The 106,495-nt window shown below is 25.1% G+C and overlaps 5 protein-coding genes and 1 pseudogene across 5 annotated transcripts; 2 read left to right on the forward strand and 4 right to left on the reverse strand.

The window, feature by feature from the left end:
- Positions 1 to 1,908: 1,908 nt before the first annotated feature.
- Positions 1,909 to 2,502, forward strand: LOC145838859 (cathepsin G-like). The gene has a single exon (XM_082946481.1). The coding sequence runs from the start codon at positions 1,909 to 1,911 to the stop codon at positions 2,500 to 2,502; it is 594 nt and encodes a 197-aa protein (XP_082802607.1).
- A 37,285-nt stretch (positions 2,503 to 39,787) lies between these two features.
- LOC145838407 (uncharacterized) lies at positions 39,788 to 53,798 on the forward strand. Its single transcript, XM_082945995.1, has 16 exons — positions 39,788 to 39,895; positions 41,647 to 41,706; positions 44,973 to 45,058; positions 45,721 to 45,886; positions 46,102 to 46,290; positions 46,713 to 46,894; positions 47,151 to 47,306; positions 49,349 to 49,407; positions 49,649 to 49,749; positions 50,118 to 50,145; positions 50,503 to 50,623; positions 50,805 to 51,019; positions 51,451 to 51,544; positions 52,864 to 52,928; positions 53,270 to 53,396; positions 53,506 to 53,798. Exons 4-16 carry the CDS (start codon positions 45,764 to 45,766, stop codon positions 53,591 to 53,593), a joined length of 1,548 nt encoding a protein of 515 aa, XP_082802121.1. The 5' UTR covers positions 39,788 to 39,895; positions 41,647 to 41,706; positions 44,973 to 45,058; positions 45,721 to 45,763; the 3' UTR covers positions 53,594 to 53,798.
- Positions 53,799 to 59,401: 5,603 nt separating this feature from the next.
- LOC145837850 (uncharacterized) lies at positions 59,402 to 66,625 on the reverse strand. The gene is made up of 14 exons (XM_082945312.1): positions 66,376 to 66,625; positions 65,915 to 66,082; positions 65,140 to 65,349; positions 64,816 to 65,004; positions 64,445 to 64,627; positions 64,181 to 64,390; positions 63,578 to 63,787; positions 63,108 to 63,359; positions 62,856 to 63,042; positions 62,307 to 62,542; positions 61,944 to 62,168; positions 61,396 to 61,587; positions 60,678 to 60,792; positions 59,402 to 60,412 (listed from the first exon to the last, which is right to left on the reverse strand). Exons 1-14 carry the CDS (start codon positions 66,602 to 66,604, stop codon positions 60,181 to 60,183), a joined length of 2,838 nt encoding a protein of 945 aa, XP_082801438.1. The 5' UTR covers positions 66,605 to 66,625; the 3' UTR covers positions 59,402 to 60,180.
- Positions 66,625 to 75,908, reverse strand: LOC145837849 (uncharacterized). The gene is made up of 14 exons (XM_082945311.1): positions 75,665 to 75,908; positions 74,680 to 74,847; positions 73,787 to 73,996; positions 72,767 to 72,946; positions 72,351 to 72,533; positions 72,060 to 72,269; positions 71,505 to 71,714; positions 71,034 to 71,285; positions 70,662 to 70,848; positions 70,273 to 70,508; positions 69,888 to 70,112; positions 69,009 to 69,200; positions 68,717 to 68,831; positions 66,625 to 68,119 (listed from the first exon to the last, which is right to left on the reverse strand). The coding sequence occupies exons 1-14, from the start codon at positions 75,891 to 75,893 to the stop codon at positions 67,855 to 67,857; spliced, it is 2,862 nt and encodes a 953-aa protein (XP_082801437.1). The 5' UTR covers positions 75,894 to 75,908; the 3' UTR covers positions 66,625 to 67,854.
- A 2,050-nt stretch (positions 75,909 to 77,958) lies between these two features.
- Positions 77,959 to 82,239, reverse strand: LOC145838860 (trypsin-2-like). Its single transcript, XM_082946482.1, has 6 exons — positions 82,221 to 82,239; positions 80,819 to 80,987; positions 80,082 to 80,229; positions 79,587 to 79,701; positions 78,274 to 78,416; positions 77,959 to 78,111 (listed from the first exon to the last, which is right to left on the reverse strand). Exons 1-6 carry the CDS (start codon positions 82,237 to 82,239, stop codon positions 77,959 to 77,961), a joined length of 747 nt encoding a protein of 248 aa, XP_082802608.1.
- Positions 82,240 to 98,241: 16,002 nt separating this feature from the next.
- LOC145838861 (protein lin-52 homolog pseudogene) lies at positions 98,242 to 99,075 on the reverse strand (annotated as a pseudogene).
- Between the last annotated feature and the right edge of the window lie 7,420 nt (positions 99,076 to 106,495).

Here is a 106,495-nt window from a genome sequence, read left to right on the forward strand (position 1 = left end):
TTTGTCGTTCAATAAATCAAGTCTATATTTAAACCTAACTATATATACTTACCAAAAAAGCTGTAAAAAAATTGTTATAAAGTTAAAATATAAAATTAAAATATTGTTTTAGTATTGAGCTAATTATTTAAGTTCATTATAAAAATAGCATAATTATGTTTTATCACAAAATTAAATGCTTTACTTTGACGGTAATTAAAATTTATAGTGTTGTCTAATTTCCCAGTAAAGTTGATCGTTTGCCATTTAATCAGATGAAATTTATTGAATTTCAATTAAAAGACCAAAATAGTTGTTCCACAAAAAAAGGTTCTGAAAATTTAAAAGAAGTTGAGAGTAATTAGAAGTATACCATAAAAGACGAATACCTTCCATTTAGAAAAGAAAATGCTAAGAATATTTATATGAACTTTAATTCAAACCATCCATACCCAATAAAAAAAGAAATCCCATCAATGATACAAAAAAGGTTATCATCACTATCCAAAACTAAAGACATATTTGACAAGATAAAAGATCCGTATGAAAAAACCTTAGAAAACAGTGGCTTTAAAACAAAACTATTATATGTTCACAGTAATCCTATTGGAAAAAGTAGAAAAAAATTAAGGAAAAAGAAAGTTTTTTACTTCAATCCTCCTTTTAGTAATTCTATAAAGACGAATATAGGGAAAGAATTCCTAAAATTAGTATCCAGACATTTTCCCAAATCAGGCTTTTATGGTTCTATATTTAATAGAAACACAATTAAGATTTCATATTCTTGCATGTCCAACTTGGAAAAAGAATTGTCCAATCACAACCAGAAACTACTTCAAAACTCAAATGATACAACTGAAAAAAACCGCAAATTATGCAATTGTAGATCAAAAAACAATTGTCCAGTTAAAGGTGAATGTCTTACCAAAGGAGTTATTTACAAAGCAACAGTCATGTATAACAAAAAAGAACATATTTATATTGGTTCAACTGGGAGACAATTTAAAAATAGATTTTACAAACATACACAATCCTTTAATGATGTAAAGAAGAAAGAAAGCACAAGATTAAGTAGATTCATTCACAAAATAAAGAATAGTAACCCTGATTGGAGAAATATGATAAAATGGGAAATTGTTCATCGCAGTAACCAAAACAAGCCCAGTAAAATTTGCACCCTATGTAACTTAGAAAGACTCGAAATCGCATTTGCGGATAAAAACAAACTTTTAAACTTGAGATCAGAACTGGTGGGAAAATGTAGACATTTTACAAAATTTTATTTAAAGTCTTAATTTGCTAGATTTAAGTTTAATCTACCTTTGTTTTCATTATACAGTTTTGTTTTTATCGTTTGATTTTTGTTATGATTGTATTTACGTTAATTATAATTTATCTTGCTGAATGTTACTAAAATTCAATTAGTTAACTAATCACCTAATCAACTAATTACTTATCTAAAACTATATAAAATGTTTGTCCGTTGCAACTTATTAATTTGTTTACTTTTACTTGTGATCATCGCACTAGCGTGAAACAATTGTTAAGTAATAAACTTTTTAACAATTTAACTTTTGTCATAATTGTATAAAGGCTCCTTAATTGTGAAGCTCTTTAAAAATTTATTGTTAAAACAACTTCAATGTATACCATAAATACAATGTTTATATATTTTAAACAAATAACATATATCTAAAGGCGCCAAAGTTAGGGTATAAGATAAACTAATATATTAAACGACGAAATTATTTGATTAAAGTAAAAAAAAACACATCAAAAAATCATTAGTTAAAAGAGGCCATAATACAAGCCGAAACACTAGAAACAAAAAAAAAAAAAACAAAAAAAAATCCTATACTTTTATAGCCACCATATTGATTAATCATTCAAAAATCGGATTAAAGTTCTAAAGATCACACAAACTACGTCATGATCAGGAGGCGGTGGGGAGGCGTGGACAGACAGGAAATCGAACCGAAAGACGTGTTGATGATCTACGAACACCCGAAGTTCGACAAGGACCATAGAATGGACGCGGCGCTCATCTACATCCGTAAAGCTTTCAACCCGAGCAAACGAGTTCAAGCAATCGGGCTCGGCTCGTCGAAAGGCGTCAAGGTCGGGGACGAGTGCACGGTGATGGGATGGGGAAACACCGCAATTGACTGGGACACCAATTACCAATCTGAAATGTCCACTTTTCTTAAAGCTGGGAAGCTGAACATCACCGACATAAGAATGCTCAATATTTACTTCAGAAACTTGAACAGGGACGGCTGCATGCTGAAGGGCGACTCGGGAAGTTCGCTGTTTTGCCACGACAGGAACGAACCAGCCAAGCAGAAGTTGTTCGGGTGGTACCAGGGCGGATTTATAGGAGAAGACGAAGGGCAGGATCATTCCTCGTACGTGAACCTCAAGTACTTCAAAAAGTGGATCTTGGAAACGTTGAAATTAATGGAATACATGGATGACGAGGACGAGAAAGAGAAGAATAAAAATTTTCCAGTATTTTCGGCTTAATGGCGACGATTTGTAGTCGGCTTTTTGTAAATAGCAATATTTTTAAACAAATCAGTATCAAGTAAACACTGTAGTAAGGAAATATATAATAAATAAAGTATTATTAAAAATAAAAGCTGTTATAAACATACCCTGGTATTTACTTTTTTCAGTTTTACAGTTAAAGAATAACAGCATTTTGACAAGGCAAGGGTTAAAAGACATACATTTATTTAAAGTTAATCTAAGTGCATGATTAAACGGACTAATAAAAAGAATAGTATAGTTTAAACTTAAATAAAGCTGTAGAAAACTTGTGCAAAGTCTTACTTTTTTGCTTCAAGTGTCCAAAACTCGATAATTTATATAAATCTTTATTTAAAGATGTGCAAATTAAATATTTAATTTACAACCAGGTTTCGGTGACAAAAAAATGCGACCTTTTTAAGTAAAAAAAAAAGTGAAATTTTAAAAATAGTAAAATTTTTTCACCGAATCCTGGTTGTAATTAAAATATTTAATTTGAACATCTTTATTTAAATAAGCTCTTTACATTTCAGTAAATTGAGCAATCTTTTATAGTTAAGACAAATAACTATATAAATCTTTATGAAAACTGTAAAAAATATTAGTTTAAATAAATTTTACAAAACTTTATTTTTAAAAACCAAGCTTTTAGAAAAACTAAAAAGTTAACTCTTGATGAACTCGATAAAAGAATGTAGCTTATATGTTACATTAACTAAAAAAGTTAACTCACACGTCAATTAAATGCGCCAAACATGGCATATATGGTCTCAAAAGGGGTTAGACTACGCAACAATCACGCGGAAGCAAGTATAAAAACGCTCACTCAGAGCGCGAATTAGGTTTACCTCAGCAAGAATCACGAGCGTTACCCTGTCGCCATTTTTTCAAACCGTAATAGATTAAGATTAAAGTATTTAGCTTTATGAAATGTGTGTTCTGGTTTTTTTAAATCTACTTTTCTAAATAAATTATTTAAAAGCCCTTCAAGTGGGCCCTGTTGGAAGTGTTTAAGTTTAGTTAATCACATTATTTTCTAAATTTATTATTTTCTAGTTTATATATATTGAGAATTTCGAGATTAAAAATAACAAAACATTTGTTTTACTAAAACAATAAAACTGTTTTTAATCATCAGCTAAAGGTTCGAAATTATTTGCATTGCTAAACATTCATACAAAAGCTATACAAAAATAAAACAATATAACGTAATTATTAAATGTTGTAGATTGCAAGTATTCAGTGCAAAACTAAATTTTCTATCTAAACAAACAACTAAAATTCACAAAACTACAATTAATATAAATAAAAATGGTAAGAACTATTAAAAAAATCAGTCACAGTCTTATACAAGCACTTTGAAGAGATCTTTCGTTTATTAAAAAACAAACATTTTCAATTCTGGAGAAAACAAAAAAATATACTAGCAAGTAGAGAAAATTAAGTACCGTAAATTAAATATTTTTAGTAAAATTTGAAATAAAGCTAAAAACTACCATATCATTAAAATGCTAAACTTCATACTTTTACTTCAAAATTAATGGAACACTTATATTTGAGATTAGTCAGTAAAGTTTGATATAATTTTTCAATTTGAGAAACTGAGAAAACGACACTTTAGAAAATTATTTTTGTTTACTGTAACTAAGAAAAACTATTTCTATAAACAACAAACAATAAAAAAAATCCCCTAGTATTGTATTTGATAAAAAGATTTAAAAAAAAAATTTGATGACATTTTTAATTTTTTATTAAAACTATTCCTTAAAAACACTGTTGAAATTAATTTTTGCCTTAGTTTTTTTATTATTACTATATTTTATTTTTAAAATCCCATTTTAAAAACTACAATTAAGTGAATATGAAATACTTTAAAGTTTATGGAATTTTAAGAGGATCTTTTTCATTAGTCGACAAGACGATATGAATTCACTCCTCTTATTTAAGCAACCCTCTTTTTTCAACGCATACATAACGGCCGTTGATTCTTTAAAGCAAAGCCTACAAACAAGGTTATTACCATCTGATATTTGCTGTTCTCTTTTTATCACCTCCAAAATTGTTCTAAAATCAGTGTTTTTGCGCTTTAGGTCGCAAACATACTTCGAAAGCTCAGTCTAATTTTCATATACATCACATTTAAAATATTATTTATGGTTAGTCTATCGGAATCTGAACTAAGTTGAGCATAAGCCGACGTAGAACTTCTTTTCAAGGTTAGAGTCAACTGTTGCCTTCTAAATAATGTTCTCCGAACGGCAATTGCCCCCTTTAAAATCGCATTTGCAGCCACCAGAACAATTACATTGATTCTGAATTTGATTAATTTTTTTTAATATTCTTTAGTAATGTGAATTAACTAATATCTTCAAATAAGCCATATAACAGTTATTGATTTGCATGTTATGTCTGTTGAAGATTTTTTATAGTGGATTGTTTTTGTTGTACTGCTTTTTTACTAGATTTATAAATTCTCTGCCGATATTTGTTTTTTTACTGAACAACTGAATAGGGGTTTATACAAAAATTTATTTTGTTTTCTTTTTGTTTGTTGTTTGTTTAAGTTTTTTGCTTTGTTTTTTCAAATTCAAGTTTATCGTTGTAACCGCACGTTTCATTATTAATTCGTAACCGTGTTTTGTCTTCAAAAAATTTGTTGTTACTTGATTTTTTATTTAAACTTTAATTTATCATATTTGGCATTTGTTTAACTATATTTTTTGGGTGACTAAAGTTTTTATTAACATACATACTTTTTCCGTTTTGCTTTTTATAAGGCATATAAGAGAGATTATACAAGTTTAGCTTCACATTCAGTTAGTCAGTTGTTGGTTATTTAACATTGACTCGTAACGTAAGTTACGAGTCGTAACCCCATTAACTTTAAGAAAGCATGAGTTTGTTTTTTTTTTTACTTAAAACTTGGCTGTGCTTAAAAGAATCAACAGCTGTTATGTATGCGTTAAAAAAGAAGGTTGTTTAAATAAGAAGAGTGAATTCATATCGTCTTGTCGACATATGAAAAAGCTCCTCTTAAAGTACAACATATTTTGAAGTATTTTATAGTCAATTAACTGTTGTTTTCGTTAATTTTAGTTGTTTGATTAGTTTGATGGTAGATCGATTTTTGTACTGAATATTTGTAATGTACAATGTTAAATTCTTACGTCATATTGTTTTTGTTCTTTTGTAAATTTTTGCATCTTTGTTTATCAAAGTGCTTTTTATTTTAAATTTGAACTGGCTGAAGATAAGAGACAATCTTTTTTGTTTTTATGAAACATATTTTCTAGCAATTTTAAAATCGTCATTTCAATAAATTATTTAAAAGCCCTTCAAGTGGGCTTAGTAGAAGGTGTTCAAGTTTGAATATTAACCTTATTATATATATATAGCATATATATATATATAACATATATATATATATATATATATATATATATATATATATATAGTTGTATATGTATGAATAAATAGTATAAATATCTATGTATTAATAGTTTACATATAGTACTAAACTAATGGTTAACGTCGTTTTTTAATATGAAATAAGTAATATAGGTTTATGAAGTCTTTGATAAAGTATAGTCATAAACCTTACAGCTCAGAACACACTCTACTGGTTAATTAAGAGCGTATCACCAAACAATTACTCGGGCATGAAGTATCAAGCTAAATAACTATTTATTTATTGTTTATGGTTATTATGCATTAGAGAGTTCTTAAGTTTTTGTTGACCTAATTATTATTTTACCAATAGTTCAGTTGTCAGATTTTAACACTGAATAGTAGCCTAATTACTATTTGTACAATTGAGGTTTTACAAATACAAATTTAAAAACAAAGTCAATATTTTTAATTTTTTACTTTCTGTTTATTTTAGACCAAAAGATCAGTATGTACTCAATTCCCTTGGCACTTTTAGATTATTGTTTTGTTCTTTTTAGTTTAAGTAATTACCTATTATTAAACTAAACTACTATACACATTTTTTATTTTTATTAAAACTTAACTTAATCTTTAGTAAGTTTTAGAATACCTAGTTAAAACAACCATAAAAAAATAACTATGTAAACTACCCTTTCATAAAAAAAATAAGATCTAAAAAAAGCTGTTTTGTTGCGTTATATAAATAGCACTGTTGTGGTAGTAAAAATTGCTTCATAAATATTCCATTTAAACCTTTCTCAAATTTAATAAACAATAGAAATAATTAATGTCCTATGAAAGTGCAAAAAAAATTATGTGTAAGAGAATAAATATGATACCAGAAAACTATTTATGTTTGGTTTAACTAATTTTGTTAACTTTTATAATCAATTCTTTTAAACAAGAACCCTGAAAACTTATGTACTTTAGATAGCGATTGAAATTAAGAGAACTGAAAAAGTGTCCTATAAAAGTATATATATATATTGAAAACATAATATCGATTGTTTAGTTTTTGTATACATATCATTTTAAGTTAGCTAAGTTATCACTTCTTTGAAATTACGTTTTGCACAATTTTTACATAGCTATTATTTAATATAGATTTTTTATTTGTTAGTTTGAGCATAGATTATTTAAAAAAGCAGTTGTATTTAAAAATTTACCCAGAGACTTCTCCAAAATGCTTTGAATAGGATATGAAAATTCGTTTTTACTTACTTAAAGATAATTGTTTTATTAATTTTTACGTTCTTTACATGTTTATTCTCACACTTTTAAATGTACAGAAAAGTAAGCTAAGAATTTATAACTAATTGATAAAGAAAGACTACTTAAAATTAGGTTACTTTAGTTTACTAAGGTATAACTTTTATTTTTGTTTTGCGACAACATACTATTCATCGTCTTTACACCCTTCTTACGTTAATGAATGTATAGGAAAATCATGACACTAAAATTAACAGACGAATTTGCACTATACATAATAAAACCTTAAAATTAGTGGTCTACCGGATCCGGATTTTATTTTAAAAACTACGATCTGGCCAGATCCGGATCATATGTAATTTTCAAAGTTTTTCCGTGGTATTTAATTAGGTTTCAAAACGTCCCTCAAATACATATAAGAACTTTTTATTTTGGATCTTTGAACTTCATCATAAACTCCGAAAAATATTTAGCAATTTTTAAACTTACCCATAATATTCCTATCTAGTGTACTTATCAACATTTTCCCGTGATATCTACAGAGATGCCTGAAAGCCTGGAATTTGACATTTAGGGAAAAAAATCTTGAAAAACCTGGATTTTAGAAATATTTATTTTTTCTTGGAAAACCTGGAATTTTGAATAATTATAACTAAAAAACTGGAAATTTAAATAATTTTTACATGTAAAATGATTAAATTTTGACTAGATAAAAATATCTCATTGCAACAACTTTTTTTGTACTATTTACAATTTTTTGTTACTATAGAACACATAAAAAGTTGCATTACAGAATCTTTTTGATATTTTTACACTAGCTAAATTCATTTTTCCTCAATCTTAATTTTTTACTGAAAGTTGAAAAACAAAATGTTCTTTAAAAGCCTGGAAGAAATTTAGAAAATATGAAAAAACATTTCAAAAATCCTTCGATCACCCTGTATCTAGTTTCAAATACGCGTAAAACCTTTTTGGCCCTTCATTATAAACTCCAGATTTTTTTTATTTATTAGGACCTGATTTGGTCCAGATTTTTCTTCAAATTAGTATCCGGCCGGATTCGGATACTGGATCCGACAAATCATTAGTAAAGATTAAAATTTACTTAAAAATAACATTTTTATATCTTGAATATCGTGGTAATATTTTGTACTTATATATTTATACTCTTTTTGTTACGTGATATAATGATGAAAAAAACTCACAATAATCTGACTACAAATCTGTTAGAGTAACCTGTCTTTAGAGTACGCTTTTTTTAGACAATAACGCTTTCTTCAAAATTAAACTTTTTTTTTATTTTGAAATAAAAACCGTTTTACCTGAAAGTAGTTACACGAAAATACCATATCTTTTTATAATAAAATAAAATGAATTAACTTTAATTAAAACGAAAACTAAAGGAATCATAAATAGTTATAATCTCACAAAAAATATATTACATACAAAATTTAAAACGAACATAATAGAGTTAATTACTTAACCTAATAACAAGCAGTGATTAAAACATTAGAACTTAGATTAACTTAGAGCTTTAATTAAAACTAAGATAAAGATTAATAATAAGCAGTGCAATTGGCATTTACATGCTCCAGGATTAAAACAAGCATAAATGTAAAATGCGTATATAAATATATGTTAAAGTTTAGATGTAAAAAGAAAACAATGGTAAATGCAATCACTGTTTTTAGATGCTCTTGAAAACATATTTGCTTTTATAGCTTGTTGTTGGGTCTAGCAGGCACTTTTTGTTGTTCGAAGTTTGTTTTCAAAATATTTTAAGAGTTTTTTAAAAGATGATTGTCGCTTTCCGTAGTTATTAAAGCAGCAGATACTTGCGTTTCTACTAAAGACAGCTCTCCTTCTAGATTCTAGAACAATGACTTTATGAAAATCATGAAAATATTGGTAGCTAGTAAAAAAACATGTATTGGCTGCATCCCATTAAAAAAACATGTCCTGCGGGCCGCAGTTTGCCGACCCCTGTTAAAAACCAATTATAAACTTTAGTTTTCTGAATATTTTATACGTTTTTTTAATTTTAAATTAGGAAAGGATTTGGAAACAGTAACAAAAGTTTTGGAACGATATTCTTAAAATAAGTGGTTATTCTTGTTTATATTTGTAACTAAAGTTTATATCAAAATAAAGTAATAGGACATGAATCCTAAACACCAAAAAAAGCAAAGCCTGTCGGAAAATAAAAACAACTGCCATTTATAAGTATAAATAAATAATAATCTAATGACGTTTAGTTTAACTTAAAAATGAACAGCTCTACGGAATCTATCTGTAAAGCTAATAACGTACACTAAAAAAAAGTAATTGTATGTGTATCAGTTTGGAATGACAAAAAAAAAAACGCTCAAAATAATTAGTCTTAGAACCTAGCGTACGAAAAAGTGCACATTTGGGTACAATTTAACATCTTGTTTATGAATACTTTTTTTTTTTTTGGAAAACAAACTATTGGTTTTTTTTATCAATTTTTTAATTTTTATAGTACTTTAATTCTATATACATTTGTTTGAAATTTAAAATACTATCAGTTTTGATACATTAGGAAAAAAAGACTAACGTATCTTCCGACTAAAATATATCGAGTTTAAGATCAAATTTACTTTAAATTCTACTTACTTAGGTATTTTATAATATCTAGTTCTTATTAAAAACTTATATTTTTGTTATATTTTATTAAAGTTTATACAAATATCTGTTTTTAACCTTTTAAAAACAAAATAGTAGAAAGTGGAAGAAGTGATAGAACATGGTTTTAAAAAGTGGACGATATCTGCCCTTGAGGGTGATTTTAGTAAGTTGGGGGGTGGGCAATAATTAGTAAAAAGGTGAAAGGGGGCAATTTTAAAATTTTGAAACTTATACTAGATATTTTTGAGTTGCAGATGAGGAGCCAAAAAAAGTCTCAGGTGTTTTATTAGTATTTTTGAAACTTACGCTAGATACTCTTGAGTTGCTGATGAAGGCAAAAATTAAAAATAAAGATCTTAGGTGTTTTAAATGGTAGTTTTATGAGTAGTCTTGTTGATTGGGGCAATAGCCTTTTTTATTTCTTTAAAGAAGGTAATTTGGAAAAAAAGTTTTAGAAACCCTGGTATAGAGTATGTACAAATATCAACTGCAAGAAAGTATAAAAAGTCAATTCTTATGTTTTTACCTTCATTGGTTTACTCCATCTTAAATTTTCTATAGTATTTGACAAAAAATTATATTTCACAACCACAAGTTTCTATAGAAGGGTTGTTTTTCAAGGAACTAGGTGATGGCAGTTTATTCAATGAAGAATAACTTGGATAGGAAACGAAAAGCCAGTAAAAACTTGAATATCAAATGATTGGATAAAAAATGATTTGATTTGAATTCATTAATTTCAAACATTCACGGTTATTTAAATTGTACATTTGGTCATACATCATTAGCTAAAGAGTATACCTAAGACAAATTATCCTAATACTGTCACTTTTGAAGACTTGATACATTCCCAAGAGCTTTACTTTCAGATGTATGTATAGCTTAATACTGTTAGTTTTTGTCCTGAATAATTTCATTTCAAAAAGTACTATAACTAGTATTTTTATTCATTTATACCGGATAAAGTAATTTTAGATCTTACCGGATGTTGATATTTTTTTCAAATCAACATCTAGCCCAGGGGTCGGCAGGCAGTTGGTGGTCGCGGGCCAAATTTCAAGTTTCCAAAGTCTTCGCGGGCCGCAGTTTTAGTTTTAGTGACATTTGAATACTCGTTTGGTTTTAGTCTTAGTCACACTAGAGAAAAGTTTTACTTTTATTCAACTTATTGTTTTAAATGACTTTTAGCTATACATAGAATGCGTATCTAAATTAATTTTTATTAGAATATAATTTACATTGACTAATAAACTTAAGTGTTAATAAACTATTTACTTTCAGAAGCACTTAATAAGTTAAACTTAGTATTTTTGTAATTTTACTTACAACCTAACTCTCTATAAAAACCTAACTTGATAGACAATTTATGGGTTACTTTTATACATTTGTTACATTATCAACCGTTTTCTCAAGAATATTAACTTAAAAGTATTTTTTGCGTGTTAAATAATTTACACTTACTAAAAATTTAGTGATTAGTTAACTTAATTAAATTAATACCTGTTTGTATTCCAGAAAGCTAAAACAAATTCTTCAAAATAATTAATTTTCGAATACTTTGATAAAATATTTTATTAGTAATTAGTCTTTTAAATAGTTGCCATTTAAAAAGCAAAAATGTCTAAAAAGTTAAAAAAACTAATAAATAGTTGTTATCAAGCTAAAATACCTAGTTAAAATATCATCATTATCAAAAAGTACACAAAGTATAAGAAAACAAGAAAAAAATACAATTAGTAAGCTACACTACAGTCATAAAAACTATTCTGAGAATTGGAAGATTTCTTTAAAGTGTTTGAAATAAAAGTTTCACAAACATCTTAGATTTTAAGCTTTTATAACAGCCTGTTTGTTTAGCAACCAAATTAAAAAAAGTTTACAACATATAGAAATAACGAAGGTTATTAACAGTAAATAAATTACTTGGCAAAAAAATGTAAGTTAGCTGGAATGGATAATTAAGTTTCTTAAACAAATTTAACAAAAGTATAAAACTTTATTGAGTCATTAGCGAAGTAGAAAATCTTATTACTTATTAAACATTATAGCAATTCTTTATCTGCAACATAAATATTTCATTTAAAAATAGTAATTGTAAAATATAAGACCAGCTTAAAATAAAATTAGTTTGGAGTTATTGCGAGAAAAATTAAAATCAAGTCACCAAAGTCAGTTCCAACAAAGCACATGATTACCTTCAGTAACTACAGAATGATCAGAAAAAATTGTTAAGTTATAAAGTAGCAAAATTTATTACTTAAAATGAGATACCGTTTATAGTTAAAAACTTTTTAATGAATTAATGTTGGCGGTAAGGAAAAACTTTTGTTTATTTCTTTAATTACAACAAGAAGTGGTGTTTAGGAAATTCATCAAGGTTATAAAGTCGCATAAATCAAATTAGGACTTTAATCAATCTGTTAACATGGGAGCACTGATAGAAAAATTATTGCTCATCTGAGAATGTAAATTAGAGATGTTTTTACTAACTTTGACTTTTTAGTAGAATTTCTTGGTTTAGTTCCAACACGAAGCACAACAATCGGTGAAATTTTACAAAAAGGTGAAAAGCACCAATACAAAGTTTTTGGAAGTACAATTCCTTCTTTTATTTTTAGTAAAAAGTTTAACTAAAGTTTAAAAAATGTCTTAAAAAATATATATATATTAAACAATACTGTTAAGTTACTTTAATATATTTTTTAATTAAAAAAAATTCATTTGGTAATTTTTTTTGTCAAATCGAAATTTTATTACTTTACATGTAAAAGTTGTTTGAAATTCCAGGTTTTTCAAAAATTCTCAAATTCAATTTTTTTTCCTAAATTTTTAACATAAATTTTTAAATTCAAAGCTTTTCCGGGATTCAAATTTTTGGCAACACTGATTGTTCACACTTAAATGTACACAATAATATAAACAATATGTTGTATTATATTAGCTGCAAAAGTTAAAATTTAACATATATTACAACTCAAACTAACACTGTGGATTGAAAAAAAACATACATCATAAGTTTGATTTGCCACTCTTTTAAGCAAAAAACCAGCCTGAGTCAACAAAAACTTTCCTGATATTTTTGTCTACAAAAAAAAATTCTAGTCAAAAACTTAAAAAATGACTTAGTTGGCCTGAGATTTAAAGTCTTCAAGTAGTGATAGTCTGAGTGTGTGGCATTGTTAAATTGTTTATTTGCTTGAATTTGAACTATTTTGATTAAAAATGTACAAACTTAATAAATTTACCATCCCTAAATCTAGTTTATATTAAATAGATAGCTCCAAAAAACAGCAATTGTGTGAATTGATATGCAAGGCATTAAAATTAACTTAGTTTGACAAAAACAATGTTTGAAAAATGAAAATGTATACAAAAAAAAACTATATTAATTTATGTCATATATATTGTTTTTAATGTGTAACATTATGCATAAACTAGACTTAAACTAACTAATATTAAAGTATTAAATAATAAGTGGTTTAAAATATAAGCATCTTTTTAAGTTGGTGTGCATAGAAATTAATTTAAAGTGCAAAAAAAACTTCTAAAAAATTAAAATGTGTCGAAACAAAAATCAAATAAACCTTATTTCTTATTACTATGTTTTTTTTAATGTTTTTACACTAAAATATAACATTTACAAATAAAAAATCTATAAAAGAAACTTAGGTATAAAAAATATTGAAAAAGAATATCTAAGATATAAAGAAATGACACTTCAGTTATTTACTGTGCATTACTTTTGTACAACATTGAAAACACTTGCATTTAGTTTGTTTAATAAATAGGTTTTATGTAACTAACTTATTAATCCCAAGCACTCTTTACACTCATTTTTTAGATAACTACTTGCTGTTGTAAATAAGAAGTTATTATGAAACTGAGAAAAAAATCCTGTTAGAATGCTAATCTGTCTTTTCACATTTTTAAACTAAAGCAGTAATTTCTTCTAAATATTTTAAAATGTTATACAGAGACTTAAAACCAAGCTAGTCAAATTAAGTCGAATTACCGAAAAAAATTAATTTGAAATATATTTTTGCTCAGCGGGCCACATTTACATGCTCGCGGGCCACAAAAATCTGTTTCGCGGGCCGCATTCCATTCAAAAAAATAACGTGCTCGCGGGCCGCAGATTTATCCTTTGCGGGCCGCAATTGGCCCGCGGGCCGCAGTTTGCCGACCCCTGATCTAGCCGAATCCAATTAATTTATATTTTTCAAAACTTTAATTATTGAACTTTTAGTTTTATTTTAATCATTTAAAAATTTATAGTAGTTTTATACTAGACTGTAATTATGACGGGCAATAACCCTATAAAGGAAATTATACAAGTAACTTAAATTAAGAAAACTTTTATGGTTTTGTTATATTTAACGTCCACACAATAAACTATAATTAAATTTAAATCAGATAATACTAAATTGTAGTTAAGACTATTTTATACAAACTAGATAAAAGAAATAAGTGATGGAAATTCTTTATGAAGAACAATACACAAAGTATTAATATAAAAAACATTGACTTAAAAATACTGTTTATGAAACTAAAACATTAATACCTAGATAAAATGTTAAGGAATTTATTTTAGATTTTTAAAGAAAAATGAGGTAAAATGTATAGAGGTAAAATGTATATCTATATATCTAATAATATAGAAAGAAGAGTAAACATTTAACAATTTGTATAAAAAGTTAAACATATTAATGATTCAATACATACATTAAATTTAAATTCAAAAATTGTAATGATAATAATCTACCTGATCCAAAAAGTTATTTTCGACCAGGTTCAGACCTCATTTTTGAATTAGGATCCAAATTTTACTTTTAAATTAGGATCCAGCCGTTCTTAAATTCCCAAGTTTTTTTAAATTTTGTGGTTGTATATAATGTAAGTTTCAAAATTACCTTTAAATACACCTGATATCTTTTTTATTGCTCTTCACATTACCATGAACTCCAGAATGTCTATCTTTTTTCTAAGAAGCCTTTAGTGATCAATCACATCCATAACATTAGGATCAAATCGGATGACACTTTTTAAGTAGGATCCGGCTGGTTCCGGATATGTTTGAAAAATTAAATCCAGTCGTACCCAGGTAATATTTTCAAACTATAATCTGGATACTTGAGTCCGGTATATCACTAATTGTAGACTTTTTAAACTAATCTTTAAAAATTGTAATATCTTGAATGCGTAACTAAAGTGATGTACCGGACCCACAATTTCGGGTCTGGCCGGACCCGGATCGGGACTTTTTTTTTCAAATTAGAATCCGGCCGGAACCGGATCCGGACTTTTTTTTTCAAATTAGAATCCGGCCGGATCAGGATATCAGACAAAAATGGCAATATCCGGCCGGACCCGGATAGTGAGTCCGGTACATCACTAGTATAAACTAGCCTGAGTCAGAATGAGGTTTTTAAAAACTAAAAAAGTTACTTTAATCTAATAATCAGTAGAACAGCTAGCAAAGGTTGGCAATTTGGTAGTAAAGTTGTGGACTGATTGTGGTATACTTAACTTATTAGTACTACCCATCATAATTAAATCCTACCTTATTTAATTAATATCCAACAAATACTAAATTCTAACTGAGACTACTTTCTATAATCAGACACGACAGTTTTGAGTGATGAATCTTTTATATAAAACACAACAAGAAATACTAGCATATACAAAATTATTAATTACTTTGGTAACACTTTAAAAAATGGAAACTATTTAAATCTATATCAAAAGACTTGAAACAATAAACTAAAAATTAGATAAAACTTTTAGTAAACAAGAAACTGTAAAATTTTTAATAAACTATTAAACTAAAAACCTTGCTTAAGTATTTAAACAATTAAACACCAGTTGAAATATTCACCTTAAAAACAAAACACTACTTACAATAAGTATTCACAAAAAAGTTCAAGATATTTTGTTGCTTCAAGCTGCACACCAAACTAACTAACTGCTTACATATAAACTGCCTGCCATTTTCTGATGTTTTGTTGCATCAGTATTTAGTCTGAAACATTTCGTCATTAGATTCTCATTGGCTCGTACATTCAACCGTATTAACTCTAAATATTCTCTGAGCTCAACTTTAAACAATAAATAATGCAAGTATTCATTCCAAAGTTTTCAATTTTAATACATATGTAAAGAGTTGCATTTCTGAAATGTTTATTTCATAGTTTAAATGTAAACAAATGTAAATTAGTCACGTGTACAAAATGAGCCAATCACGGTAGGTGTTTAATTTTAACTGAGGAAAATGACTCTTATTAATTTACACAGGGTTTGTTTTTGAGAAAATACTTTTCAGTATGCTCTTTTTTACTAACTAGATCCGGGTCCGGACTTTTTTTTTCAAATTAGAATCCGGCCGGAACCGAATCCGGAATTTTTTTTCAAATTAGAATCCGGCCGGAACTGGATCCGGACTTTTTTTTTCAACTTTAAATCCGGCCGGATCCGTATATCAGACAAAAATGGCAATATCCGGCCGGACCCGGATAGTGAGTCCGGTACATCACTAAACTAAACAAAAGTGCATAACCGAACGAGTTAGTAGATTCACGAGAAGCTACTGTACTAGAACTTCAATGTTTAAAACTCTTATTACAGGTAGCCAAAATACTTTGAATCCTAGAAAAACCAAGACAATTTAAGTAAAAAAAAAAAAACAATGTTGATTTAAAAACCTTGGAAAAGTAACCTGGAGTTTAAAACAAACTATTGAATAATTTGGAATAATGAAACTTTGATTAATACAAAACATTTATAATACTTTTTATTTGTTCCATTTAGAATTATAATCATTATAAAGCAGCTTTAAAGTAGTTACAGTACATTTTCAATATTTTCATGCTGTCTAAGATTTGTTTTTATCTTAAGTTAAACTTGTACAAAAGGTTGAAAAAGAAGTTGTAGTTTTAAAAGCCAGGAAGAGATTTTAGAAAACCTGAAAAACGTCTTTAAACAAAATTTTGCAGCCTGTTATAAGAAATAAACATTGCTTAAATATATGTTTGTATTCGTAATTTAAATGGTGTTAAGTTTACTCACTGAAACTACATACTTTAGTTAGAACTATCTGCTAAAAGTTCTTGCTTGAATCATCCTACTCTGTCTCAAGGATTAAAAACGTATGTTACATGAACGGGTGACTTTTGCACGAGCGTCACTTTTGCACAGTCGTCACTTTAGCACGAAGGGACATTTTTGCACGGCGACTCTTTTGCACGGTCGTCACTTTTGCACACAGTGTCATTTTTGCATGGTATCATCTTTGCACTGTGACATTTTTTCATCTCGAAAATTTTTTACGGCAGCATAGTTGCACAACGATACTTTTGCAAAACGTCACATTTTTACGGTGACATTTTCGCACAGCGACCTTTTGGCACGATGATTTTTTTGCATGGAACATCACTTTTGCATGCAGACCGATTAAAAGTTTTTTAGCTAGCACCAAATCTGTAACATAGATTTAAACAAAAAACTAAAATTTTATAATAACTTATAATAAAAGCAAAAAATTAAAGATTTAAAAGCTTAAACAGTAAAAGTTAATGTTAGAAACAAACTAACGAAAAAATAAAACAAAATTATTTATAAAAGATTCATAACAGGGACAAAAAAAATAATTTATTTACAAACTAAGAAAAAAAAAACTTGAAGTGTAAGTAAATTGTTTAAGTTTGTTTTAAATTCTTATATACTAATTAACTACTATGCTATTTAATATATTTTACTATACGATTACAAGTTTATTGTCCATATAATGGACCTAGGCATCAAAACCTAGACCACTTAAACTAAAATACTAACACATAGAGAACAAATAAGATTACCACAAAGAGTTTATTTATTAAAACAAAGATAAAAGCATATTTTGATATAAAATTTGTAGGTTAACATAAAAAGCAAAAATTTAACCACAAACTTATACTTATTTAAGCTTTCATGTAGAACGATCAATATTAAGTATTTAATTGCATTGACTAACAGCAAAATTAAAACCTAACGCTCCAAGGACATTAACAATAGACTGGTCAGATGAATAATCATTAAACACATTGAAAAGGGACTCATCATTAATAGAGTAAAGGTGCTGCTAATAAAGTTGAACTATAAACTAAGCTAAATCTTAAAATTAAATCAACTGTTGATAAAAATTACTAACAATTTTACTAACAAAAATTTTATTCACGTAAAACATTTTTAATCTTAATCAAAGTTATTAAAATTTGTTGCAAAAAACTAATTCATTTGGAAGTTTGTTCAATATGTCAACTGACCGAGAAAGAAAAGAATTATCCAAGCCTCATAATTGAAATAATGTTGGCACGTTTTTTTTTTTGCTATTTTCTCTCAGTAAGTAATTAGTTATACAAGGTTAAAAATTGATTTTATTTTAATTGTAGTTTCACCGTTAACTAGTTAAGGAAAAAGTAATGAGGTCAAATTCAAGTTTCCTATATTCTAATGATTTAATATTAAGTTTAGTTAGTCAATCAAGGTAAGACATATCACAAGAAGCTATGCAGCGGTTGAAGACTAGTATGGTATAGTTTCTTTGGACAGATTCTGTATGGTTAATATCTTTTTTTAATTATGCAGACCAGATTGGTGTGTTATATTTTAACTTAGGACGAAATTAAATGAGAAAAAACTTATTAAGGATGTTTATATCCGGAGACTGAAAGCTCTTTAAATCTTAAAATGATGTAGTTGATTCAATTCGGTAAACGTAGTTAATATGGTGATTCCATCTTAAATTTTTAGCAATAAAAATTCTTTTGAAAACTAAGTATGCAAATTTCAGAGAGTTAAAAAAAAATAAAAACTGTATAAACAAAACAATTTACTCAAGCACTCAACAATAACTAATTGAAAACACAATTTATAAACTTATGAAGTTAGTGTGATATTTCAATTAAAATTTGTATAGTACTTTATTATTAACAATTTTTACAAAATTTTTATGTTAAACAACAAAAAAATAAAACTCAACAACAATACTGTAGAGTTTGACAAGTACTAGTATAAGGCTTAGCCCATTCTAACTTTAACATTTTGTCTGGTGATTAATCAATATCTCTACATATACTTTTTTTTTGCAGATGAACTTGAGTTCAAACTCTCAAATTTAATTTCTCATTGGTTCATTTGATAATCATGCAATTCTGTTGTTAGTATCTCTTGATGCTTTGAATGAACATAAGTTCAAACTTACAAATGTTACTCTCTCATTGGATTATTTCATGATCATGCAATGCTGGTGTGAGCATCTCTTAATACTTTTGATGAACATAAGTTCAAACTTCCAAATGTTACTCTCTCATTGGCTTATTTCATGACCATGCAACATTATCTAATGAAATAAACTAGCGTGAACTTAGCTTGAAAGCGTTTTTAAGGAGTTTTATAAAAATGTCTAAAGTTAAGACCCAATTATTTTTCTTATCTTAATAGCTAATTTAAACTTTTTTTTTATTCTAAAGAATGGTCCCTTTGTATTTAATTTAAAAGAAAAATCCATTGAAATGGGGTTTGACTTTTTGAGTGGGGCCCATTTAAAGATTTTGTGTTTTTTTATTTTTTTTTATTTATACAACCTTTTCTCCAAAAATAATATTTTTTTTCTTTTTTTTTTTTTAAATATACTTATTAAAATAATTTTTGTAATGTTGTAGATTTTTTTTTCAATTTTTTTTGTACCATAAGCCTGAATACACTTTTCAGAAACATTCCAATTTTGCACGATTTTCGTTTTTCATATATACAACCTTTTATGCAAAAATTAAAATGTTTTTCTAGTAGTTTTAATTTTTAACAGATTTGTATAGTTATGCTTTATGATGTTGTGACATTTTTCCCAGTTTATTATTGCTTTTAAAATATATGACCCATACAAGTTTTACCTAAACTTATAGCACTTGAGCAAGAAATCCCTCAAATAGCGTTTTGCTAAGAATTAAAGTAAAACTTGTATGGGTCATACATTTTAAAAGCAATAATAAACTGGAAAAAATATCACAACATCATAAAACATAACTATACAAATCTTGAAAAAAATAAAATTACTATAAAAATATTTTAATTTTACATAAAAAGATGTATATCTGAAAAACGAAATCGTGCAAAATTGGAATTTTTCTGAAAAGTCTATACAGGTTTATGGTATAAAAAAAATTTAAAAAAAAATTGATAAAAGAAATTTATAACATCATTAAACTCATTTTGATAAAAAAATTTGAAAAAAATTGTAGTTTTTGGATAAAAGGTTGTATAAATAAAAAAATAGAAAAAAACACAAAATTTTTAAATGGGCCCCACTCAAAAAGGTAAACCCTAATTCAATGGATTTTTTTCTAATTAAAGATAAAGGACTATTCTTTAGAATTAAATAAAAAATTTAATTAGCTATTAAGATAAGTAAAATTATTGGGTCTAAAGTTTGTACAATTTTATATAATTTCTCAAAAACGCTCTCAAGCTAAGTTCACGCTAGTATGAAATAATCCTAGTCTTAATCATGAAAAATGCGCTATTTTATATTCGTTTTATTTTCACGATAAATTAAAAACAAAATTCATATAACTAAAAAATAAACATTAAGTAAAATCTAAAATACCTTTACACTTCATAAATTAACTAAATCTTTTTTTAATATAAAAATTGTTTAAAATTAAAATAGATTTAAAATATTTGTTTAACAACTATATAATGCGAATTTTAACATCAAGAGAATATAAGTAAAAAATGAGTCTCAAGATTCGTGTTTTAAAACCCTACTAAATTAAGTTTATATTTCTGTTTAAACATTAACGAAGTTCAGTTTATTTTCATTTAAAGTATTTAAAATTGTTTAAGTTCAAAATTTAAAAAACTGTACTCATCTAGTTTATTTAAGTTAAGATTATATATATGAATTAATGAATTGTGGTACATTATTATGTTGTTCTATGTAAAACTTCAAATAAAAACTTTACATTAAAATTTCATTAAAAAATACACTATTTTATTAATTTAAAACAACTTAGGTTTAAAATCGAGTATTATTCAAGTTGAAAAAAAATATTAAATTTATCTAAATTTACATTTGAGAGAATAAAAATTAAAAGCGTGCAAAAGTGACGTTTTGCCAAAATGTCGCCACGCAAATGTAACGTCTTACAAAAGTTTTGACGTGTAAAAATGCCTCCGTGCAAAAGTGATGTTCCGTGCTAAAATGACCTCGCGTGCAAAAGTGACGACCGTACAAAAGTGACCCTGCGTGCTAAAGTGACGCTCTAGCAAAAGTGACAGCCACCCATATGTTACGTATGATTACAAACCTCCATTTATAGTAAACTATATGCGCAATTTCTGCATTATTTTATGAGAAATTGTTCAGGTTAACTCACTCAACTTTACTCAACATTTTTGACAATGGTGCAATATGTTGAAACTGCACTTTCTTTACATTAAAAAAAATTACAAAATTTATATTTACAAAAAAAATCATAACTTATTTGTTATAAAAAAGCTCTCATTGTTAATTGCTTTGTAAAAGTTTGTTCTTAAGGTGAAAACTACTTCTCATGTCTGAGGGTTCTCCTTGGCAGGCTATGTTCAGCCAATAAAATGTACTCTGTTCGTTCCTAACCTGTGATTATGTTCTAGTTATTAACAAAGTAAAGTTGGTGATCATTATCTGATTTACTAATTTCAGTTCAATAAATTTATTTAAAGACAGGTATTAGCAAACTGTAAAAGTGCGACCTGCGAGATTTTTTATTATAGATGGGATGTTTATCTAAAACTAGATATGTAAATTTTCAAAACTTAGATGAGATGTTCTGTGATCGAAAATGATGAGCAAAAAAGGTCTTAAGTACAATTAACGGAAATTTAAAAAGAAAGGTAAAGTTTTAACTGACATATTCTTAAGAAATATATATTAGGATAAAGGGTGTAACGACGGCTTGAGGGCCGGATCTACGATCTATTGGCTTGTAGATATAGCTCGCTAAACCAATTTTTGAGAATTTAACAAAATGTTCTGGGATTTGAAATAAGATAAAAAATAACTTTAGATACAATTTAAGGAAGATTTACAGTTTACACTAGATTAAATAAACAAAAAGTCACATAAAGCTGGTACTTTTTCAAAATTAATTGCCCAATTTTTGTAAAATTATTTCCAATTTGATAATAAGTTGAAATACTCCTGTACACCAAGGACTTCTTTTTTTTTCAAATTCGAGTCGATGATAAAAAAATCCTCCTATAGGCCCTATATTTTAAAGGTTTTATCGATTTATTTCAATATATTTTTTTTTTTCAGAACTTTATAATTATCATCAAAAAAAATTGTAGCTTGTACAGTTTAAGTAAGAGTACAACTTACCTCTCTTTAAGTTTAAAATAAGCTAGTCTTTTCACTATTAATAAAGCATAAAGAAAAAACATTTTAGGAGCTACTACTTTAAAACTAATAAATTTTGTTTTACTTAAAATTTTTTACTTAACTTAAAAACTTTAATAATTATTTTCTTTAGTTACATTAAAAAATTAAAGACATTAATTACTATCTTTTTATACAGAAGTTCCATAAGTTCAGCGCGATTATTGTGCATTGTTCAAACTTAATTTAGTCTATATTGGGATTTCTCAGGAACAGAGTCTATAGAAAAGGACAAAAACTATTCTAAACACCAACAAGTTTTAATGAATTTAGGTAATCAATATAAAATTCATTTAATTAAACAGGATCAAATAGTTAAAGATCAAAAATGCAAAATAAAAAAAAATTAGATAATTCTCATAACCGAAGTATTATAAAAGCTTAGATTAATTGTAAATTTATTACTAGACTAAAGCTTATCAATGAAAACTGATAACAAATATTTATTAAAATTTTATGATTTGCTATAAACTACTTAAATCGTCCATTAAAGAAGTTTTAAACTTTTTGAAAATGAATTTTGTGTCAGTTTTATGTCATGTTGTTTGATAAATAAAGAATATACAGACGAGCAGAAGTGCTCTTACTCTCATGACGTTTCATACCTCCCAGTATCTAGATTACAGTCTCATGCAAAAGCACCCAGCAGTTTTATCTGTTATCATTTAATTTAAACAATTGGCTTCAAAGTTTTGGACAAGTTTGAAGGACTACTTCATGTGCACGCAATTTTTACCCATACAATCGGGTGAGTCTTATATTTTTTATTGTTTTATTGTAACTATTCAAGTTTTATTACACTTTATTTATAAACGTTATCCAAACGCAAAACGCATATTCTGGCCCTAACAAGACGATCATTATAAAATACAGAAATGTTTTGAAATTTTTCAAAGTGGGATATTTTGGATTTTGAAAATTTATATTGGCATATCTCCAAAATATACTCTATACAAATTACGAGCATGAACTTAGCTTGCCAGCTTTTTTTGAGAATTTTATAAAAGTTTCCAAACTTTAGACCCAATTATTTTCCTTATAGTAATAGCTAATTAAAAACTTTTCATTTCATTTTAGAAAACGGTACTTTGTATTTAATTTTTTTGAATCCATTGGATTGGGGTTTGACTTTTTGAAATTTTTTACCAGTTTATTATTGCTTTTAAAATATATGACCCATACAAGTTTTACTTTAACTCTTAGCAAAACGCTTTTTGAAGGATTTCTTGCTCAAGTGCTAGGAGTTTAGGTAAAACTTGTATGGATCATATATTTTAAAAACAATAATAAACTGGGAAATAAATATCACAGCATCATAAAACATAACTACACAAGTCTGTAAAAATTGAATTTTTTTTTTTTGCATACAAAGCTGTATATCTAAAAAACGTAAATCGTGCAAAATTGGAATTTTTCTGAAAAATTTAATTAGGCTTATGGTATAAAAAATTGAAAAAAAAATTACAACATCTTTTAACTCATTTCAATGAGCACGTTTAAAAAATAAAATTTGAAAAATAAATTATTTATGAAGAAAAGCTCATATATATAAAAAAAACTTAAAAAAACTCAAAACTTAAAGGGGTTCCACTCAAAAAGTAAAATCCCAATCCAATAGATTTTTCTTTAACTAAAGACAAAGGACCGTCCTCTAGAATAAAAATAAAAGTTAATTATATTAATAGAATATAAATTAGCTATTAAGATAAGGAAAATAATTGGGTCTAAAGTTTGTACATTTTTATACAATTCCTCAAAAACGCTGTCAAACTAAGTTCACGCTCGTATTCAAATTACAGGTAAATTAAATTTCTAATTTTTCTCATGTTGCCCAAACTTGATATAAAACAACTTGGTTATTACAATGTATGGAGAATTTACTTTTGTTATATTTTAAAAATCGAACCGTTGCTTTTAAAACAAAACATAAGTTATGTTTATTGTGGTTTCTTATTTTGGAAGAGCAATGTTTTTGAAATAGTAGCCATTTTAACAGCTTTTTAGTCAGTAGATTTATTCTATATTTTCACCGTTTTTTCTAAACCCTGATATCCAAAACTGTTGTGTACTAGTTTTTCAGACAATAAAAACAAATTAAGAACAATTCGATTTCACTTTTTCATGTATGATCAAAAACACGCTTATTTACTAGTACTTATGCTTTCTTATAAATTCTATATACAAGTTAATTTAAGAAAACTAAGAAACAAAATTAAATAAAAAGTAAACTTTGTCTTAATCGATTTAAAAAAATATTTAAAAAAAACAAAATGCAGATCATAATACAGAAACTAATTAGATAAAGTTCAATGTAGTTTTAAGTTTTATATAAATTATTTTATAAAAGTTTTACAATTCAGTTAATTTTAAAATATTTTAATAATTTTATTTATTGAAATTAAAACAATAATAAAAAATATTGTTAATAAAATTTTAATAGTTATTTTTTGGTATAGTGACCGCTGTTTTTTAAATGGATTGTCATATATGTTAATTATGCTTTAATACTTATTTTACTCAAGTATCACTACTATGTACTTTACTCTCTGTCAGCGCAGGCTTCACTGGCTTTTTAACGTTTTAAAGATAAGTAAAAACAAATTTAAAAATCTCTGTTGTATGGCGAGTTGGTCGTTGGTAAACGCAACCGAGGTCGCCCAATACTACGTCTTAAGGACCTATATATCTTAGGACCTACTGTTATAAAACTATATAATTTTTTTAACAGTCGGATTTAACATTAAGTATTTTGCCTACAATTAACTATTAACCTGTAAAAATCTATAGAAACTATTTTATTTTAATTTTAATGAAACCATGTATACACCTACTTTATTCTATGCTTCTATTTTCATTACAGTAAATATCTTTTTAGAAATCAATTGAAGTGTGTTGATTCGTTAACACACAGAAACATATGTTGGTACAATAAAGGAAGATTACTGTATAACTTGTTTTTATTTATATTCCAGTGAACTTGTTTCACTAAGATCTTTTGTTAGCAAACAATTAAATCTATATTTTGAACAGTTTAAAAATATATAAATAAATAAAGTTAATGTTAAAAAAAAGATTAAAAAATAGAAATAATACAAAAAAATAAAGATAGATGAAATAAATAGTTTAAAAATTAAATAAGAATAAATAAATAAAAATAGGCTTAGATAAATAAATGGTTTAGAAAATTACATAAATAAGAAACAAAACTTAAAGTTAAAAGATGTATTGAAAAATTATTAAAAAATAAAATTTTAGATGTATGTAGACAATATTGAAATAGAAGTATTATAAACACCTAAAAATATTTAAAAAAAAATCTAACAAAAATAATACTAGAAGTAAAAAGCAAACATTGTAATGATATAAAAGTTTAAAACCATTCTTTTATAAGTTTAGGTAACAAACCAATTTATATCAATCTAAAATATAATTAACAATAGATAAAAATTTATTAATTAAGTAAATATTGTAATCAGGTAAAGTTTTATAATTTAGGTTATAAACCTATTTATATAAAACTAAACTTTAATGGCAAATGGTAATGTATTAAACTTATATTTAAAAAGATAGTGTGCATAAACGACCGTTTGAATTTTATCATAAAAAACACGTCGTTTTATAAAAATGACAACCTAACACCGATACAGATCTGACTCTGATTCACTTATTTCTCAGCATAAACAGCTAAAACTTTGCAGACATGTTGTACACGGTTATATATTTATTAATCTTCAAATTTTATTCTAGCTTAAATGTTTTTAAAGTTATGTCCGCCTGAACTTTACCTTAAAAAAAAACAATCGGTTGATTTTTAAAAAGATAACTTAGTACTGCTGGATTTCAAGTTCATTTATTTCTCAATGAAAACAATTAAAACTTTACAAATATGTGCTTTAATGTTTCATCATTATTGAAATTCATTTTCTTGCTTCTAACATTTTTTTTAGAAAATATGACATTTTAAACTTCTACCAAATAAATGGTTAAATATGCTGTAAATCCGTATAAAAGTACGTTCATTTGATTTAAAAAATGACAATCTAATACCGGTACAGATCTGACTTACTGGTTTCTCAAAATGAACAACTAAAACTTTGCAGACATTTTAGGGTTATATCTTTAGTAATCTATATAATTTTTTTTTCTAGCCAAAATATTTTTTAAGTTATGACTGCCTGAACTTTACCTTATAAGAACAGAATAGTTTTATTTTAAAAAAGATGACTTAGGACCGCTGAACTTCTAATTTATTTGTTTCTAAATAAAATATAAACAAGTATTTAAAACTTTGAAAAGTCTTTTAAAAGAACTGAGTGTGATTGTAGTCTGCCAATAATTAATACTGCGGCAGAATAACTAAATGGCACAAATCAAAAAAGTTATTTATTCTTTGTACATTTAGTAGTTATCAAAAAACGTTAGTTAAATTGTTTATAAACACTAATGTTTCAATAACAGTGATTTATACGATTCTTAGTAGTAATATTAAACTTAACTTCAGAAATATTGCAAAAAAATCTGTTCAACAGCTGCACAGAGTGTACACACCATATGTGCGGATATCATATGATGCATAGTTTCAAACGCCGGAGCTGGTGCATAAAAAAAAGTAAAAGGAGAATTAAGAAAGCTTTGATGACATCTTGCTGTAGGATGGTAACGTCAAAAACTTGTGAAAAACTGCAATATACCTTTAAGTATCTTGGTAGGATATCCTTAAACAAGTGTATTTAAATATATCTAATCTAATAGTTTTTTTTTAATGTTAAAAATAACGTTTTGAGAAGCTGTGAACGAACTTGTAGAAAAAACACTCGATCAAAATCAGATCACAAAATTTTTAGGAGAGATGGATGATTTGGAAGAGGAGATTATTTCCACATCTCTCTTTAGAAAATGTTTTAAGGTTGTTATTTAGATAAAGATTAAACAATTAATTTTGAATACAAGATTTAAAACAATTTTAATGCATTTAACTTTTTTAGTAAAACTTTGGTGCTTAGTATCATTATGTTAGACTTTTAATTTACTAAATCAATAATTATTCGCAATTATATTGTAAAGGAGATGTTTATATACAAAACAATCTAAATTAAAATGGCAGCTCGCTAGGGCAAGCAAGGAAAAGAAAATGATAAAAGAGGTGAGATGAAGGAGATGAAACCGATGTTTTTGAAGGAGCTAGCCTTGATAAGATAAGAAAACAAGGTCATGAGAAAGACCACTGACGACATGACAAAAAAGCTGATGAGCTCAGTGGATAAGTCACTTGAGTTCATGAACAGTAAACTTGAAGAAATGATGTTGCAAAACTCTAAAATAAAACATGGAATTTTTTTATTGGAAAAAGAAAACAAAAAGTTATACAAAGTTTTTAAACAAGTCAATCAGGAGTCAATGAAGAATATCTTACACCGTGATTTTATTCAAAGATATCAAAAGCCCAACAGTATAATGATGGTATAATGATAAAAAGAATGATGGTGATAAAACTACTGGAGTAGCTTTGGGAATACTAAAAAAGTAGATCCAGAAATTGAAAAAATGAAATTTTGTCTGTCTATAGGATGATAATTTAAATTAACGACAAGAAGAAAAGTTACAGTGCCCCAATTTTAGTAAAATTTGTATCCAGTAGAAAAAAAAATAATTTCTAAAGAATAAAATAAATTGACAAATGAAAAATTTCTATCTACAACGGAAGTATACATCAATGAAAACCTCACATACAGAAACCAGAAACTGTTCACCATAGCATTTCAGTTCAAAAAAAAAGACAACTTGAAATTCCCATGGACAATAAATGGCATTGTTAATTTGATAAAAATGAAGAATCGCAAATCTATCCAGCAAGAAAAGAAGAAGACATTGTAAGTATGTCTGTTAATTATAGTTTTATAGAAGAGATGCCATCTAGCTTAATTAATAATTCTGATTTGAGAAATCTATTTTGTTCTATTTATAATTGTTTTGTATAAAGATATTTTCCATTTAGTAACAATAATGACATTGAATTTTTCTTAATAAATAATAACAACCTAAATAGAAGATTTAATTCAAATATTTTAGTACCTTATACAGCTTTACTGATGACCTTGAACTACAAAAGAATAAAAATGTTAATGATAAAAATTAAAGTTTTCTGCATGTAAAACATAAGAAATCTTAGTAAATATAAATCACTTCTTGAGGAGCTAGTTTCCTCATGTAATATTTTTCCAGATATCATAGGTATATGTGAAACAGAACTTAATACTAACAACAGAATAGATTTACTATCATTGAAAAGTTACAATTTACATTTTGTTAACTCTGAAACCAGATCTGCTTGTGTGCTTGTTTATATTAAAAAAATAAATTTTATATTCAATAAGACATGATCTCCAATTAACTTGCTGTAAATATGAATCACTATGGTTAGAAATATCTGTAGAAATAAATAGTAATAGCAGTAAAAGCATCTTAGAGTAAGGGTAACATATAGACATCCTGGAAAAGCATTCAAGAATTTAGTTAAAAAAAATAGATTATTTATAAAAAACATAAATAGTTGTAAGGATATGTGTATTTTTGAAGACATAATAATAAACTCTTTAAACGATAAAGTAAACTCAATGAAAAAATGTTTAAACTTAATCTAAGGAATTGGCTTAACAAATCTTATCACAGCACCCACTAGGGTAAATAGCATGGGAGATACATTAATTAGTCATTTTTATTGTTTAAATCCAGGAAAAGTTACTAGTTCTTATATATTATTACCAGATATATCAGACCACTTTCCAATTTATATTTAACTAAAAAATTGCAATTTAGTTAAGCATAGCACAAAAAAAAAGAATACATATTTAAGACTTTTCAAAAATTAATATCAATAAACTTTCAACTAATGCTACTCAAGTTTTCAACAAACACGAAACTGAAAAAATTATTAAATCTAAAAATTTTTTAAATACAAAATTTAATTACTCAAGAGACAAAATTAAAGAGATTATTGACAAAAATGTTCCAAATAAAAAAATGTCTAAAGCTAAATTGAAATCTAAACTTTGGATAACAACAGAAATACTGAAGTCTATAAAATTCTATATTACAACCTTTTAAAAGCAGTTTTAATAACCCAGTTAAACTACAAGAATACAAAAATACAGAAATAAACTTTAAAAAATAATAACAAATTCTAAACAAGCATACTATGAAAACATTCTAGAAAATTCTTACAAATATACATCTAATATTTAAAAAGTAATAAATTACATCACTAATAGACAGAAGAAAGACAGCCATTTTCAACATAGACTAGATGTGGATCAAAAATTTTATACAAAACCAACAGATATAGTAAACAAACTTAACATTCATTTTTCTAACATTGGAAAGCAAACATCAACAAAAAAAGGTAACCCACTAGGTTTTACAGACAATCTGAAAATGTTGGTAATAGCTTTTTGTTGTTTCGATGTTACAGAAACTAAAGTATTTAATATTATTAATAGTTTAGATCTAAAAAAGTCAGTCGTAAGGATAGTATACCTGTAAAGATCCTTAAGAAAGTAAACGATCTTTTATCCCCATTACTAAGTAAATTAATTAACCAAGCATTTTGTAAAGATGTTTATTCATGTATCCTACCACTTGAAAAGTAATACCTATTTTTAAATCAAGATTAAAATCATTAACAAGAAATTATAGACCCGTTTAACTTCTTTATAATTTAAATTAAATAATTGAAAAAGTAATCTATAATCGCCTGTACAGTTTTTTTTTTCTAAAAATAAAGTTTTAAATTATTCTCAGTTTAGCTTTCGACAGAACCATACCACCACTTTTGCTTTGACAGAATTTTTTAAGGGGTTGTATCCAATTTAGATAAGGGAAACGCAGTTTTTGCAGTCTTTTTGGATTTAATTAAAGCATTTGATGGTGTAGATAAAATTATTTTACTAAGAAAATTGGAATTTTATTGTTTGAGAGGAAACATGTCTCTACTTATTAAATCTTATCTAGATGGAAGAAAACAAAACCTTAGATTTGGAGGATATGAGTCAACCTTGGGGTACCACAAGGCTCAGTGTTAGGACCGTTATTATTCCTAATGCATATAAATGACTTACAGAATAACACTAGTCTTAGCGTCCTCAATTTTCCAGATGATACAATGCTATTCAAAGTATTCATAAAAAACACATACTTAAATGATAGTAAAAGTTTTAATACAGAACTAAAAAAGGTATCAGATTGGCTTATGGAAAACAAACTTAAACTAAACTTTAATAAAACCAGAAGTATGATTCTACATCAATCAAAAAATATTTTTTTGGAAAAACGTAGATCTTAATGTAAAAATAGGTAAAACTAAATCAAATAGCTATAAATATTAGGGAATAATTATAGACAGAAATTTCAAATGGTCAGAACACATATAAACTATAAAAACAAATTTACAAAAATATTGGGTGTATTATATAAAACGAGACACTTCTTAAATAAAAAGCATTGTATTTGATCTTTATTTCTTCGCTTATGAGCAATGTTAGATATGGCTTGTTGTGCAGGGTAAGAGCAGTTTAAGTATGTATAAATGATATCAATGGTCTCACAAACAGAGCACTTAGATCAGGATTTCCTAAACTTTTTTTTGCAAATGGTCCCCTTTAAAGAAATTAAAAAAGCCATGGCCCCCTTCAACAAGATTACTCAAAAACTACCACAAAAAACACCTAAGACCTTATATCTAGTGTAAGTTTCTGATCTGAACTACCATTAAAGACACCTAAGACCTTTTTTTTTGCTCTTCATCTGCAACTCGAGAATATCTAGTGTAAGTTTCAAATTATGACCTCATGGCCCCCCTGTGACTCCTTTACTGCTCATAGCCCCCCTCTTACCCCTTGGCTGCTCGTGTCCCCCTGAGTATCTGTCATGGCCCCCAGGAAGGCCACTTGGCGCAATTTGGGAAACTCTACTTAGATGCATACATTATAAGAAGTATAATGATAGTGTAAGAGAATTAAAAACTCAGAAAAAATATTAGGCGTTGAGAGTCTGTACCTATAATGAATTAGGTCTGTTTATATTTAAGATTAACGACAATTTGTTACCAGCTAACTTTAACAATTACTATAAAAGTGTTAAAAATGTCTATAATTATCATACGAGGTCTTCCGAAACAAATGTTTTCCTACTTAGATTCAAAATAGGTAACAAATCGCTATCCTACTAAGGAAGTAAGAACCGGTACTAGGTTGTCATTTTTAAAATCAAATGAATGTACTTTTACATGGATTTACAGCATATTTAACCTTTTTTTGGTAGAAGTTTAAAATTTCAAAATTTCAAAAATAAGTTAGAAACAAAAAAATAAATGAATTTCAATAATAATGAAACATAAGAGCACATATTTGTAAAGTTTTAATTGTTTTCATTGAGAAATAAACGAATTGTTAGTCCAGCGGTACTAAGTTATATTTATAAAAATCAACCGATTTTTTTCAAGGTAAAGTTCAGGCGGTCATAACTTTAAAAATATTTAAGCTAGAATAAAATTTGAAGATTAATAAAGATATAACCCTGTACAACATGTCTTCAAAGTTTTAACTGTTTATGTTGAGAAATAAGTGAGTCAGGTCTGTACTGGTATTAGATTGTCATTTTTAAAAACGACGTGTTTTTTATGATAAAATTCAAACGGTCGTTTAGTAAACGATGCACACTATCTTTTTAAATATAAGTTTAATACATCACCATTTGCCAGTTTGCCACTATAGTTTATTTTTATATAAATAGGTTTATAACCTAAATTATAAAACTTTACTTGATTACAATATTTATTTCATTACTACTCTTTTTCTATTGTTACTTAAATTTTAGCTTGATATAAATTGATTTGTTACCTAAACTTATAAAAGAATGGTTTTAAACTTTTTATCATTACAGTGTTTGCTTATTACTTCAACCAACATTTTTGTTTTGATTTTTTTTTAATTTTTTTCATGTGTTTATAATACTTGCACTTCAATATTGTTTACATAAATCTAAGATTTTATTTTTAAATATATTTTATTACATTTCTTTATGTTAAGTTTTATTTCTTACTTATATAAATTTTTAAACCATTTATTCATTTAAGCCTTTTTTTTAATTTTGTTTAAATTTTTAAACTGTTTGTATAAGTTTATCTTTATTTTAACTTTTTAGCTATATTTTATAACATTATTTTGTTTATTTTTAAAACTATATATTTATTAGTTTAATCTATTTAACATTATCTTATATTTTTAATTCTTTTTTGAACTTTGGTAATCATTATATAAGCAAATCACAAAATACTACTAAAGTGTTGTCTAGAAAAGTTTATTTTTAAAACACATTATATTTAATGAAAACTGTTTTTAAATAATTGCTTTCTGACATTTCCCAAGACTTTTTAATATGGTTTTATTACTTTTTTTTGTTTATCAATATAAACAATTTTATTTACAAATCATCTTTAATGCAGTTTAGTGTTTTACTGTTACGAGCGTGAACTTGGCTTGAATGGCTTTTTTGTAATTTTTTTTTACAAACTTTAAAAACAATTTTTTTTAATTTATTTAATGCTAACTTGGAACTTTTTTTTATTCTAAAGAGCGTTCTTTTGCTTTACTTTTAACAATAATTTCCATCGAATTGGGGTTTTACTTTTGTAGTAAAGCCCTTTTAAAAAATTTAACGTTTTAATGAATTTTTTTACTTAATACAGATTTTTTCCGAAAATAATTATTTATTTTCAAATTTATTAAATTTTTATCCTAATATCATATGCCTAAATCAACTTTTCAGTAAAATTTTAATTTGCACGACTTTTGTTTATTTTGTTCACGGTTTTACCGCAAAAACATAATATTTCTATAAAAATCTTTATTTTTAATGGACTTATATATTAAGTTTTATAACGTTATTATATTTTTTTCTTAATTTATTATTCTATACAAGTTTTACATAAACTCTTAGCTCTTGAGTACTTTGTATACGTAATTTGAAGGATAAAAATTTGTATAAATTATATATAAAAAAATTATTAATAAATTAAGAAAAAATATAATAACATTATAAAACTTAAATATATAAGTCCATTAAAAATAAAAAAATACTTTAGAAATATTATATTTTTGCGATAAAACTATGAACCAAAAAAACAAAAATCGTGCAATCTTTGAATTTTGATAAAAAATTGATTTAGGCATTTGTTATAAAAATATTTGTAAAAAAAATTAATAACGTTATTAAACTCAGTTTAATAAGTATATTAAAAAAACTAAGTTTAAAATAAATTATTATATTGGGAAAAAAAAAGTTTTTGTAAAAAAGTAAAAAAATGCAAAATAACGTTAAATTTTTAAAGGGGTACCACTACGAAAATAAAAACCCGATTCGATGGAAGTTATTGCTAAAGGAAAAGTAAAAAAACGTTATCTAGAATAAAAAAAAAAGTTCCAAGTTAGCACTAAAGAAATTGAAAAAAAATTGTTTTTAAAGTTTGGTTAAAAAAAAATACAAAAAAAGCCATTCAAGGCAAGTTCACAGCTCGTTTTATGTCAAGTTGGCACCTTTAGATATAGCAACTGTTAGTATAGATTGTTACCAAATTAAAAATTAAATTTCTAAGGTAAGACAGAGAATAAAGTATAATTACGATACTTACTTAAATAGAAATTAATTAGAAAACTTTATGGGACATAAAAAGTAAATAGAATTAACTTTTGTACTAATAGAAACATTATAAAGTTTAAAACCTAAAAAATGAATGTTGATATTTTAATCAGCTATATGCTACATTTTTAAACATACAGAAAATACTAAAGATATTTTGAAAACTGCTTATTAATAAGAAAATAAAAAAGTGTAACATCAGTTTAGATTATTTTATTTTATATAAGACTGCAAAATGATATACCAAAAACTTAACTATAAAAGTTATCGCCTCAATGCTATCTTGATATCAAATATTCTGTGGTTGTTTTAAAAAAATATATACGTTTAATTTTTCGTAGTAGTGAATTTTACAATGAAAATATATATTAGTAGTTATTAATCGTTAAACTAGTTTGTGTTAGATTTTTTAACAATAATATATATAGTTATCATTCATAATAAATAAATTTATAAAGTTTTTTATATAGGCAAAAAAAAAGTTACGTCTTTAAAAGTATATATATATACCAGTGTTAATGTAAATAGGTTTACACCCTTGACTTATCAAAGTTAGGAAATAAACATTTACATAAAAAATAGAATTTAATGATTATTTAGTCCTTGAAAATAACCGAATAAACAAAACTGATAAAAAAAATATACTAGACTTAGTAAATAGAACCACAATTAATGCTTTTGCAAAGCTCGCCGAAGCCTTTCAAAATTTAAGGATGCCTTTGTTTTTTTCTAACTAGAAAGTTAGTTTCAAAATAACATTATATAAGTCTAAAGTACTATAACAACACACGTTAAATAAAAATTTTAACAGTTATACCTAATTTAAGTAAGAAAAATCTATGACCATTGATAATTTGAGAAATATGAAAGCTTATGTTTATTTATTAAAATCAGCGGTAGATAAGCAGTAAAATAAAACAATTACAAAGATTGAAACACTTTGATAAAGTAGTTTTTCTTTTATTATCTGTGAGGCTAACTTTATTTGCCGTAAATATATATGTTGTTTATTGAACAATAAAAAAGCGCTCAAAAAGTTTAGTGTAAGGACCTGGTGTATAAAGAAACCTTTCGGTTATCGAGTCGTACAGGTACACCACATGCTTATAAAGTTTCTTACGAGCTACTACACATAATTTTTTTATCATTTAAATATTTAGATTTTTAGTAAAAAAACAATCAATTAAACGAAATAAAACATAAAAAAATAAAACTAAACAAAAATTAACATAATTTTGTGTTTAATAATGTACTATAAATCTTGTTTAGTAACATAAGAACTAAACAATATATATAACTTTTATTTAACTTTTAAAAGAAGATAAACAGCTAATAAACAAACGTGTGAATACTTGAATTATAGGTTACAACTTCTTTAAAGCAAGTAAAATGTAATACGCTGAAATATTTTTACGAATTTTTTTTTATAAGTATTTTGTGCTAAAAAGGTATTTTTTTATTTAATAATTTAATTTGAACAGTAAAGACAATTTTACATTTGTAGCCAAATAAGCTATTGTCAAATTTTTTTAAAGAATTTCAAAGAAGTGATTTTTACAATAAGTGAACTTCACTTTTATTGATTAAAATATGAAGATAAGTACTGTAAAATTTATGCTTTAATAAGAAAAAAACAAAAAAGAAACAACAATAATTTTAACAATAATGATATTAACAACAAAAAATTTCTTCTTTTTAAAATAAACTTTTTTTTTATTTTTGAATACTTATCTAAGTCTAAAACTGTAATAATAGAAAGCAAGAAACATTTGCAAACATAAAAATGAAGAATTTTTTTCCTCAAAAATAAAAAGAGGTTTTTTAACTTAAGTTTGCTTGAAACAGTTATCTTTTCTTGCAATTTAAATACTTTATTTCCTGGTAAAGTAAAAAAATCTATCACTATTTTTTACATTTGCATGCTAAAAAAAAGTTACTAAGTATTCTGAACTTAGTTCAAATATTAATCTTAAAGAAAAATATTAAAAATAACTAGATAGGAAAGGCTAAAACCTAGACTAAACCAAAGTTACTGTAACCAGACAAATCAGCTTTTGAACAAAAAAAAAAAAAATTTGGATATCAAATGACAAATACTATTAACTCCTTAAAAAGTAAATAGACGAGTAGGTATGATCACTAATGACCTTGAGAATTTAAAAGATGTCTTCAAAGTTCATCCTGTAACTTTTCAAAATGACTTAAATTTTTTAAACATAATTGTTGCTTAATCCATAGTTTACTTCCTTGGTAGGAGAGCGATTTATGACCTATTTTCCTGTTGAATTTAGGTAGGAAAAAATTGTTTCTGAAGACCTCGTATGATAAGTATAGACAATTTTTACACTTTTGTAATAATTTTTAAAGTTTTCTGGTAACAAATTGTTGTTAAACTTAAACATAAACAGACCTATTTCATATAGATACAGACTTTCAACATCTAATATTTTATTCTGAGTTTTTAATTCTCTTACACAATCATCATATTTCTTATAATGTATGCATCTAAGTGCTCTGTTTATGAGAACATTGATATTATTTATACATTTTTAAATTGCTCTTCCCCAGCACAACAAGTCATATCTAACAACGCTCATTAGCGAAGAATTAAAGATTAGATATAATGTTTTTTTTTATTTAGAAAGTGTCTTGTTTTATATAACAACCCAATGTTTTTTGTAATTTTTTTTTTATATTTTCTATGTGTTCTGTCCATTTTAAATATCTGTCTAAAATTATTCCCAAATATTTATAGCTATCTGTGTTTGTTATAACTGTTTTAACTATTTTAACATTAAGTTCTATATTTTCCAAAAACTACTTTTTGATTGATGTAGAATCATGCTTCTCGTCTTATTAAGGTTTAGTTTAAGTTTGTATCCCATAAGCCAGTCTGATATCTTTTTAAGTTCTGTGTTAAAATGTTTACTGTCATAAAAGCAACTGTACTATTGTTTTTATGCTAACTTTAGTTTAGACCATTGATATTTTAAAATATACGAAAGCTAAAATTTATTTGTTAAAATAAGTGGTAAATAAGCAATTAAATAACATAATTACAAAGTTTGAAACAGTTTGATAAAGTACTTTTTCTTTAATTATCCATGAGTCTAACTTTATATGCCGAAAAAGCAAGTGTACTAGTGGTTTTAAGCCAAATTTTGACCATTGGTACATTTTTAGATATTGAAGCAAATGTTTATTTATTAAATCCAGCGGTAGATAAGTAGTTAAATAACACAATATTTTTTGTGAAAAAGTTTTATTTTTTATTTTTTATTTTTTGAAAATTTTTAAAAGTTTTGTCTAATTGTTTTTTATAGAAATATTTCGATTATTTTTAGATTATATTTTAAAAGACTTAAAAGAAAACTATATTTATAAAGTTAAAATTATTGTTTAACTATATTTTATTTTGTGTATATAAAATTGTTTAATATTCAAAGTTTTTATAATTGTGCAGATTAGTTTTAGTTTTAATTAGAGTCTTTTTAAAACGTTGAAGTACTTCCCCTAATGTTTGCTGAGTTACCAAAATAAAAACGCTTTTATTGATGATTTTTTAATTTCTAGTTATTAAATTTTTTTTTATTGATAAAGTTTTAATATGTTTGGGTAAGGTGGCTAGGGCGAAAGGTTTAAAAAAATTTCAAATTTTGCTGACTCAGCAAATACTAGGTGAAACACTTTTACATTACTATCGGTCTATTTCTTTCAACTTCTTCGTCTTTTAGTTGAATATCGAGCTTTTAATTTTATCCAATGAAAAACAGCCATTTTGGTTTGAACTTTTGAAATCATGTTATTTCACTTGTAAAAATGAAAGGAAAACATAGGTGCCTCACATAAAATAGTGTAATCAGAAATAAATACATTCATATAAAGGAAAAATAAATGATATTCTTATATAAAAGCAGTTGGATTATTGAGTACGAAAGGTCCACACACAATTTAATTTCTTGTGTTGATATTTATTACCAGGGCAACATAAATAGACTTTTCTACAAATAACATGATGTAGTTTCAACTTTTAACAACATTTAATTCCAAATTTTTCTTTAACTGTTGAACAATATCTTTGTTTGGTAATTAAAACTTATCTGTTAAGCTGTATTAATAAAGCTAATTCTTATAGTTTAAAAAAAAAAGCATAGACATTTGTACAAAACATTTGTTTATATTTATAATTGGTAATTTTGTTTTTGAAACAGTTAGTTTTTGTTTCTATAAATGAAATATATAATAATCTTAAAGTTTGCAATTAAACTGTCATTAAAAGTAAAAAAATACACTAACCTTTACAAGTAATAATGTACATTTATTTTGTCCTAGTATTAAATATTGAATATCAAAATTAGAAGTATCAAAACAAAAAAATTAAATTGTGTGCAGACCTTTTGTACTTGATTACTAGCAATTGTAATGAGTCTTTACTCATTTTGCAGTTATTATGGTGATATTTAAGTTGAATGTGATTTTTTAAGTACTGTAAATTGGTATTTTTCATATTTAGAAATTGGTTAATAATAAAAGTTTATGTTTGTTATTGTTTTAGTTTAGGTCAAAATTGTACAACTTTGTAGTTAAGATTATAAATATATAATATAAAACCTCTCTTACTCTAAAGTAAATAACTGTTTATGTATTTATTACATAGCTTGTATAAAACAAAGTATCTTTCTAGACATAACATATCACCCTAGAAACATTGATTTTTTGCCTAAATTTATGACTAAAAAAGACAACAAGTATTATACAATTTCAGCTTGATATTGGTGCAACATCATGGTAGGTAATTACTAATTAACCAAGCAAAAGTTCAATAAATTTTTACAATCATGGGTTTAATTATAGAATGATTATTTATATGTAAGTTACATTTATATTTAGTAAAGTGCATTTATTAGTTTATAGTGATTCAGTTAAATTTTTTCTTGTATATGTGTTACACTGTTTTTCAATGTTGCAACGCTCTAATCTAATAGTTATCACTAAGAATCATACACTACCAGGCCACAAATTTTGTAAACAAAAGCAAAATTTTCAAGAAATTGATAATAGTTTTGTTGATAAATTGTTTTGGTTTTTTAAGTTAATATAGGTTTATTTGAAATTATAAAAAAAACTGTTTAAATATATACTACTTAATTCTATACTTTATTCCCTATATTTACCATTTGCAACTGTCTTACAATCTGTCCCCAACTATAAAGTTAGAAACAGATTAATAAAGTGTTTTTTATTTGACAACATGTTTAAGGTTAGATGTTTAATAAAAATAAAACTAAATTATTGTTTTTATGTCAAATTTTGAGCATTCATAAATAAAAAAGATATAAAAGCTAAAGTTAATTTATTAAAATCAGTGTAAGATTAACATTTAAATAATACAATTATTTATTGCAATTACAATGTTTTTAACAATTTACTAAATGATTTTAAAGTTAAAAATAATTTTTAGTTTTGTTTAATTTATTTTTGTAGCAACATTATGTGTGTTTTTTACTTATATATCATTTAATGATTTTATACAAAAAAATATTATTTTCAAAGTCAAAACTGTTATTTACTATTTTTTCTTTGTGTATATTATAAGAATAATTGGCTGGAAACTTGATATTTTTATAATTATTGTAAACATGATGGTAGTATAACTTTTTTTATGGTATAAGATTATTTTACTACTTAGTTTAATGCATATTAGATATCAGTGTTATATTTATTTTTACATAATTTAAATTTAACTTTGAATGTTTAGAAAATTTAGTTTAATTAAAAATTGTAAAAGAGTTGAATGATACAATGGTTAAACCACCAAAAAAGGACAACTCTGCTCCACAATATGGTGTTTATGGTGACCAAGGGTTTAAATTCAATGAGTTGGAGTTTAAAGTAGGTGATAATGTACTTGCGGCTGAGTATAAAAAACACAAAGCTACCTATTATTATCCAGCAAAGGTAAAAAATTGATGATTACTTTTGATTTTTATTTTATTTTATTGCCTTTTTTACATGAAGTGATCAATTATTTGTTATAAATAAAATCTAAAAAAGTTTCAATATTTGTTCTTAATTGTCTTTTACTTGGTTGAAGTTAATTTAGGTTGTAGGAGTGAAAGTTTTTTTTGCCCAAAATTTGCCTTAGCCCCTAATAAAAATATGTTTATATGTTTAGCTGAATTTTTTTATGTTAGATTAAGTCCATAGGGATGGGGGTAAGCCTTGTTTTTTACAAGTTGATCTTATTTTATATAGTTTTTTCTGAGCTTCAAGATGCTTTTTATTGTTGTAAATATTTGAATTATTTTTTGAGATATGACCAGTCAAAGTCGGCCGCATAATAGGCTCCCTATGGGAAGGGAAAATTAAAACAGCAAAAAAAGACTATTTCATTGAAATCTATCTCCTACTACATTTTCAAGCTAACTTCTTCAAACTTTCAAAGTCTAATCTTTATACAATAAAAAAAATGTTTATTTGGACTTAAATAACTTTTAAGTAACTTTTTTTTTTGAAAAAGAAAAAGCAATTTCTTGTTAATTTTTGTCATAAGATTTTCATTTTTTTAAATTTTTAAAATTCATAAGTAAAATTTTATTCATTTAATATAAGGAACATTTCTAAAAACTTGAAGAAGGTTGCTTGAAAAATGAAGGAGGAGATAGATTTTTAATAATTTTTATAATTTCCTAGAAAATTGACCCAAAAATTTTGCAGTCCATACATTTGTATTGGAAACTTTTTACAAAATATACAACATCTCAAAAGTTAAATGATATTTTTGAATGCCATAAAAATTGGCTTGTAGTTTGTACTTTAAGCTTTCATATAAAAGCCAAAGTTAACTTAATATTTGTAAAAAAGCGTTGGACCCTCCCTATGGCATTAGTTTTTTACTTTGTATTTGTATTTTAATAAGTTGTCTCAAGAGGGAAACAACATTTTAAATCAAATAAACTATTTTTTGGGTCATAAATAATCAACACATACATACAAAAACCTGTATAAACCTGAAATTAGTGTATTATCTTCTGTGCCAAACCTTAAGTAGAATTTACAGTTTATACTTTGTCTTTATGTTGTTGATTATGATTCAGCAATGTTTTAATTGAGTTAAAACTTTGCTCCTTGCTTATAACTCATTAGAGTACAAATACAAAGTATTTAAACAATATAATGTAAACTGAAGGTTTAGCACAGAAGACAAAACAATATGAATAGGAGAATGAAAGAATTCACTTAATTAAAGAAACCTTAAAAAGTATGAATTTTAAGTTAGTTATTTTAGATTAATATTCAAACAATTTAAAATAAGGTAATATAACTCTGCTCAATTTAAAAAAAAAACTTTAAAGCTTCAAATAAACATTTCAGTTCTTTTAAGTTTATTTCAAAACTAATGTTTTGCAAATATATTAAATTTATTGAGATACACTAAGATTTGACATACAACAAAATATTTACAATAAATCTATCTGGTAGCTTTGCTATGTAATAAATAATACATAAAAGAAAGTGATTAATCTTTAATCCGCCTTAATTTAGTAATAAAAAAATATATTTTAAAGACTTTGACCTGTAACATTAATATACTCGAAGCTTAAAAACATTTAAATAAATTTAATTTAATTCATTTAACATTTAATATATTTTAAATAAGTTTGATTCTTTATTTATGTATTGTACTAACTAAATATTTTGTTTCACAGATATTGAAAAAGAAAGTAAATGAGAAAACGAAAAAACATGACTATTTTATCCATTATAAAGTTAGTTTGTTTTAAACTATTAGCACTAAATTATTAATCAAGGACAACATTGACATATGTGAATCCTTAGTTTAACTATGCCTTTTCTATTATTTAACTTCTTAATTAGATTTTGGCAGGTACAGAAAAGGCAACTATTTGGCTGTTAATTAAATTTGGTTTGCTCAATACTTGTTATTTATTATAAAAAGTTTTGTTCCAAACTAAAAAAAGGAATTTAAAGTTTACATATGAAATTGATTCTTGAAAAACAAGGGGCTTTGTGTTTCTTTATTATTTAAGGTTAGTGAGGTACACTAAGAACATAGAAAAAAAGATTAAAAGTATAAACTATAAGTCAAAGTTTTAGAAATGGTACTTTAGACTGCAAAATTTCTATTGTAAATTTTCTTGGAAATTTAAAGTACAACTAAAATGTATATCTTTTCCTTTAATATTTGAGCTAGAGAATTTTCAGGAAACATTCCTTTTATATTGTAAAAGACTTAGAATCTTAAGTTTTAAAAGTATTAGAAAAAAAAGTTTTTGATTAAAAGAAAGGTGAATTTTTTAAATTAAGTTTTAATTTTTTAAAACTAAAAATTTCTTCTATTGATAAGATTTAAATTAAAGTAATTCACTTACTGTAGAAGTAAGAAGATTGATTAACAAATTTAAAAAATGTAGATTTTTAGTAAAATATTTCTTTTGTGTTTTTGGTTTTCCCCTTTCATTACGAATCTGTTAAACTTGCCAACTTTGATTGCTTATATCTTTAAGTTAATTTGAATTTTCTTAAACAGTTAAAAATGTCTCTTAAATAGAATAGAATTGCACAAATTAGAATCAAGTATTAAAAAACAAGGTGAACCATCCATGCCCTTAATTATATTTATTTTGCTTTTTTAAAATCTGCCAGCAACAAGCAATTTTTTGAATTTACTAACTTTGATTTTTATAATTCTAAGACCTGACAGCTAAGACTAGAGTTGTTCAAAAACCTTAAATCCAGAAAAAAACCTAGAATTTGACTATATAGCCAAAAAAAAAAAAGGAAATTTGAAAACTATTGATAAAAAACCTGAAAAAACCTTAAATTTTGAACAAATATTACTAAAAGACTTAAAATTTTAAACAATTAGTGTATGAAAAATGATAAAATTTTGATTAGATAAGAAAAGTCTGTCATATACAGTAAATTTTTGTATCAATTTGAGTTTATTTGTTATAAAAGACATCTAGAATAGCATTACAGTATCTTTTCATTATTTTAAACTCATATAAGACAGTTTTTTACTAAAGTTAGTTTTATACTAAAAATAAACTTGAGAATTGTACTATCAAGAAAACTGGAAGAAGTTTATAAGACAAAAAAAAACTTCATAAAGCCTTAGGAAACCTTTTAAGATCAAGCACACCAAATAAGATCATTTTGTTATAAATAACAGGGTTTGTGCGCGTCAGGCTAAGTCAGGCTAAATCAGTTTTTCTATTAGAAAATTTGAGAATCTCAGTTTTTCTCAGTTCAAATGCTTGAAAATTTTTGATTAAAAAAAAGAGAAGTATTTTCACGATCAAATTGAGATGTGAATTTATTTCTAAATGAAGATTTAGTTATTAAATCAAAATCAGTCAGTATTTGTAAAAATAAATGCATAAAACCTTTTGTTGAATCTCAAAAATTATTTTTAGAATCTTAATTATTTTGTTTTTAGTAGATTATATACGTCATAATTATGAAAATTCATTAAAAAAACAGTTTAAACATTACAGCTTAGTTCAACAACTTAGCTGTTTGTTTCAATTTTAATACTCTTTTGTAAGCGTTTCATTTTTAATTTCAATAAAACACAACAATGCACGTTGTTTTAATATAAATTTTCTGGTTATAATATTTTTACTTAATGCTTAATTAAATTCAACAATTGTGTTTAGTAATATTTATTAAATTTTTACACCAGTAATAGATTAGATATGACACTTAAATTAAAACTTATCACTGAACTTATTATGTTAAGGGCATAGGGGGGTCAATCACCTTTTTCACAATTTAGACATATTTTATTTAGTTGTAACTAAGCTATGAGTTGCTTTTTGCAGATTTTTAAAGCTCAAAATATTTCTGACATAAAGCTGGTTGAAGTCTGAGACTACAATAGTACTAATCAAGACCCCCCAATACCTAAAATGACTTCTAAAGGGGATTTCCCTTACTTTGAAAAAATTTCAGGCTAAATTGGTCTCAGTGAGGCTAAATTAAAAAAATTTTGCGCACGAACCCTATAATTTAGACCCCATATGCCCTTAATTTGTGATTAGACGAATCAAAAACGTTTGTAGAAGTTGTTTACAAAAAGTGAAGCAATTTCCAGGGTTGCCACTTTACCTGGAAACCTGGAAAAACCTTAATAAACCTGGAATCCTTCAGTTTAGGCAAAAATAACCTGGAAAAACCTGGAATTTGAGAAATTTTGAAATAACCTGGAAAAACCTGGAATTTTGATCAAAAAACCTGGAAAAACCTGAAATTTCTAATAATTTTAACATTTTCAGTACTAAAATTTCAGTTTGACACAAAAATCTATCATATATTTAAGATTTTTTTCTCATCATAAAACATTTTTACTAAAAACACATTTAAAGTAACTTTACAGCATCTTTTAAATGTTTTTGTACTATTTAATACAGTTTCTTTTATAGAAGTTACTTTAAAACTAAAAATAGACCCAAAATATTTATTTTTAAAAACCTGGAAGAAATTTGGAAAACCTGGAAAATTTTTTTAAAAAACAAGTGGCAACCCTGAATTTCAGAATATCTATGTAATACATCTGACCCTGTTTAAAAAGTATACATTTTTATTCAATGTTACTTGAGTCTTAGTTGAACAATATAGTTTCAATTCTGTAGAAGTCTTTTTTAATAACTTTTTTTATGTATGATTTTATAAGTTTAACCTTAGACTGTATATAAATTTATCTACTTTTATTATTGTTTATAAAATAAGTTAGTTTATTATTAAATTACAATACCTTATCAATTAAAACAAAAACTTGGTTTTTGTTTTGATTACTTTATTTACTGAAATTAAGTTTACTAAACTGAATAAATTTTTTTATAAGAAAATAATCTTTTGAATTATTTCTATTACTTTTTCACTTAAGATATTTCTATTATTATTCTATCTATAAAATGCTTCAGAGACTAAAATTTGAAAATATAAAATTAAAAAAAAAAAAAAGAGTTAAAATAATTTTAATTATCAATAAAAAATATAAATACTCTAGAATTTCAATAAACGAAATGATTGGTGGATTGAAGGATCTTTAGTTGAACCAGATACCCAAGAAAAAAGGGATTTGTTATATATAAAGTAAATTTAGTTTTGTACGTTGTAAAAATATGAATTGGTGAAAAATTTTCTAAATATCTGTTAACTAAACTATAATAGAAATTTCTTAAAACTATAAATTGTTAACTCTATTTTTGTTTATAACATGCCTAAGTGTGTTACGTTTGAGTGTTTTTTGAAACAGTTATTTTTATTATGAATATTTAATTAGTAAAACAATCTTTGTGTTTATTATAAACATGTGCTATTGTTTTCAACAATTTTTATGTTTATGACTCTACTAAGCTTAAGTTTAAAAAGTGAAACTTTTTAGTTTTTTCAAGTTTAATTGATAACTTAAGCTATCAACAACTTTTTTAATTTCGAGTAAATTAATGCCTCATTTAGTAATATCTATTAACTAAAGAAAATTATGCTTTGTAAGTGTGGTATTGAACTCCAAATTGATAAACTATTTTGTAAAGTTATAATCATACATTTTAAAAATTTACGTTTTTACAATATGCATACGTTTCAGTTTCGACCCAAAGTTAAATTTTTAAAATGTTTAGAAAATTGTGAAATTATTAAGTGTTTAAACAAGAAATAATACATCATATATGTATTAATACCATGAAGGGTTATTTTTGCTCTCGAAAAGTTGATAACCTAATATATTTTATTTAAAATTATCTTATTTTCAGCCCTTATACAAAAGAAAATATTCTTCATGACCTTGGTGATATCATGAATAAAAAACCAAAAGTTAATGATGGAAAAGTGAAAGGGAAAAATGCAAAACAATCAAAGCAATCTAAGATAAACAAAAACCTGGCTGTTAACTCTGGTCCCGAACAGATGCAGAACAAAGTAGTTTAAAAAATTAATTTAAAAAATAGAATTTATTACATTGGTACCTTTTTCATAAAAAGTATGTTGAAAATTGTTTTTATTTTGCTGATAAAACTTAACTGATATACCAAGTTTCAAAGATGCGTGTTTATGCATCTTTATTAATTATAACCTTTTAAAAAATCTTATATATAGCACAAATAGATGACTAATATAAACAAATTGTTATATAGGAAAAAACACATGAAGCTCCAGTAATAGTAATGCAAATAGAAGATGACTTTACAAAGTACACATCAAAACAAATGGAAAGTTTTTACAATATGCAATTTCCTGAACTACCTGGCTACCAGCACGCAGCTTGGGTGCAGGAAAATCATGCGAAAATGCGCGGTTACATTAAAGATATTGCCAGTAGACAGGTTTTTATCATTATTAGTACTTTCAATTCACTGTTTTAAACGATTTTGATAAGTTATCTAAACCGGTGGTTATTACTAAAAGTTTTTGTATAAATTGTAATTCATAATTGTAAATTATAATTGTATAAATGTATAATATGTATAAATTAAATAATGTTTTCCATATGTCCTTAAAACTCACTTCCATGTGTATTTAAAAAATAATTAAAATTGTTTATTAACTAAAAATTGAAAATTTATTCATTTAATTTTCTTAGAAACAATATTTTTTAAATTGAGCGATGCTTTAATAATGATTTTATCTAGTATACTAAAAACAGTTTATTTCTAGTTTTTAATGCAATAATTCAAATTAACATTTTGCCTTTTGAAGTTGGTATGAAATATAATTATATACGAACTAACTTTACAATTCTAAACAGAAACTGCCGTCAGATGGTGGCCTCAATGTAGGCGAGTTGGTTAATTGCGCATTAAAAATGGATATGTTCGAAAAATACAGCAAGGGCTTAAACCACCATCATGTTGCCAAAAACCTGAACAATGGTCGAATGATTGATATAAAGACAGATACACTTTATAGTTCTAGAAAGCTACCTGAAAAGTAAGAAAATTATAGGAAAATGTTTCTCGTTACAGTAATATATAGGGTTTGAAACATTTAATAAAAATCGGAATTTAGCCGTTTATATTCTTTAAGCATGCACTTTTCAATAATACTATATAGTTATGATTTTTATGAGTATTTTTGTCTACCACTAAGAAATATTTTAGTACTTTTATTTTTTATAGTTAAATAAGCTTTTTATAGATTCAAAATGATAATAAGAAAGTTGTATTATATTTTCACAATTTAACAGGTATAAACAAAAATCTAAGGGTGCAAAATACTTTTTATTCCTTTTCAACCAATTCTATACAGTAATATGTGAACAATCTGAGCTACAGAAAATCCAGTTTAAAAGACTTTTCCTAAGCACTGACTTTTTTTGTGACGAAAAAGTTAAAAACGAGACGTAAGTTAATAAAAGTTAATTTAGTAGTTTATTTGTACATGTCTCAAATTGAAATGAGCATAAAAAATATTTCCATATGTTACTAACTAGTTCACTAACTTGAAATTATATTACACTTGTTGATATACTTATGTTGTGTTGCTAGTGTCTATATAACATTTAGATCAGGGTTTCCCAAAGTGGGCCAATTGATCTCTTAGGGGGCCATGACAGATGCTCCGTGGGCCATGTGCAGGTAAGGTGCCACAGGGGGGCCATGAGGTAATAGTTTGAAACTTACACTAGATATTCTAGAGTTGTTGATGTAGAGCAAAAAAAAAAGGTCTTAGGAGCTTTTAATGATAGTTTTTTGAGTAATCTTGTTGAAGGAGGCCATAGCTTTTTAAACTTATTGAAAGACGGCCATTTGAAAAAAAGTTTGGGAAACCATGATCTAGATATCTTGAAACCTAACAGAAAAAAATATTTTTGCAATTAGATTTTTTACTTAATTTTTAACTTTATAAAAATGTGTTGTATCTATTCTATCAAACTGGTAATTTATTTGTGGTATTTGTGTCATATAAAAAAAAAGCTTAAAACTACACTTATAGAGTTCGAAACCTAGTTTCAAAAAGTTTAAGATAGAAGAGTCACTTACTTATATAACAGCAGTACTCCTAGTAATAAATGATAGTAGGTGTCATTACTTATTACAGCCTGAAAATGTTTACATGTAATAAGCTCTTAAAAATAGTGCGCATATTTTTTTTGATGTAAAAAGTTTTAAGTGTAGAAAAAGCCAGTGAGTGCTAATTAAAATTGGCCATAGGGGGGGGGGGTCCAACATTTTTTTTTACAAAAATTAATTTTGGCTTTTATATGAAAGCTTTAAATACAAACTACAAGCCTGTTTTTATAGAATTTAAAAATATCATTTAACTTTTGAGATATTTTATTTTTTGTAAAAAGTTTCCAATACAAACGTATGGACCGCAAATTTTTTGGGGTCAGTTTTCTCGGAAATTTAAAAATTCACTAAAAATATATCTCCTCCTTCATTTTTCAAGCAATCTTCTTCAAATTTTCAGGAAATGTTCATTATATTAAAAGTAAAAAACGTTACTTTAGAATTTCAATAATGTAGAAAAATAAAAATTTTATCACAAGTTAAAAAAAAAGTGTTTTTTTTTCAAAAAAATAATATTTTTACAAAATTTTTTATTAATTCCAAAGTAACGTTTTTTTGTTATTAGATAAAGATTAGACTGTGAAAGTTTGAAGAAGATTGATTGAAAAACGTAGGAGATAGATTTTAAATAAAATAGTCTTTTTTCGCTGTTTTAGTTTTCCCTTTCCATAGGGAATCTATTATGCGGCCCGACTTTGACTAGTCATATCTCAAAAAATAATTTGAATTTTTTAAAACAATAAAAAGCATCTTCAAGCTTAGAAAAAACTCTTTAAAATAAGATCAACTTGTAAAAAAACATGTTTTACCCCCCTCCCCCCCTATGGCCTTAAAGCCTTAAAAGCCAGTGAGTGCTAATTAAAATTGACAAAATGTGTTAAAGTACACTGTATTTAAATGTTGTACATAGAATGTGCAAAAGAAGTTGACTTTTTTTTTGAGTAGTGAAAAAGTTTAAGATGGTCATTGCTTTATCCTGTGTTTGTTAAAACAAGCTTTTCTACATTTTTTGAATTGTTTAGAAAGATTCAATAAATTTATTAAATTAGTTATTTTATAGGTAACATGTTAAATAATCCAGCTAGTATACATAAATATATGCTCCTATGATCTTTTAAGTCTTAGTTTCTAATTATTTTGGACACTGGTTTAATGTATATTTAACTATGTTGAAGATATTTGATTAAAAAATATATATTTCTCGAAATTGAGCTAAATCTTGTAAAAATCAACATAAATTAAGTGTTATATTTTAGTTAAGAAACACAAAAAACATTGTTATAAACAATTTTATTTTAAGTTTTGATCTTGGTTAGTTTTTTACGAATAGGTAAACTTTGTAATTAATATTTATGTTCAAATATGATACCAGAAATGGAGTGGACGGTATCTCAAGTTTAACTAATTCTCAATCAAACAGGAAGAAATTTGGTTAGTTGTAATTAAACTATTGTATTTTTAGCTTGATTTTTTTAAGTTTTAAACAATTTTTTTTAGTTATCTGTGTTAAAAAAAAACCTTCTATTCTGATCTCAAGAGCTATTGCTTTATTTTATAAGTTCACATACATAAGTTTTATTTTTTGTTTAAAATTTTTTTATTTTCGTTTACAATAAAAGTTTTTAAATAAAAAGTTTAAAATATACTTATATAACCGATTATCAAAATGAAGTTACTGAAAAAGCAGCAAACCAGCCGACACCAAGGCGAACTTTGAGGAGAAAAACTTTGCACAACTACAAACAGCTGAGTCATAACGGAGTTAAGAAAGAAGTAAGTGTAAATAATTGTTGACAAAATTTTTGAAAAAAAAAAGAAATTTTAACAGTAACTAAGCATAATAAAAATTAATTTTCACTTAATTTTTATATAACTGCTCAGTTATACTGAGTCGAGATGTAGTTATTATGTCAATAGTTTTATCATAAACTTGGCTAGTTGTTTTGTTTTGGGAAAAGCCAACTATGAACATACAAAATTAAATTTTATACTTTTAACCACTTTTAAATTTAAACTATTGAAAAACTAATTTCTACTAAAACAAGAATAATCGTATGAAGAAAATAAGTCATAAATTTTGTACACAAATTAAGATTTAGCTAAGTAAAATTTAACAAAATTTAAATATTGATCATTTGTAGGCCAAGGAAAAAGAAACAGAAGTTATACGTTAGTTTTGTACTTTTTGTGTATAAACAAACAAAGTGTTTATAGTCAATAATAATTAGGTACAACTCATGCAAACAAGATTAATTTGAAAATTAGGAAAAGCTTGAAACTAACTATCGCAAGCCTATAAATTTTTATTTTTTAAATTTACCTAGTACTAAAACATTAAACAAAAAATAGGGATTCATTTAAAATTATAAAATCGTCTTTAAAAAAGTTTTTCATTCATTTTTACTCCGTGTTTTATCAAGGTTTTGAAAATTACATTAAGTCAAAAAAATCAAAATATGGTTGTACCTTAATCTTTACGTGTTTTTACTGGATTTTATAGTTTAATTAAGTCTCATATTTGCACAGGTGATGCTATTTATTTGACTGTAAACAAGAATGAAATTGTATATTTCAATAACAAACACAAACACGGAAATGAGAAGCATGTGTCTCAAGAACTTTATAAAAACATGAGCAAAAATTCTGAGTTAGTTTTAATACTAAACACAAATTTTATATAACAGACTTTAATAATGTTAGGTACTAAGCTCCTAATTTTACAATGGTATTTGTTAAAAGTTTTCTTCCCATACTCGAATAAAAGTTCTGTGAATCTGCGTTTCAACCGCAACAACTGTTTCGCTCATGTTGCTTTTATACAATTCCAGGTACAAATGCGCGTCGAGCCTGCCCAACGACGTGCTGTGCTGCGACCAGTTCCTGCAGAGGTGCAACACCGACACCAAGAGACTGTCGGAACTCATGTGCATGTTCCACTTCAACTTGGTCGACAAGCCCAAAACGGATCCGCGCACAAACAAGTTCTTGAGGCCCGTGAAAGCTTCCCACCTGTACGGACTTCCCCATCTCGTTGAGTTCCTAAGTTAGTATCAGCATCCAACTTGAATTAAAATAGATTTCTAGCTAAGTGTAACTAATAACAACATTTTGGACGGGTTTGATACTGTTGATTTTTACTTGCATACTATTTTTACTATATTTATTATAAAAAAAAAGCATTCTGTTTTGGTTTAAATTACAAACTACTGGTGCTTTAAGTAAGCATCAATATATGGTAATCAAAAATTAGTGTCAAAATTTAACTTTAGTAGTTTTACACTAAGAATTAAGTTATAATTAATTAAAGCGCTAAAAAAGGAACTAAGATCATGCTGAAAATTAAATTTATCAAATATATTCATACTGTATTGAACTAATTTTAGTTGCTCGGATTTTAAATCATGTTATAGTGAATTAAATTAACTTTTAAAAATATATTTTATTATTTTTCTCACATTTTAAATATTTTTTTAGATTACCTTCCAGCAGTTGTTGCATATGGAGAATTATTAAATAATGAACGTATTCACAAAAAAAGAGTCGTAAAAGCAGCAAACATGATTACCAGGTTAGTTGTGTTTGTAAAATATTTTTCATTTTAAGTGAATTTTTTTAATTTATGAAGCTTACAAACAGAAACTTTTCAGATTCAATGAAGTATGTAGATTTTTTATATTAACAGTAAGTATTTAACATTAAGTATTGAAGCTTATGCACTTTTAAAAAATGGTTATGTTTTTAAGAGTTTAATGTTTATTTTTTAATTGAAAAATATTCAAAAAGTAAAATATTTTAACACAAACTTTCTTTTAAATGAAAGATAAGTATCTGTTTTTTTACACTTAAAATCATTATTTGACTTTATTTTCTTTATCTTAAATTTATAGGACATTTAACCTTTGACTGTACTACAAATTAAGGGCATAGGGGGGGGTAAACACCCTTTTTTGGTTTTTGATCTTATTTTATATAGTTTTTACTAAGCTACAACATGCTTTTTACAGATTAAAAAATTCAAAATAATTTTTGAGATATAGCCGGTCAAAGTTGGAGGCAACAATAGGATCCTTATGGGAGGCGCAAACTAAAACGGCAAATAACTAGAAATCACTAAAAATCTATCTCCTCCTACGTTTTTTGAGATAACTACCTCAAATTTTCAGGAAATGTTCCTTGCAGTATTTAGAAAATTCTGTCGGAAGGAATTTAAAAAAAATTATTAAAAAAAAAATTTATAATAAAAAAACAAAAAAAAAACTGTTTTTTTTGTTTATTTTTTATATAATTTTTTTAATTTTTATTTTTTTTTTAATTCCTTTCGACAGATTTTTCTAAATATATTAAGGAACACTTCCTGAAATTTTGAGGTAGTTTTCTCAAAAAACGTAGGAGAAGATAGATTTTTAGTGAAATAGTCTATTTTTGCCGTTTTAGTTTGCGCCTCCCATAAGAAACCTATTGTCGGCTCCGACTTTGACCGGCTATATCTCAAAAATTACTTTGAATTTTTTAAATCTGTAAAAAGAATCTTGTAGCTTAGTAAAAACTATATAAAATAAGATCAAAAACCAAAAAAGGGTGTTAACCCCCCCCCCTATGCCCTTAAACTACCTTCAGAAAGAATATGACTGAAATATTTACTTAACTACTATATTAATGTTTGTGTATAATTTTTCCAACTATTTAAATTATGTCTAAGCAAAAATGCGTTTTCTGTTAGATGAGTTGGAAATCGGTGTTATAGTAGATTTACTTTATTATTTTTGAATTAAAGTTGTGTTACTAAAAATGAAAGCACTGCAAGCGTTTGATGATTAAAATAAAATTAATTTTACTCAAATTAAATTAACTCAATAATTTAATAATTAAATCTGTTTTATACTTTAGGTTCTTGATCAAAAACATTGAATCGGTTCAAGGTAGAATACAGAATATGAAGCAAGATTCACCGGGTAAGTTTTATTAGACAATATTTTTTTTCTATGTTTTTATAACATTTTAACATTAATTAAAAATATATATTTCCAAACATGAAATCATTTTAATACAGTAGTTTTTGATAAACATCCACAGCATTTACAGCTGACTGTGATGACTTTTTACCTTGATGGTTTGTTTTCTTTGAGCACTATTTATTTCCAGTCCAGCAACATTTTTATTTTGACTGACTGAAAAGTATTATAATTAAATATGTACAAACAAAATAGTCCACTACTAGCTTGAAAACTAAGGATTAAACATTACAATGGTAATTAAACTTACAAACGGCTGTTAATTTGTATGTTATTATTAGCAGCATCACCACCATGTAAACCAGCGGCTACTAGTCATCCTCCTCCACAAGATCCAATGATCAGTGAAACTCCCGCGAAACCTCCGCAAACTTCCAAAAATATTCCGGCAAGTCTCCAAAGAAAAAGGTATGTTTTCAACTAGTTTGAAGCAAAAAATAACTTTATAGATTTTTTTTTTATTAAATATTGTCCACGTTTATTTATTTTTCTTTTTTAAAATATTTAAACTAAACAGAGGCAGACCCAGAAAGCAGGAACAAGTTTCAAACGGAGAAGTGGCGGACCAAGATGGGACTCCCGACGCAAAAAAGGCGAGAAGATGACTCCCAAGGGAAATACCTTTCTATGGGTTGTACTAAAGCAGAGCGATCGTGGGTGTGTTTGTGTGACACACAACTAAATAGACTGTGCGCCAATAGTTGTGTGTCGCATAGACATAAATGAACATAATTTGAACCCACGTTAGCTCCGCTTTCTAACAACTCCTTGAAAGGTACTAGGAAATCTTTTGTTTGCGTTTACAATCATGATTTTAATCGCCTGTTTTGAAATAAAGTTTTCATTACTTCTCGTAGTGCTTTAGTAGCGAGTAGTCATTGTATTAATTGTAATAATAAATTTTAAATATATCTTGAAAGATTTAACCCATATTTATAATGCTACCTTAATTTTGGAAATATTGAGAACTACTAAAATTACTTCATTTTTCTCAAATTTACTCGGCTTGAAGATGTCCTAAGGTTTAAAAACAAACGAGATCTACTCATCCCACGGTACTGAAGTTATTTTTTAAAGTTGTGTAAACGTAATTTGGCTTGTCATTGGTTAAAATAAGTAGGTATCATAACTAGCTGCTTCTTATATCAGCAATAATCAAATATTTTTTAAAGTAAAACCGTGGCTGTTACTGATTAAACAAATTATAAGTGCAAGTAATTCAATATATAATATATAAGTTGTAAACTAGACTGATAATATTAAAATTTTAGTTCAGTTTAAACTTTTACACTAATGAATTAAAAAAATCTAGTACTTAGTGGTTGAATTAATCTAATAAACCTTGTGCTGCAAAAAATACTACAAAAATATAATTAAACAAAAAACTTATCAATTAAATACAAATTGTATAAGAAGGCTTTGAAATGAAATATAAAGTTTAGTACTTACAACTACTGTGTATTTTAATTAGTAGTAGATCAACTCAAAGATTTGTTATTTAAAAACGGATTTTAGCTTTATTGGACATTATCAAATAAGTTGAATCTTTTTTTTAGAAGAAAATTATGAATCTCCAGTATGTCACATATAGATTAAAAAACTCGTAAAATTTTTATGAATGACCTAAAGTGTTTTCAAATAGTTTATGAAAAATTTAACGTATTTTTTTATAAGATATGATCATCGTCTGTAGTAGTATAAATCAGTCCAGGTAGGTGTGCTTTTTAAAAGTATACTTAAAGAACATTGTCAAGAAAAGCATTTCATTTGTCAGATCACTTGTGAAATTTGTATAGCTTGTTATTAACATGAGAAAATGAAATAAAGTATAGTTTTTAAAATAAAATAATCTCCATTAATTCAATTATGATATGTTAATTATGCAACTTCGAAAGCAGAAATAAAGAGGTGCTTCAAACAAAAGGCAGGATTTATTGATTTTTGTCCACTCGACTATTAAAAGAGCTCTTTACTTGTGTTTACTTTTACCGAACAGTTTCAGAAGTAAAATTAAATATCAAAAACTAAGTTTTTCATGTTGCAGCCAAATAAATGACTGTGAATCAACTGATATTCATTTATTAATTTAATCTAGTTGAAAAACATACGTCTACAAAGTGCAAGCTGAAATTTTCTATAGGGTTTTAGTAAATTGTGCAGCGACAAGAGAATAATTTTTTAATGATTGGAAACCTTGACAACCTATATCAATTTATATTTGTAAAATAAAACTAACTTTGAGCATTTGCTTGTGCCGTGATGGAAAGTTTAGGATTTATGTTGTTTCGAAGATTTTTTTGAAATTTGTTTGGTTGACTTTTAAATTTTAAGTGCTTTGTTTGTTCAAAACAAAAAAAGGTTAAATTTTGTTCTTTTAAATATTTAAAAAACTTAATTAAGTCAAATAGGAATAAGCTTGTCATTTCAAGAAAATACTTACTCTACTTTTTTAAATATTTAGTTGTTCTTAATAAATATCATGCTCTGTTTTGTTTTTCCATGAATGTATTTTTTTATATCTTCATTATTTTTAAAACACAAGTTTAAAACGCATACTTTATGTTTAAAAGTATGCTTTTTTCAACTATTTTGTGGCTCAAAATACTTAAGGTAAAAAAAAAGTTGTGTGTAGCTTATTGTGTGGCCGAAAGGTTTTTCTATATACCAGGTCCTTTGCATAATACTTGAGCTTTAGTTTCTTTCTAGTTTTCAGTACATATAATTACTTACTCTCTGACTAAATGGATCCAGGTCCAATATATATTTACTTAGAGATAATTCACCTTATAAGTCTTACACTCATACCACATAATTAATTATGATTTCTTTCTAACTAATCATTATACATTAGTTTTAATGTATTTAGTTCATAGATTTTATTAGTAATTTCTGTTAAAATATGTTTAAGTAGTTATGTTGATATAATTACTTTGATATTGCTTTACATTCAATTGAAGTAAAAATTAAAACTCAATATAAAGTGCAGAAAGTAAAATTTTAATTAAGCTTTTTAATACATTTTTATTAAGAAAGCTTTTTTTTATGTAGAGTCTTCATTAAAATCTGTAAAACTTTGATAAACATTTAAGATATTTTTTGCAGAATGTGTAATAAAGATAACAAACACATACTTCAATAAAACTTAGTATATTTCGAGCAATTCTCGTCAGTAGAGTATAAAATGCTAACAAGAAATATGATTTTACAACCTTATATAGTAACCTAATAATCATTAAGTCAAACAGATTAATAAAAAACAAAATCAATTAGCAACAATTAAAATCATTTAAGTTTACTTACATTTTAATTAACATACATAAAAACTATACATCAATGTAATGATTATAACACTTATAAAGTTTTCCGAAAACAAAGAAACAGTATATAGCTTTGTCTGAATTTGTTAAAGGCTTGGTCCGATTTTGATAAAGGAAACGCAATTTTTGCAGTCTTTTTGGATTTAAGTAAAGCATTTGATAGTGTAGATAGAAATATCTTACTAAGGAAATTAGAATGTAACAGTGTGAGAGGAAATATGCATCTACTAATCACTTCATATCTCGATGGAAGAAAACAGTTCGTTAGCTTTGGAGGATATGAGTCAACCTGCGAAAAAAGTGAAGTTGGGGAACCACAGGGCTCAGTATTAGGACCGTTGTTATTCCTAATACACAAAAATGACTTACAAAATTTAACTAGTCCTAAAGTCCCCAACTTTGCAGAAGATACAATGTAATACAAAACATTCACAAAAGACACATACCTAAATGACAGTAACAATTTTAACATAAAACTAAAAAAGGTATCAAATTGGCTTATGAGAAACAACCTTAAACTAAACCTTAATAAAACCAGAAGCATAATTCTACATCAATCAAAAAATATAGATCTTTATGTTAAAATAGATAAAACAGTTATAACAAACACAGATAGCTATAAATATTTTGGAATAACTTTAGACAGATATTTAAAATGGACAGAACACATAGAAAATATAAAAACAAAATAAGAAAAGAATTGGGTGTAATATAAAACCAGACACTTCTTAAATGAAAAAGCATTATATTTGATCTTTAATTCTTTGCTTATGAGCAATGTTAGATATGGCTTGTTGTGCTGGGGAGCGAAATAAAAAATGTATAATGATATCAAAATGCTCTCATAAACAGAGCACTTAGATGCATACATTATAAGAAATATGATGATAATGTGAGAGAATTAAAAACTCAAAAAAAAATATTAGATGTTGAAGTCTGTATCTATATGAAATAGGTTTGTTTATGTTTAAGTTTTACAATAATTTGTTACCAGATAACTTTAGAAATTATTATAAAAGTGTAAAAAATGTCTAGAATTATCATACAAGGTCTTCAGAAACATTTTTTTCCTACCTAGATTCAACAGCAAAATAAGTCATAAATCGCTATCCTATCAAGGAAATAAGTTATGGATTAAGCTACCATTTTGTTTAAAAAATATAAGTCATTTTGGAAAGTTCCAAGATGAACTTAAAAGCTATACTTTAAATAGTGATTCTCAAGTTCATTAGAAATCATATCTACTCGTCTATTTACTTTTGTTTAAGGAATTAATAGTATTTGTCATTTAATATCCAAGTTTTTATTTATTTATTATTTTTTTTTTCAAAGTTAATTTGTTTGGTTACGATAAAATTGGTTTAGTCTACGTTTTAGCATTTTCTTACTAGTTATTTTTAAGATCATTCTTTAAGATTACTATTTTGAACTAAGTTTAGAATACTTAAACACTTTTTCTTTTTTTTAGCATGCAACTGAAAAAAAATAGTTATAGATGTTTATACTTTAGCAGAAAATAAAGTATTTGAACAGCTTATTAAACTTAAGCTAAAAAGTCTCTTTTTTTTTGAGTAAAATCAAAGAAAAAAATCTTCTTTTTTATGTTTGCAAATGTTGTTTGCTTTCTATCATTACAGTTTTAGACTTGGAAAAGTATTCAAAAAAAAAGTAAAGTTCAAAACAGAAGGAAATTTGTTTTTGTTAATATCATTATTGTTTAAACTATTATTGTCTTTTTTTTTTTCTTACTAAAAGCACAAACTTTACAGTAATTATCTTAATACTTTCATTTATAAAAGTTAAGTTCAGTTATTGTAAAATCACTTCTTTAAAATTCTTAAACATTTTTAAAATAGTTTATTTAACCATTCAAATGTAAAATTGTTTTTACTGTTCAAGTTAAACTATTAAATAAAATAAAAATTAAATTTTTAATCAGAATACTTATAAAAATTTTTCGTAAACATTTTTCAGCGTAATACATTTTACTTTCTTTAAAGAAGTTGTAACCTATAGTTCAAGTATTCACACGTTTTTTATTAGTGTTGCTTATCTCCCTTTAAAATTTAATTTAAAGTTATATGTATTTTTTAGTTCTTATCTTATTAAAAAAGATTGATAGTACATTATTAAACGCAAAATTCAGTTAACTTTCGTTTAGTTTAGTTTTCTTCATTTTTCATTTTGTTTAACTGATTGTTTAAATACTTAATATTTAAGTATTTAAATTAAAAAAAAACTATGTGTAGTAGCTCGTAACAAACTTTATAAGCATGTGGTGTACGACTCGATAACTGAAAGGTTCCTTTGTACACCAGGTCCTTAGACCAAACATTTTGAGCGCTTTTTTTTATCGTTTAATAAATAAAAACAGTCAAAATATTTTTGCTTACATAAAACAGGCTTCCTTAATAAAATGCAAATATCTTTTAGTTTAATCAAATCGAAAACATTACTACAACTCTTAATCCATTTAGATTATAACTATTTGCACATGTTAAATTATTAACCAAATGTTTTGCAATGAATGAACGTTAGAATGTTAGAAAAGAAAGTTAGACAATAGATAAGAAATATTTATTATGCAGCAAACCCTAGAATCGTCTTCACCTCAAAATAACTATTAACACCAGGTGGTAAAGATCCAGTATCAAACTTAAAAAAAAGTATGGTAATATACTAAAACAGCTGCTGTTGTAAAGCAACTTCAATTGGATTAACAACAAGACATCTAAGGAAAGGAAAAAAAGAGCATGTCCCAACGAGTGTAAAGAATTTTTGCTTTTAAGAAAAGAAGGATGATTTACGGGTCAAGGTTTAAAATGCATCTAAACCTTCATCCATTGCAAAAAATGTTTTCAATAATTCAACATGTGCAAACAGTTATAATCTAAATAGATTCAAAATCATTAAAACTTGTAAAAATATTTTCGATTTGGTTTAACTAGAAGCTATTTGTATTTTTTTTAAGGAAACCTGTTTTATGTAAGCAAAAAGGTTTTGACTATACTGTTTTTTTATTTTCGTAATAGTTTATATTGTTTATTGAACGACAAAAAACGCTAAAAAAGTTTGGTCCAAGGACCTGGTGCACGAAAAAACCTTTCGGTTATAGAGTCATATACCATAACAGTTTAACTTCAAGTCCAGGACTTATAAGTGTTATATTCATTATATTGATGTAAAATTTTACTGTAGAATAGTCATAACGTAAGTTAACTTAAATGGTTTTCATTGTTACTAATTGCTTTTGTCTTTTATTAATCTTCGATTACTTTATGATTATTTGGTTACTATATAAGTTTGTAAAATCATATTTCTTGTTAGCTTTGTACTCTACAGATGAGAATTGCTCGAAATATATCTAGTTTTATTAAAATTATGTGTCTTGTATGTCTTATTGTATAATTACTGGTCACTTATGTTCCAATTATAAAGTTAATACACATAGAAGTTAAGATAACTAAAAACTAGATTTGTTTAAACAATTTCTTTTGAAATGTTTTTAATAATTTCTATAAGATATAAATGATAAAAATAAGGTATCGGACAACTTCTATGCCTATTTAATTCTAAGTAATACTAAATAATATTAAGTAAAAATAAGTAGTTAATTGAAGTCTATTTGAAGCTGTACAATTGATGATACATGTACTAATGAAAGTTAGAAAATATAAAAGTTAACAAAACTGAATTTATAACTTGATAAAAGAGAAAAACCTAAAAAGTAACAAAAAGTTATTCACCAACATTTTAAATCCGAAAAACAAAAGTAAATAATAATCTACAGAATAAAGATAAATGTCCACTTATACTTTTATAGAACATTAATACGTAAATACAAACAGTTATGTTACTAAACTTAGTCTCATGATTTACGTATACATACACAAAGGTTGAATTTGTTGCTCTTTTGGGAACATAATAAATATTCCATAGTTAACATCTACATTGCAAATGATAGTTAACGTTGCTCCCTCTTTAACATCAGTATTTGTTATTGGGTTATCAACAATATTTCCGAGATGATTTCTCCATTTTCCATTCCTGAATACAAAACCCGATCGCATACCACCTTTAGTTATTCCTAGGTTTACACAGAGATCCCTTTAAAAAAAGGTTAAACTGTTAAAGGATATTTCTAGGCTAGAAAATTTTTTATTACTTTTACCATAAAAAGAATTCGTTTTATTACTCTTTTATCCTACCAAAATTATCAAAAATTTTATTGAAGTTGAATACTTTTGGCTGCGTTATTCATGTTTATTCAATTTAAGTTTAAACAGAAGAACAAAAAAACTACATTTTATAAAATTCTCTATTTTTAAATTAAAAAAGAAAGTAACTCAATGTTAAAAAAAGTTGTTCTAACTGTCTTTCTTTCCTATTTTTCATGTGTTTGATCATGGGGACAGCATTAATTCCTTTACAGTACTCTATTCCTTTATCAAAAGTTACTGCATTTGGTCCAAATTTCATAGATATAACTAGAAATATTAATTAATTAGGAATACATTATTATGAATACATAACTCTCCATTAGAACCTATAAAAAAATTAAAAGTTTTCTTATAAACATTATTGAACACTATTGAAAAAACATTCTTAATTTAAAAAAAACAACATATAAGGTCCATCGATATAATTAGAACTATTAATTATTTAGGAAAATATTATTACCAATAAAGAATGGTTTATAAATCATAAATAACTCTATATTAAAAACTTTTAAACATTGTAAAGTTTTCTAATGTACATCATGTAACACTATTGAAATATTATTATTAATTTAAACAAATAAAGAGTAATAACAAACTTGCAAAAGTTTTCATTACTTTTTAGATTCTTTGTTGGTAGTGACTACATTAATTAAGTTATCGAAAATAAGTTCAAATTAAAGTTTCAATAGTACTAATTTACATTAAACCTTAGTTTTTTTAGCATTTTTATTGATCTTGAAAAGTAATTACATATTTTATGAACTCTGTTAAAACTTTTATTTTTCTTAAAACATTGTCTTGTAAAACTTGTTTTTACTTGAACTAATAATAAACCTACATCTAAGTTTGTACTTAGTATTGTTAACTGACCACAACTGAGAGGTTCTTCATGAAAACTTGGAGCGATCACTCCATCGCTACATCTTCTCACGGGGACTTCTCCCCTGAACTTGTACCCTCGATAACACGAGTATTCGACAAAGTCCCCATCTCTGAGAAGCGCTGTGGAATTATGACTTCCGTATTGAATTTCTTCCACATCACAACTCGTCAAGTAGTTTGCTGCAACAAAGTTTTTAAATAAAAACTTAAAGTTTGTGTTTCGTAACTATTTAGTTACTAGAAAAGTATAGAAAACTAACTTAATTGAAATTGTAGACACTTTTTTGAAAATTTTAGAACACTTGTGAAAAATTGTATATTTATAATATACATTTAGTTATCTAATAAGGAATCATACTTTTTTTTGTAACTTTTTGTACAACTTGTGAGGCATTGTAGTATACAAACTTTTTTGTTTTAAATAAATCAAAGAGGAAATTGAAAGTCAAAACTCAAGCAACAGTTTTTTTTTTCATTGTATTTTGTAAGTAAACTTTTCATTGTGTAAAACATAAAGGTTAAAAAAAAATTATTACTTTCAAGTTTTTCAACATTTTTATTAAAATCATCAATCTCATTTTTGTTTTCAATTTGAAGCTCTTGACAAAATGATTTGTAATCTTCGAAAAAAGCTTTATTTTTGATCGTTATGTTTTTCTCAAGCCTATCCATACTTCTGTAGGTCTCATTAAATTTAAAATTTACTCTTTTTATGTCTTTGGAAAACATTTTGTTGAATTTATCAAATTTTACTTTTGAACCTAAAACAAAAATAAAAACAGATAATCTGAGTTTATTAACACTTTTTAAGTACTACAAATGTATTTAGACAAAGCAGTCTACAACAAGAAAGTAATATTAATATAAATAAGATTATACACATATAAAAGTTTTCAAACTTTCATTTAGTGCTATAATTAATTTTTCCTTCAATAGTGGAAATTCTTTTGTTTTAATATTTTGAAAGTCTAATTCAATCTTTTCAATATCCCTGGTATTGTTTTTATTCAGTTCTCTACACTTTTTATCAGCTTCAAGTAGACTTTTTTTCAGTAGAGAAAAGTTCGTATTGAGTTTGGTTTTAAAAATGGATAAGCTTTCTGGATAGTTGCTCAGGTGATTATACTTTTCATCTCTTTTAAAATAAATACAATCATTAGTTTGGTTTTCAGTATGCTTACTTTCAGTCAATTTTTTTAACTTTTTATTTTTTATCTAAATATATTAAAAAACTTTAGAAAGGAAACAAAATAAACAAGTTTACACGGTTATAAATGTGAACAAAACTAATATGATTATACTACATTAATATAAACACGATATAATGTAACATTTCAGTTTAACTATAATTGTTTCACGAGTATTCTTTTCTTGTTCTTGTTTTTGCAGTAGTATTTTATGCCATTTTATTATAAATTAAAAAAAAAACTTAGTAAGTTAAAACTCACAGATCGTCATACAATTGATTTACAAAAGCGCTTGCACTTTCATTAGTATCATTGATAACTGTTAAGTTGCTATTGAGGTATTCGATTTTAAAGTTAAGATCATTAAACATTTTTATGGAATCTAAACTATTTTTATCAAAATCTGTAGACAAATTTTCAATATTTCTTTGCATATTCTCACTTCTATCTATAATTTAATGCATCAGTTTATTACAAAATTTATTAAGTAGAGTCTTTGAAAACTATCCTAACTTTTTACTTCATCTAAGTCAATTTTAATTGAAAAAAGTTCGTTGTTGTTTTCGTTTGTGTTTTGAGATATTTCTTCTAAAGTAGAACTCAGTTTGTTAGAACGATCAGAAATTAAATGAAGTGCGTTTATCATTGAAGTAGTATGGTGACGAAATTCGTCAAGTTTTATTTTATTATCTTCTTTATAATTTGAAATATTGTTTCGAACGATTGTTATGTCTTGAATGTTTGTTTTAATTGATAACTCTGTATCTGTTGAGATATTTATTTGGCTGATTGTTTGAAATTTTTTGAACTATTAATTTTAGATACTTTTTATTAAATGAAAACAATTGTTCCTTGAAAAAGCTACTTATAAAAAAATTCAGTTAGATTTATTTGCTTTCTTAAAAGAAAAAAACCTTAATTTTCTTAGATATAGAAAAAATACTTTGAAACTAAAAATTATTTTTAGCTTTTTTTTTACCAACCTTTTGCAAAATCATAAAAGCTAGTCAAGTTCAGTATATATTTTTGGTTAATTTTTTCTTTTGAAGTCAAGTTATGAAGTTTTTGACTTAAACGGTTCATTGTTGTTTTCAATTTTCCAAAGTTTTCAGAATAAAACTTTTTTTCGACCTTCAGTTTACTGGTTACATTGTTTAGTTGTAACAGAATATCATTTATTTGAATTTTTTCTTCTAAAAAACATTTTTGTTGCACACTTTACAAGTCAAGTAACAAAAATGATGTTTAATTTTTATATTCTGTTTTACTTAAATAAATAAATCACATAAAAAAGCTATTATTTAAGTGTTTTACTTCAGAACTTTTAGTTTCCTGAAACTTTGATAGTTATGATACTGATATTAAAATCAAAAGCATTCTGATAATTTCTTTTTGTTTGACTGTTAGAAAACTAACTTTACTGGTTTCTACACCAGATTGATTTTTTTTGAATTTTTTGTTGATATTAATTTATAAGGTAATAATATATACATGGTGTTATTTAAAAAAAGTGAGAAATTTTTATTTACTTTAATTGAGTTTTTCAATAAATTGTACTTATTTAGAGTAAAAATTAAGGTAGTTACTTTCAAATGAGTCTAGTTTAAAGATAATATCTAAAAGTTTGTTCATTGTTTTATTCTTTTCAATTTCAATTTTATTTATTCTGTTCCTGGACAAAGTATAATTTGAAACAACTTCATTGATTATATTTTTAATCGTAGTTGTTTCATTTTCTTTTTTGTTTGCAACCTTGTTTACTCTTTCATTCAACATACTTAATTGGTTTTCTGTATCTAAAAAGTGTATACATTTTTTTAAGAAATACTTATTTTTTACTAAAAACTAACCTTTCATGATTTGTTTTTTGGTTATAATTGTTTTTTCCATAAAAATTGTAAAATTTTTGTTTAGGTTGGATAAATGTTTATTGATATTTGAGATATGTTTGCTAGTATTATTTTTTTGCTCTTTAAAGATTTTTTCTACATCATCAATTGTTTGTTTGTTTTCAACAATGATGTTTGCAACATCTATAAAATATATTTGTTTAGCATTAGCTTTTAATGGTTTATTAAAAAATCGTATGTACGTAAAATTAATGAAACAGATTTAACTCAATAAAGTTAGTAAATTATTTTACGTGTGCTTTAAATATTCAAACCAAACTTTTAATGTGAGGCTTAATTTAAATTGTTATTTGTATTAAAACTTTGAAAACCTTGAAATTGATTAATTTTGTTTGTTAAATTATGAACAGCATTTCTTGTTTGAAAAACTTCTGTAATAGTACTTTGTAGTCGCATTTTCAAACCAGCAAAATGTTCTAAGTTTTGTTTAAGTTTTTCTTTTTGAAGTAAAGTTTTGTTGTTTTTCGTTGTTTCAGTCAAGTTGCAGCAATTATTAAGATCTTGAAATATTAAAACAGTGTTTTTTTAAATTTATCTAAATAAACTAAACATTTTTTGTAACGTTATAAAAATCTATTTATTTTATTTTAATCAAATAATTTATTAAGTTTATGTATCATAAAACTTCATAGTACCTTTTAATGAAATTATTTTTTCAGTTATGTTTGAAAAACGAAGTTTATCCTTGTTTTGTTTTGAAATTAGTTTTTGAACTGTATTATCTAAACTATTTGTCTTTAACATGATTGCTTGCATATCATTTTGAAGACTTGACTTTTCTAAATTCATTGTGTTTGCCACACTTGTTATTTTCTTATTTACATCTTTAACTTTACTTGCTATCTCTGTGTACAATTTATTACTGAAGTTTATAAAAAAGATTAACTTAAGTTTTTCTACTTAAAGTATTTTGCATATTTAGTCTTCGATTTTATATAATCGATAATAATATTGAGCTCAAAAACGGATAAACACAAATAATGTCAAATTTATTGTTTTTTTTTTACAAGAACAAAGTTCTAATAATGCGCTAACAGTGTTTAAGTTGCATTTAGGTAATAAAATTTTTAAAATAGAAAGTACTTAATTTTTACTACGGCTAAAATCTGTGTATTTTTAGAGAGCTCAAAGTGGTTTTAATGTGTTCAATACTGTAAGTTTATTTAAAAATCTTCAAACAAACTTAAAGCTACTTTACCGAATGCTATTCACTTTAATTCTAAGATGCAAACTCACAAAGTTTATTTTATTTTAATTTTTTCCCTTTTATGAATTTTGAGCTAAATAAATGCTTGTTTGAATGACAGCAAACTTTAACGTTTCTTACATTTATATTTTATTTAAGCTTAGCTAAACTAATTATAATTAAAAGCTGTTTGCTTTCATATGTTTAAAATAAGCTGACAATACCTTCAAAATAACTTTCATTTTTGTTGCTTTCGGATTTACTGAGTTGTTTGACTTGACTGTTAATAATACTATTTTGGTCGTTTTGCAACCTCACCATTCTTTTTCTCAAGTCCTTATACTGACGGCTTGTGGTTCTAGTTAGTCTTTTTATTCGCTGGTTAATTATTTCTGTTAAAATAGCAGGAAAATAAATGCACTAGATTATTTAACAAGACCGAAAACAGCTATATTGTATTAGCAGAAGATTTAGTTTTACCATCTAAATTTGAGACTTGGATAGTAGTTTAACAAAAAAATAAGTTTTAATTTTGTTTGTCTCAAATTTGTTTTAAATTCTTTAAACTACAGCATCTTAAATTAAATAATATATTTACTATTTAAAAGATATTTTAGAATGTAGAAACAACTAAATTTTGTTTTATTAGTGATACAGTTAGATACTGTACAAACGCTTTTTTCACCTTGAAAATTGTCTTTTATTTCGTGAATTTGCAATTTTAGCATCAAGTTAGAAACTTCCAATTTGTGGAAATTAGATTTCATTTCATCAAAATCTTTCTGCATTTTTTCTGCTATATCATTTATCATTTCAACCTTCTTTTTTGAACTCATCAAAGTTTCAGCATTTGAATTTTCAGGTAAGCTAATAAAAGCAACCGAAAAAACAACAAGCATAATTGGCTGCATCATATTTCTACTTAATCTATAAGCTGAAATATTAAAAACTAAAAACAAAGTAGAAAAAAAAAGTTTATCAATAATGCACTAAGAAATTTGGTAGAGCAAAAAGTTTTACAATGTTGCTGTAGACTGGAGAGCAACTTATATTTTGACTGTAAATCAAGAAGAAAGTTTTATTTTAATTCTGTACTTTTAAAAAATAGGCAGGCCTTTTTCGATTACAATTGGTTTGTAGTTTATACTAACAGTGGATTCAAAATTAATAGTTTAATAAAAGTTGTTTCAATTTATACAACTTTTACTTATTTATCACAATACAAAAAAAAAGGTTAGATTTTTAAAAATCAGCTTATGTGCTTTTTATACATGCTTTAGGAATGATTGCTTATTTTATAAAACTTTTTCGAAATATCCTTTATAATATCAAATTAAAAATAATCTTTCATTTACGTAATTTAAAAAATAGCTGTTGAGATAAATTGTAAAATTATAACAGCAAAAAATAAAAAACAAGATTTACTTTTCATAAGTTTTCAAGACGTATTACTAACAGTTTTCTTTGTATTTATTTGAGGTTGTTAAATAGACGGTGTTTTAAATTAACTTTTATCGAAAAAAACTTTTATATTGTAATATTTTTGTGTACTAATGCGTTTGCTTTATTTTACTTAGTTGAGTTATATTGTCTACATTCGTTTAAAAAAATAATTTACTTTAAGTTTTAAAAGACTTTTACTAAAGAAAAGTTCAACCATGTAAAAGCATAGTTATCAAATCAGCTTTGAAATACTCTCGTTAAGTATACCTTTATTTAATAAACAATTTAAAAAGGTACTTTTATTCAACCTACCATAAATTATAGTATTTAAAAAAAAATAAGAATTTACTTTCAAGCTTTGAAAACAATCCAAAAAAAAGTATTGTGCTCGATAACCTTTTGAAACTAATTAGATTGAAGTTAAGGCTTAATTTTATTTTTTTAAACTTAAATCTTAATTTAGTTTCTTAAAATTAATTCCAGTATTTTTTGTACAACGCTTATATATTAAATCATATTAAAAAAATGAAAGAAAAAACATGCTATTTTGTTTCTTAAAAGTCCATTTTTTTACTTAGGCAAGATTTTAAGAATATAAAAAATTAGAAAAAATGTTGTAGCTTCCTAACTTACTAAAATAGTTATCGTTTATCTTATAACGTTGAAGAAAAGCAACTTAAAGAATGCACTTAAAATCTACAGTTTTTTTTTCATTTGTTTTTTATTTGCTCATACACAATGGTTGCAATGTTTCCTGTTTCGGAAAAACAACAAACTCCCCGTAAAAGTAGCCCTCTTCATTATAATCTAGTTCCATTAAAACTCCAATAACGCATAGAAGTGACAATGTGTCGCCTTCCTTATTGTCATCATTTGTTACTGGCGCATCAATTATTTCACCGAGATAAGTTCTCCATTTACCTCTTGTAAAAATAAAACCGACTCTATAAAGGCCATGAGCGACTCCTAGATGTTTACAGATATTCCTGAAAAATATCCTTTTTTAAATGCAATAGCTATTGTACTTAAATATTGAATAAATTTTTTTTTTACAAAAATTAAATAGGAGTTTATAAAGTTAATTAATATCAATAGGTTAAAAAGAAAACAAAGCAAAATGAATAATGTGAAGCGCTTTTACAAATTATCTTACGCTGTTATATTCAACTATGTTTTTTTTAACTTCTGCAAAAGTATTAAGTAGTGTATTATTTGAGTTTTTTCGATTGTAATGAAATGTATGTATTTACTTCTGTGTTATGTCTTTATTCTAATTTTTTACTAAACATGTAAATAGCGTATTAAAAATGTTTGCTTTATCATGTTTTTATCAATTTATAACTTTATACTGTGATTTTATGAGGTATACCCAGTTTAAAATAATATATTTGTTAGCAAATTCTCATGGTAACTTTTGCACTTTGACTTTTTTGAAAGATCATATTTAGAGGCAGTTTAATAAATTTTTTACTTAAAAAAAAACTGATAAACTTATGGCATTTACTTTGTAACAATTTTGTGATAGTTATAACTAAACAACGCGTGCACTTTTGATTATTCGAATGTCGACTACAACTACTTACTGTCTTTCTTTTCTGGTGCTGATGTGCTTTGTCATAGGAACGCTGTTCTGTCCTTTACAATACTCGATCCCTTCATCAAAAGATACCTCATTTGGTCCAAACATCATTGAGATATCTAACCTCGTAAAAAAACCAATGTACATTTTAACATGATGTTACAACAAAAACAAACGTTTAAATTATTTTGCAAGCTGAATGTTGAAATTGATAACTATTAATTCTTACACGTTAGTAAAGTTACAATTTTGTAACCCGAACGTTTTTGTTACTTTTTTGTCAGTAAAAAACTGACCACAACTAAGAGGTTCTTCATGAAAACTTGGAGCGATCACTCCATCGCTACATCTTCTCACGGGGACTTCTCCCCTGAACTTGTACCCTCGATAACACGAGTATTCGACAAAGTCCCCATCTCTGAGAAGCGCTGTGGAATTATGACTTCCGTATTGAATTTCTTCCACATCACAACTCGTCAAGTAGTTTGCTGCAGTATAATAAAAAAAGTGTAAATCTGGCAAAGTTATTAGAAATTTCAAAGTTTAGTGTTTGTTTATTGCAGTTAAGTTCTCATTATATTAACAGAGTGCCTGAATTTGTTCTCAATATAGTAGAATAGACCTAATAACCTTGAACGGGTTTAAAGATTTTTAAGTAAGTTTTCTAGCAAGCTATTAATTTTTGTTTAAAAATCTAATATTTAGATGCTTTACAGTAAATGAAATATGAACTATAACTTTTTCGAAAGTTAATTCCTAATAGACCCAAGCAAAAGTTCATCGGAAATTAGAATCAAACTTATAATCACCAGTTTTTGTTTAAACAGACAACTTTTGCTACTTGAGAAGTTTTAAGAAAATACAATTTAGATATTAGATATTTTATTTGAGTAACGTTTTATAAATCTAGTTTTTTTATAAGATCATTCGATTTAATTTATAATGATACGAATGATTTATATGTATATACCTTCAAAAATTGTAGCATCAAAAAAATTTAATTAACTCTTATAATTAAGAATTAATTTGATTCATATTTTTACTTAAAAAACTGACTCTTTTTGAATCTTTTCTCTAAAATAAGTGATTCTTAGTTAGCTTTACTTTTTATTAAAAAACATTAAGTGAGTTTATACCTCTAACAGTTGTTTTATATAAAAATATGTAATACTAACTTTCAATACTCTCAACAACTTTTTTCAAACCATCAATTTGGTTTTTGTTAACTTTTTGTATGTTAAGGCAATAAGATTTAGACTCTTCAAGAAAAGCTTTATTTTCTTCTGTGATATTGTTTTTTAGCTTATCTAAACCTTTGTACATTGTGTTTAATCTTGTAGTAATGCTTTTATTGTTAGTGATGAACTTTTGGTTAATTACTTCAATATTTTTGTTCCAAACTAAATATTTTTTAAAAGAACTGTTTTATTATAAAATTATACTGCGGTTAAGTTATGAAATAACTTTGGATACTATTCAAGAATCGAAATTTTATTTAACTACTGTTTTTATTTTGTGTAGAAGAATGGATTGTTGCAAAACACTTTAGAGGTTGTGTACCTTTTTCAGTTGAAACCATTAAATCTTTATTCAATAGCGGAATTTTTTCTTTCTTAAACATGTATACTTCTAATTCAAGCATTTTAAATTTATTTTTGGTGACGTTATGATCTAAACTAAAATTATCATCAATTCTAGTTAGGTTTAGCTGTAAATTTGTAAGCTTTCTATTAACCAAACTTTCCATGTTTTCAAAATAGTCAGTATAATTCTTTTGAACTTCGTACTTTTCGTACCTACGAAATTGACACTATAAAAAACTTAAACAAAAAGAAAACTAAATATTTATAATATTATTAAACCTTAAAACAAACTATAGTGTTAAAACAAATTTATGAAAAAATACTTGTAAAGTTTATTGTTTAGTACCAGTAGCTTAAAAAACTTACAGATTTTCGAACATTTTGTTTATAAAAACTTTTCTGTTGTTGAAGACTTTTTTGTAAATAGTAAAATTGTTCTGCAAGTTTTCAACTTTTGAATAAAACTGTTCATGTGAATCAGTTGAACAAGTTTTTAATTGTTTGAATGTTGAAAACAGCTTAGTAAGATATTGTTGAGTAATGAAACTTTTATCTAAAAAAGTTTTTAGTAGACTCTTAGATCTTTTTAAACGAAGAAAATAGTAGTTAATGATGTACGAGGTCCACTTATTATACTGTGTATTAGATTTTTTTAACATTTAATATCTTTCTAGATACTAAGATTATTCTTAAGTTTATATTGTAAAAAAAAAGTTATGTATTGAACAAAAAACTCACTTTTTACATCGTTAAAATCAGCTTTAAACTTAACAGTTTTAATTTGGTTGTCAGAGTTTTTTTGAGAAGTTTCGTTCAAAATTGCATTTAGCATGTTTAAACGTTCATCTAACGAATGAATGGCGTTTGAAATCGAACTTATATTATCACTTAACTCATTAAATTCGATTTTGTTATCTTCATCAAAAATTTTTAAATGATTTTTAATGTTCTTTATGCTCATACGGTTTGTGTTGACCGATGACTTGGTACCTATTTAAGTTGATTGTTTATTTCTAAACATCTATTTGCCTTAAATATATAATTATTTTTAACTTTTATTATATAATAGTTCCAACTTAATTTTTTAAGTATTAGCTTTGCAAAATAAGTATGAATTTTTCAAACAGTATTTTATTTCAAAATATTTTACTAGAATTTAAAAATGTAATAAGTTGATTTAAGTAAATGTAATCATTTGATTTCCCAAACTTTTTACAAAATCATAGAAGCTAGTCAAATTGAGAAGTTGGTTTTTGTTGTAATCTATTTTTGTGTTTAGAGCGTGCAACAACTTTTTTAACTGGTTTGTTTTTGCATTAACTTCTTTAGTTTTTTTCAGAAAATGTACTTTATCTTCTTTAAGTTTATTTGACATAGTGTTTAAATTTTTCTTAATTTCTATAAGTCGAAGAGTAGTATCTATTTAAGTAAAAGGTATTTGATCAAATAATATAGACTACTACGTTATTCTTTTTACCTTTTAACTATTAATTGAGTAAGTTCTTAAGTATATCAAAAAAGTAATTGAAACATTTAATCTATAAAGATAAAAATTGAAGATCTCAACTTATTGCCAAGGAGTTAATATAATTTCCAGTATTTTAAGATTTTATTTTCAAACTACTGTTTCACTCACAAATGAGATCATCAGTCAATAATAACATTTTATTCAAAAAGATAGATATTACACACGTTTTAATTTCGTTAAGTAATATTGATAGCATTAATTGTACAGGAAAAATTTCAATATATAGTTCAAATTACTTTTATTTGATTTTAGTTTAAATTTTATGCTAATCATTCTTGTATCAGTTTTGTTTTTAAGTATTATAAAATTTTCTATCGCCTTGTCCAGGCTATTTTCAAGTGACTTAATTTCTGTAATCATTTTCCTAATTTCATTTGTTTCCACGTTTAAAGTTGTTGTTGTTATGTATAATTTCTCATCTAAATTGCCTAGTTGACTCAGATTGTCTAAATAAAATTTTGTTTAGTTTATCAGAATATCAATTGGTTTCTCGTCAAATTTATATACAAGTAAAAACTGTATAGTACTTTTAATGAAAAGTTGTTGCCAACTGTTGTTTTCGTCGCTTCCATTAACTAGCTTTTTGTTTAGTTTATGTATCTGCGAAATTATAATACCAGACAGATTCTTAAAACTACTTTTTTCATTTTGTAATTTTCTCAGTACATTGTTTAGCTTTTCATTGTTTTTATTAACTTGTTGTGTAATATCTGTAAAGATAACTAGTGTCTTATTTTCCAAAAGAATAATGAAAAATATTTCGTTTATTCATCTACAAACTAAATTATTTACTGAAAACTAAATTGTCATAATGCATAAATATAAAGAAAGAAAATATAACAGAAAAAAAAAACTTAACAAAAAAGTAGTTTTTTTCGGGAAAGTACTTAAAATGAAATTAAATCTACAAATAAATCTTTTTAATTAAATTAATTTTATAAACCATATAAATGGTTGAATGTTTTTGTTACAGCCACGAGAATAGATTTTGTTTCATTAGCTTTTTCATTTGCACTTCGTATTTGCGTTTCAAATTGAGCATACATTTTTATAGTTTCATTAACTTTATTTTCAAAATCATCATCTTTTGAAGGTTGCGTAAAATTTTTTAAGGTTTTTGATTCTGTAATTCAAAATAAGTCATAAATAAATGCTTACAAACTAAGTTGTAAAATAATTTTTATTACATTTAACCCTACGTTAAAAAACATGTGTATAAACTTAAAAAAGGAATAACAGTGTTACACATTCATCAATTATTTTCAAACGAAACAGAAAGCAAGTTTTGTATATTTGTAGATTAGACATTGATTAAAACAAAAGGAAAACTATAAGCAAAAGTTTATTATTTTCATACTTTAAATTTCAACAAAACTCATTGTAAAAGCTAGTTTCTTTTTAAACTTGTAAATCTTGTGATCTAAACTTTAATTTTAACTTATCATAAATTTACTTCAAAATAAACAAGTGCTAACTTTAACACAATGAAACTTAAGAAAAAAATCCGAAAGGTTTCAAGGTTTCTTTAAATCATAGGTTGGCAGTCTTAATACGTTACAGGGCAGTTAAAAAAAACATATTGACCGCAATTGTATAAAATAACCGTAATAATCAATGTAAAAGTACTGTTATATATCACAAAAAAAAAGCAATAATAAAGTATTAGTAATTCGTAATAATTAAATTAAAAGCCTAATTGTAAGTTTTTACCACTATATATTTGTTTTTGTTTTACAAAAGTATGTTATTAGCGTAAAACTATACTTGGGGTTACAGTTTGCCGATTTATGCTTTAAATTTAGCACTCTCATGATCTATAATGTTAAAACCCACGCAATTTGTAACTCATAAAATAGATGCATGAAAAAAACAAACATGCAATACTAATTTTTAATATCATTTGAAGAATAAAAAAATTATTTAACAACATTGTAAGAACTATTTTAAAATATTTAAAACATACCTTGTATGCAATTGAGCGCAGTGGTTATGTTTTTAAGAATTAAGTTGCTTTTGTTTCGTTCTAAATTAATAGTTTTCACACTTTTGTCTAACTCAGCTGTCTTTTGTTGGATTGTTTGTAGCTGATTACGAAAACTAAGCTTGGTATTGTTTTTATTTCTTTCTACTTCTGCAGTCTTCTCCTCAATCATCTTTATTTTTTTAGCTAGTTCTATGATTTGTTTTATAATTTTGAGAAATAGGAAAACCAGTTAAATAGTTTTTGAATATCACAAATTTTTTTTAACAAAACAAAATAACTTATTAACGCTTTTTATTGTAAAATATGTACTAAAATAATCTTAATATATAGCTCAAACTATTTGTAAGAATGCAACTTTAATTATTTCAAGGAACATATTATACATTTAAACTTTAGGAAAATATCGGAGAAGTCATGTAAAGCATGTAAATTCAATTATTTAAATCATAAAGTATAACAACTTTAAAAAAAAAAATTGTTATTTTTTTTTTAAAGATGCTAAGAATTCAAAAGTACTAAAAACTTGCAGATATTAGCTTATGTTTGTTGTTTCTGGTAAGTAAAAGCACAGAATACTAATTATGCTACATGATTATTATGATAGAGTTTTAATGTCGTTTTTATTTTTATACGTTGTTAATTCGTATAAAATATTTTTATAGATTTTCGAAAGTCAATTTTTATAAAATAAATAAAAAAGCCTAGGTTTCATATATGTTTAATGTTTAAATTTCTAGTGTTTTTACTTTATTTTAAACTTACAAGTAAAAGATTGTACTTTAATAGGCTTTGTTAATAAATATTTTTTATATGCATTATATTAATCAATTTTATTATTTTATAATTTTTTTGGTATCTATAACTATTTTAACCTTCAAATGATGGTTGATTTTCTTTTTTAGCAGATGTAGTTCTTTCCCTATTTTCTATAGAAAAACTAGTTTCATAATCACTTTGTGATTTCATTACCTTTTTTTTCATGTATTTATATTGACGGCTTATGCTTTTCGTAAACTTTAGTATACGATAGTCTAGTATATCTGTTTTTAAGAAGTTTTTATATATTTCAAAATCGTATATTTTAAAACTTATGTTGTCTTTAACAGTTTTAGAAACATTTTAAGTTTTAAATAAACTGTTTGAATAAAATTGAAGTCGCTAAAAACTTTAAATATGTAAAAAAAAATTTTTTTTTGGTCTAACGGCGTTGCAAGTAAAATCAAGCAAAATAAATCATATCTTAAAGGACCCTGGTTCAAATGTTAAAGCTCAGTTTGATATGAAATTTTGAAATAAGGAAAAAGAACGTTCTTTTGATTTTAAAAATCTAAATTAGTTTTAAAAGCAAGGAAGAAAAGCAGTGTTAATGTTTAGAAAAATGAAGTTAGCTTCTTGCTATCATAACGGTCGTATAGTTTGAATGGTGATAAACAAAAATGTTTTTAGTATAAATTTTAAACATTGTTGATTTTTGTTTGTTTTATTTCAGTCTAATTATTTAAAAACTACTTTTACCAAGGATAACTAATAGAAATCTGTAGATAGTTGTTAAAATTAATAATAAAATTTGTTAGTAAAACTAAATTCTTTATTTTTTTTAACATCTATGTACTTCTCAGCTAACTTACTTAATTTGAAGTTTAAATGCATTTAAATTATACTTTTTGAAAAATGTTTTTATATATCAAAACGTAGTATATTAATTAAATTTTCAAACATTGTTTTTTTTATTTTTATTGTTTTTTTATACAATCCTTTAAAACATTTTTTGAACACTTGGTTAATGTTATAATTTTTGTTAAAGAGCATATAAATTTAATTTTTTTAATAGTTAGAAGTTTTAACTAAATCACTCACCTTGAAACTTTTCATTTAGTTCGTGAATTTCTAGTTTAACCTTTAAATTTGAAATTTCTAAAGTTTGAAAGTTTGTTTTCATACCCGAAAACTTTTGTTTCAATTGCTCAAGTTTTTCACTTACATTTTCGACATTTTCATCAGTATTATTCAATTCAGTTTCAGCAAACGAATATGGCTTTAAAATAAAAATTTGTACTAGTAAAACTATATACAAACGGATTCTCATAATCTATCTAACTTGTCTGCTTTCATTGTAAAGTTTATTGAAAATGGAATAAAAAAAATTAAACTAATATTTTTGTGTTAATAATTTAGCTTATAAAAAAAGTTTACTTATTTTTACTTGGCCTGATAAGGTTTAAAATGGTTTAACTTTGTACGTTACTATCATTTATATACTGATTTAAAAACTTTTAATTACTCTATTTTAAATAGTTTCACGTGCGAATCGAAAAACAAAGTAGTCTGCTGTTACGCTTTTGAAACTTGACTTTTGACTTTAAGTGTTCAAGCTTGCAAAAATGTGATTTTTGTAGAACTAATTAAGTTTTAAAAGCAATTTAAATTTTTACTGTGGTTTTTTATACCTTTAAAATTTGGCTGCTTTTCATTTAAAAAACACAACTATGCACTTTTTTTTATTATTAGGCTGTTAATTTTCAAGTAATACAATTATTCTATTGTATAAGCTGACAGTATTTAGATATTTTAGACAATAACTGTTTTTAAGATAATACATTTTATGAAATATGCTTATTTATTTAAATTGAAAATAAAAGTTCAAAAGATGAACATAAAAAAGTTCTAAAGTACAAAAAAAATACTTTTGGAAACTCATTGGTTTACGACAGGTGTACAAAAGATAAACTTATATTTTTATTAGTTACAAGATACTGTAACATATAACTAAATTAGATTAAAGTTGTATGTATTATAATTACCGCTTTTAGGTAAGTTAGTAAAATAAACCTTAAACTGTTAAGGTATAGGGTTTCAAATTAAGGTTTGTAATTATTTGTTAGTTTTAAGCATTAACACACATTCTGATGTAAGAATTTAACTCAGATTTTAGTCTTAAATTTATTTTATTTTAAAGTCTTTTTGTTCTCATAGTTTTCAACTGTTTCAATTAGATAGGTCGTATATTAACTTTTAAAAATAAAAAAAAGCTCTTTTTGCATATAGAGAATTTGTTGTTAAAGTTTTTAAAGAATTAAGATATAATTTCCAATTTAAACTTTCTTTATACTTTAGTATGCAGCCATAACAATTTATTTTTTGTAATAAAAATATAAACTTTAGAATACAACAGTTTATAAATACTTTTACAATGTTTTTGATCTTTATACAATTAAAATCCTTAAAAGTTACCACAAGTCTTTTTTTAAACACATTGTTAATGTACTAAACTCAAAAACACATCTTTAAAAAAAGTAAAGTTTATTGCCAAAGAATATCCTAAATATAAAGTTTTATTGAATAGTATTTTAACGTATAACATAGACTTTTGATAATGTCAAAAGTTAAGTGTTGTTTGAACATATCTCTAGTTAACATAAAGCTTTTATCATCCAACTTAAAAGTGATATAATCAAACCTTTAAGCTAACTTGAGCTTATCTCACGGTGTACGTAAGTCCAGGCTTAGGCTCTGTTAGTCTTTCGCTGAAGTTTTTATATAATTGTTTGAACATAGGTTTTTTTTTGTTTATAAAAATATTATAAATGTGTTTTTTTCTTTATATAATCTACCAAAAGAGTATCACTTGTACCTTATTTTTTAATTCATATATTGACCTATGTTTAATCTTTTTGTTAAAAGTCAAAAATTAACTTGTTAAACTATAAATTCATAAAGTATAACTCTAGAACTATTTGTTTACAAGTAAGCTACTGAATTTTAAAAATAAAATAGTATGTTTATGAGTAAAAAAAAAAGTATTTTTTCGGCGTTTTTAAAGCAATTTAATTGTATTAATTATATGTTTAGTAATAAACTATACCTTTATATTACTTAAATGTTCTGAACATCAGTTCATTTTGTATACTATTTTGTTTAAAATATGACATTGAAAAGTTTAAATGAACCAAGGTAAACAAAAAAGACGTTATTTTTTAGATAAATATTAAGAAAAGTAAAATTTCAATATTTTGTGTTAATAATTGAAGTCTCAAACGACAGTAAACTTACAAGAAATTAAAAAACGAACAGTCTAACATCAACATATTTTATCACTGCCAAACAAAAAATGAATATATAACATATAAGTGCATTTAAGCAAAAAAAAAGTTTTAACGATAAAACTCAATTACAGAATCAATCCACTTTTGACATGCTTGTAATTTCACATAGACTCCAGGAAAGTTTGGATTTCCACATCCATAACCCCAAGATACTAGACCATAGAGCTTTCCTTCACAGACTGCAGGGCTTCCAGAATCACCCTGTATTAACAAATTACAAAATAAAAGTAAAGTTTATATAATTGAAAAAAATTATTTGTAAATAATTTGTGGAAAACAATAGAATATTTTTGTCATGAAAATTTTTTTTACAGAAAACTTCTAAAACTTTTGTTTAGTTACAATTTAAAACAATATTATTACATCACAGGCATCTGCACCGCCTACATTTCCCTGACCAAGGCAGAACATGTCTTTTTGTATTTGACCACTGTACAAAATGTTACAGGTCTGGGTCGATACCTGAGAAACTTGAACACATCGGAGGCGCTTCGGGTACCTTGGTACTGTAATTGTAAAAATAATTATTAATAGTTTAAAACTATGATATAAGCAAACAAAAAAAACTACTAGCATAATAACAATTATAATAATAATAAAAATGATCATAATAATAATATTTATGTAAATAATAATAGTAATAAAAACAATAAAAACAATAAAAACAATAATAATAATAATAATAATAATAATAATAATAATAATAATAATAATAATAATAATAATAATAATAATAATAATAATAATAATAATAATAATAATAATAATAATAATAATAATAATAATAATAATAATAATAATAATAATAATAATAATAATAATGAGTTCGTTGAACTTTATAAAGAAATCAAAACTCAAAAGTTTAGTAAGTTTCATACTATTATTGATGCTTTGTTTTAAGTTATTTTGGATTACCAAAACTATACTTTTTTTTGTTAGTTATTTCTAAATACTAAGTTGTTTGTAGTTGGTTTTGTAATTTTGAAAGTCGTTTCACTACTGGTATAACTTTAGAAAGTTACAAAACAAAATGTGTATAATTCCATGATGATTACATTTTATCTTTGTTATACGCTAAAAATGTGTACAATAGTTTTAAATAAATTATGAATTAAACACAAATAAGTTCAAAAAATATTAGTTAGGCAAAATGTTTTAAGCAATGTAAAAAACGGGAATGGGTCAAAATTGCACGAAGACAAAATTGTACGAGGGGACTAAATTGCACAAAGACAAAGTTGCACGAAGACAATTTTGTAGCAAGGATTAATTTTGCACGAGTTACAATTTTGACGGAGGGTCATTTTTTCACGAGAGTAAAAAAAAAAAACAGAAAAAAAAATAATAATATAAATAAAAAATAAAAACTAATAGATAAATAAAAGTTAAAAAAACGAAAAAAAAAGTTACCATCCGAGGGTAAGGGTTAAAGGTAACAGTGATAGTAAAAAAAAATTACTATTAAAATATATTATTGAAAAAAAAAAAGAACAATTAATACGAAAAATAAGTTAATTGAAAATAAAAAAAGAGCTACCGACCGAAGGTAAGGGTTAGGGTTAACAGTCATAGTAGAATATAAAAAAAAAAAATTAATAAAAAAATAAAGGTAAATAAAAATTTTAACCCGTGCAAAAATGTCCCTCGTGCAGTAGTACATATATAACATAACTTACAGTCAGTTGTTATTTTGGTGTTTCCCCATCCGCAAATTCTACAAACTTGTCCTTCTACTAAACTGGTTTCAGAAATTTTGATTGGTTGAACTGATGAACTCCACTCAATCTTTTTCTAAAAAATAGTTATACAAAATTACTTCAAATTTTGATTACTATATTTACTTTGGAATAAAAAACTTATTCTATGGAATAAAAAATTATTAGTTTTTATTTTTAAAAAACAAAACGTTAATACACTTAAAAGGGGATAATTTTACTAAAAAGTGAAAAAACTATATTGTAACAACGTTTTGACTCTCAATCAGTGTTTTTAAACATATAAAAACTTAAAAGTAATTAAAGTTGTATTTGTATAAATTCAATTAATATATAAGAAAGTAATTTAATTTACGATAATAAATACTATAAAGATTTAATTTTAAGTTAAAGTATAATAGTTGATCACTCTATTCTTTTATACTTAGCAAAAGCTGTTAGCATTTAAAAATCAACCTTCAATTTTATCATCATAACATCGAATTGATGGTTTTCCACGTTATAAAGAGGATGCACCAAAATTCTTTCTACTTGTAAATTTGTCTCAAACTTCTCCTTAACATTTTGATTGTAATCTCCAACGACTACGTAAAATGTTTCACGCCTAAAATTAACTTGCCATAAACGAACAATGAAATAAATTGGTTTATGATTACAACTAGTCATGAGAGAATAAAAACACAATTTTTTTTTTATTCAAATGCGTTGTATAAGTTTTATTTTATCGTAGACGTATTAATGTATTTAGAAAAATATTTTTTAATCATTTGTATAATTTTATTACTGGCTTTCCAAACAAAACTTACAGCAAAGAGTATTTATGTATAAAACTTTGCACTGTAAAAATTGTTGAAACATGAAACTAGTTATTTTGTTTAAAAAATTCATTTAACACAAGTTTTCTGTTTATGTGTTTGAATTGATAAGTAATAAAACTGCTATTAATATAGCTTTTGTTTTTAAAAATATTATAAAAGAAAAATTTGCTTTGAAATAAAAAAAGACAAAAAAAGTCGAATTTAGTTGAGCAAGAAGTTTACGGTTGATTTTTTAAGTATATTTACAACTGAGTAATTAACAAAAAAAAACTAGCGCTTTAACTTTAAAAATGCAACTGAAAGTCTTTAATTAAATTGTTTTTTCAAAAAAAGTTAAAGAAAGCGTAGTAGCTAGATAATATACAAAAAACTAACGGTTGATAGCAATGTGCTGCAGATAAAATCCAGTTTTCACCAATTATAACTCCGCCACAAAACAACTGTCCTGATTGATAGAAGTTAAGATGAACTATCCAAGGATCAGATCCGGCACTGGGTGCGCTTCCTCCAATGATAAAAGTGGATACCTCTTCTATGTGTGATGCTGTAAAGTGTTTTTATTAATTTTTAACTAGAATGTTCTTTAATACTTACTAAAAAGATATGTTTTTTTGAATATAAAAACACTTAAGATTTTACTTGTCTTTATAAGCTAAGTGTATGGCTGCATTTCGTTTTTTTTCTTGAATAAACTTACTATTTACAGTTGTGTAGAGTAAATATATTTTTTGTTGTAGTAAAATACATAGTTTTCTACTTATTTGTAGTATGTTATAAAACTTAATGAAAGTAGTAAAAATAAACAATTAAGTATTTTAAGTTTTAAAAATAATTCTAAGCATTAGTGAAAATTTTTTTTTTTTTTTTCTGTTTTAAGTACACAGATATTTTACTTTACAAGTTTATAAAAATCGTTTATAAAACATTTAGATTTTAATTTAAAAAACTATACTCTTAATTTTCTTAATAATACTTTTTTGATTAAACCTACTAAGTAACACCTAGTAAGTGTGTGTTTAAGAGAAAAAAAAAGTATAGAACTATCCATTAGATAAAAAACATAAAATAAAACTTTTTAAATCTTATCTTGAACATACTTAACATAAAGTCAATATTTTTACCTAAACTACCTAAAAATGTAGACTTCAAAACAAAAATTAGAAAAAAAATTACTAATGAAAGTTAACTAATGCTATTTGATTAAACTGTTTTTGAATATAAAATATTTTGTTCATGTTTGTTTATGACAAAACACCAAGGTGTTTAGTTTTTTATTGAGAATTAATATATGTTTTCTGAATAAAAGTTAAAAAAAAAAATATTTAAAACATAATACGTACAAAATTAGATATAGTATTACCTTTTGAATATAAAATAAGCTTTACTATAACATATAAAACTAAATTGAAGTTTAACATTGAAAACTTCATTTTTGGAAGTCTATTAGTTTGCAGTTTTTTTAAATCAAACTCAACACACAGTTCAGTATTAGTTTGTTTGTATTTCCACGTACTATTTGCAATGATTGTTTTAAACTTTGTTATGATTGTTTTAAACTGAAACCTATTTGCTTTTATGAAGTATAGTAAAAAAAATAACTTATAAAAAAATATTAAAAGTTATTGTTAACTTTGAATTATTGCGAGGTAAGAAATTCAGTCAAAATTAACAAAAAGTTTATGTTTTTAAAGCTTTTGATCAAAACGTTGTTTTTAGTAACTTTCTTATACAAAAAATATATATTGTTTGTTTAAAAGAAAAACAAGTGTCTGTTTACTTCCGATTTTTTCAAACATTGCTTATAAATTACTACTTTAGTTTTCACTACAATAAGCTGAATTATATTAATAGATATTTAAATAAAGAACTTAATAATGTAGTTATTTATCAGTGTTACCTGTTATAAAAACTGTAAAAAAAAGGTATATATGTTTGTCTGTAAAATATTAAACATCGAGTAAAAAAAATCTTTATAAATAATAAAAAATAAAATTAAAAGAGTTCCTAAACAAAAAACATTTTCTTAAAATTATTTTCATTTAGATAAAAAAACCTTTGAAAATCAATTTAAAAATTTAAAAAAAGCTTAAGATCAGTTTCAGATAAATATTGTTTAAAGTTTCTGCTTTTTAAGTATTTTAAAAGTTTTAATTAACAAGGACAAAAATAAAAACATTTTATCCTATTTTAACTTTTGACTATTTGTTTAGGCATATTTTACTTTGCAAAAATAAAAGAATTTAAACAAATTTCTAAGATTAGAATTTTTAAAATTAAGCTTTATTAAAAGTAGCAATAAACTGTAAAAACAATATACTAACAATTTATATACACTTATCAATATAATCATACAATTGTTTACATTAAAGCATCAAGATAGTATTTAAAAACATAAACAGCTTTTTCATGATGAAAAAAATACATCAAATTCTACTAGTTTTTTTTTTGTAGAAAACTCCTAAAAAGATCTTACAAAAGTAACAATCTTACTTTTTACAGGTGTTTTTTTATATCATCTTTATATTTTTTATGAACTTTATACTTATAGTTATACAATAATATTTTGCTTGTTTAAAAATAATTTTATTTAACCTGCATGATAGTAAGTACCGAATTTATTAACATCTCAGTAATTTGTATTTAAAGCTCGTTATGATAAAACCAAGTTAATAAAAAATAAATTAAAACAATCATCAGTAAATACTTTTATTGTTCTATTATTAAGGTTTTTTTATACCCTTTTATTATATAATCTCTTATATAACTTATTTAATTTTTGAAGTAGGTATCTTAAAAAAAAGGTAAAAGTCCCGGTAAAGTTTTGCCCAAATAATTAATTTAAATAAAACAGATTTTTTTAGTTTTGAGATTTTTAGTTTTTACGAGAGTTTACGTATTAATACAACGAGAGAAGTCAATGAACAAGTAAAAAACTTTTATAAACGTTGTAAAAGTTTAAAATAAAGATAAAGTTTAGAATTAATACGTAATACGTTTTTATTTAATTTTGTTTTAGTAGTAACTACAGCTTATAAATATATAATCAACATTTAATGAAGGCCTTTTTTAAATGATTTACAGTTAAGACAATTTAAAACAAAGTATACTGATTTCTCTTTATTAAAAAACAAAGTTAGTTTTTAGCTTTTTTCTTAAGCTGGTTTTAAAATTTTGTGTTGCCTAAGTTCTAAAAGTTTATTGTCATTTGAAAAGCGAAGACTAAAGTATAATTAATGATAGATTTAAATATAGCTTTTGTTATCTAAATTTTTTTTTGATTATAAGAGATTAATAAGAAAAATATTTTTTGGCAAAACTTTAAAAAGCCTTTTTAAGTTCTTTTATAAGTTATTGAAAAAAATATTTAAAATAGGATTCTGAAGTCCTTTATAAAAAACTGGTATTTTTTCTTTAAAAAAGTTGCTCGCAGGACGCACTATTTAGAAGAAAAAAATTCGCGAAACAATTACTTAAATTAATTTTAGTTATCAATATAGTAATAGTAATAATTTAAACAAAATTCTTGATAACACGTGGAATAACAAAGCGCTGGTAACTATTAAATTAAGCGGCTTATTGTAAGTTTTCACGAAATGTACTTCTTTTATTGTTTTAAAATGGTATGCTTTTAGCTAAGAACACATCGAAGAGTGTAGATTTTTTATTTACGGGCGTCAGTTTGCCGACCTTTGGTTTAAAAGTTTCAATAAATATTTTGTTGTGTTTGTACGTTTGTCAAAAGTTGATTAACTATGACAACAAATTTTAGCAGAAAAACTAAAGTGATTAAGAATAGAGTTGAAAACTATTTATTATTTTTACCAAACGCTTGGAATTTCAGCTTGTATAAAACCTACGAAGCTATTAAGACTTATTTGTTATGAAGTACATATCAGTTTCAAGTCTGTTTTATGCAATAAAGTAGAAAAAAATATTTTGATTAAAATAGACAACTGTGTAATTATTTAAGATTTTAGTGCATATTAAAACTTTTATATCTGATTCTTAGTATCCTTTCGATCATGTCTAAGAAAAATACAAAAAACTTCCAACGTCTTTTCTAAACTTATTTATTATGCTTTAGAAAATTTGTAAAACGCACTTTAAATATAATTTTTGTTGTTAAGTTCTAAATTTAAGTTTGTCTAATGCAGGGGTCGGCCGGACGAAAACAGAACAGTTTTGATAAGCTTAAAAAGACCTAGATTTCACCATTTTTTAAAAATAAAACAAATAAAGCGATAAATAATTAAAAAAAATTACACTAAAATCTAAGTTTTATTTTTTAAAAACAAATTTGCATAAAATTAAATGTAATAAAATTATGAATGCGGCCCGCGGGTAGCAGTTTGCCGATCCCTGATCTAATGGTATAAATTAGTATTGTTTAGTACTTAAATTTAGTTTTAGCTTTACACATTTATAATACGATTCATAAACGTTTAATAGTTTAGTTACCATCCTAGTAAACATATTAAACTAAATACTGTTCAAGCATGAAAAAAGAGTTGGTAGGTTCCGCTATTATAAAAAGAACGAGATCAAGCAAGCGAAGCAGCACATCACAATCTAACAAAAGCAAGGTTTGACACAGAGAGTACATCTTGTTTTACTTTTAAAATGGTAGTTTGTATGGAAGTTTTACTGTAGTATGGTAGTTTAGAGAATTGAAGTTTAAAATTTTAATAGTTTTAATATTTTCAGTTGTATGAAACAAACACATGAAAGTATTATAAATAAAAAGTATAATCAACGTTTTTTTATTTTTTGTTTTACAATAATAGTTTTTTTTTTCTAATAAAAAGAGTAAAAACATTAATGATTAATTTAATACCAGAATAAAAAAATCTTTAATTTTTGATAACAAAATACACAAAATGACAAACGAAAGTGAAATATAAAAATGTCACGAAGTAATCTTAGAGTATTTACCTTTGTTATCATTCTTGAAAATTAATCGTGATGATTTGTTTTCTAATGTCAATTTATTTGTTTAGTCATTCGTTCTAAATGCTTCATTTGATAGGCAATTTTTCCAGTAACGTAATATATTTAAACTTTGATGTGAAAATTAGAATACAATAAAAAAATTGTTTTTGGCGTTTCTCAATATCTACTTTTACAACTAATATAAGTGCTTAATTACTAAGGTTTACGTACCAAAAACTAAATGAAGTAAAGTTTTTTAGTATTCATGTTTTCAATATTAGTAAGTATCAGGAGATTAAGTAGAAATTTTAGCGATACTTGTAAGATACAACACTACAAATAAGACATATTAAATTAGTACAACTTTGAAAACAAATGTTTGAATAAAAAGTTTATTGACCAAAAAAAATTAATGACCCAGAATCTTTTTTTACTTGTTTTTTTTTCCGGGTTTATTGATTTTACTTGTTCAATTTTAGGTTTGTCTGCTTTTTTAACTTGAGTGTAACATGATTTATTTATATAAATTTCTTAATTTTAAATTTACGAAGTTACGTGGATTATAAAAAAAAAAAAAAAAATTAAAAGTAATTTTTGGTAAGGTACATTGGGTTTATTGATTGAAAGTTAAACTAAAAAATATCGTGTCCAAGGTTTTTGTTTTTACGTGTCAAAATTTGCAGTCATTACCTTTATTTGATCATTTTTGTATTCAATAATTTTAATTGAATGAATTTGGGGTAAATGTTTTGCCTACTTAAACGTTTGGCCATTATTTTTATATGAAGAAGTTAATTAATAAAAACTTATACAAATGTAATACTGTAATGTTTTTTTTATTATGTTTATTAAGTAACGTTTTTTATAATTTTGTTTAAAACACATAGTTATGTTCGCCTTTATTTATTACTACATTGTGAACTACAAAACTTTTTTATTGAAAATAAATAATTTTTTGTGATATATAGTATGTATAGTATAAATAACTTCCTACAACAATAAAACTTTTATGCATCTAAAAAAAAAACAGAGTTTAAATATAATATATCATTCGGTTTTTTACCAAGCTTTTTAAAATGTAAATAAAAAAGTCTACGATGATTTATAGTTTTTTAAGAATAAAAATATTGCTTTTTCTTTATCGTTTACTTTGACAACAATTTTTACAGAACTAAATTTTTTCACTTGAAGGTTCATATGAAAACTTTACTTAAATTTTTTTTTAAATTGTATAGAAAATATTCTTTAGAAATATAAATTGTATTTATAAATATTAATACTACTACAATAAACGACAATTAAAAAAATAACTATAATAAAATGATGTGTTATTTAAGCATGTCACATCATAGTAAAACGTATCAAGTTTTGCAAGCTTGTATTTATATATTCTAAGATGTCTACTTAAAATTGTAAATAAATTTGCTAAGAATATGAGGATTTAACTAATAATAATACTTTAACAGGTTACTAACAAGTTTAGAAACGCAGTAAAAAAAGTTATAGTGTTCCAAAAATTTTTTCGGCAAAAAAGAAAGTTGGCTTTGTTAAAATTAATAATTGTTAAAAGCAATAATATATAATCATCTTTTAGTATACTAAGGTTTGTTTAGTATATTATTTATTATAGTTTAAAAGGGATTGTGTTTAGACTAATTAAACAAAAGTTTTAATACATTATAACTATTGATACTTTCAAGACACATTACTCAAAACTAGTAATGAAAAAGGATAAACCTACTTTTGAAATTAATTTAATTTTACAAATTTGTATTAAATCTTATTTTGAAATAAACTTATTTATACTTACATGTTCTACGAGTTACCTGTTAGCAATGTAGGACTACCACAACGCTATGTTAAAAAACGTAGTTTCTTTGAAGACTCTAAACCAAAGTTCAACAATGTCTTTGCTGTTAGATACAGTTTTATTTCATAGTTAAAGCGCTTAATACACTCTGATAATTCTTTTAATAGGTGAATCCTAAGATGCGTGTTATCCTAACAACTAGACCAGATTTTAGAAACAGGTGCGATATAGTGAAGACAGTTAATTATCTACGAGCTTGTGGAGCAAAGGTATGCTTGTTAGGTGAATACACAAAGCGAGAAGAAGAAATAACCTTGGCCAGATATGTACACTATTCTAGGTGCTTAAAAATACAGTATGAAATAACTATAAAGTGCAGTAAAACTTTATCATTATAAATGCAGCACAAATAAAAACTTACTATTTTAAATGTTCGAAAAAAAATTTTTATTTTTATTCCAAGAAATATTTTTAATCAGTACTTTTTATAAGTTGTAAATAGTTTTACAGTATACTTAACTTGAATGAAAATTTTAAATTATAACTTTACAGGTACGAAGAAAACAGGGTTTTAGCCCTTAAGGGGAGGAAAGCAAGTTTTCTATATTACGTTATTAGTGGTGTTATTGCAATTGTAGATGAGCTAGATGTTGGTAATGACAAAGTTGTAGCTAACAGCTCAAAAGTAATAAAAAAAGGGTATTGTTCAAATGTACGTGTGTTTTACTTTGTAAAACTTTTAATTGACGCTTTTCAAATAGAAAGTGTAATCAAATAAAACTCAAAAGTGTCTCGAAAACACAAAATAAAAAAATTATTAAAGAGATCAGCTGTAATTCAACTTTATTTCCATTTTTTTAAAATTTCTTTTAAATATGTTATGTTAAAGTTGAAACTAGTTAAATTAAATTGTTCTAAAAGATTTTTGTGTTTGTTAAAAATATCAATTTGACTTAATGAAGTATATAAATTGTTGCATACGTTTACAGCTGCAACACTTTTTGCTTAATATGTTTTTTATAACTCAAAAAAAACTTTAAAATTTAACAAAAACTAACAAAAGTTATATCAGTGAAGTGTTTATTTTCAGATAAACGAAATAATGCAAGCTTCTAAAAGAGAAACAAGTCTTGTCTGCCTTAGAGAAGTTGAAGTTCTATCAATAAGCCGTCAAGTATTTAAGACTAATTTTTTTAAAATAAATTATCTAGTTAAAAAGTAACTTTATGACGGACTGAAAGTTGACTACTTTTTCTTTTAATTTTTGTTTTTGATGTAAAATTTATTATACAATTAAGTAATTTCACATTTAAAGGACTACATGAAAATAAGAAAAGCATCGTCGCAATCTGTGGTTGAATATTTTAAGCAAAATCGAACACTTAGCATATTCCCATTTGACAAATTAAAAAAAAACGTTCACCATTTTCAAAATAAGTACTACGCGTTAGTTTTAAAACCTAATTGTAAAGTAAATAAATAATTTTTTACAATCAGTTGTAAAATTACTTTTCAAAATATTTTGTAGAAAAGATGAAGTAATCAACGGTAGAAGTCAAAAGTTTGAAAATATTTATATAGTAAAAACGGTTAGCTTTAGTTTGCAACAAGTACTTATATATACCTTATATATAAAATTCATTACACCAGGGAATTATTTCATTGTTAAAAAAGCACCAATGTGACAAAGATTCAAACTTTAAAATCAAAAACTTTTCGAGGAAAGAAGATTTCAAAACACAACAAATTAATTACAGAAAGTTAACCGAAAGCACTTTTATTGTTAATCAGCCTTTACAAATGAAACTAAAAGCTTTGAAAATACACGCAGTTAGAAAAGAAAACTTATTAAACTTGTATGTGAATTGTTTATAACTGTGTATTTAAAACACAAAACTAACTAAAAAAGTACGAAAAGCTCAATTGCTCATAAGAATAATGAATAGTTATTAGTTAAATTTGTTAGTAAGACTATTTTTATAATTTAGATTACTTCAAGTTTTTAATAAACAAGCAATTGCTGTAACAAAGTTTTCATACTTTATACTGTTAATAACTTTTCAGAAAATCAGTAAACACTGAAACTGACAAAGCTACAGGCGAGGATCAGATAACTGAAAAAGCAGAAGAAATAAATTTTTTCACACATTTAAAAAACGTTTGTTTTCGATATTTTCCTATATTTTAAATTTGTTTTTGTTTATTTAACCAAAAAAAGAAAGTTTTGCAAGACCAGCATTAAACCTGCGTTTTTGTACTCAAACCAAATGTAGTATGTCGTTTGTTACACATAACAAACTTATAAATATACAATTAAATACAAAATTTCCTAAATAGAAGAATAATAAGTCACGTTAATAAAACCAGGCGAGAATAAGTGACGAAGAACTAGCGAGAGAAGTGGCGGCATCTGATAAGAGGAAGTTTTGGAAGGAACGCAGTGCCACATTGTACGACACAGTGGATGGTGAGCAGAACATCATTGACGTCACTGAATTCCAACCATCAAAAACAGAGGATGAAAAAATTATGGCTGCAAAAAATATTCCCTCTGTCGTGATGAAAATAGGACAATTAGAAACTGGGGATGTCTATGTCAGAGTAATCTTTGTTTGCTAACATCATTATTTAGTAAATTATACTTCATTTGTTTAATATTTTTTTACGGTTACTTGTTTGTAGTTGATCAGTTTAAGTTAAACATTAAGCATTTTGTTTAAAAATCTTTATCTTATTTAGAATAATTAACGTAATTAAAAGATTATTTCATGAAGTCCTTTATGTTTTCATATCTTTACATGTTACAGTCATTTTGTATTATGCCGAAGGCAGGAAATAAACCGAATTATTTTTTTTTCAACAGGGAGTTGATTATTTAAACAATCAGGATAGTAATGACACTATAATGAAAAGTTGTGGATGTGAAGTTATCGAAGTTAATCGTAACTTCTTTTTAAGACATGCCCCTGCAGTTCTACTAGCTCGACTTAACTTTAAAGTTTCTATATATTTTTATTTAATAAAAGAACAAATAACTTAGAATTAAAAAAATCCAATATTTTTCAATTAATTTTTTTTTCATATTTTATAGTATAGTTTTATTTGATTTTAATTTAAAAATCTTTCACAACTTAACGTTTTAGGAAAAGGAAGTACCAAAGAAAGTTGATGTCAAACTAAGCTATGAAACATCTGAAAAGTGGAAAATGTTTCAAAGTTTATCAGTTCACCGATAACTTAAAAAAAAAGCTTAATTTATACAAAATAATTTTCTTTTATAAGCAATACAATTTATTTTTTCTAGTATTTTTTAATTTTCTATAAATAATAAGAACGCTTGATTTTTTTTTTGAAAAAAAAAGGAAATTATTCCAAATGTGTTTTAAATACTGTATGTAGTAGAAAATGATTTATATATTAAATGCAGTTTTTCTATCTAAGCTTTTTGAATATTTATCAATACATTAGATTAGATGTCAGTAGAATTTTAATAGCATGATACTGCTCACGCGCCGCAGTTCATAGAAAAAGTCTTTTTCGGGTCGAAGTTATTTATTTTACTGTAGTAATCAACAAAAAAAAAAACTATCTTAAATCGAAATTTTTACAAAAAAAAAAGCAAATATATTGAAGTAGTATTTACTAACTATTAAATTAAGAGCTTATTTGTAAGTTTTTGCTTTAAAAACTTTTTTTAAGTACGTTTGTTTTTATAAAAAGTACATTGTTGACCGCAGTTTTCTTTCATTAGACCGGGGTTTCCCAAAGAAGGAGATATCATTCTTTTGTACAAATGTAGTAAGTTGGAGGCAACTAATCTTAAGGGGGTCTAAGGGGGGAGGCAGCTTTGAAACTTTTGGCAATTATAGTTTTTTTTTAGTTTGCTATTTGTTGTTTGATCCTGAGGTAAGATTTAAACATAAAAAGGTCCCTTTTGCTCAAGTAAAACAGGGTCCGATTGTGATATGACGGTGTTTCCCTTAATATTTGTTGAGACTTTTACTATTTTTTTTAATTTTATACCCTTTTGCGTTACCCACCTTGACTAAACATGTTAAAAATTTAATAGTAATAAAACCAAAATTAATAACCAAAAAAAGTTTTTATTTTGCTGACTCTGCAAATATTAGGGGAAACATTGTCATTTTACAACAAGACTCAGTAAAACATATTAAAAAAAGTTCTTATGATAGGGTTTCCTAAAATGAGCAATATCTACTCTTGGGACTATAAAAGGTAATCAAGGGGATCTAAAAGAAAGGTGGCTAAAAATAAATGGGTAAATTACTAGTAGCGGTGTGATATCTAATTAAAGGATTTTTTTTCGCCAAGTAGGCGACTAAAAAGATGAACTTAGGAAACCCTGAATTAACTAAAGCTAAAACATATTCTCATAAAGGTTTAGAACTTAAATATTACAACTACATAAGATGTTTATATAAGAAAATGAAACATATAAGCAGGAATCAATAACTAGAAACTTTTTTTTGTTTACTTCATTACGAAAAAATTAACCAAAACTATGAAGTAATAGAAAACATTTTTGGGCATGTAGCAGCAAGCTACAGCTTGCGGGCCAGATTTGGCTCGTCACACAAAATTTATGACCTGTGACTTTTTATTTACTTAAAATATATTGTTCATTGAACGACAAAAAATGCGCTCGAAAAAATTGATCCAAGGACCTGGTGTACGAAAAACCTTTTGGTTATCGAGACATACTCCACTAGGATATCTTTTAACGTCTTATTTTTGAGTAAAAACTAAAATTATGCTGTAAATGTTATGTGTTTAATGATAACAAGAAAAAAGTTAACTTGATAAATACTATGTTAAAATTTTGTTCATGAACTTTGTTCTTATTTTTTGTAAGATTATAATTTATCTTATTTAAAACAACAAAGTGGTCGCCGATTGTTATAAACTATAAAAATTTCTGCAGCAATATAAAATCTTAGACAACATAATTCTATGATCAATAGAGACTGTAAACTCAAAAGTTAAACTTTTAGCAACTTAAAAGATATATTTGAATTATATAATGAAAACTGTGGATAAGATAAAGTATATAACTTAGTGTTTCATTTTAAATAATAGTAGTTGGTTTAAAAAACCAACACCTAATTAATAATTAATATTATAAACTAAAACTAAATAGCTTTTAATTTTAAAGGTTATTTATATCCTTTTTTTTTTTATTATTATTTAGCACATTTTAGAAAAATAGTACTTGCTTAAAAAATAACAGTTTATATCCATAAAAATACTTATAAATATCTATAGAAAATAAGGTGATTATTTAAACTTAATCACTTCCCACAGAGCCCACTTGAAGGGCTTTTAAATAATTTATTAAGAAAATTCGATTAAAAAAAAACCAGAACATACGAATCATAAAAACAATATAATTGTTTTCAATCTTCAGCTGGTACGGTTTGAAATGAATAGCGTTTTGCTAAACAATGATACATAAGTTATACAAAATAACAATATGACGTAGTTATTAAGTATATATATATATATACATGTATTATTCAGTTTTTAATGATTATCAAATTTTCAGAAGAACTAATGGATCAACGTTTGAGAAAAAAGTTCAAAAGTTACTATTTTGTTTAAATCGAAAAGTATGTATGAATAAAAAGATGTGTAACAACATAAATAGACAAAAGAAAACATTGTTTATCTTGTTCATTGTAGGCGTAAAAATACTTTTTAGTTATTAGAACTTTTATAGAAAGTTAATGGAAAAATAAATTATGTACCATTTCAAAGTTAAATACTTATTAACTAACTAAACACCATAGTATTTTTAAACAATAAGATTTTACTAAAATAAGTTTAATTATAACCAAAACACAAAACCTGAATTTATAAAACCTTATATACTGTACTAAAACTTTTAATTAGACTAAAGTTTAGATTTAGAAAATAATGTCTAACATTTCTTTTAAACCTCAACAAAATTTAAACTTCCAATTTTATTGCAGTAGAAAAAGGACTAATCAAAGTATTTTTTTAAACAAATGTAGAAAAATATTTAACGGAAGTTAATACGATTGAACTTAATGTGATAGAGGAGTTACTACTAATAACCGAATATTCAGGCTCTTTTTTTGAAAGAATATTAATAACTTGATCAAAAAGATTAAAGTACAATATAAGAGTCATATAATTGTAAAATATCATTGGTTTTACCATATGTTAGTGTTAAACCAATTTTAGTTGAAAGAGGCATACATAAACTGTCTGAAAAAGTTTACTTTGCAGGTAAACCAAGATAATTATTTAATTTAATTTTGCTTTTTGCCCAACAGGAAAATAGTACAATAGTTGTGAGGTTAATGCTGTATATATCAAACCACAAGGCAATTAAAAAGAAAACCACAAAACATATTTTAAAATGTTTTTGTGATCATTTTAAGTATCAATAAAAATCTTCGAATAGTAAAACTTTTATTCAACAATTAGAGATCATCCAAGGCGAAAATTTGGTAAAAATTGAACTTATGCAAATGCTACTGTGATTATTTATTTCACAGTTATTTAATAAATAATTTTTATAACTTATAAGACTGGGTTGCGCATTTTTAGGCAAAAAAACGGGAGCCGATCATTTCTAACACGCTATCATTTCTAACCCGATCACTTCTAACCCGATAATTTCTAATCCGATCACTTCTAACTCGATCGTTTCTAACCCGATCATTTCTAACCCGATCACCTCTAACCCGATCATTTCTAACCCTATCACTAAACTAGTCTTTGCAAAAAAATAAATATCTTTGTATATATATAATAAGTTTACTTGATTAAGTTAAGAAACTATTAGTAATTTACCAAATTTTAAGCTTATAAACCATTGATTTAATATGTAGAATTTTGTTCTCTCTATAGTTTGATTATTTTAGCAGCGCCGTTCTTCTGTTAATAATAAACCATTTTTCAATGTAATCAATAGATATTTATTTGACCTGTATTCTTAATGTGCTTTGGACTTTAGGTTTTAAATTTAGTGGTTAGTCAATGCACTTAAATTTTTGATTTTTTTTACAACTGTCTGTACCTTAATTCAAATAATGTTTATTTTAATTGTATCGATTCTGTTTTGGCAAAGCTACAAAAAAAATTGATAAAAAACAATGAAATTAAAACGGTTGCATAAATATGCAGAACCTAACTCTAAAAGTCAGGATATGTATATCCGGTTGATGTTTAAACAAGAAGAAAATTTATTCATGAATTTTTGTAGTTTGTTTGAATTCGTATATTCTGGTATGTTCTAAATGAATTAAGTAAAAGTAATCTTAAACTTTATTTTAATTTAAAAGTGCGTGATTCAGACTATTTTGCTGATTGTTGCACTAAAATCATTGAAATAATTTACTAATTTTTTTTTTGTTGAAAATAATTTAGAAGTTAATTCTATAATGAAAAATTGTGCAGCTGGGTTTGGTTCTGTTGAAACTCACTGATAGTTGAAAGAGTTGACGTTAAAGTTGCTTATTATGAATTTAAAACCAAATTTAAAAAACCTACTTTAAATCATAAATAAGTTAATTAGTATTATACTAAATTGTAGATTTTTTTTACTGTTATTCTATAAAAATTAAATAAAACTGTAACTTTTGAATTTAAAGTGTTTAAATTTTCTTCTTTTTGTTATGTGTAATTCAGTTTAAGTTGCCCAGATGTTGATGCCTGTGTCTAGCGTAGGACAACAAACTTTTAATAGCAATAATTATCAAAAATTAATTTTAACTAAAGCTGTCTGAACATTAAGTTTTATTTTAAACAAAATAAACTATATTTCAATAAAAAATCAAATTTGTTAAGATTAGTTTGTTTTTAAAACCGAGCCTTTTTTTAAACTATAATAAATAAACATATTTATACAGATCGAGTTGTCGGGTTTAATCGGACTAGAAACGATCGGGTTAGAAGTGATCGAATTAAAAATGATCGGGTTAGAAATGATTGGGTTAGAAATGATTTTATTAGAAATGATCGGGTTAAAAGTGATCGGGTTAGAAATAATCGGGTTAGAAGTGATCGAATTAGAAGTGATCGAGTTAGAAGTGATCGATTTAGAAGTGATCGGGTTAGAAGTGATCAAGTTAGAAGTGACCGGGTTAGAAATGATAGCGAGTTAGAAATGATAGTAAACCCAAAAAACAGCCTAAGTATATGAAAAAAAAAGTACAAGATATACTCTAGCAATTATTACTATTAATAAAGCTTGAATACTTTTAAAACTAAAGAAAAAACTCTCAACACCTAAATAAAAATATTTTCTTATGAAAAATGAATGATTTTAAACTCAAAAAATTTACCCTGAGTTTTGCAAAAAAATTTAAACAAGCCGAAGTCGGCCAGATATTTTCAAACTACCACAACAAAAAACTAACTTGAGATTGCCGAAATATTCCTAAAAAATATAATCTAGGCTGAGTGTGTGGCAACCCTAATTAAAATAGAAACTAGTTTATTTTAAAGTCATAAACCCAAGTTACGTTACCAAAAATTTTTTGAGCATACTTTTTCTTTATTTAGTTCAACTACTTTATTATAACTTGTGCATGGTTGCCACTGATCAAGCTGAGAAAAATTTCATGATTTTTCCCAACATTTTCCTGACTTTTCTAAATCAAACTCTTAAATTAAACTTATTCTAAAATACATAATCTACCACTTTAAACTATATAAAACTTTCAATCTAATTTTAATACAGGTCAAAAACAAGTTTTTTGTTGAATTCTATCAACAAACTTCCAGTACATCACTTAAACCATCGGTGTATGATTGATGTTTGTAATAAACAGCTCTATCAGCAAAAGACTTGTATTATTACCTTATAAACACAGCTTGTCTGAAAAAAGACACAATTTTTTAGCATTTCCTAGCATAAATGTATCTAGATAAACACACGACATATAAGGAACTTTTACAATTTAAACCTTAAATTAATAAGGAACTTTAACAACTCAAACCTTAAAACAATAACAAACTTTTACAGTTAAAACATTAAAACAATAATAAACTTAATCAAATACTGTTTTTTAAATGTATGTACTAAAATTTATTTTCTTAGTTTTTTTATTAGCACTTTAACCTCTTCATCTAATGAAGATATGGTTTGAAAACTTAGATTATAAAATTATGCTAGATAAACTTTTGTGTATATATCACAGTTCACTATGGAAGTGTCCTTGCTACAGATCATCAATACTAAAAAGCTTACAAAATCTGCTTGTTCAAGTAGGGTACTTGTTCAATATGTTATTAGAAAATTTTTTCAGTTTTATAAAGGAAATTTTACTAATTTATACCAGATGAAAGCATTGGAAATAAAATTAAAATTCTTTATAAATTTATAGGAAAATTTTGGATTTTTTTTCTGACTTTAAAGGACTTTTAATTAATTTTTACCATTAGAAGGCTTTAGAAAACAAGGAATTTTGTAAATTTTAAACTGACAAAATCGGACTTTTTTAAAAATCTTATCAAATTTCCTGACTTTTTTTCAAAACCCCTCATTTTTTCTGACTTTTGTCTTTTTTTTTAGTTTTTCCTGACTTTTCCTGACCAAGTGGCAACCCTGCTTGTGTTTTTACTAAGTTCTGTTTTGTTATTAAATGTTTACGCTTGATTTAAATTTAATGATTACTTTTTCTTTTATTAAAAGCTATATAAGTTTAAAACTAATTGTGTACAATTGCACACACACTGATAAAATTGCACAACTACATTTGTATTGATAGAATAAAAAACAGGTTGAGTGCTGAATACAGATTTTTTTGAGAATAAGATGCTAAATGCAAAAACATTAAGCTAAAGTTGAAAATTCTTAGTAAGAGATAAAACTTTGTATAGTATATACAGAATAAGTGTTAGTATTTAAGCAATAAAATACATTTAGTAGCTAGTAAAAATATTTGTAGTTAATAAGTAATTCTCTTTGAAGCAAAAAGACTATTTTGAGTTACTTAAAAAACCTTAGTTCTTAAATTAAGTTTTTAATATACTAAAAAATTTTCAAACAATTATACCAAAAAAAACTGTATAAGCTTAAGTATAAAACAAAAATACACAACATGATAGATCTTTAATTAATTAGGGGGTTTATTACTTTAATTTTATTTTTAACCATCATACAATCTATTTGTTTGAAAAAAAAACTTAGTTCAAGTTAAAAAATATAGAAAGTTATATGATCATGTTATTTTATTACAAAACTGTTTTAAAAGCAAGAGCTTACTTTTAGTGTTTTACAATTAAGATAAAATGAAGTCAAAGTTTTTCAGATGTTTTAAGTAAATACAAATAAATACATTTAAACAACTATTAACAGGATAATTGGGAAAGTAATACTTACAAAAACAATATTTTTCACTTTAATTATTATGCTTGAAAAGGTCGCAATCTCTTGCCACCGAAACCGGTCATGAATAAAATATACAATTTGCATAAATCTATTTTAACACGGATTCTTATAACAAATAATTATTAAAAATATTTTCTAGCGCTTTTTAAGTCAGTGGTTTATCTTTTATAGTTATAAAGTACCTTTTAATCGGTAGCTTATTTAATTAGTTACAAAAATCAGGTTTATTAACCCAACCTTCATACTAGAATAATTAAATATCTGAAATAATTAAAAATATAAATAAAGCAATATAAGCATTTTATCAACAAATCTTTAACAATAGATATTTTATTACCAATCAATTACTGGACGACTAGAATTTTAAACTTAAATATACAATATAAGATTTTCTGTAAGATCTAGTTATGTTGTGTTAGATTAAACAAAAAGATTTAAAATTTAGTAGTTTTGAATATCAAAATAAACATTAAAAAAAATCATCAATCAAAATTGCCCTAACTGAAAATAAGAATAAACCATTTACATAGATTGTAAATTATTGTTACAAAGAAATTATTTATGGTAAACATTTATACAGAAAAATACCATTTTGATTGATTTATAAAAAAAACAATGCTATTAATAATTAGCAAACCATTAGTATTATATAAAAAACAAATTGAAATTGCGATACATTATTTGTATAATTACTTTTAAATCATTTAAGTTAATAGATTTGAAAAAGTTAATGTTTATAGCTAACTGAATCCGAGAGGTCATCAACATTTTTTCAACTAAAAAAAGTAAGTTTAGATATAACAAAAAAAAACTTCAACATTTTAGCTTAACTATCTATAAACTTTTATTTACCTTTAACATTTTGACATCTGCAGCCACATTAAAACATCAAATTTAACTTATTGTTTACAAAACTGGAGATACAAAAAGTTAATAGAGTTCTGCTAAGAAAATTATTATTTTTACTAATAAAAAAAAGAATTTAAAAAAATTTTTTAGCAAAAGAACTTGAATAGGCAAGTGAAAAATTTGTAATACTCTATGTGCTTTCATTAAAAATATTAAGACAAGTCTATTTGAGTATGGCAAAATATATGACTTCAACTCCATAAAAAGTTATTTTCTAACACAACTAGTTCATTTTTTTGGCTTTGTAGGAAGAATCTGCAAAAACTTTCCCCTAGTCATTTCCCTGCACTCGTCCAGGCCTAGTTGAAACGCTAAGTTTTGCAAGCACTTCACTTTTTCCATCAAGCTTACAGTTGTCAGGCTGCTGAACTCATGCAGCATATTGAAGTCATCCTCCATTTCTTTCTGAAATTCCGAGTAGTTTGGAGAACTTCTTGAACTTTTCAGACCTGGTATGAGGTCCGATATGTCACCAGCCTCCTCAACTGGCCACAAGTCTGGGGACGCTCTGTCCAGACCTTCCAGGCAGGTCAAAGAGTCAACTTCTTGGGGTGGCTTGTTTTTGGAGCCTTGAGACGTTAAGTTACTATCTGAAGACATTTTAAAATCTAAGAATATAGGTTATACTAATTATTTAGTTGATGTTAACATATTTTGTATTAAGATTATTTTAAAACAACTATTTCAGCAAAGAATATACATATGAGGTTCTAAAAATTAGTTAGTCTAAACATAACACATATGCTAAACTGAAAACTTTTAATCAGAAATCTTAGCAAATGCAGCAAAATTTGTAAATATAATAAACTTTTTTAGTGTGTTTTAAATTTATATTAAGATATTTTATACAATCAGTATGTACAATAAAAAAAGACTGAAAATATCAACATGTCCTTTTTATAAATTGAAAACTTTTATGTTAAATTTTTAAGTATTTTATAATCATAATTTATTTTAACATGATTATTGTTTTCAATCAAATATTTTGAAGTCAGCTGAACTTATTGATATAATCTTATAATAGAAACAAAGATCAGTTTTTAACAATTTGCAAATGGTTTTATCCATTTAAATGTACATGTCATATATAAATATATATAATTAATTACATAAAGACACCATTTGGAATTAAAAAGAAATTTACTTATAACTCATTTCATTTTCAAATTCTTAATTAGTTTTTATTGTAAATTATCATGATTTTATGTAGTTTAAAATAAGTTTGTCTTAATCGAAAATATTATTAATTAATTAAATGGCTACTTTTACTATAGTAACTTAATCACAAACATTATTTAGATTAAAAGTATAACTAAAAATTTGAGAAAAAAAACTAACTTATTTATTAAAATTTTGACAAATGTTAAAAAGCTATGAGATCACTATATCAAAATAATCAATATAAAAACTAAACGTAATTAATCTTCAGAAGTTAAAATAGTAAAATGATTTTCAAAAATAATGACTTAATTTTATCAACATTATATTAAAGAATAAATTAAATTTACCTTCAATTGATTGTAACAAAGTAATAGGTATTGTAAAGTATAACTATAATTAGCTTTTAAGCTAGTTTACTTGTACTTAAAATAAACTATGTATACTTCTAGGCCCCATATTACTAAAAAAAGATTTAAAAAAGATATTGTAAAATTTCAGATTTTTTTAGGGAAATGCAAAACCTATGCTAAAGTACCAAAATTAAGAATAGTATATTTTTAAACTACATTTTTATGTTTTTAAACTAATTATATAACGATTACTTCATTTCTTTTTGAAAACTAAGTATATTTTTAAATTCTACAAAAACAAGATTTTTTTATTTAAATAAGTTGTATCTGCTAGAACTAGAAGGCCATAGTAATTTTTTTTTCAACTTAATATCATTGTTTTTGTTAATAGAATTTCAAATGTTATACTACTTAATAAAGTTACTATTTAAAAACAATATATGCATAAGAAATATATCTACTTAAGAATTTAGTATGCACAGGACTTTTCTTTAATTATCTACTGTGCACAAGTTTTTTAGAGTAAGAGAACCACTGATTTCAACTACTACTGTTTACATTCATATTTCACTGGTGATACCAGTTTATTACTTAATACAATTGTAGTTTCATCATTATAGATTTTAAGTTAACTCTTATAAACATAAACTTTTTAAATAAACTTCAATAACATTTATATACTTTAAAGTAAGTATCAATAATGAAACAATGAAAAGCATTTGACATAAACACTGCTAAACTAAGTGAGGAAGCTGAATTTAAACTCATGTTTTTAGAGGCTACTTTTATATTTAATCGCTTCAAAATTATAAAAATTCATAATAAACAGCACTATGTATAAACAAACTATTTTTTCTAGCACTAAATTTCAGTACTTTTAATTAAACTTCAAATTTTATCTGGAAAAATCTAGTATTTTCTTGTATTATTGCAACTATCCAGGGTGATCCAAGAAAATCTAGGAAACCAAAAAACTGTATACATGAAACTGTATTTAAGAAATAACTTTTACATCGTAATAGCAACATTTATTAATGAAAATTAAATATTTAGAAAAAACTTTTAACAGTATTGTTACAATGTAAACTAAAAAACTTTAACAAGATATAAAGCTAAACATTTATAATATTTTTAAAGTTTAATGAAATTAAATGAAGCAAAGTTTTCCTAGAGTATTCTGTAATTAATAATTAGACTAAATGAAGTTGAGTAGATTTAAGCACAGAACTATTCATTTGTTAAAAAAAATCATAACAGAAATTGCAGTGTAGATCTGTATTTCTTATAAAATACACTTAGAACAACAACAATGTATTCTTAATAAATGTTTTACAAAGTTGATAGAATTAAAAACCAAGAAACTAAAAACTTACGTTACATTGTTTATGATATTTATATTACTGCATTACTGTCATCAGTATTTCAGTCTAATTTTTGCCCTTTATTTATAGTTTATGTAATTATTTTGCTTTATACATTAATTATAACAAATGGTAGGCCTAACAAACTTTTTATAAAAAAAATTAACTTTGAAAAAATTCAGTAACAAAAATTGTATTTCCTTTTAAAATACATGTGTTTGCAAAAATAAGTTGTTTTTACCTATTAAGATCATACTAAAACCTTACTTAGGTATATTTTGTGAACTAACCTTTATATACTAACATAAATACTGATCCATTGGGAGTTCACAAAACTTTTGAAATTAAATAATAAAATCACACTGAAACTTTGGAAGTGAATTAAATCTTGCATAGATCAAAACTAAATTATTCTCTAATTCAAACTCTAAGTACTGATTTATAAATTTATTTTGTGTAATTTATTACAAAACACATACTCGACAACTAGTAAGAAAAAAGAACAAAAAGAATTTGCTAATGGAACTGGTGTGAATAAAAACCTTTCATTTATCAAGCTAAACAATTTTGGATTTTTTAACAACTTGGAAGTAAATTGTGTAAATCAATTAACTATAAACTTGTTTATAGCATTAGTTTCAAAAAATATTTAAAGTAACTTAAGAGTCTAGCTAAAGTTTTACAATTTTAATGACCTTTTTAATCTTTTCTTAGATTTTATAATATTTAAGGTTTAGAAAGGGAAAACTAATTATTAAATTATTTCAAGAACTTTTTTGATAGATGGCTGCACTAACTTTTCATAACTTAACATGTAAACATATTAACTCCACTACTTATTATTTGATTAGGAAAAATTTTATTTTTTATTTTCAATAAAAAATTTTTGCTGTAAGTCTATTTATAACAATATATAAAAAGGACTAAACAAACTACGGCAAACAGGGTGGCAGCTAATTTTTAAGAAAATTTTTCTAGTGCTTTTGATTTCTTCCAGGTTTATGAAAGTAACAGTTTTTTTTCTCTTATTTCGGTAGATAATTAAATTTAAGGTAATTAAAGGTATTTAATAATATATAATTAAAAAAAAGGTACTGTAATACAACTTTAATGTGTTTCATAATAGATAATAGTTAAATAAAAACATATATTTTTTTATAAATAAGTATTTATTATCTATTTAAAAGTTCCTTAATCTACATTTACAAATTGTCCAAAGTTCCAGGTTTTTTGCAGTTTTTTCTATAAGTATCAAGTTTAAGGATTTTCAGGGTTATTATAGAAAATTTTTAAATTCCAGGTTAGATTGCTACCCTGATTTTAACAACAATGAGTGGGAAAGTCCAGAAAATAAAATTTCACCAGCAAATCAACTATGTGATTATTATACTAAAGTAAAATCAAATGCTTAAAAAGTGTAAAAAAGTATTTTATATAAAACCTTTTTTGAAATAGTAGTATAAACATAGTAGAAAATCATGATGAAAAATTTAATATATGATTGATATATTTTTAATTATTTCATTTAACATTCAACTAGTTCATATAAAATCCCTTGTAAGTATGTAAATACCAGGGGCAACTTTATTAGAGGAAAAAAGCCAGCCTAACTGAGCAGAAATTAGTCTGATTTTATCAAGCTAGCCTAAGTCTATAAAAATATTGAAACGTAAAATAAAGAAAAGCATTATTTGGACAATTTTAATAGTTACTTAAGCCTTAAAACCTAAAATACTAAAAAAATACTTAATAAAAACATAAGTTTTATGAAAAAAAGATTTAAAGTCATAAAAACTAGCAGGGTTGCCACAAGTCAAGCTAAGAAAATTTCCTGACTTTTTACTAAACTTTCCTGACTTTTCTTAATTAAACTCTTAATTTAAACTTACTTTAAAACACATAACCAAACACTTGAAACTAAATAAAGCTTTCATTCTTATTTTTATGCAGGTTAAAACAACTTTTTTTTTGCTGAGTTCAATCATCTAAGTTCCATTACATCACTCGAACAATCTGTGTATGATTGGTGTATTTGTAATAAACAGCTATATCAGAAAATAATTTTATTTTCTAGCTTATAAACACATGAAAGTCTATTTGCCACAGATCATTAATACTAAAAAGCACACAAAAACTGCTTATTCAAGTAGAGTAGTTTTTTAATATATTAATAGAAAAATTTTGCAGTTTTATAAAGGATACTTTATTAATTTATACCAGATAAAGGCATTGAAAATCAGGTAATTTCGTAAATTTCTAGGAAAATTTTGCAATTTTAGTTTGATTTTAATGGATTTTTCGTTATTTTTTTACCATTTAAAGGCTTTGTAAAAAGAAGGATATTTGTAAATTTGAACAGAAAACATCTAATGGTTTATCAAGTTTTGTCAATTTTCCAGACTTTTTGTTCAAAAACCCCCACTTTTTTCCTGACTTTTCCTAAATTGTATTTTTTTTTCTGACTTTTCCTGATTTTTTGGACTTTCCTGACCTTGTGGCAACCCTGAACTAGACTGAGTCAGTCTGATTTTTTGTGAAATAGTTCAAACTATTCTGAGTTGACCTCTGTGTAAAAAAAAACCTACCTGAGTTATCCTGAGTAGCCTAGGTTTGTGGCAACCATAAAAACCATTTAAGCTAAAGTTTTCATTATATTTATTTTACTAGGAGTGTAGTCTAAAAGACTTGAGATCCGCATTTCAACATAATTTTTAGTTTTATAAAAAAATATTAAAATAGAAAAAAGAGATGTATACTTTATTTAAATAGTATTTTACAAAGTAAACATTTTTTTTTAATTATATGCTACAGTCCACTGCTCTACCAACTGAGCTATTGAAGGTTGTACTTCAGTCTTAAACTCTACCCTTTGGAATGATAAACATTATTAAGTGAAAACAAGTGTTTTTGTCCTCAAAACATTGCAGTAATCAGCTAATATTAAAAGAAAACCATAAGCTGTTTACTTATATTTGAGCTAAAGTTTAAGATCAACTTAAATTTTATTTTTTTTGCATTATTATAAATATCACATGCATATCCAGTTTTCCAACTCACAAGTAAATACATTTAAAAATTTTGACCAATGATGCATTCGAAGCACATTTTGGCTTAATTAATAAAAACCAAAAACGATAAGCTTGGTAAAATAATTTATTATCAATACTTAATTATTTAACCTCGTTTTCAAGATTGACTAACACATAATTTTCTTTTGTACTTAAGTTAACTCTGCATTTAATTTTAATTTTGTAGAAGAGTAACTTTGTACTGGAGAACAATCTATCATATTTGTAGATTTTTTTTATTTTTCGAGTAAGTATTACAATAGACCTACTTTACAATTACGAAGTTCTAAAACATTTTTTAACAAAAATTACAGACTATTTATTGTCTAATTTATTACTGTCCTTAACAGGTGTATGACTCGTTAAACAAAAGGTTCTTTTTTCTACACCAGCAGCTCCTTAGACCAAACATTTTTAGCCCTTTCCTTTTTTAGTTCAAAAACAATATTAAGTATACAAACAATAGGTAATTAAACTTATTAGTTTTATATTATTTTAAAAAAGTATCAATGGTACTCAAATGTTTCCAAAGTGAATGATAATAGCCCTTTAATGACAATTTTGACTATCAGAAGTAAAATTATTTTTAATAATAAGAAAATTAGCAAAACGTAAATTAGTAAATAACTAATTAAACTAACCAGTCTAAATAGTATAAAGATAAACAGAGTTTTTATTTTATAAATTTAAAGCTAACCCTTGGTCCTGAACTACAAAAATATTTAAAATTATTAAAAAACTAGAAAAATAAACAAAATAAATAATTTTATAAAATACTTACCTCTAATTAAAGTTTAGACTTATTTTTTTTTATACTGTGGGGCCTAAATTGCTTTTAACTAGAAAAAAAACTAATTTTCTGATACTTTCAACTTGTGTAAACATAAAAAATTGTGGTGTAGCACAAAGTTATATCTATAAAATTTTTTAAACTGAATAAAAAATATATTTGAAAAAAAAGCAATTAACTTTCAATTTAGAAGTAGAACTTTTATAAGTTTTTGTTTTTTGCTTGAAAAAATAAGTATAATAAAATTCTGAAAACCAGTCATACTATATTTGTATTTTTTTGTAATAGCTTAGTAATGTTTGTTAGATGCTGATTGCTGAGTACAAAAGTTTGATAACACAAAAGAACACTTTTTAGTAAGTTTACTTAATAAAAACTTAAAATATAAGTATAAAATAAAGCACGTAGTGTCTGACTCGATGACCGATAGGTTTTTTCCGAGTCATAAGAGTATGCTTTTTAGATTTATTTAGAATTACTAGGTCTAGAAATTTTCTTAACATTTAATAACAAATATTTGAATGTTTGTAAAAGTCCATTATTTAAAACTTTACTAAATCATCAAAGTTGACAAAAAAGTTTAAAAAGTACATACATGTTAGATATAATATATTTTACAAAAAAGCTGAAAAATCTTGATAAAATTGATAAATAAATTCAAAAAAAATAGTTTGTAATAACTTTTATAAACTATGGAAAATAAATAAACCTATTTTATTTGAATATAGTTTTAAAAAGTTTTATTTTTTGATCGTTTATTATATGTTTTTAAAAACAAAAAAACTTGATTTTTACTAACACCTATCAAATACCCTTGCGCCAAATGGAATTAGTTTTGTTATAAACAAATTTTTTTTGAAGTTCTAAGTGCATAAAAACCTGAACTTTCCTACCAAAGATTTTGAAATTCAAAAACTTAAAATTGTTTTTTTAATTTCTAATTACGGGCCCTTAGTGTTCAATCGCAAAATATGTTTTAAATTCAAAAACAAAGCAATCGAAGTTATTCAATATTCTAAAACCATTGATACTTGCAAAACCTATTCAAAACAGTTAGTTTTGAATTTTATTTCATTACAACATAAAAAAAAAATACTTTTTTAAAGTAGATAACATGTCTAAAGTAAATTTTTAAACGCGTAAAATCTTTACTTTGAATAAAACTTGTTTGTGGATTATTAATTGTAAAACATATTATTGTAAAAATACTTATAAACATTAAAAACTACTTTTAATATAAAAAAAAAATCAAGCTGACCAAATATATCACAGCTAAATTTAAATTTGTTG

Source organism: Thalia democratica, chromosome 6, assembly GCF_965202585.1.
Source record: "Thalia democratica chromosome 6, ktThaDemo2.hap1.1, whole genome shotgun sequence".
Lineage (NCBI taxonomy): Eukaryota > Metazoa > Chordata > Thaliacea > Salpida > Salpidae > Thalia > Thalia democratica.

Bases quoted from the DNA above. Each gene is read 5' to 3' on its own strand.
- LOC145838859 (XM_082946481.1), top strand. From the start codon at position 1,909: ATGATCAGGAGGCGGTGGGGAGGCGTGGACAGACAGGAAATCGAACCG.
- LOC145838407 (XM_082945995.1), top strand. From the start codon at position 45,764: ATGAATAAAAAACCAAAAGTTAATGATGGAAAAGTGAAAGGGAAAAAT. The intron at 49,408-49,648 runs GTTAGTTGTAAT...ATCAAAATGAAG, and splicing joins ATCAAACAGGAAGAAATTTG to TTACTGAAAAAGCAGCAAAC. The intron at 51,545-52,863 runs GTTAGTTGTGTT...TTTATACTTTAG, and splicing joins GCAGCAAACATGATTACCAG to GTTCTTGATCAAAAACATTG.
- LOC145837850 (XM_082945312.1), bottom strand. From the start codon at position 66,604: ATGATGCAGCCAATTATGCTTGTTGTTTTTTCGGTTGCTTTTATTAGC. The intron at 63,788-64,180 runs GTAACTACCTTA...AATGTTTTTTAG, and splicing joins TAAACTAGACTCATTTGAAA to AAGAAAAAATTCAAATAAAT. The intron at 61,588-61,943 runs GTAATAATTTTT...ACTTTGTTGCAG, and splicing joins AAATGTTGAAAAACTTGAAA to CAAACTACTTGACGAGTTGT.
- LOC145837849 (XM_082945311.1), bottom strand. From the start codon at position 75,893: ATGAGAATCCGTTTGTATATAGTTTTACTAGTACAAATTTTTATTTTA. The intron at 72,270-72,350 runs GTACTATACAGT...AATTTTATTTAG, and splicing joins GCAACAACTTTTCATTAAAA to ACAATCTGAGTCAACTAGGC. The intron at 68,832-69,008 runs GTCAGTTTTTTA...TTACGAGGTTAG, and splicing joins TGAAGAACCTCTTAGTTGTG to ATATCTCAATGATGTTTGGA.
- LOC145838860 (XM_082946482.1), bottom strand. The intron at 79,702-80,081 runs GTTGATTTTTAA...ACTATTTTTTAG, and splicing joins TTATGATGATAAAATTGAAG to AAAAAGATTGAGTGGAGTTC. The intron at 78,112-78,273 runs GTAATAATATTG...TTGTTAATACAG, and splicing joins GCGGTGCAGATGCCTGTGAT to GGTGATTCTGGAAGCCCTGC.